At 47.9% G+C, this 117,634-nt stretch overlaps 6 protein-coding genes and 1 long non-coding RNA gene across 14 annotated transcripts in view; 2 read left to right on the forward strand and 5 right to left on the reverse strand.

Moving 5' to 3' along the window:
* Positions 1-29,177, reverse strand: part of LOC118254882 (uncharacterized) — a 35,839-nt gene extending 6,662 nt beyond the window's left edge. Inside the window, exons 1-8 of the mRNA XM_050713678.1 lie at positions 29,054-29,177; positions 22,663-22,702; positions 21,966-22,076; positions 19,916-20,112; positions 18,751-18,915; positions 13,809-13,942; positions 13,312-13,581; positions 11,469-11,568 (exon numbers count right to left, since the gene is read on the reverse strand). Coding sequence (XP_050569635.1) covers positions 11,469-11,568; positions 13,312-13,581; positions 13,809-13,942; positions 18,751-18,915; positions 19,916-20,112; positions 21,966-21,983 — 884 coding nt within the window. The 5' untranslated portion in view covers positions 21,984-22,076; positions 22,663-22,702; positions 29,054-29,177. The remainder of the gene's footprint in view (positions 1-11,468; positions 11,569-13,311; positions 13,582-13,808; positions 13,943-18,750; positions 18,916-19,915; positions 20,113-21,965; positions 22,077-22,662; positions 22,703-29,053) is intronic.
* A 79-nt stretch (positions 29,178-29,256) lies between these two features.
* On the forward strand, positions 29,257-43,598 carry SPRY4 (sprouty RTK signaling antagonist 4). Its single transcript, XM_035560633.2, has 2 exons — positions 29,257-29,412; positions 39,714-43,598. The coding sequence occupies exon 2, from the start codon at positions 39,760-39,762 to the stop codon at positions 40,657-40,659; it is 900 nt and encodes a 299-aa protein (XP_035416526.1). The 5' UTR covers positions 29,257-29,412; positions 39,714-39,759; the 3' UTR covers positions 40,660-43,598.
* An 18,804-nt stretch (positions 43,599-62,402) lies between these two features.
* On the reverse strand, positions 62,403-79,436 carry NDFIP1 (Nedd4 family interacting protein 1). Of its 6 annotated transcripts, none has more exons than XM_035560624.2 (8): positions 79,279-79,436; positions 71,066-71,153; positions 69,745-69,875; positions 68,691-68,778; positions 68,379-68,503; positions 66,423-66,489; positions 65,722-65,827; positions 62,403-63,376 (listed from the first exon to the last, which is right to left on the reverse strand). In XM_035560624.2, exons 1-7 carry the CDS (start codon positions 79,315-79,317, stop codon positions 65,724-65,726), a joined length of 642 nt encoding a protein of 213 aa, XP_035416517.1. In that variant the 5' UTR covers positions 79,318-79,436; the 3' UTR covers positions 62,403-63,376; positions 65,722-65,723. The 6 variants fall into 6 exon arrangements, with proteins under 6 accessions (XP_035416517.1, XP_035416518.1, XP_035416519.1 ...); XM_035560625.2 differs by having other exon boundaries at positions 62,403-63,869; positions 79,279-79,435; XM_035560626.2 differs by having other exon boundaries at positions 62,403-65,588; positions 79,279-79,435.
* LOC126913471 (uncharacterized) lies at positions 75,190-77,052 on the reverse strand. Its single transcript, XR_007708833.1, has 2 exons — positions 76,931-77,052; positions 75,190-75,491 (listed from the first exon to the last, which is right to left on the reverse strand). It is a non-coding gene; the product is annotated as an uncharacterized LOC126913471 (long non-coding RNA).
* Positions 79,437-86,130: 6,694 nt separating the features above from the next.
* Positions 86,131-97,730, forward strand: GNPDA1 (glucosamine-6-phosphate deaminase 1). Of its 2 annotated transcripts, none has more exons than XM_035560618.2 (6): positions 86,131-86,316; positions 86,400-86,501; positions 87,656-87,838; positions 88,455-88,639; positions 89,311-89,485; positions 89,764-97,730. In XM_035560618.2, exons 1-6 carry the CDS (start codon positions 86,193-86,195, stop codon positions 89,859-89,861), a joined length of 867 nt encoding a protein of 288 aa, XP_035416511.1. In that variant the 5' UTR covers positions 86,131-86,192; the 3' UTR covers positions 89,862-97,730. The 2 variants fall into 2 exon arrangements, with proteins under 2 accessions (XP_035416511.1, XP_035416510.1); XM_035560617.2 differs by having other exon boundaries at positions 88,455-88,678; positions 89,764-90,898.
* RNF14 (ring finger protein 14) lies at positions 93,030-99,765 on the reverse strand. 2 transcript variants are annotated; one of them, XM_035560604.2, is made up of 9 exons: positions 99,650-99,765; positions 98,908-99,105; positions 98,236-98,429; positions 97,579-97,730; positions 96,705-97,232; positions 96,046-96,274; positions 95,267-95,439; positions 94,552-94,682; positions 93,030-93,369 (listed from the first exon to the last, which is right to left on the reverse strand). In XM_035560604.2, exons 3-9 carry the CDS (start codon positions 98,387-98,389, stop codon positions 93,312-93,314), a joined length of 1,425 nt encoding a protein of 474 aa, XP_035416497.1. In that variant the 5' UTR covers positions 98,390-98,429; positions 98,908-99,105; positions 99,650-99,765; the 3' UTR covers positions 93,030-93,311. The 2 variants fall into 2 exon arrangements, with proteins under 2 accessions (XP_035416497.1, XP_035416499.1); XM_035560606.2 differs by having other exon boundaries at positions 98,236-98,398; positions 99,650-99,743.
* Positions 99,766-100,033: 268 nt separating this feature from the next.
* HSPA4 (heat shock protein family A (Hsp70) member 4) lies at positions 100,034-117,300 on the reverse strand. The gene is made up of 19 exons (XM_035560634.1): positions 117,005-117,300; positions 113,696-113,753; positions 111,958-112,098; positions 111,223-111,345; positions 110,664-110,763; positions 110,152-110,285; positions 108,175-108,419; positions 107,708-107,784; positions 107,260-107,411; positions 106,176-106,282; positions 105,718-105,851; positions 105,070-105,251; positions 104,670-104,759; positions 104,005-104,157; positions 103,380-103,505; positions 102,310-102,417; positions 102,090-102,209; positions 101,547-101,708; positions 100,034-101,301 (listed from the first exon to the last, which is right to left on the reverse strand). The coding sequence occupies exons 1-19, from the start codon at positions 117,109-117,111 to the stop codon at positions 101,095-101,097; spliced, it is 2,526 nt and encodes an 841-aa protein (XP_035416527.1). The 5' UTR covers positions 117,112-117,300; the 3' UTR covers positions 100,034-101,094.
* Positions 117,301-117,634: the final 334 nt, after the last annotated feature.

Genomic DNA, 117,634 nt, shown 5'->3' on the forward strand with positions numbered 1-117,634 from the left:
TCATTGAAAATTCATTACTGGAACCCTGTCCTCCAGCTCAGAGCTAGGCAGGCTCCAAGACACTTTTTTTCTGGTACATGTCACTGGTAAACTGACAACCAAAATGATGCTGATGCTTGTTTTACAAGAACTTATTCTGGCGTTTTGGCTCCTAGAATCCAGTGCTCATGTGAGGTTTGCTACATCTATTGAAAACATCTCTTGACTCTAGCCTCCGCGCCTGGTGGGGTGCCCAGCTCCCAGCGAGAGAGGTAATCACAACTGGATGTACATCGGTTTGACAGCATTTGTGCGATACCTGCTCCGACAGGCAGTGCTGACAAGTGCTGTGGCTGTTTCTCAGCCTGGCCGCCAGAAGCATCAGGCGGTGCTCGTGGGGCCACCTGGAGGGGCACCCTGCTTCAGCCCCACCGAGGGACCAGCGCTGCAAGGAAGAGCCATGGGGACAAAGCACACGGGGTGATGCGACCAAGTCCGAATGATGGCTGGGTTTTAGGTGTTCACAAAACTGCACGGCCCTGTTCTGAAGAGTTTTTCCTTATCGCACCCGTGTATGCGAACAGAACGTCTCCAGCACACACCACTCCTTACTGCTCAGAAGCATAGTGTTTGCTCTGGATGTTAAAAGGGGAGATAGTAACAAAAGGCAACCCTTTAGCAAATGCCTCTGAGCTGGGATTTTGAGATTTTCACATCCCTAACGTGGCAGAGCAGACTGGGGGCTGAGCAATGGTAACGCTCTGCCCAATTACAAAGTAATTAAAAGACCGGTGTGGGCTCCACAGAGAAAGCTTTGCATATGGACTTCAATTATTATACCACAGTCTTGCCAGAAAAACACAAAAGAGGATCTCAGGCAGCGCAGAGGATGCATATGGCTTGTGTAGGTGGAGAAAGCTAAGAGACTGTTACTTTGGGTAGGAAGTGGATTTTCTCTCTCCTATAATCTTGTTAAATTACCCTGTTTTTAAATCAATGATTTATATTGCTCTCTTCAAACCCAGAGGAAAAAAAAAAAAAAGCTTCTCTAAACAGCAAGTATGTGACAAGCACTACATTTTCACTTTCATTTATCCTCATATTGCGAAGTTCACTCAGCAAACCAGAAGTGTTACAGGAAAATGCTGGGAAGGACTGGTTAAAAAGAAAACCTTGGCTGAAATGAGATGGAAAACAGATTTCCCGGTTTAGGTAAGTATCAGAAAATAATACATAATGTTAGACATCTGAAAAAGGAAGTAGGAAAATATACAGGAATTTGCATAGCCATTTGCAGTCTGAGCAGAGCAGAGAAAAACAGCGTCAGGACAAGGAGCGCGTCGAGCAGGCGGCGGTGCCGGGAGGTGCAGCGAGCGTCGCCCCACATCTCCAGCCCCAACCCTCCCTCTGCCCCTGGCTCCAGCAGCCCATGAGCTTCACCAAGAAATTGCAAGAAACTGCGTTTCTGTTGCATGTGCCCATGTACAAGTGGAGGAGGAGGAGGACTCCCTCATTTTCCTTTGTGCTGCTGGTGGTCTGGCTTTCAGGGAGTCCCCCCTCCCTTTTACACCAGTTGTGCGTCTGGGTAGGGCTAGCGGCTTCCGTGGGGAACTTCCATGGAACTCCCAGCTTCCACCTCTTGGCAACACTCGCAAAAATAAAATTAAAATAAAAACACAAAGCTGCGGGATATGCAAGACAGCAGCCCACCTGCAGCAGGTGGAGGGCAGGACACTGAGACAAGCCAACAGCCACTGACTTTTAGACTGGAAGAAGAAAAAAATATCATCGAGATCCTCTTCTTTATGGAGTTGTTTGTACTGTACTCAAATAACCCTGAGAGGGTCTGACCCTCTGTCTGCAGGCTGCTGCTGACTCTCTGCCCCTCACTCTGGCAGGCACTGCAACTACTTTAAATCTATCCAACTAGCAGCCCATCCACCTTTTAATTTCCAGGAGTCCCACTGTGCTGTCATGGAGCACCAAGTCTTCATTCACTGCTGTCCTGAGGGTGAATGGTTTCGCCCTACGGCCCAAGTGCCCGGCACAAGGTTTCACCAGCTGCGATAACAGAGAGGAGCAGCGTCGGACAGTCAAAAGGGAAGCGCTGACATCAGTGACAGACGTCTTTAGCTCTGCTGACTCACTGCTTCTTCCCCCCGCAGGGAAAACAAGCCCGAGCACCAAGAACTTTCCCACAGCAGCCCACGTTGCTGCCGGGAGCCCCGCGACGGAGCAAGGCCTGGGGAAGCGCGGCTAAACCCCTTTCTATTTCCAGACCCTGGGTGAGGTGGATGGAAATCACGAGGCTCCCGGTTCACATGGGAAGCCATTAATAACCTCCTAAACACTGTCACATCCTCTAACGTGTGTGCTATGAAGGGCTGTCAGGAGAGGAGCCGCTGGGTGTGTAAGTCCTGCCCCGCGCTGCCCAGGCACAGCACCCAGGGCGCCGCCACGCAACTGCCTGCAGCGCTGAAGGTGTGTTGGAAGAGGAAATCCTGCCCCAGGGGCTCAGCAAGTGCTGGGGAGATAAAGCCAACAGGTCACTTAGACATGCCCTCTTCCTACCAATGAATATAAAGAGCTTGTATGAAAGGATCTTGCCTGGATGCAAATTCCTTCCTTCAAACAAACCTTACAGGTCTTAGCCCCAGTTTCTAAGGCAAAATCCAGTCTGATTATTTAATCAGTATGCCTTAAATTCCCCCCTGTAGTTACAAATGAATAAAACTTGCAACTCCTTTTTTTTTTTTTTTTGCTGAGATATATTAAAAACTTACTGAATTTTACCTTGTGGTGCCCTTCCCAGGGATATTTAGTGAATCTGGGACCTCTCTGGGTGAAAGACAAGCCATTCAATTTGTTCCTTGCACTAGCTGTTCTCCAGAACACCGCCCACGCACCGAGGTTCGAGACCTCCACAACAGCACAGCACACACTGAATTTTATCTCACAGACATGCATCGCTACCGACTATTTTTGGATGACTGCCTAAACCAGGGAGCATAGCAAGGTGCATAGTAAGTGTATGGAGAAAAGGTAGAATGAGAAGTGCTCAGCAGGGGGTTCTGACTTCCTCTGAGCAGCAGCCCTGGAAAGCATCTGTGTTAAAAGAGCTTCATGTGGTGAGTTTTCCTGGGTGGGATGAGGACTGACTATTGCTGCAGAAACAATGCACACATGATGACTCCATAAATCCTCCAGCAGCAGTCAAAGGAGGAAACGCCATTACCCCTAAGTGTGAAATGCATTTGTTGGCTGATGGTTTAGACGTGGTCAGCAAGAAAAACCACCCCAAGGGCTGCTCTGCTGCAGTGCACAGGAACACCGAGGCAGCGCCACGACTCCCTTGAGCATGAACCTCTCATCCCTGCACAGACACCTACTTTTTCTCGGATAATTAATTCTGCTTCTCAGGGTTTCCACTTCCATTTAAACACACAAGCCTGAAAACTCCCCAAACTGCAACACAAACTGGCAAAGCTGTTGCTCCGTGTCCCTTCCAGAGACCATCCCTGCCCCGGGCTGTCCCCTGCTCCCCCAGCAGTGAGGGGGTTCCAGTTCATCCCGTGGGCACGTGCCCGTCAGTAAAGGGGGGGTCTGATCCTGGGTCAGGAATAGCCTGACTCCTTTCCCTTGCTCAGTGCATTGCTTTTCTATACTGTTTAAGAACAGACTGAGAGAAGCAGGAAAATGATAAAACTAAGAGCCTACTGAATATTAAGTGTATAGCTCATTCATTGGGGTTTCTTCCATGTCTTCATAAGTACAGAGTCCCTAGATGGCACCTGGGGCATTCATACAGACAGCTGTGCTTTGCTTCTCTCTTCTAACTTAGAGACAGACCCCGCAGCCTTTTCTCAGGAGGAAAAGTCCCTTTCCCCTAACAGGGATGAAAATTTTCCAGACGTGGACTAAATAATTGGGCCCTGCAGTAGAAGACTGGAAGAGATGAGACCAAGATGTATTTCTGGAAAACAAAAAAAAAAAAAAAAAAGGAAAAAAAAAAAAGGAAGAGTTTTTCAATAACGATAAACCCCGTAGCCTAGGAGGCTTCCAAAGACGGCAAATAAAGTCCTTGTCCAGGAGCTGAGATCCGTCAGGGACAGGCACTGGGAGCTCAGGAGAAAAGAACATCTCAGACCTGCTGAGCTACCAGCAGATCACACACAGTGACCACCTCTCGTAGCTGTCCTTCCCTGGGAGTGGAGCAGTTATTTAAGCCCAACCCCAGATCTCCCGTCTGGTACAGAACCAGTATCTTCCTCTTGGCCTGGAGGCAACAGCACTGCGAATTTTGGTCTTAAATGAAATTAATGAAAGAAAGTACAATTGTGAGAGCCTCGTGCCTGTGAGCAGGACAGAAGCTGTTGGCGGCTGCCGAGCAGCGCTGACACCAGTGCCAGGGAAGAAGGAACCAGGGGAGCCAGTGCTTGGAACACGCCTGATTTTGGCATTGAAAGTGTTACAGAAAACATGCCATAAAGTTCCTCTGAGGCTTTAATTTCCCTCCCCCTGATCTTCCTTTGATTTTGATCCCCTCCTTTCCTTATGTCCTTTGAACTTTTAAAAAGGCACTTTGAAGACATGTCATAAAGCAGTTTTTTATTCATGATCCCCTCTTTGATGCTCTTGCTACTTTGTATGAACTGCAGCCTCGCAGGATGTGGCAGCCAGAGGAGCTGAAAGCTGACACTGGGAAGACAGCGCAGAAAAGTAAAAGCGTGGACACTGTTTGTCAATAACTCGCTCGAGCCGTGCACATGGACATAGCATCCCTTATTCTTCAGTGTGTTGACTTCTAAGAAATATAAACCTGGTCACAACTACAACAAATCTGCTCCTCCAAGGAGCCAGCGGGCTGCCAGGAAGGTGGCACCAAGGCAGAGGGCAGCTGGCTGGCAGGTCCTTCGTCCCAAAGGCTGCCCCCATCTGCCACATCCACCCGACCTCACGGCATCCCCTCCCAAGGGTGGCCTCACATCCCTCTGCAGCAACCTCCCCTGCCCACTCCTTTCCCTCCTTCCCCAGCAGAAACATGGGTGCACGCAGGGCTCGGAGGGCAGGGCTGCCTCAAGAGGTTGCAGCAGTGGAAAGACCACACCTAGGAAGAAAAGGCCAAAAGAGGCAGAAAAAAAGAGGCGCTCTGGGGGAGAGAAAGGGGCCAGCAGCTCACACCCAATTCCTGTCCCTGCCTCTCACCTGGGATCTTTAATTTGGCCTTTCCACATGCAGAAATACAACACAGCCCAATTTGTTCAGATTGGCCAAAGGCAGCTGTCCAGCCAAAATTAGTCACATCACAAGAACTGCTCTTTGGCAGATAATACAATGGTTCTCAACAGGACATGCAGATATTTTGAAGTAGCTGCTAGATGCAAGATTTACCATATTATTAAGTCTATTCTCTGGTTCTTCTATTTCAGTTCTATGTCACTTGCATTTAGACAAATCCTAGTGCCCTCTTTCATAATTTTATTTTGAATCTCAGGGTGCAGACATTCCCAGAAGTCCCTTAAAGTCCCAAAAGCTGGGATCCCATGATATGGATAAAATCGTAATCTAAATCTTAAAAATGTTTTTATCCATAAAGGTTAGGACAGAACAAATGAAATTAAACTGTCTGAAATCCAAAAACTAATTGAAAGAAAAAAGAATAAATAAAGATGAACCAACACAAGCAAATAGAAAGACATGGTAGGTTTAAATCTTCTGAACTCTAACCCTTGAATTCTAATCCACTCCTCAGACATTGAGATATGTCCCAGCCCACTGCATTTGATGTGGAAATGCCACCATAGGCAGTACTGGATATTTTTGCCCCCCAGCCAGACTTACAGACGTACAGTCCCTAGCCACTGACAGCCAGGCAGGATGGGAACGGGGCTGGGCAAACTCTTGTGAACCACCCTCTCCAAATGTGTCAGAAAGAGACCTTTTCTTCTGAAGATGGATGGTTCAAACATGACCTATTTTTCATGATAGGTATCAGCTGTGTTTTGGATTGCCCAGGATGTTATTGGGTCTGCCAGGCAGAGAAAGACCGAAGACAGGATTACATGTAATCCCATAATTCTGCATGTACAGCTCCTTAAATATTGAATTGCTGCTACAGGATTATATACATTTGATACTTCCTGAATCAAGCAGACTGTGTAATTCGTCTTGATCAAAGTTACAAGGAGCTTTTTTCCCTGCACACGTGCTGCACGTTCTCCACAAACAGGTCTTCGGCCTGGAATCCAACCGGCAGGCAGACGATGCAGCTGCCACAGCAGGAGAAAGGGAATACAGAGCATACCACCATCACCAACTCTTCACACCTGGGAGAACTACTTTCCTTGAATCATGCTTTCCATATTAAAGTATCTTCCTCTCATATCGAAAAGCTCGGAGATGAATCCCAGGTTAGGTGACATTTTTCCCCTCCTGAGTTTTTCTCTGAATTAGAGTTGGACACTTCCTCAGGGAAGCGTTTTTGCAAAGCTGGCCTCTGTGGCACGTAGCCACTGCTCAGAGCCTCTCAACTTTATTTAACCTTTGTGTAGGAAATTGCATTAGCTCAGCACAAGAGGACCTCTCAGCAATGGAGGAACAGATGTTCAGGCACTAGATAAGCCACAAGCAAGTCCGTGGTGTTTATCAGCAGGGGGGAGGTTTGGGCTTGTTATTTTTAGAGGCTGCCCGGTGGTAGGAGCTATTCTGAAATAAGTGAAAATTATCCTGAAAACTGCTTGATGGACTTTTGAAACATTATGTTCTGAATATTTTATTTTTTTCCTCAGTTGCTCCTTTTTACCTGCAACACTTATTTAGTGCCTTTTTTTTGGTGTGTTTTTCCTTATTTTATTACGGCCAAGTGTCTGTTCCTGGGACTGAATGCAGATGCAGCTGGAACAGGAAATTCTAACATGCTTCCAAACCTGGGAATTTTTCACTTTAAACTTGAGATAAAGAGAGAACTTGTTTTAAAGACAGATGTCCCATAACAAAGGACAAATATTTCCATAGGGGCCAAGCCACAGTGCTCTTGAGAAACCAGTACTGCAAAAAAATAGCAAAATGTAAAGACGTGTTATGATTCCAGTGTGCATTTATTAAATTATCCCTATTTAACACACTTCTTCCTGCTTGGTCTAAAAAACAAAACAAAAACAAAGTGAGAAAAAACACAAATACCCATGTGAGGGTTATTTCTTTTGATTTTGTTAACCTTAAGGCATCTCTTGGTTATGCTATGATCTCAAACTCCTTGCTCTGCAATTCAAGCCAAAGCAGGTCTCTGGAGGTAAAATCTGGCCATCCCATCTTCATGAGCTGTGTATGAGCATAATATACACACTCACGTGAAACCTTCCATTTGAGTTATTCAGAGCTCCATGTGTGGCAATTCATTTCACTAGAGGCCACCTTGCACTGCTTGAAGACGTGTTTTTAAGTCAACCCTGCAAAATTGCTGGTGTTTCTATCAGTAACTGTGCGACTTGACTTTCCATGTAGGTAAGTACTGAGGAGCTGCACTGTACTGACCCCAGCACTGGATGGGAAGTTCTGGTCAACACCCCTACGGCATTTTAGACATTATTGTCCCAACCACCATCAGTGGGACCAAAATTTCAGTCCACAGAGTGAAATAATTTGCCCAAAGCCACGCACTAGCACACAGACACGTCTGCAGATCTCACTCTTGCATAAAGGATTTTTAATTGTGACTCAGTGACGCAGCCAAGCTTCTATATAGGTGGATACACACAAAGTGGAAGGAGATCTGGGGGTGACAGTCACTCAGCGCTCAGGATGACAATTGAATGTCTATAGACATTCAATGCCCTTAGAGCATTCAAACGACAGGCCAAGCACTTTGAGGTGCCATGTACTATCAACACCCAAACAAAGCAGCAGTTTTATTGCCCAGAAGATGTCACAGAAGGTGAGCAAGCTGTCGCAGAGTGGCTGGGGCTCCCCGTGGTACCACCACGTTGCCGCAGCCGCTTGCTTCTTCCCGCCAGCAGGCTTTGGGAGAGCAAGCAGAGGAGAAGTTTAAGGTAGTAAACAAAAAGTGAATGCTTTGTGAAGGGTATTTTGTTTTACTAACCTACAGCAGGCTTTTTAAAAGGTGCTCAAACAACCAAAGCTGCAAGTGTGGAAGCTGGCACCATGAGAAGCCCGGTGTCCAGCCAGCCCGGGTCTGAACAGCCCCCAGCCCGAGGTTTTTGCAGGGTTCTCCTCCTCAAGTCCCGCTCCCCTGCTAGAGCAGGCATCTCCCCTGTTGAGAAGATGAGAAATTTTGGAGCTAGAAATAGAAGAAAACCAGGCTAAATAGAAGAGCATATGCACAAGTGTGCATCTAAAGCAGTGAACATACAGGGAGGAAAGAATAAAAAAACTCATTGAGCATTTCCCTCAGGGCAAGAGCACTGACCCTCACCTGCCCTGTTCCTGCTCAAGTGCTTCAGGGTGCTTCCCAAGAACGGCACAAAACCACAGCACTGATGGGTGGTAAAGGCCTCAGATAACATTTGTACAGCACTTTGACACAGAAAGCCCCAAATTCCCCTCTATTGAGGCGAAGTCTGACAAAGGCATAATGGAAATAGGCTTCCGGCTGACAAGAATGTCACTCTGGCACTTGTACAAGTCCACATAAACTTTCCGGCCTGCCCTCCAAGTGCGAGCACTGGCGTTTCCATTAAGTGCCTGAAGACGCAGAAGGCATCCGGAGCAAAAGTAAACTCCCGACCAGAGCAAGCACGATCCTGGGCTTGAAAATTTCCGCAGGACTACTGCAAGTAGTTTCCCACCAGGAGCAGGGGTCACCCTGGCAAACCGGGGAGTTTTGTGACTGCCACACGGAGAGGAGCCCACACTCGGCCATTTGAGAGGATCTGTTTGGAGCTATCGCTGGGAACACCTGTCAGAAGAGCCCTCGTCCAGAGGTGGGCTGGAAGCGCCTGCAGTGCTTGGAGCTGCACCGAAGGCTGCACAAGCCTGGCAGAAACCTGCACCAGGCACGCTGCTGGAGGCCAGGCAGGAACAGCAGGAGCCAGAACCACGCTACGTGCAGGGCCCTTGAGCAGGAGCTGCCAACACGGCTCAGTCCCGCACTGCTCACACAGCGGGGCCTTCCATCGGCACCTGAGCATCGGCTGTCCCAGCCTGGAGAACTGACACTGGCTGCTGCCTGCTTCCCCCCCTCTGCGTGCTGGGGTCCCCTGTGGGCAGCGGATCCCAGGGCAGCCCTGGGGCACGGCAGAGCACAACGGGGCTCGTGGGAGGAGGAGAGCGTCCCTCGCATGGTCTGTGCCCATGCCTCACAACGACCATCTCCCATCTCTGCTCCGAGCATGTGGATGTGAAAGCTGCACCGCTGCCTGCAGGGGAAAGTTATGTTAGAATAGCAATTAATGTATTTCTGGCTGCATTTTAATGAAACTGGGCAGCTGGAAACAGGCAAGCAGCCAGTGCCACGTGACCACGCCGTGCTCCCTTGGACGCCTGTCAGGAATCTCTCCTCTCAAGTATCCAGTTGTCCTGCGTGACATTTTTTCCCCCAAAAACTGAACTAATCAATGTCTGGCTACTAGTTATCATGGAGAAAGGGAGAAACACATACTGAGAAGCTGTTGTACATCAGCCGCTGTGTTATGAACACACTAGAGATACAGCTATGCACAGTACTTTATTGCACACTATTGTATTTATCTTCATGCAGGCAGAAAGGCTGCGAGCGATGAGTGTCTGCCACAGAGAGCACTTCTAAGTCAGGTTATTGCATTCTTGACTTAAGCCCATTTTTCTGGTTTCCCTGCAAACGTCAATGAATTTTAAAAGGAAGCATTCAGCCAGGAGCTTCCCATTCAGGCAAAATACAGCATCCTTCTAGGTGGGGATTGTACCCTTGCGTGGCACAGGGATGAGCCCAATGGACTTCTGCCTCTCACATGGGGGATCCCTGAGGGATCCCCAACTTGCTCGAAGCTCACGTCCCAGTCACTCACATCAGCTGCTACAGTTGCTCTCAGAAGTCTCTCAGAAGTGCTGGGCATTTTCTGAATGCACAGGGATAGATATGCCTGCACCTCGTGCGCTTACACACATACAGGTGTGTGCCCAAGACCAAAGACAACAGGAATGTAAATATGTTTTATGCCTAATTATGGAAAGTACTTTGGCAGGAGGCGACTGCGGACACAAAGAGCTACTATTTGGGTTCTCCAGGCTATGGCCTCCATTCAGTACACAATTGGCAATATTTGGACAGTACGGGCCAGTTCCTTCCTTTGCAAGGTAACTTCCTCTGCCTGGCAGCCCTCGAGCAGGCTATAAAATGACCTTATGTTTAAGGACAGTGTCAGATTAAACAAGCAAAGGAGAAGTGCGCTCGCTCGCTCTCCCTGCATCCCTGTGGTTGTTTTACAGCTCCCTTCTGCTTTGTCTTCAGGGCGCAGGCAGCTGCTCCCGGCAGCACTGCCCGCAGCACTCCTGCCCACGGCGATGCACACAAACCCCGACAAGCACACAGCGTGCCAGGGAGAAAATGAGGGAAACAGCAGCGTGCAAAATAAAACATAGATATTAATCTTACAAGACTCTCTGTTTGGGTTCTGCCTCTCCCTCCCCTCCCCCTTCAGCTTCCAGCCTTCCCCAGACAAATGCTCTCCTCCGACGTGCCCGAAAGCCTTCTGGCACCTGGCCTGCCAGTGGGCACAGCTTCGTGAGTGCTCCCTCACCACTCATTGCCCTGTCCCAACCTGCTACAACACACATCGCTTCTGAAATCCGGCTGTGAAACCAAACAGAAAGCTTTCCATTGACACTCCAATGCATGTGCAGCGATTCAAAAGCCTTATTTTAAGTTTTACAGTGCTCCCACCTGAATAAATTAATTTTAAGTGCCACTTTTCCATTTGTGGATTATGAAATGTTGGGAGGTCTGGATGCCATAGCCAGGTACCAAAAGGTACCACATTACACACTGCATGGCTCTGTTGGTGTTGCTCTAACTCACAGTTACCATTGCCGTGAAACCCCACAGAGCTCTCCCCCACACAGCCCCCCGAGCGTGACCAGTCTCGTTGCTCAGACCCACAGCCACAGATGGACAGACAGTGGTGGGGCTGCTGCTCCCAGGGGTGACCACGAGCCATGAAGCCATGGGGGGACTCGAGCACGACATGGCTCAGTGGAAAAAAAATTACTAATATTAAACTTTTCCTAATCCACCCACCTTCCTGCTCCCCTCCGGAGCAGAACAGCTGCATTGTACCATGGGGTTTGCTCAGGCCAGAACTGGAGCCCGTGCGGGAAAAGGAGGGCTCCTGCTGCCCATCAGCACAGCTCCCGCCGGGGCTGGCTTCCTGCAGCCACCCCGTTGGGATACAGACGTGACTGTGGCCATGCTCGGCCATAAAGCACAGCATCGCCCTGTAACGTGTATCTGTGTGGGTGTAAATGCCTGCGCGTGCAACAGATGTCGGCACACTCACCGTATTGACATCCACAAGAGAAATCTGGAGAAGTAAGATGCAGTTGGATCGTTGGCTCTGCTTTGTTTCATCTGAACCTCAGACTTCTTTTGGGAGGATCCTGAATACAGAGAGAGGAGAGGGGGGCAGGCAGAGGAAGGAGCAGAACAGAAACTGGTGTGTGCTGCAAAACCAGCTCCAGCCAGCATGGCTATTGCTTCAAAGTCACTACATTGCACATTAACTTTTTGACCACCACCTATATTCAATTTCCATATGTTTATAATCACATGGAATGATTGTTGAGGTGTATCAGAGCATCAAAGAGTACAGGTCCAGAGGACAAAGGTGTTCTCTGAGCACAGCTAAAAGATCTGAAGCTTTGTTCACAGAGGGAACATCTTACTTGTTTCACGGGGTGATACCTATCAGCAAGTTTAGCATCTTTTAGATAGGATTTGCCAGGTTTAAATCCTGGTCACAAAGAGCCCCAGATCCAAAGGTATTTATATAAGCTTGCTTCCTCCCATTCAGCATACAAAAGGTTTGTTACAGCCCTTGGCACCCCTCTAGCAAAACAGAGCAGGTCTAAGTTTACTCCACTCACGCAGGAAAACTCCTCTGACAAGTCAAACACACGCGTTTGGCTGGGAAGGCTGCAGCACAGGGCTCCTCACTCCCTGCACAAACCAACCTCCCACAGTAATGCAGGGACAGAAGCACTAGGTGGCAAAAAAAGCCAGCAGGTCCTCATTAGTTGCACTCAGAAAATGAGCATTAACGCACCTACAAAATTTCAGGTTGTTCAACAGCAGCTGTGATGGGTGTCAGCAGGGCCCGTATACCCACCGGTAGGTTTTATTGTTTCCAATGAAAGGACTGAACTGAGGGCTCACAAATATCCAAAGAAGAAGGGGAGAAACGGGTTAAACTCCCAAATTGTTACTGAATAAATGTTAAAGTACAAATAGCATCACACTTGGATTTCTGTGCACTGCTTCCTTCCTGGTAATTGCAGTATAATAAAGCATCAAAATAAACAGTAATCCAAAAAAAAAAAGGCTAAAATTGGTCTGTATTCCAGATGAGAAACATCTGCAGCAGTAGATCAGATCTTTTCTCTTTTTCCTGGGCAATTACTTAGACAATGTTACACTCTCATAGGTAAAATTATTCTCCCAGCCTCTTCTATCACTTCATAAATTAAATCAGTATTTTTGGAAGGGAAGTAAAAATCAATAAAGACCTCTAGATAAATAAGAGCAAAAGACTCCCTCAGATGTAGTTTAGATGCCTGCCTTTGTGAACACTTCCTGTGCAGCCGTTCTCATTCCTAGCTGCATTTTCTCAAACGGATGGGGAAAAAATCCCTCAAACACTTAAAATTTTTAAATAAGAGCATAATTTTTCCCGAACTAAAATGAATAATCGAAGGGTAGGATTAGACCAACGTATTAACTGTCTGACTTGTTACCAGACAATAAAGAAGGGCAGTTGCATTAGCTTTGGAACCACTACTGCCAATTATGAAAGCATTGTGTTTGCCATACACATTGATTAGAAAAGCTGTTTATTTGAACTAATAAGCAGTAAATGAGCCGAAATTGTCTTTTCTTTATTTTTAATATGATAAATGGAATAAACTGCGAGTACATCTGTTCTGAGCCTCTTTTCCACCATACGCTATGCCTGAAAAGCCTGAAAAATGTTCTTTGCTATTCCAACGTTTCAAATTAATGATTTCTCTCCAAAGCGTTACCTACAAAACATACATCAGTGCTTGCATGGTTCAGTCCTCATTCTGCATTTAGTTCATCCTCCAAGCTAAACCACAGGGCACGGAGGGGAGAAGAGAGGCACTCACCTCCCAGTAAACGATGGGCATCTTCGCACAGCCTTGCAAGCACCTCTGGGCCATCGGCACAGCTCAGACAGCTGGGTTCACACTCTCCCCGGGCGATGGCAGCCTCCTGGGCAGGTCCCAGGCTGGGCTGGCAGCAGCCCGCAGAGCCCCGTGGGCAGCCTGAAGGCCCCCACTGCCCCCGGGACCCCCAGGTGGGGTGTGCGTGGCTGCAGCACCTCGGCTCACAGCGCTCGGGTCGACCGGGTCCTGAGAGATTTGTATCAGGAAAGCCTGAGGAGCAATAATTGAAAAAAGTCAGAGGGCCGCACTTGGTTATTCTAACAACAAAAATTTATTTATTTATATCTTTAACTTCACCGCTAACTGGCTTTAGTTCCCTGAGCTTCCTCCCAGTACAAGCAGCCCCTGGTCATTCTGAATGGAGATACACACACAAACTGATTTTAAAAAAAAATTACAGAAGGCCACCAAAAAAGCCGAAGAGGCCATGCACTCACCTGTGCAACATGGCAGAGCCCCTCGGCTGGTGAACCCACTGCCGTACTTTCCAGGGGGCGAGCGCCGAGCTTGCGGACAAGCGCCTGCTGCGGCATCAGGCAGGTTCCCCGCTGAGTTCAGCTGAGCATAAAAGCTGCAAACAGAGGGCAAAAGAGTGTCAGCAGATAATGAACACCTTATTTTAGGCTGCGGTCAAGTAATTTGCTTTTCTGAGGAGGGATTTTTTTTTTTTTATTGTACTTGGTGGGATTTTTAGGGCAACCACGGTAAAGTTTCTCCATAAAGGAAAAGCAAACAGCTGAAGAATCTTCCCCGGGCTTTAAATCTCCCTGCAGAGAGTAAACCGTGAAGTGTTTGTTAAAATCCTAATCCGATTTAAGACTGCTTTTGACCATGTTAGGGAAGGAAGTGCTGGCTGTCGGTGCCCCATCCAGCCGGGGCTTTTAAAGCCACGCTGCTCTGCCTGGGAAAAACCCGCACCGTGCTCTCAGGATTGCTGAATTCAAGAACACCCATCCAGAAATAAAGCTCATTTAAAGTGAGCAGTGAATAGGTCTCTGTGGTTGGGTTCTCCCTGGAGAAGGGATCCCTTTCCCTGCAGAGGTGACCCCAGCCCAGGTGGGTGCAATGGCAGAGGACGGGTCCAGCCAGTCCCTGCCCGTGTCTCATGCTGCATTTCACATCTCCAAAGCAAGCAGGCCCCGGGCAAGGAAATCCTGCACATGTCCTTGGGGCAGGAGCGGGCTTTTCTCACAGGTCAGCCACCTCCGCTGTTGGCCTTTCTAACACTTAGATGGGGGAAGAAAGGGAAGTCAACACAGCCCACGCCTGGTGCTGATACACAGGCTGTAAGCACGCACAGATATTCCAGAAAATCTTGAATCCCTCAAAAGAGAACAAAGTACTCGCATTGGCAATGTCACAGGAATTCATTGATCACTAGTTCACGAAAATTCATGATTCTGTTGATCACAAATTCATGAAATTGTGCAGATCTGGGCAGCTCCCTGGTTCCTGAGCTCTCACCTGCAGGTTTAAGAGCCAGAAGGCTGCTCTGTGCCGACAGCTGCCGGCAGAGACGTGAAAATAACCCAGAGCCAGACAATTGTTCAGCAGGTGACACATCAGGAAGCCCGAGCACCGCGTGGATGACTGGTGCCTGAACATGCTCCTCAGGTCACGGAGGTAGGAATGCCACCAGGAGCGAGAGCCTGGCAGCCTGCTGGAGCAGACACCTACACAGCCACGCGGGCGCACGGCGCGGGCCAGGCACCGAGGCTGGCTGGCACACCCCTGGCCCCACTGCAGCGAGTCCTGCTGACATCCCAGCCCTGCGTGCAGCCATCCCGATGGCAACAAGCAGCTCCTGCATCACTGGACAGCATTTCTGTAATGCACATCTGGAGGAATGCATTTCTGGGTTTTCTTAACCTACGCTGAATTTAGCTCATAAAACTATTTCTACTTTCTTTTCAAAATACCATAACAAGGGAATCGGTATCAAGCAACCTGCACAGAACTGTTACAGCTATATATTAATATTCCAAGCAAATCACTGAGTATTTGGCCGCAACAAAACAGCTACCCCTCTGACAACAGTCCGTCATGTTCCTCCCTCGTGGAACAGCAGGAGGTGGCACTGATGCTACATTTTGGTTGCAGAGATGTTCTCAGCGCCCTGGCCAGCAGCACCCGCTGTTGGTGGAGAAGCGGCCACCAAGCCACACTGCTGCACCTTTCCCTTGGCGAGGAAGAGAGCAGACGTGCTCCTGGGGACAGGCAGCACCACAGCCTGCCAAGAAGGCCAAGAAGCTGCAGCACAGAGTCCCGCTCCCCTGGCCTCGCCACCGCAGTGGGGAGCACGCGAGGATCAGGGGGTCAGGGCCACTCGGTTCTCTGCAGCTCCGAGCATTGCAGCAGGGCTTTAACGTCAGGCAGTGCACAGCAAAGCCTAATGAGCGAAGTTGTTTTGAGAGCACAAAGTGTCCTTATTCTTCACAAAATGGAAATTTTGTGAGATGTCCGCAGGCAAGCCAAGGAAAACACAAACCGCATGCCTGCCGTGGCACAGGGGCACAAACGCTGTTATTGTTAATGTGACAAAGTCGCATGTCTAGTCACACAAATTACCAGAATGCAGAATTCCCAAGTTTAAAGAAAAACAAAAGGACTGTTAAAATGAGCCACGCTTAGGCCAGGGCACACTTGACTGCATTCCTTCAAACAGTTCCGAGCTTCCTTGCTTTTGGGAGAGGAGAGAGAGAAACTGGGATCTCACTTACTCTGTACCAAGCAGTATCAGTAATTTGAGTGTGCAACAACAAAAGAAGAGTCAAAGTAGGCTCTAACTGCCCCGGATAACCTGTTCCTGCTGCCATCCACTCAAGGTCCTAGCTGAAAGCCTTGGTGCGGGTCACCTGCAGGTCTCTCACAGGAAATCAGCAAACACATCTATACAAATATATTTATTTATACCACCCACTGTTTAATTTATTTCAATACCTTATTATTCTCTAGATCTGCCCATTTTGCTGTCAACAAAGAGCATCAGTCTCTGGGGTACCCAGAAGCACAGCTTGGCACAGGCCCGCTGCTGCCCCCCAGTCGCTCCCCTCCTGCAGAGCCACACGGCCGGAGCGACAGCCCTGGCTTCACAGCATTTACAGAGGGGAAAAACAGGAACTTTAAAGATTTAAGCTCTTGACATCTGGATTCTGTCATTGTAATAGGATAAAACAAAGCTGTGATCCAGCCTTCTTTGGTCAGGCACAGATCAGAAGATGAACTTCCACATCTCAGCTCAGCATGTCATTATTTTCTATACGCACAATCCCCCAAGAGATTCTCAGGAGCACAGACTGCAACACGAAAACCAAGGCCCCGGCACACCAGGATCAGAAACGTGCTGGTAACTGGAAAGATTTCTGAAGAGTTTCCTTGGCTAGAGCTGATAAGCAGAGGTTTTGCCTTGGAACTGTTTATAAATCCTGGCTCCAGAAAAGCTTAAGAGAATCAATGTGATCATTCACACAGAACTGGTATGCGTGCTTCAAGATGCAGGTGTCAGTTCTGGGGAGATCGAATAGCATGGTTCTTTGGGGAAAAAAAATGCTCTTCTATGTGCCAACACACATTTAGTCATGACTGCAGCTCTCATGTTACTGGGTCCCAGCTTGAACATGGCCTAAAGAGCTGTTTCAGCCCAACAATTACTTAATGTTTTTCAGAAAATTTCAGGAGGTAGGAACAGGGGAAAGACAACATGAGGAACCTTCCCTCTATTCCAAGAGCAACTTTTAAAGAGCAAGATGACCTTTAGTTCAGTAGAATGTGCTTATGTAGCAAGAAGGTTATATTTTTTTAAATGATCCCTTTTCAAACAATTAAAATACACACCCACACCATATGCAAGTAGGCAAGTCAAAAATCTCTGCTTTACATCATGCACAGCACTTTTAAATGACATCTCCTTTTTCCGGGGTGGAAAATCACAGTCAGCATTTGTATATAAATATTATTACACAGCTTGAACGTACAAGCCAGGAAACAGAGTGCTGCATGACAACGTGCTAAAAATTCCTTGCTGCATTTTTTTTACATTAAGAACCCAGCCCTGTCTGTACAGTAATTCCATTGTCACACACAGCTCACAGCGGCTTGCAGTTCTCACAGCTACAGCACCAACACTTCATCCGAAAAGTGAAGAGCAGCCACGCATAGGCAATCCTCTCCTCCTCTTATGGCTGCGATGCACTGCTCTCCTGAAACCTACAGATCAAAGCAGCACACACGTTAAATCCCTGGCTATTGTCACGCTCTGACTACACGTGTGACTATGAACGGGAACATTTTAATTAGGAGCGTCAGCATTTCTTCCAAAAAGACACAGACGAAGAGGTCATGTTGACATGCATTCTCTTTAAAGTAATCCAACCTAATAGTAAAAATATGCTTTACTAGATTGACTTCCAACCACCACAAACCTCTTTCCTAGCCTACAAGTGACTAACAGGGCCAAAGACCAGGACTCGACTTTGGTTTTGGCTAAGACAAAGCATAGGATCAGTTTACCTTGCAACAACTTCAGTCTGTCTACTGAGTGGCATCAGATCCCAGCTTCTCCTGGGAGATTTTATCTTGTTATTCAAGGGTTAGTGAGACAAAAGTTTATTAGTCTTGGGCCTTCCCATCTCCACACAACAAAGTACATAACCTGAAACTGAAATCTCCAACCTTCAGTTGACCAAGTTCTAACCCTCCCGTATCAAACGGTGAACTCTATTATATTGCTAAACATCCCATTACATTTGAAATTTGGCCTATTTCTGCCCACGTGCATCACTCAGTGCTTGTCCTCATCAGATTTTGTCTGCCCATGCAGTGCCTACCTTTCTCCCTTGCTCATTCCCTCCACCCCCGTGGGCACCCTGGCCCACCTGAGCTTCTCGCTGCAGAAGGAAGCTGTGTGCAAACCACCTGTGTGCCACCCAAAAAACAGAAGACTAACAAGGGACAGAAACAAGAGGGTGCTACCATCGCCTCCACTAGCCAGTGGGAGGTGAACAAGATGTAGCGGTGTTAAGCACAGCAAGGGACACAGATTGTAAGGCGTAGGGAAATCCTTACACCTGCTGAGAACGGTTTGACAGTGAGACCAGGGGGAGGGCAGGACAGCCCATCAGGGACACCCACAGCTGGCCTGGGAGCAGAGCTGCTGGTAACAGTGAGGAAACACCCGCAGCACGAGGGGAGGTGAGCAGGGAGGCTCCAAAGCTGAGCGAGCTGGGGGCTGCAGGCACCCCTGGCTGCTCGCCCCACTGCCCCTGCAGCCCCACGTCTCCTCCTTTCTGCACATCCTCCTCCGAACCTTAACGTCAATATTGCATTCAAATATTGAACAGTTTTCTCTGGCAAGGAGATACAAAGCTGACCACTTCCTACCTCCAAATGGTAGCAGCTTGCACCACGGCTCCACACCCAGCCCTTCGCTCGTATTCGGGTTTCTCTGAGCACAGAGGCGCTCCTGAGCGCCTTCCTTCCTGCCGTCCGCCCGCGGATCGATGCGGTGCTTCCCAGCCTCTCCGCCTCAAGGTCAGGAAAACAGGGCTTGCAAAAGCAAGCTAATATTAATTTCAAATGCTATCTGCTTTTGTTTGTCAGTAAGCAGGACTAATCACTGGGCAGAGGAAATACATTGCCTGAACTTTGTTGCCCAGACTGTTCGTCTTCGGGCAGCGAGTCTCTAACATCAATAAGATCACTGATTCGCAGGGAAAAAAGAAAAACTCTGAAGAAAACCAGGAACCGGGGAGAAAAAAGAACATGAAGGTGTCCAAAAAAGATCTCATAAGCAACAAAGCAAGACAGAAAAGCTTTTCAAGATCTGTTAAAGACAAATCATTAAACATTTACTTTTCTTCCTGTTCCTGTTTGAAGTTTCCACATTACCATGCCATTCACTATGCAAAATGACTGGAACTGATGGGCATTTTGACAGCATGGACCGCTGGCCGTGGTCCAGCAGAGCTGTTGTAACATTGTGATATACAGCATCAGAGATGTTCTTAAAAAAAAAAAAGTAAATTCTGTGAAAGGTAACAGGTTAAGGCCACAAAGAAAAGTGTTTAAGTGTTAAAAAAAATTCTTTTGAAATCGTATATTTTCCAGTCTATAACTTTTTAACGGACATAACCTGGGTATTTTCAAAGCAGGGATAGGAGGAAAGTAGACAGGAAAATATTTAAGTGTTAGAATATGGTAATTACGTGCAAGTATGCGACTTCGTAATGCCCAGCAATACTTCGAAGAGGGAAGGGCTGGCTTAGTTTTATTCCACCGCCGTACCCCAGGCAATGATGGGCAGCGAGGGGAGGGGAGCAGTGCTGCAGGGACAGGCTGGCCCTGGGCTGGGGCTCCCTGCACAGCACAGGGCAGAGCAAGCAGCAGCCCCGGGAGGACAGAACGCCTCGGTTGCTTCACTTTGAGGTCGTGTTTGTAAACGAGTTAAATCAGGGTCTGCAAGGGCTCGGCTCCCCCCCAGCAGCCCAGCTGGAAAAAAACTCCTAAAGACAGCGGGGTGCTGCTGGGCTTCCCGGCACGACATTACCTGTGCCAAAGCCGGGTGGTGCCACGGGCAGTACAGGTGGCCGGACCGACAGACACAGCTGGAAGGAGGCAGAGGCACTGCGCGTTGAGCAGCCGCCCGCTGCGGGAGCGGTTTGCTGCAGCCTGTAACAGGCTGCCCGTCTGCAACGGCGCTCCTCGGGCAGCCAAAGGACAGGAGCTGAACGCACACCGGTCAGCCTGCGAAACGGTAACGCGGAACAAACCCTCACCAGTTGCCTGAGCGAGGTTGTTTTCCTGGAGGAACTTTGACTTGGAGGAATATTTTAGCCTGAAATGTATTTCAGAAGTTATAAGTCATTAATGAAAGGTCACATTTTCATCCTTTTTCTACGATAATATGTATTATATGTGCACATCGAAATCAAAAAAAGTAAAAGATATTGCATGGAGATGGAAACAGAGGCCACACCAAATCACATTAGTGTTACAGGGCAGGAGCAGTGATGGTTGAGATATACAGTTAATCAGCAGCAGTCCTGTGGAAGCAGCAGAGAACTGCAATACAGAATGGTTTTACAGTACACAAAAATATCGTTTTACATCAGCCTGCCACCTAGTTAGCTGCAGAGCGCCGACATCCCCATCCAGTAAAGTTCTTGCCATCCCCAGTAAAGTTCTTGCATTTTAAACCTTAACCTCAGCAGCAACACAAACCAGTTAATGGAAATGCTGCTAACTACTGCAGCAGCTAAGTTGGAATTAAATACCTCCCTTTTTGCTACAACTTTCATAAAGTTAAGTTTCACAAACTTAAGTTTATGAAAATTACGAAAATTAAGTTTATTTTTCATAAACTTAAGTTTGTGAAAATTACAGCAATTCCAAATGGAGCCTTGCAGTGAAAATTTACGCAGCTTTTCAGGAAGGATTTATAGCTTTCTGTTCAGAACATAACTGAGTATTGACAAGAATTTCAGGGAAGGAGGCAGTATTTTATCAGGCCGTTTTCTATAATTTCTAGCTCTCTTTACAGGCCAGTGTTGAAGTGAGAACAATCCCAATACTTGAATTTTTCACAATCAAACTGGCCTGCTATAGCAAGATGAACACCAAAAGGCTTGTAAAGCACTGCCTTATGGTCACTACGACTTTTAACACCAGTAATTTTCCACTATGTTGCTTTGTTTGTCAGAGAACACAATTTCCTCCACATGAAAATTCATTTTCTTAGTCACGAGTAAATTGATAGGTTTTTGAGAAAGATGTGCTAGCAGGTAACCGGCTGATGGCTTCAATTCTTCCTTTGCATTTAAATATATATACACCAACTCTCACAACCTGGGTGGCCAATGTCCCCACGACTGCCCTGCACAGACCAGCCACGAGGTTGCGAGCTCCGTCTCGATGCGGGATGCTCTGCAGAAGGGACCTCATTGCTGCTGAGTTTCATAAGACCTGGGGTCGAGGCTCCCAGGCACACAGAGAGAATGGGAATAACAACACTTCCACTGCCCTGAAAATATGTTTGCATTTGTTCATTTTGTTGCTAAAAATGCTCAAGTCACATGGGAATGCCTGGGAATGCAGCCCAGGAATTTCGTTTGTAAGCAGAATTGTATTTCTGGAGATTATTGACCTGAACTGTAAATAAATATTCTGGGAAAAAAATAGAAAGATTCACAATTTATGGTCCTTGAGATGATCTACTCAACCCGAAACACTTGGACAGATTTCCCATGGGGCTCTCACCAATCCACTCTCAAGTGGCTGAGTCCTGCAGGTTGTTAAATAACCCCCAGTCCCTTCCGCCGGTCCTGAGTGGATCCAGTTTCAGGTCTGGAGCCTATGATGGGAAAATCCATATCTAAGATTTACAGAGTCTCTGTCTGATAACACGCTTTGTTATTCTGCCAGTTGGACAGCAGGAAAGATCACAGCAGCTTCAGCAGAGAATCCTGTTTATTCATTACAACCAGCTCGTATCTGCTCTCTACCCCAAGGACTTCTAGCTGTGCAAACTACAGTTACACATAGCCATGAATCTAAAACCTTTATTCTGGTGAGGTACCAACTTCAGAGTTTGCACTTACCTCAGTGGATTTTTTCATCTCAGTGAACTGCAAATTGCTGATATACTGAGGTCAGATTTTGATACTAGGAGACAGCCAGCACGCAGCAAACATTAACCAGCCTGGTATCCTCTGAAGAAAGGAAACGAATCAGCAAACATCTTCAAACTGGCAACATTTTGAAAAGCAAGTGCAAAAGACAGTGTGCTCAGCTGGAATTAAAGATGCCAGGCAAGTCAGATATAATTGCAAAAAAATAAAGAACTATACCACCTGATCCTGCAGAAAACTTGCATACCTCAGGCTTACAACCCAATAATCCCAGTGCTGCAACTGGGAATCTTATTGTACCAACGCCAGTTAACTGCATGGACCCAGAGACCTAGATGTGCCAACATGATTCTGTCACTTAAACACCGAGCAGCTAAATGGTCTTTGGCATTACAGGTAAAATAACAGTTCTGCTCAGGTCTATGGTGGGCCCCTTAGTGTTCATTTTACATTTTATGAACTTTTATCCTACTTCCCTGAGCTCATGGTTTAGTTAATGGCATGGGTTCAGTTACTACAATTGTTCATAAACACTAAATTATTCATGTAGAATCAGGTCAATAGGTATTAAAAGCTGAAGTGAATTACAAAACAAAAGTCAATGGTGAATTACTGCAGAAAGCAAAAGTGCTGGCGTAATGGTTCCCATCTCAAACACCGCACTTACGGGCTGCTGCTACGAGGCAGGTGTCAGTGCTGGAAGTCGCCTGAAAAAAACCAACAAGGACACGCTTTGGAAAAATCTTTCCTTTCCCACCGGTGTCATCCCAAAGCACCTCAGGAGCTCACTGACACCCTGGGGTGCACCCATCACGTTCCTGAGGCATCGTGTTCCCTCCGAGAGGGAAGGCACAGCTTCCCTACTGCGCCAGGTGTTCGCTGCACAGAACGTTGTTTAGGTTTGCTTCATTATTTTCTATTAAACCATTCTGAATGAACTGGTACAGAACTTCACACAGCAGATTGTTGCCACAACACCAGTTCAAGACTGAAGTGCATCCTTTAGACCAGACTGAGACGTCCTCATCTTTCATGGGCCCGTGCCCCAGAAGCCAAAGCTGCTTCCCATTCCTTGGGTTAGAAATAAAACTGAATGTTTCCATAGCCAGGTAAGGCCACAGAGCAAAACTGCACGGGAAGGAAGGAAATGAAGCACAGCCAGCGTTAATTATGCAAAACAAGATGTGACTTAAAGGATGTGAGTAATGTCTGGATGCGAGCAACAGGTGCCTGATAAGGCAGGAGGAAACCCAGACCTTTCATCTGCGCCGCAGAAGCGGACAACTGTGATAGCCCCATTTATAACTGAGATAATGATGCCTAGTCACTTCCAGGGTGGATTGCAATGTTTATGAAGTAATTTGAAGATGAGGGGATGCCGCTGCCCTCGTGCCAGGGAGCCGGGCTTCCGGACAGAGGCCCCCGCTGCACGCTGCGGCGCTTCAAGGCAGCGAGATAACAGCGAGATAAAGCTCGGGAACGCTCTCGTGATCACTGTGGGAAGGGGTCCGGTACTCCCCTTCGCCCACCAGAAATACATGGCCTGCTTCAACATCCACCCATCCCTCTTTGGGCTACACAAGGGGACTCATGAGAAGCAGTACCTTTTGGGCAAGCAACAGGCTCAATCACTTCCAATTCTCCCAGCTCTGCCAGGCAAAAAGGCTCACAAACAGCCTGCAAGAGCTGCACCCCATCCTCCTATGCCTGCATCTAAGCAGGCACCTTATTTTGTTTGGCATCTGTTTTGTGGCACTTGTTTTCAGTTTGGCATCTCCACACAGCCCTAGTGCAGGCTGTGGTAAGCGACAGCACGAGCTGTCAGTGTAGCAATCACCATTTTGCCAATGTTTTTGTCATTCCCCACCTACCCCCTCTTATTTACTTCTAGGTATCACAGACCAGGCCCCGTAACTGTTGTTAGCAATGCACCAGAGGAGTATTCTTACAGCAACATTCACACAAATTACCTGGCATATGTGACAATATTTGATACGATACATCAGTAGGCCTGACTTTTCCTACTCTGCTTATGGTTAAAATCATCACAGGCAAACGCATCAGAAACACGCGATGCTGCCCAGGATTGATTTGCAGCGGTGCGTTTCCATGCTTGGGAAATACCATCTCGGTGGATTAAAAGGCAAAGATCTGGCCATTCAGGTTTTATGAGCCATTTCTAAGAATTAGGTGATAAAGAAACTGCAATTCCCTTTTCTTATTTTAATAGGAAAATTTAATCTACAGCTTCCATTCTTATAATGTACGCAGAAATGGTTAAGTAAATAACGAGAAGCGAAAAGTTCTCCTTGTGTTACCAAACTACCCATAAGGGCATCCTCTGATTTTAAATCTGGCCTTGCCTTGTGAAAACCTCCTCTGTAACAGTTTAAAACCACTGCAATTCTGCAAGCAAATTAGGAAATTGCACATGCAGTGTCAGTTTAGATACAGAATTAGCTGCTGCTCCATGCAGGGGTGCTGCTTGTGTGCTGTCTTACCATAAGGCTGCAAACGTCAGCCAGAAGGGATTTGTAGGCACATGAAAACCTCAGCAGATAAAGCCTACGCATGTGCTCTTGATCCAGCTTAAAGATAGTAAAATGCCAAGTGACCAAAGATTTAACATGGCTAAACATTCACAACGTCTCAGGAGCTTAATTTATGCATTCCCTGGGGAATTGCACTTTCACTTTGCTAAATTGCCTGCATATTTGCTTTTTTCTGATGGCAGATTAGGAACCCTGCATTTCCTTAAACCACCAGCCTTTGGCCGGGACACCCACGCCCACCCTGGAGCCCTGCCAGCCCGCACTCTGCGCAGACAGGGCTGGAGCGCCGCGGTGCAGCGCGATCCTCCGCGAGCGAGCCCAGGCAGTGGCTGCGGGCAACGCTCGGCTGCTCCCCACCAGCCCAGCCCCAGGCCCGGGATAGCAGCAGAGCAGTGGGGAGGAAGAAACCTTCAGCAAGTGCCTGCCCCCTGAGCACAAGCGAGCCCCAAGACTTAGCTTATGTCACTTTGTTAAGTCTCCGTATGATAACTTTGTGAAAAGCACAAACCTGAAAGCCCAGAGGAAAATCGCTCTCCCCACAGCGAGCTGTGGCAGCATTTGCTTCCTCGGCACCAGAGAGGGTTCGAGGAGCTCTGCCTGCATGCAGGAGAAAACGACATCTGATCCACACACCAAAAAACCTGAAGTCACTCACTTAGAGTGCTCCATTTAACACGCCCAGCTGGAAGGGGAAATGTGGTTTTATTTATTTTTTTAAGGCCAGGAAAACAAATAAAGCCTGGGCAGCAAGGGACACTCCTCTAAGGCAGACCCAGCTCCTGAGCCCTGAAGCCCCACGTGCACTAGAAGCGGGCTGCGTGTGTGCACCACGCTGAGCCCCCAGGGAAGGCTCCTGTGCAGGGCTGGGTTACACGCGTGGCTCCTTCGTGCAGCGTAATCGCTGCTGCACACAGCTGGGGGGAAGATACGAGACACCAGCAACCCCAGAGCCCCAGTCAGCCCCATTCCCCTCTTTTGGGCACACGCAGACACCCCAGATGTCTGCCCTGTGACGTTCACAGGTCACTGGTAACATCTACTCTATGGAATCAACAGCGCGGGACACAAAACGTCCGATTCAGATGTCATTTTTCTGTAGCCTGTTGCTGAGTTAATCAGCACTAATCAGCACCAGCAACGGGTGAAACCTTACCACCTGGGGGGCGGCAGCAATAATCCAAAGAGAGCACTGAATAAGGTGGTGGCACATGAGGAGAGTTGTATTTCTGCTGCTCGTGATTTAAAAGAGGAAATCCTGAACACTTCTCAGTATTTGCTACTACCAAAGAGAGCTGAATGTCTCAGCACCTCTTCGAATTTGGCTTCCATCCAAATAACCAAATCCACATCCCTAATAACTAGCTCTGGGTTGCAATGTGCATGTCATCATAGATCTACTAATTGCAGGACAAAAAGACTGCAAAGCAAACAGCTAGATGATGAGTGTTTCTGTCTTCAATAGGAAGGAAAAAGATTTTGGAGGTTCCAGGAACAGGCAGCATAAACTGGACAAATATTTTGTTGCTACATGCAGTTTCAGTAAAACAAATAACATGGTCTGAACCTGACAGCCAAAGTAATGCAAAGCCCTAAAGAAAATAAGGATGTAGCTTCTATCACAAAACATAGGCAGCTTCTTGGCTTTTCTAAGGATAAGCAAGAAAAGAATCAAGGAATTTACTTTACAGGCAATGCAGTTGTGGCAGCACTATAATCATCCCAGCGAAGAAATCACGTTCAGAAATCTACATCAATTTCAGGGTTTAAATGGGCATGAAATGAATAAGCTATTAATTTCCTGCACAAAAAAAAAAAAAGGCATGCCAGCTCTGTATCACTGGCACTGCAAACACGTATAAACATATTACAAGTCTCAGGATAAGCGGTGTTTCTCCTAGAGCCTCAGCTTCCAGCATCACACCATGGTAACGTGAAGTCCCTTGCTGGTGCCCTTCGTCAACACCACAGAACCCTCTGTGAGGACAGCCTCATCCCTGCAGGCAGTAGCACAATGATTTTACAGAAGACAAGGAGATCGGAGGACCAGCGATGAGCACCAGGCCAGCAGTGGGGCTGAGGCCGGCCCCGCACACAGCCCAGCCCCACGTGCCCTCTCTGGGGCTCTGGGGACATGCACAGCGTGCGCCCGTGGTTCCTCCTGTCAGCAAAGGAAAGGTGGAAGCGCCAGGAGGCTCCGGTGCAGGAGCACACTGCCCTCTCCAAGGAGTTTTGCTTCAGAGACCCACAGTTCAGCTTGGGAACCTTGACCCAAACCAGGGCCAGCTGGTACGAACAGGGACAGCAGCTTGGAGGAATCCACGCTCAGTTCCAGCGCAAAGCAGCCTCACGTGCCTGAGCACAGCAAACATGATAAGCTCTAGCAATAAACCTCCCTGTCCATAGGGAAGAACTGGCCCAATAGGGGAAGTCAGAAATAGAGGGAGAAAGGAGACCCGGATTAACTCAGATTCACCGTTTCAGAATTCCATGCATACAGACTTTATGCAACATGTAGCAATACTCTGAGTTCTGCAGCTTCGACTTTCTCTCCCTAGAATCATGGCTAGACACCATTCCCTCCCCCTCCGCCCCCCCAGATGAATAATTCTTATTTCCTCTTTGCTGTTTTACAGCTAGTGCTTTGTTAAGAGCATACCATCTAGCTGGGCTTTGCCTGTAACTTCTGTGTAATTATAGCACCAGCCCACCAGCGCTCTTTGCTACTACGTAGTAGTTTGCAACTGCCATGCAGGCAGTTAGGGTCTCACGGGGAGATGATTACTGTGCTGCAACTGAGGTCTTCCCTCACGTTTATTGTACGTATCACCCTGAAGTAGAGAATTCAGTATTCAGATATAAAAGCCTTAGCTCTGAGATGCTTGACTCTCACGTTACTGCAATGTTACAGCACATTTGCAAAACTCAAATCAAGGCTTAAAATTTATGCAGATGCTGTTGCTGAAAAACACACTGAAAAAAATCAGAACAGATTTTTTGCTCAGACATTTGAGTCTTTCAGCTTTGAGCTGGTTCCCAGCACTAAATACAGTGAGATGTTATTTTTGTGGTTTTTCCCTTTATATAAGCTTCTTAAAATCACTTTTCCGTATATTCCCCATTTATTTGCTAATTTTCAAAATCAGACAGAATTCCTAGGCGTGTCCAACCTTCAAAAACTACATTGTGAAGAATACTACCAATAACAAAGCAACATTCTCAACAAACATTTTCTGTTTATTCTTAAAAGAAAGCATCAGTCTTGTATATTTGATGTCTAATATTTTGTGTACCACTCAGATAAGCTGTTCTTTAGAGACTGTCCTTCTTCTGTCCTTTCCTTGTTAAATTGCATTTGCCCATGACCCATGAACACTGCTCCCACTTGGAAAGGTCACTGCCCTCAGAGACAAACATATACACAACTAAACAGTCAGTCTCTGAGCACACACTCTTGAAGAGAAATCTTTTCTGTGAGGCAGAAACGTACAATGCTCATGTTAGCACTAAATAAATAACACGGACCCTTTTTTTCAGTGTTGTGCAAGCTTTTAAATATGTGCCATAAATATAACAGGAAATGGGGTTTGGTTTGTACTCGGAAGATTACTGTTCTCATGTATTAAAAATACATCATTATTCTTCATCCATTTTCACTGTAAAGCAACCTGCCTGCATGGATCCTGAAGGACCATGCACACAAAGCCCCAGCCTGTAGCCATTTCTGTACCAGCTGAGAATTAAGACAGAATCTCCATTTGCTGAACAGAAACCAAAGCATATGAGGACGTTGCAGAGCTCTCAGCACACAGTTAGGGCAAGGTTTTCAGGGAGCCCGATATCTAACAGCAGAATAGCAGTTGCTTACTAAAGATCATTTGAAAATCTGACCCTGAGGGCCTGCCTCACGTTGCCTGCAGCGCAGCCAGGATGGGATCCAATGGGGCTTACGAAACGCTAAACGAGGAATAAGCTGCAAAGCTGCGGACAGCAACATAAAACGCCTCACTTCCATTAAGCAGGACGTCTTGCTCCTGGTGGTTTTGTGGGAGCTGCGCAGCTCTACGCTACCTCCTTCATCTTCTCAAAAGAGCCACGAAATAAATCTACACGTTGCACATACCACACGGAAACACGGCTGCAGGTTTTACCGGCATTTTCACGTAGCTATCTATCGCCAGCAAAACACGCAGGCTGCCGCATAAGCGAGACGGCCGTGCCGGTACAGCGGCGAACGGAGCGAGGCAGGTCCGCGGGCAGGGCAGAGGCCGGCGGCACCGCAGGACGCGCGCTCGCCCCCGGGAGCTGCCGGCGCCGCTCGCCCCCTCCCCACCTCGCCGGGCCGCGGCGCGCCCACGTGGGGGGGGGGAGGACAGCGCCTACGGGGGGCAGCGCCCCCGGGGAGAGGCGGCGCCCACCCCCAGCCACCCCGCATCCCCCGCCGGGGGGTGCAGCCGCAGGGAGAGGGGGGCGGCAGGGAGGAGCCGGCGCCCCCCGCCCCGCCGTTACCTCCAGCCCCGGGCGGGGGGCGCGGTGCACGCGCAGCCGCTGCCCTCCATTCATAAAAGCAAACCGCAGCGGGCCACAGCCGTGCCCGGCCGCCGCGAGCCGCCGCGAGCGCCTCGCCGGCCCCATTCATAAAAGGGAGCCGAGCATGCGCCGTGGCGCCCCGGTGCCCACCCATTCATAGAGCCGCGAGGCCGCGCCTGCGCAGAGGGGCGCGCTGCCCTCCCATTCATAAAATAGCCATTTTCCCAGGCAGCGGCTGTTGCGGCGCGGCGGCGGAGCGGGGCAGCCGCTGACAGCGGCGCTCGCAGGTCCCTGCCGCGGGCCCCGGCCGGGCGATGGTGCTGGGCGCGCTGCTGCCGGTAGGTCCGCGCCCCGCGGGGGCTCGGCTGGGCTGGGCTGGGCTGGGCGAGGCGGGCAGCTCCCCGAGCAGCTCCCCGAGGGGGAGCCGTGCGCTCCGACTGCGTGCGTTCGTCTGTCCCCTTGCTGCAAGGCGCTCAGGAGCGCGTTTCGCGCGGTGACTTCTCCAGCAGCAGTTATCTGCGGTCGTGCGGAGTAGTAGATGGCTGCTGGTGCCTCGCAACCTAGAGGAGACTTGGCGTTCTGGGGAAATCTCCGGCTTCCTTCAGAATTCGCGTTTGTGTGCCTGTAATTCTTATTTATGCCTCTCTTCTACGTCCTTTCAACATCTGCATTTGATGTACGTATATGGCAGGCAGGTTTTGCCACACTTGCGTCGGGATTATTTGCAGGGCTTTTATAACAGAACGAGGCTCCTCTTTCTGCTGGAGGGATGTCTTCTTCTTTCTCCGCAAGGGATCAGAAACGTATGGTCACCTGGGCTGATAAAGAAGAACTGGGTATTTCTTACTTCGGAATAAGAGCGCTGATTTTACATATTTTCTCTCTTTTCCAAAGCCATACGTCTTGCTAGTGTCAAGTAGTTCTGAGCTGTCTCCATAATAGGACACTTCAGAGATCAGCCACTGGTGTGTCAGATCTTTCCTGCATGACCTTTGCTCTTTAGCATTTTATTTCATACATCTGTCTTTTTTATTATTTTTTTTGATGTTTTTGGCCTTACTGCTTTATTCCATCGCTGTTCTGTTCCCTGTCTTCCTGTACACTTGGCTGCTTCAGTTTTAAATCTGGATGGATTATATATTTTAAAGGCTAGTAGCAATAAAAATGTGTGTCTAGAATAATTTCATAAAGATATATGAAATGTATTATATATTGTGGGAAAAAACCTGTCTTGGTTGCTCTTCTCTCCCAACTGCGTAGCAAAGATAAGCCAGGATTTTATTTTCTGGTACCAGTCCTGGCGTCACAGGAGAAAGACAAGCCTAGAGACGACATGTTCTGAAAATTCATTATCAGAAGGGGAATGGAAAAAACAGACAGGGGCATATAAAAGGCACAAAGGTCTTAGAGGAAAGCAGGGCTGGAAATGCAGACCTTGGAAATGGCAGTGCAAATGAATATCAGCATTAATCAGCAGGAGGAAAAGGCTTCACGCTTTTTCCTGAAGTGACCAAGAGATGGGTTTGATTTCTTCATTTAAATCCCTTATAAATCCAACTTTTTCTTTAAAGGGTGTAGGAGATAAAAGCAGAAAAAAATGAAGAACGTCACTGATTAGTCCAGAGTAGAAAAGGCATGTTCTAGATTCTTTAAAACTTCTTTAGCTGCTCCCTTTCTTCCAAACCATGCAAAGGGTACAATATGTCAGAAAACCAGCTTAGGAATTGTTGTTTAATTAAGTGAAGAAAAACCCAGCTTTCCCAATATTAAGACTTCCTCCCTCTCTCTCTATTTTGGTTTGAAGAATAAAGCTACAATTTGTGCACTGAATCACAATGATCTTGATGACTAGCTTCCCCCTTCTCCATATAAAAATGAATGATAGCAGGAGGAGGGGTTGTTCTCAGTTATTGGAACCCCACTGGGGATGTCTCATTGATAAATGTGCCATTTTCCATGGGCTACTGTGTTTCTGTTGCTAGAAGGGACTCTATATTGGTATTATAAAATTAAAAGGACTATTTCTGAATACTGCAGTCCTTTTGAAATTCTCTGTGAGGTATGTGCAGGGGAGAAATTATTTGTTCTCCTCGTGAAACGGCAAAACAAAAGCTGTTTTCATGGAATCATGACTAATTCCCAGATCATACTGGGAAATGCTACATCTCAAAAAGCAATCTCCCCACCACCACCTCGCAAATAAAACTGTAATCGGACTTCAGTGAAATGAAATTTGCCACCCTTGCAATACTACAGCAATAATTAATTCACAGTTCTGATAGTTTTCCAAATACTAACTGTAAAAGCAAAAAGTTCATTAGTCATATTGCTGTACAGTTTTCCAAATTCAGCCCAGTACTTACAATTGCCTTTTTAGAAGCAAAGTCACACGATGTTGTTTGTTTATTCTTTTTAAATCCAATACAACATATTTCCGTCAGATAATGTAAAATCCTTCTAATATGGTCATCATTTAGTACCATTAGCTTAATAGATTATATCTGAGCTTAGTTTTCTGGCCTTAAAATAAGTGTTCTTATCCAGTAAAAGGCCTTGACTAAGAAATTTGAGTCCCTAGAGATCTGAATGTTCATGGGCCAAAATGTGCTTTATTCACTCACACCATAGGAACAGCCTTTAGCTGGACAGAGACAGCTTCTTGGAAGTCAACGGGTCTCATTTCCCAGCTTCTGAATTTCCAAGCTCTGGCAAGAATTTAGTGTCTCGTTTTAAAAATGGCAGGTTTCCCTAATAAGCTTTCTATTTTTTTTCCTTATTACTTGTAGAGAAAATTCTAGCCTTTCTTAGACAGATAAGGCTGATAAGGAGGGGAACAAAAAGAATCAACACAAATATTTTGTTAATATTAACGCACTTCACGGAAAGGAGCTTTTTCCTTTCTTTTTTTTTTTTTTTTTTAAAGAATTCACAGCTTAACTCAAAATTCAGACAGCCTAACTGAGTCTTAATGAACTCCAACATTATATATTATTCTTAATCACACATTTAAGATGTGCTTACGGAGGGGCCTCCTCCAACTCGGAAGTGTAGTCTTCCTTCATTAAACGCTTTTATTGAACCTTCTGACTTCAGGCGGCAGCAGCAGGTCCCTTGTCACTGCTGGTCTGGGCAAGAGGATGTCCTCAACGCCACACAAAGGCAGCGGCAGACTTTGTCCCCTCAGCAGCAGCCCCTCGGCCGGGACGAGGACCGTCCCTCTGCGTGTGGCCTCCCCGGGCACTCGCCCAGGACCAGGCTTGGCCGGACCCACCCGCACCGCTGGTCTGCCAGGCCCTGCAGATCCCCCGTTGCAAGTCCTCCTTGCTATCAAGGATAGCTCTGGGGCCAGATCTCCTGGCTCTGCTGCCAGCACATCCGAGGCGTTTCCCCCTTCCCCACCTAGCTTCGGCCAGGAGCTGGGGACTGGAGAGCCGATGGGGGCAGGAGGTGTCTGTGCTGCCCAAAAGCCCTGCATGCAGCCGGGATAAACTCTTTCAAGACAAGTTTTTCTAGACTGTATAACCAAACCATGACAGAAGAGAGAGAATACAGTCATGGTTGTTATAAAAGTAGTGATAAATTAGAGGAGCAACTGTTTTACAGGGCTTACCACCAATTCTGAGTGGTGCCGACTTGCACAGGCCTTGGAATATATGGCCTCCCTTGACACTACACTGCTTCAAGTGTATTGATTTCAATTCTGATAGCTTCTTTGTATTCTGATATATCTACAAAGACGTTGCTGCTTTTTTGATTTTTCTTCCTTTTGCCCCATTGCCTCAGAAATTCATGCATCCTGTGGAGCAAAGAAAATGAGCACATTTCTACAGTACATTTACCGCTAACATTACTACAAATATTTTAATCTTAATTAGGTGACTGCGACTTCTCCCTGAGAAGGGAATTCAGCTTTTGTGTGGATGATAGCAGGTCTAGGATCACAGTAGCCAAAAGGAGGTGCGATGCAGCTGCCAGGTGACAAGACTCCAAGAGCTCTGGTGTCTCCTCACCATCACCGAGCAAAGCAAAGCTGCAGGTGGGCAGCCCTGGCCTTACCACGGCCCCTGCAAGGCTCTCCCTGACGTTGCCAGGATTTGGCCTCATTTCTCTGGGGCAATTTCTCCATCCCTACCTCACAAAAGCTTGTGATGCTTCACTCTTTGGAAAAATCTTGGAAAATAGCGATACGAATTCTTATTGAAAAGTCAAGTTTGTTTTACTATGCTGAAAATGCTTCCCTAGTTATGGCAAGGAAGCAGAAAGCTCTCTGGGTGCCGTTACCTTCCCCCCCGATGTCGGCAGGGCAAGGTGTCCCTGGGGCTCTGGGCAGTGCCGTACGGACCCTGCGGGCTCAGCTGCTCCCAGCCACACGGGACACGGGGCCAGGCTCAGAAGAGGGGCAGGAGCTGTGGTACAAAGGTGCATGGGACAACCCAGTGCCAGCAATCCCAGCAGAAATCCTGGTTCGGTGAGGTGAGGAGCTCTGTGCTGCTGGTGCCAACCGGACACAACGGAAGGGAAAGGCTGCACGTGAGGGGTCGTTAAGGCTTAAATGCATCAGAAGGAAGCAAAGTGCCCCTGATTTGGTACTCGCAGCTTATAAAGTACAGAAGGAGTTTTCAGTTGCTGCACTACTTCCCTGATCATAACGGCGGTCTCCCTGTTAGCAAATAGACCCCAAGCAGCACGTTTGGCCTTTCTTTTCTCTGAGACTTAAGGCCGAGTTCAGGTGCAGGCACACGAGCATCTGCTTGGTGAGCATTTCTGCAGCTTTCAGAGGTGGCTGGGGCTGAACTGGGATGCTCTGCACGTGGTGCTGGCTGGGCAGGAGGTGGGGCATGGCAGCAGGCTGCCCCACTTTCCTGCTGACCCCAGTTGGCTGGGGGCACTGGGGATGTTTCAGGATCCCACGGGTGCCTTCCAGGGCCTGGTTTAGCGGGATTGCTTCCATGCAGGGCATGGGACACCAGAGTTCTTTATTCTCATTATTTGTTACCGCACACATCTAGAGAGCTGTTCAACGTATGAGAGAGAACATATTAAAACTAGTAACTAATAGGTAATAGAAACAGTTATGAATATTATGCACGTCTGCACTCATTAAATATTTAATCCAAGGTCCATTTTGTTTTTCAGTAGCTGGAAGACAAGTTATCCAACTCTACTTTGAGAATAAAAACACTAGAACCTTATTGCTTTCAACTGCAGAAATTGTTCTGAAGACATTAATGTGCATGAGCTTTCCTGTGGGTTTATATGGCTTTCTCAGTGAATTGCCCACAAGGATGTAGCTTTCTATAAAAATTATGCAGGCAAGTCCAAAATCCTATTAAAACATAAGATCGCTTCTGTTTTAACTTCATATGACTAAAGAATCTTACAAAACTTTTGAGTCTGAAAAAATACCCGAACACTTTAAAATAACAGTTGGTTTCCTACAACTTTAGGATTTGTAATTATCTTGTATAATAGTAATTTTAAATTGGCAATACCTTGATGAAGAGATGAAACAAACTACAGCACATTTATGGACTTGAGTCTTTGAATCCGACATGGTTCCCTTGGGAGGGAATATATTTTGACTTCAAAATTGCATGTGGTGAGCAGCCATACAGTCCCTGGATGGCATGGGGGAAGAGAAATTTTCTCTACATGGGATTTTGTTGACATTTCTGCTTTGAAAAGAGCTTCATTGTTTCACCTGCCTCTAAAGAATGAATAAATCCCAATGCAAGAACATACTCATGAGTTTTCCTTCCTATTGACTACTTTCAGAAAACTGCCTGTACAAATGCATCCAGTGAGTTTGTGCCCATGTTAATGCTATAATATTGTAATTACTGGTGATCAAAGATTAAGTGGTTTTGTTTACAAGTATTGTGTATGGCACTTTCTTCCTCAGAATTAAAATGCAATTTTCAGTTGGACTGAATTAGTACAGTGTGTTACAAAGGCGTTACAAAAAGTTTCATAGCTTTTGTGAAGGTACAGTGCTTGAGTATCTTAAATCTCCTATTCCACTTTATTTCTTCTCCTATTTTTCTTTTTGTTTTCCTGAATCTACAGTTGTAAATGGCACATCTCATTATATTAAATCTGTTCAATCTGAGCAATTAATTCAGTATCCACGAGCAGTGCCTAACTGACAGTGCCAGAAGGAGCAGATCTGTTCACGACACTGCCTTCACAAAATCCAGGCCTGCCTTATCCTGGCAGGTGAGCCGGAGCAGAACCCTTCATCCTTAAGGGCTCTGGCATTTGCAGCTCCTCTCTTGTACCCAGCCCCTTCCCAGTTAGCCTGAGGACTTCACCAGGCAACTTCAGGGCCTCGCCTAAGGGGGAGAGAACGGGGTAGGCAGGAGGGCACCCTCGTTCAAGGTCTGAAGTTGTGCCAGGTCACCCCGACCACCATTTGGACTGGAGATGTGGCTGCAACAGAGGCTGCAGACCAAGGCACCAATGTCACGGTGTACAGCAGTGTCATCCTGCCTGACGAGCGCCTGTGTGCTAGTGAGGGGGTGAGGGAGGGCACCATGTCCACCTCTGGAACAAGAATGAGTGCACATCATCCCTCCTGGCTCCACAGGAGGATCCTGTATCCTTCTGTCTCCCCCCGAGCTGATTGCCTTTCAAAGGATGGCTTGATATGTTCAGCCATCCTGGAACTGTTTCAGACCGGTTGCAGCTGTGTTTTTCCCCCTGGGGAGCACAATAACCAAAAAAGGCTAAGTTCTGATGTCTCTGGGGTCTTCCAGGGAAGTCATCAGGATGCGTGAACGCACCATGGCAGGCACACCTCAGCCTGCAAGAATTTATGGGAGCAGTCTGCTTCTTGACTTGCTCCTGCTCCAGCACAAGTCCTGAACCTGAGAGCTTCGTGGGATGGATCCTCGTGGGATGGATCCTTCTCTTCTGCCAGGAGAGAAGGACCCACTCCTGCCACACAAACACAGCACCCCCGCCCTTCGCTGTGGCACAGATTTCTCACAGGTCAGCCTGCTGAAGGCTCTCAGTAAGGTTGGCTGATGCCTGCCACCAAATCCAAAAGCTTTCTTTTCATGGGATGCAGACATCGAGTTTAAAGCAGAAACAGCTCAGGGAAAGACATGCTTAAGGCGTGTGCCAGGGGAAGCACACAGATGCAAAAACCCAAAGCAAATGCACCATAAATTATCGTCATTGTTCTCGTCAGGCAGATCCCAGCAGGGCAGAGCTGCCTAGTAGAACCAACAGCACCCGGCTCCCGCTTGAGTTCAGCACTGGAGATGTTTGTCCTGGATCTGTCACCAGCAATCTCACTGCGCCACTGAAACTTTCGGCGACAAAACCATCAGCAGCAATGTAGAAAATTGGAAAATTCCATAAGCAAGGCAAATTTCTGATATTTAAGCGTAGCTCACAAAGTGTGAGCAGTTAACTGGAAAGGCTCTGCTCAGGTGTGAGAAGGCAGGGCAGAAGCTAAGGGACCAAAACCTGGTGGGGTGTGAACCTGCGGTATTTTGAAGGTGATCTGCAGTAAGGGACATTGTCTGGAGCAGGGGTCTGGGAACTGGGACTGCTGGGTCTTATCTGGCTCCAGAGGTTTTACCTGAGGAGATCCTGCGCCCAAATATCTGCGGGGTCTGCCCCTGCTTTAACATCTTCCTTAACTGGTTGCAGCAGGAATTTGGGCTTTGGTTGCAGTGTCAGTGCTTCGTTCCCCATGCTCTGCAGCATGAGTTTGCCTGATAGAAGGACGATTCGAAGCAGTATTATAACGAAAAAAGATGATGAATAATTTTCAACCTTAACTAACCTAAAGCGTGGTTCTTAGTCCAGGGTTCATCTCTTTTCTGTGATAATTAAGTCTGAAATCCTGATTAGCATTATCTCAGTTAAGCCCTCTTTTAATGTATGCCTGCATATGGCCATGCCTGAGCACCGAGCACTGCCAGGTTTGGGGGCTTTAGGGGTCGCATGCTTGCTACCTGTGGCTATGATCTTCCTGCGGGTTAACCCAATGACCCACCTCCCGTGTGATGCCATCGCCAGCCGTGGGCCATTGCTGACCGTGCGGCCCCAGGGCTGATGGAAAGCCACCCTGAGCCACTGCTGCTGCTGTGCTCCCACCCCAGGCAGAGCCCCCGAGCACTGCGGGGCGCCTCTACTGCCCCGCCGAGGGCCAGAGCTGCTCTCTGGGGAAAATCAGCATCAGATCAGACCCTTTGCGTTGACAGAGGCAGTGGACACTGCCTTGGGGGTAAACAGCTCTGCTCAACGCTGGCATACGGTGCCTTAAAGTAAGTCATGATCTACAGATCCAGCCTGAACCTCCTGCAAAAGGACCGAACTCCAGAGACTTGATAGCAAGTGAGACTGAATTGGGACCAGAGCACGGAGCCACATGCCAGAGGTTATTTACAAATTACAGAGCAGTGAGGCAGCAGCACTGCCAGTGACAGAAAGGCCAGACAGACAGACGGGCATGTCACCCCGTTCAGCATGCCACCATTTCCTTCTGTTACCTCCCAGCTGACACCAGCTCTGCTGCACTGTCTCTCAGCAGCCAGAACAGCTGCCTCTCTTCTTGGGAGGAAAAAAAAAAAAAAAAAAAAAAAAAAAAAAAATCAGCTGTGAGATCGAAGTCTTCCTGCAAACATAACACCTAGCCAATACAGAATGAACTATTTTGCTGAGCTCTGACTTGCAGCAAGTTTTTTTTTTTTTTTTTATCATGACACTGGATTCTGATGTACAAAATAAATTCGCTTTTTTTTTTTTTCTCTGCATGCCCCACAGTTGTCAGGATCATTGCTTATTTTTACTTCTGAAATGCAGTAATTAGGAAATGGATGCTTTAAGAACTCTTGTTTCTAGAGCCAGGGTGTCAATGAGCTATGAATAATGAAATAAAAAAAATTTGGATGAATGACTAAGACCCAGCAGAGAATTTTAACTAGTGAAGAGTAACAGCATCAGGACTGCATGACAGTAATCGCCATTACTGATAGATAAAGCCCTTGTTTCTGCTCAGCTTGTGCAGCACGGTGGGCAGGATGCAATGCTGGTGTCCCAGAGGAGGCTTGCGCTGTGCTGACCGCGGCTCTGGCCCCCAGGTTCCCCGCCTGAGCTCCGTCTCCTATCGATCTCGGAGGAACTGGCAGATTTTCAGCCCCTCAAATGCCAAGCGATCTATCACAGCAACAATTAACAAATACAACGGTGGACTCTAGTAACATTTTTAAGTGGGCAAAAGCGTACTTCTCTTTCTCCTTCCAAAAATGCATAATTAGCTCATGCTCCAGTTTCTGTAGCTGTGCTAAAGTTGTGGGGATATGCTCATATAGGAGCAGCACATATGTTTACTCTCACACACACATTTCTCATGTGTGACTTTAATTGTTGTAATCAGATGCAGTTTTTTCCTGACTTTCAGTCTTTTCAGTCTGCTGTAATATTAAAATCTTTCATGCTGTTGGAAAAGGTTAATTTATTTGCCTGAACACAAAGAACTGGAAATGTCTTCAGCAGTTCCCTGTTTCCTTTTTCTTGATACCAGAAGCTTTTCCCCTCCTGCAACTTGCTCTAAAGCTGTACTCACCACTTCTTTATACTGATCTCCAACATTATATTATTTATGAATAAAGGTCACTCAGCAAGGAAATGGCACATCTACTAGAAAACAATGTGCACTTTCTAAATTTGAACCAAGTAGTTTCCGTTCTTTGATTTAAGTTTAGTTACTTCCTGTGGTTTCTTGTCCTACGCTGCTGTTGAATCTTTGGATCTACTCCAGTATAAATTGCACTCTTTCAATGAAACTAGAAGCTGCAGCAATAGATGGCTTAGCTAGCACAGCCAGTAAACAGCACTTAAACTAAATATTAGTCCACTTAGCGTGTTGAAGGAGGGAGCCTAATTACGTGCGTGAGGTGACATATCACCTCCCGAGAGCCAGTCTGACCTGTGCGCGTGCTCTCCCCGTAATCCATCCCCATCCGCTCTCACGCTGCTTTGCGAGCAGACAAGCTGCTAAGCGAGAACTTCCACCTCCCGCAGGAGGGATGAAAGCAGGCTTTTAAACCAACAGCTCCCAATGGAGACGGGACACTTCCTCGCCAAAGCCAAGCCGTCCTCCCGCAGGCAGATTCAGGCGCTGGGTTAGCAAGGACGAGTGCTTTGTCCCGCTCTCCAAAGCGTTTTTGTAGCCGGCCAACACTCCTACAAGTCACCCTTTTGCATCACGATGGAGACCAAGGTCAATCGGGGAAAATCCCCAGACCTCAGATAACTCATTTCGGGTAGCGTGCTGACAAACAGGCACATATTTATATACACTGGTAATCTTGAGGTGTGCTCTCCATCAGTAGAAGTGATAAACAAGCACTTTGAGAGCATGCAGTAACGGTACCCCTACCAGGGCTGGAGCAATGTATGGCCAAGGTTAGGGAGAGGAAAGCAGCAGCAACGAAAGCGATGCACTTTGTACCTGGGCAAGTGTTCTGACTCCCTTTGCCACAAGCTGTAGTCTTGGTAAGAGCTTCTGAATGACAACCAGTCACTGCAGCGAGCCCTGCTTGGACTGGGGTTGCAGACTATCTCAATAACGATGCGCTCTTTCTCTCCCCTGCCCCTATTCTGTCTCTTCTCCTCCCCCCAGGACACTTAAGAGCAGATTTTTCACCAGTAATCAGGCTGCTTCATCAATGGAGCCCCGGATTCCCCACAACATCACCGTTGTCCCCAATTCTGTGATGGTCCAGCCCTTGCTGGACAGTCGGATCCCCTATGGGAGGCTGCAGCACCCGCTCACCATCCTGCCCATTGACCAAATGAAGACGACCCACATAGAGAACGACTACACCGACAACCCCACCGCTTCCCAGCTGGCAGCCCAGAAGCGCCCCCGGGGCCCCCATGAACTGGTCTTGACCAACCCGCACCTGCAGCGGTGCGAGCAGGACGTCACCCACCCCTGGATCTCGTTCAGCGGGCGCCCCAGCTCCATCAGCAGCAGCAGCAGCACATCTTCAGACCAAAGGCTCTTGGACCACATGGCCCCGGTGCCCGTGGCGGAGCAGTCCTCACCCCGAGCGGTTCGCATTCAGCCCAAGGCGATTAACTGCAAACCCCTGGACCTGAAGGGGCCCGTGTCTCAGGAACTGGACAAGCACTTTCTCCTGTGCGAAGCCTGTGGGAAATGCAAGTGTAAGGAGTGCGCGCTGCCCCGGACTCTGCCGTCCTGCTGGGTGTGCAACCAAGAGTGCCTCTGCTCGGCACAGAACCTGGTCAACTACTCCACCTGCATGTGTCTCGTCAAGGGCGTCTTCTACCACTGCACCAACGAGGACGACGAGGGCACGTGCGCTGACCACCCCTGCTCCTGCTCCCACTCCAACTGCTGCGCCCGCTGGTCCTTCATGAGCGCCCTCTCCCTGGTGCTGCCCTGCTTGCTCTGCTACCTGCCCGCCACCGGCTGCGTCAAGCTGTCCCAGCGATGCTACGACCAAGTGAGCCGGCCCGGATGCAGATGCAAAAACACAAACAGTGTCATTTGCAAGGCGCTGCCGGAGAGCAAAGCCAACAGGCCAGAGAAGCCTTTTTGATAATTTGGGAAGACGGGAGGGGGGGGGACATGCCCCACGGGTGGAGCTCTGTCTTTTTCGTAACCTGTGTTCTGAGGATAACGTTAGCCTTTTGCCTTCGGAGAAAGCAGAAGCAACTATTTCCACAAACTGAAGCACTTTGGGTCGTTCAGGGTTTTGGAACTGGCCAGAATCTAACTAGATGGGGCCAAAGGAGGAATCTCAATCATTTGGAGTGAAGGCTGAAAACCCACATCCATCACAAAGTCCAGCTGCTTACCGACTCCCGGTTCGGCCGGCCGGCTGCCCCCCTGCCTGCGCACCACAGGAACCATGAACTGCTCACTGGGCAGGCGCCAGCACAAGCAATACCCTTCCCATTCGCAGAGAGCTGCACTGGGTTCACCTTCAGGGTGGGGCTCCTGTTTTCACTCCCCCTCAGACCTCCGATTTGCTACCAGCAGCCTGCTGAGGGTGGTGGCTTCGCTCCCGCCTCCCTTCTCCCCACCTGCTCGCCGTTAGGAGGGCCAGCTGCACACAATGAGTTTCCCTAAAGCTTTCCTTGTCCCTCAGAGGGTTGGAGCCAGAGGTCAACATGCAGTGCGTTTGTGCAAGGGTCTCGTAACGTTTCAGCACGTTGCTCCGGTTGGTGCCCACCCACCTGCCCATGTGCTGGGGGGCTGTACAAGCAGAAGGCCGGCGGGGCTCCGCGCGTTGTGCCGACGTCGTGCTGCTCTGCCCGTCAGTTAGCTGCAGCAGCAGGCTTCGGCCAGTGGAATATTGATTTTAATCAACAGTACAAACCTTCTGCAAAAGGTTTTTCTTCAGCTCCCATCCACCACGTGTGCTTGCTCCCCAGATGCTGGAGCGAGGGCCATTTCAGCATAATCCATGAAGTTGAGATGTTCAGTGTTGGTTTTGTTTCTCTGAGGCTCTCGAGCTACGTTGTCACATAAACCTAAGTGTAGGATACACGTAGATGTATTTTTATAAGGATATCAACCCAGTACCTCCTCTCCTGGAACAAGCTCTTCTTTGCTTATTAAATATTAAGATTATTTTTTTTTCATCCTGGGGAAGAATGGCATCTGCTTGAATTACATCCCGTTCCCCCATTTCTATTGCTGCTGTTCTACTTTTGCCTCCTCTGTACAAAAGTGTCTTTTTAAGTGTAGAGAATGCTTTTAATGTTTGTTTTAGTGTTAACAAATGCTAGGGAAAACCAGGGGAGGGAAGGGAGCGTATTTAAAGAATTTGCCCATGGTCTTCAATAAGTGAATATCATCGGCTCTGTGCACTCATCCTAGGGCCTGTTCTGCACTCCCCGAAGATGCAGTAACCCCTTGCTCTTGACAACTCCAAGGTGCTAAATACAAATATTTGTCCAAACATGCAACACTGTAATAAGTAGGTAGGTACTTGTTGCATGCTGAAAACTGATCTAATCTCTCTTTTCTCTTTTTTTTTTTTTTTTTTTTTTTAACTAGAGGAAATTTCCTCAGTAAATGCACAGCAGTGACAGTGAAATGTCATCTCTAATTAGAAAAGCAATAGGCAGAGCTCATGTAGCACTTCCAGGAATCCCATTTGCTTGGTTGCAATACAGTTGCTGCGTAGGGGTTGGCAGGAGCGTGCTGATGGGACTTCTGGTGTCTTTTGTTTTAAGAATTCATTTACCCTGAATGACTTGGGATTTAGTTAAGTTTAATTGTAGATATTTATTGAATGGGAAATTAAAAAAAAAAAAAAAGTTTTATATTTATAACGTGCTAGCTTGTATGTGATAAATCATAGGAAAAGGGATACGACGTCTGTTACCAGATACCAATTCCTATGGTTTATCCTTGTGTTGAACATATGGGGACACCAGAAAGAAGGAAGCAGGTGGGGATCAAGGGTTGTACATGTATGATCTTGCACAAATGAGAAGGGAAAAGAGAAAAGGAAAACCAGCCCCCAGACAGCTGAACTGTTGGTTGAATGTATAAGGTATACGTATTTAATAAGAGAAATCATTTTCCGAAGACACAATCAGGCCAGAAAACACAGCAGGAGAGGAAGCTGCCTGATGCCCTCCTCTACTGGCGGTGTACACAGTACCCAAACGGCCTCCACCTTCAGCTTCATGCCATTTCGACCCTCTGTCCTCGGCTATTCGTGGGGGATCCGTACCGAAAATCGGCAACAGCAAACCCCTTTGTGTAGACGCACGGTTCCTGCAAGCAAACGCAATGTTGGAGCGGTCGCCCCTGTGCCGGCCTGCAGGCATGTACGCGCGCACCGCCTCCCGCTGCTGTGCCCTTCCTTGTACATAGCTGTAAACTATTTCTCTGTTGGTTTCTTTTCCTGTATAAATCCTGCTATGATGTAAGCCGATCACTTGCTGGCGGACTGTAACGCGTTAGTGGATGTGTTAGAGCAGTGGTAAATGTAGCAGAGTGACTCCCCGACCCTCGGGCTCCCCACGCCACAGGGCAGCTCGGGGGTGGCAGGAGCTGGCTGGCGCTGCCCCCCCTGCCCTGGGGCCGTGGGGCTTTATATCACCTTTATTTCCCTCCCTGCGCCCATCCCAACACCCTCGAGCCCCCACTCCCCTTGAAGGTACTTGGGTCTCCTGCCACCCCGAGACATCCCGCGGGCGCAGCCACGGGGGCACTCGGAGCCACGCGAGCGGCTCCGCCAAGCTGACGAACAGCTTCTAATTAGCGCAGAACCCCTGCGCGAGGATCGCTGCCCGGCCTTGGCGTGGGGCGGCGTGGGGCCCCGCGGCTCGGTCCCTGAGGGCTGGGTGCAGCCTCGGTGAGCGCTGCCCGCGCACGCAAGCGAAGGCCCGGAGCACGAAGCGGGCGCTCCAGGGAGCCGGCGGCCAGCAGCGGGGCTTCGGGTGGCTCTTTGCAGCACCACGCGTACCAGGAGCAGCCCCCAAATCCCCTCCAAGCTCCCCGGGCACCGGCGTTCCCCCTCGGGGCAGCCCGCGCCCCGCCACAGCGCTGGGGGCTCCCTCTCCCCTCCCCACGCTGGTAAAGGCCCCCCCCTCCTGTTGCCACCCCCACCACACGTGCACCCTGAAAAGTTACCACAGAAGGTTTTCTTTGTATAGAATATTTATTTTGAAGCTCTATTTTAATAGTATTTATTTTAGAAAGTCTACTATTGTAAGAGTTCTTCTGTTTGTGAAGAAAAACAAGTACTGATGAATGTACTGATCTAGAAATTATATATATATATAAATATATATTGTTAAATATATAAATGGCTGTAGTGGTTTTCTATAAAAAAATATCCCAATGAATGTTTATAGCAATTCTTCTAAAAATACAAGCAGGGAGCACCCCCAAATCAGTCCTTTGATAGCACAGACAGCAGGGGCGATGGAGGGAGCAGCAAGCCCAGCGGGGGCCCAGTGCCCACACCCCATGGCCCCGGGGGTTGCTCAGCTCTACGGCCCCATCACTGGGGCACCCCAAGCACAGCCAGCCCCCGGGTAACCTGCCCTCTGCCCTCTGCCCTCCCTCCTTCCCTCTGCCCTGACAAACCATGGAGAAACTCGCAGTGGAGTCACGCTGCTTCTTCAGAGCTTGAAGCTCAACCCCCGGTTTGAAAACATGGCTGGAAATGAAAAATAAAGCCAGCAGTACCAATATGTGGAGGGATTTTGCTGACACGCGTCCTGCAAAGCCTCTCCCAGCCTTTCAGCCCCGTTCCCCACTGCTGTGCTCTCACTTCCAGGAGAAGTGCCCGTGCTTTTGAGTGCCAGTCAGTCAGCGGTGGGCTCCGCTCTGCCTCGGGGTCCAGCCAGCAGCAGACGGGGACAGGGTCAGAGGGAGAAGCCCGCGGGGCTCGGCCTCCCGCTGCCACCTCCGCAGCCTCCCCTTGCCTCCATCCTGGCATGAGCAGAACAGCATGTGGTGGCCTCGGGCAGGTGTCATCCTCCTCATTTATGAGTCTCCAAGACAGGCAGGGAGCTGCAGGCTCTATTGTATTTCCCAGGACTGACGGCGTCTCGCCCGTGCGTGGCGGCCCCCAGGTCTGCCGTGCCGTGAGGCTGGGTGCATCTGCATCAGGGGGTGCAGAGCTCTCCTCATCCCCCCAGGCATTAGAAAGTGCCTCCTGCACTGCCCATCTGCTGCAGAAACTCCTCCCGAGCCTCCTTTCTTCAGGCTTCCGCTTTTTCTGCCCCTTGGCACGGATTTTCCCCACTCTCGCCACGCTGCCTCCCGCCAGCTCCAGAGCTGCCTCCCATGTCACCAGCAGCAAGCCAGGCTGCTAAAAATAAAGGGCCTGCTTTATTTGTCACCGTTCCTGTTGTTCATTTGCATGAGCTGTGGAGCTCAGCCTGTGACTCACTGAAAGAAACGCCATGATTTGTGTCATCCACACAGGTAACCTGGGTGGTTTACCTGGCCTCAAAGAATATTATTGAAAAATAAGGTTGCATTAGTCACTGCATCAGATAGAGAGACAATAACTGCACTGTACGCATCGTGACGCCTGATGCCGAAAGGTTTGCAATGGGGGAAAGATGCTGAACTTGTTATATTTTGTGTTGTTTAGTTTTTGGTTTTGTTTTTTTTAAAAAAGACCTAGCCAGGGTGTGTAAATGTAAACTTGAGTTTGGCAGCACTGGTTGGGGTCTTGTACATCAAGCTTTAAAAACATCGACCCAGTGTCCGTGTCTCTGCTGGAAGCAGACCAGCACCATCTTGTTGATTTGACTGGTAGATGTAAAAGTAATACTTTTTCAGTCAAAATCATCACCTTTTTTTCAAATTAATTTTCAATAATTGACCACCAAAGGAAATCAATTCCAGCACCATAAGCACAGGTTATAAGATGGCAAAGTGAGACACAGAGCTGGGAATAACTGACTCCGTGGTTCACTGACAGGTCCAAAGAGGAACCACAGCTGTTGGAGTTCTGACCAAAAAGAGAATTTCTGGTGAATCAAAGCATGCAAAATACCTATTAAGCAATGCACTTATTCTGAGAAAATGGGCAGAAACTTCCAGAAATTAGATAGAAAGCTAATTTTGATATTTCATTTGAAAATATTTCACTTAGATATGCATTTAATAGATACGCTGAGATTTTCCCAAGGTTAAGAAGAAGCCCTGAGGACATGTGAGGTTTCTCGGTGTTGCGGGCAGTGGGAGGGTGGGATGGGGAGACGACCAAGCGACTTTGGGCCATCCATCCTCGAGTTACCCCCATCCTCCAGTCGCATCCATCCTTGCAGACAAACCCCGCGATAATGCGGCTCCTCGCAGCAGGCTAAATAAAGCGCCGACGATGGGGCTGTCGTTTACTGGCAGCCCCGAGCCTGTTTTTGTGCTGGGGAGCGTGACACATTTTTCCGTGGTGAGAAGCCTCTGCAAGAAGGAGAAGAACAATAGGAGCGGCGTGATCCAGGAAAAGCCAGCAGCTGCAGCAGGCATCGGCTGCCCGACGGGCAGGCTGGGGCTCGGGCTGGGGCCGCCCTGCACCCCTGAGCAGCGGGCAGGATCCGGCCCTCCCGTGCTGCCTGCTCCCAGCCTCCTGCCTGTGTCCCAGCGGTGGCCCTGGTGCTGAGCAGCCTTCTTCCAGTAAGGGATTTTGTTTTATTCCTTTGCAGTTACACAGACATCTTCTCGCCGTGCGTGCGCACACCAGCAGGTGCACAGGTGCACGCCCATGCGAAATGAGAGAGGGATTATTCAGAGCAGCTCCCCTAATGAGCATCTCTGCTGTGTTTACGTGGAAATGAGGTAGGAGATTCAAGGTCTGCTTGGCCTGTCTTTAAAAAAAAACAACAGCAATGACAAAAAAAAACAGTTGTTTTAGAGGCAGCAGCTCCACATGCCTGACTGCATGGCTGACACAGGAGCTCGCTTTCAGGCCTGGCTTCCCAGGCGCAGGGGCTGCGAGGGCAGCGCTCGGGGCACCCGCTCCCACGCACGCACACGCCGCTGGCCCCGGCTCACTTCCCAAGTCAGCATCTCCCAGTAACGAGCGATTTCTGGTGCACGAGGCAGCGCTCACGCAGCGAGAATCGGGGCCGGAGCGCTCGGCCAGCCGCCAGCCCCGTCCCCACCAGGAGCTGGCTCCCGCGGGCACGCAGGGGCCGGTGGGGGTCACACACCTGCGAGGGTCGGCAATTTGTGGGCGGCGGACAAATGGCCGCGATAAATTGCCTCTGCGTTTTGTTTTGCTCCCTGATGCCAACAGCCCCGGGTGTCGGGTGCTGAGGCCCCCACCGCCCCCTCCTGTGGCCACCCCCGCCCAGCCCCGGGCCGTATCCAGCCCCCGCCTGCAGGGAAGGATGGAGACGGTGCAGGTAGCGCCTCAGTGGGGAAACCTCAGCTGCAAAGTGGAGGACCCGGGGAGTCTGTGCTCAAGCTGGGTGCAAGCTGAAAAACAAACAGCAAACTGAGAAAGTCTTGGATGGAGGAGATAGTCTTGACAAAATTTAAAAAAAATAATAAAAAACAGCCTTTGGGTCTCCCTGGTGTGAAGATGCCCACAGCTGGTGGTCAGCCAGCAGCAGCCACGTGCTGCAACGTGGGGCTGAGGGACGCCAGGCTCCGAGCCCAGAGCCCAGCGCCCAGCTCACCCTCTGCGCCTTCAGCCTGGAAAACAGCAGCGGAGCTCGCCGAGGTTTCAGAGCAGCACAGCCAGGATCTCACCCCGCCAGCCGCACAGGGAGCGGGGCAGCGTAATTTACTTTCAAATACACCTAGATAGAGGGGAGATTGGAATGCGTTTTTACCAATCTTCATCTTCTGCAAGAGCTTAAGTGCTCTATCTGAAAGGCAAGATGCTGGAAGCAGCCAGCCCCAGCTGAGAAGCAGAGATCTGTCCCGTCAGAGACGCCCAAAACGGACAAAAGTGGCAGTTTCTGCATGCCCACCTGCCCAAGCCAGGAGAGAGGGCTTTGGCCACGTGGCTTCTGAGAGAGCAGGAGGTGGGGATGTGAAATAGGGACAGAGAGCACTCAGTGGGGTCCTGGAATAATAAAAAAATGGATTGGAGAGACCCCATGCTGCCGGGAAGTGATGGGCTTGTCTTTCAGTCCCAAAGAAGTAAGCGGAAAATGTGTATTAGGACTCCAGCTAAGCAGCAATATACCTTAACGGTCCTGTGGCCAGCTCCTTTCAGGGTTAGCCTGGCTGAATGTTGTAAACTGCAAAGGAAACCCAGAATGACAAACAATTGTAGGAACCTGGAAAACCAAGTTCCTCTGGATTTCATGGGAAGTGCGATTTTAAATACTCTGACCTGTCTGTCTGAGGGGAAGTGGGCAATAAATAGCAGCCTGGTTGTTATCAAGAGGATGTGAGCTATTTATAAAAAATTCTTGGGCTTTTTGAACTCTGTTTAAAGAGGCAATATCCTTCACTTGGGTAATTGGGGGACTAAAATGCTAAAGCAAACAAGATTACTCAGCCACCTTGGGAAAGTTTAGTGCTTGCCTGTGTGTTTCTGAAATTTCAGGCATATTTAAACAGCTGCTCCGTTATTGTCCCCAAGTCCAGAGAAGAGCACGAAAGGCTCTTTCAGACCACCTCTTGCACGGAGATGCACCCGCAGCCGACAGCCGCTCCCAGCACGCAGGCATTCGGCGGCTGCGGCTCGGCAGTCCAACAGCTGACAGCCAGGCTGCTTGGTGAAATAAAGCCTTACGTAGGTGAAACGCCTCGTCTGAAAAGGGGCTTCGCCTTGTAACGCGTTGGCTTCCCAGCAGGATGAAACCTTCTCCTCGGCTGCCTGGGCCCGGGGCTGCTCGGTTGAGGAGCTGGAGCCTGGGCGCTGCGGAGCGGTGCTGGGCAGCGTGACCCTGCCTGCAGGAGGGCCGCTCCTGTTGGCCAGGTCCTGACACAGGCCACAGAAATGTCCCCCTCGCTCCTTACCCCTGCCCCACGATCGGCGTGGGGTCAGGAGGTGGCACGGAGCAGAGCCCTGAAGGGCTCCCACTGGCGGCTCTTGGTGTTTGGCTGAGCAGCGCCGTAAGGCAGGCAGCGCCGCTCCCGTGTGGGAACCACACACGCAGTGTCCTGGCTGAACGATGGCATCGTCTAAAATACACAAACACGCTCAAAAGAAGGAAAACCATGAAATTAAGGATAACAAACAACAAAGAGAAACTCATACACAGAATCTGTTAGTGTTTATGAGTCACTAAGGCCTTCCTGTCTCCTCTTATAAATTGTGGGAATCCACCGTGGGCCATCCTCTCCTTGAAAACCACCGAGGTGCTATTTTCCTCACAGCCCCAGCGCCCGTGATGGGGGGGGCCCGCTGCACAAATGAAAGAATTTTTTTTTTCTTCAAAGTAGGAAACCAAATCTGAGGAGCAAATGCTGCGCGGCGCGTAAACAGAGGCGACTGCACGAGCCTTGGCGATGAGATCACCGAGCGCCTTGGCCTGGCGCTGCTTTCCGACAGCGGAGGGCTTAACAATGGAATGGATGGGAAATGCCAGGAAAAGTTAAAGAGCTTTGGACACGAGGTCTTTGTAGAAGCTCATTCTTTATTATTAACAAACAACTTCCCCCCCGCCTCCTTCCTTTCTCTCTTCAGCAAATGAGGATTTTCTTTCCTGCACGTATTTTTTTTAAGTCCCAGCCACTTTAACCTCTCAGTGCCGGGGCGTTGGGAAGCCAAGCGCCGCATTCCGCCTCTGCACACACCAGCACTGCCCACGCTGCCACGGGAGGGCCAGGATTTCCCCTCCAGGTTGCAGGTGGGACTTGCAGGACAGCAGCAGGGCACCTGCTTACTGCCCCGAGCAGAGACCATCCCCTTTGGTTCGGCAGAGCATGTGCAAAAGCTTCCTTCAGGCCAAGGGAAGGATGCTCAGCCCATGCTTCCTGGCTGAAACTCGCTCAGGGTTTACAGTTTCTGCCTGAAAAAAGCTGGAATCCACAAATGAGAACCAGGTTCCCACTGGCAGGAAGGGCAAGCTTCGCTGGTGTCCGTGTGAGCGCCTCGCCCAGCCCAGACGCTCAGACGGTTTCGGAGTTCAGCTGGTTTCAAGGGGAGCCACCCAGGCTCCCTCCAAGCAGGGCCAGCCTTGAGCATCTCATCCAGGCTGCACTTAAAGCAGTGATGAAGCACATCTGTGTATTTAGGGACTTTCAGTACCAGCATTGTGTGTAGAGACAAAAATAAGACTAAAAAGTGCAAGGTGCTCTAAAATGGGGTTTGATACTAGCACACAACACCCAGGCTTTGGGAGAGCGGTGTTCAAGCGCTCTGATGTGACAGCATCGAGCACTCCCGAAAGCTCAGGGGAGATTAGCTCCTGTGTGCTTACTCTCAAAAGTCCCTCGTTGACTTTTTCCTGGGGAAGCGCCGCTGGCCACTGGCCCGCTCCGCGGTTTCTGGAGGTGGCCAGGCACAGCAGAGCAGGCGGCGGCTGCTTTTTCAGCCTGGAGGAGTCACGGGAACTGGGAGCTCTCCGTGCTGGCTGCTCTCAACAGCTCACCTCTACTTAAATTCCTGCTCGATTCACATGATTCGTTCTGTCAGTTCAGAAAACGGTTTCCCTGCTCCCTCCGGATTTCTTGGTTTCCGTGCCACGAGCACTGGAAATAAAATTATTATAATAACGATTACGCTACAACAAAAAGGCTACCCCCAAAATTACATAGTCTGGAAGAAACAAGGGAGTTAAAAACCCTGGGATAACCATAAGTGTTATAATTCCATGCTCGCGCTAAGTGCAGAACAAGCCTCGGCAGCCCCCGCACCAGCAGCCCCCGGCCCCGCCGTGCCACGGAGCCCCGCAGGCGGCCAGCCCCGAGCGGGGAGCTGCTGGACGGTGTTTGCCCCACAGCTGACGGCACCGGCAAAAGGAGTCTGCAGGAATTTGTTGTCCCCTGCCTCCAACAAAGCCGAGTCCTCCGCGGGCAGCCGTGCGACCAGCGGGGCCGGTGCGGGACGCTGTGCGGCACGTGGGGAGTGAGCGGGGTGCGTCTGCAGTGCCCATGGCACTTCTGTATTTGATGATTTGGGGACAGGGAGATCAGACATTTGTGTCAAGTCTTCTAGTTAATCCCTGTTAACGGGCACAATACTCAGCAAAAGGGACTTTGGAGTTTAGCGAGAAAACATCAGACCCCAAACTGCAGTGGAGAAGTCAGATGCAGGGTAGATACAAAGGGGGACATCGCTTTAATACGATTCACTCTGTTTTTTATCTATTCCTCCTTCATTTCCACTTTTCAAGAACACAGAGGATGTTTTTCTTTAAGAACAGCACATATACTTACACTGTTTCCCCCCCATCCAGCTCAGCACGTGCTCCACAGGGCTGTGCTGCACTTCGCTGGCGCTGGCAGAGCTCCTCCAGCCCTGGGTCTCTGCAGCCTTTTGCTGCAGCTCTCGAGCCCCCACTGCGTGGTGCTTCCCTGCCCCGCACACGCACGTGCACCTGCTTCCTTGGCTCTCCAAATCCCTTTCCTTTCCCCTGAATTAAAACCACTAAATATTTAGCTTCTCAGTTCTTGCATAGCCTGTCAGGTAGCAGAATCATTCGCATTTTTCCTTTTCTCTTCCGGATGAAGTACAGCACCTGAACAAGAACCAACCAGCCAAGGATGCACCCGCCAGCCAGACATTCCCTGTAGCATTTCGGTTCACCTTGCATTCTCCACTCTTTGCCAGACAAAGATCGTTTCTGTAGGGAAAAAATGGAATGAAAGAAATGTGAGTTCCAGAGTACCCGGCGACAGAATTCCTGCCCGCTGGGGTGACAAGGGACTGGACCAAGTGTAAGAAAAAATCATTTGAAGGCTTGTTTTCCTGCAGCTAAACTGCCTAGACAATCCTTGTAAATCTGCATATTCTCAAAAGAGGATGATCTTCTTGTCGTCCTCAAGCTCCTCTCACACAGCACCCGACACAGCCCTGCTTCCGCACCTTAATGTCAGAGAGCCTGCGGTGGGCTCGGGGACACGAGGGTGACATCTCATCGGAGAGCACAAATAAAACAATCGGTACCACTCGCTGCCCCGAGGGCTTCCTCAGGCAGGACTTAATTTCCCTGAAACACAAAGAACAATTCCCTGCATCGTGTATTGATGGGGCTTGGGTTTGGTCGCCAGTACGAACACACACACACACATCATTTTTCCTTTTACATTTTTGCGTGATGACTTGCATGACAAGCCTAATAAAAGCTTAGACAAAAAACCCAAAACACACAAAAATGTAATACTGTTTTATATTAACTTCCAGAGCACTTCTGCGACTGCAGGAAGAAACTGAATTAAAACACTAGAACAAAAAGCAGTCAAGTACGGAAAAAATAAATGCCCACTTAAAAACCATGCACTGTTTCTGAGCTGACACGGAGGACCGCATCGCCGTGGGCGGCGCTTGGTGCTCTCACAGCACCTTTGTGCAGCGCTGGCTCTGTCCCTCCACAGCCCCATGCGGCTGCCCGCTGCCCCCCTACCGCAGAGCTGTAATTTCCCTGAAACACAAACAGAAAAATTGGAGTTTTAAGCGCAAGGTGCTCCCAGGGGCCCACCTGCAGCAACGGCCTGCTGCAGCAGGAGCCCACAGCAGGGCAGGGTCTGAGCTCCTGGGGCACGGTGCAGCTCAGCCGGCCTCCATGGAGCCACGAGGACTTTCTGGAGAAGGCTGGTTTTTGGCAGGAGCCAACAGGCTTCCTGCCTCCTGCCCAGCAGGGGTTCGCCCCCAGGGACACTGCGGCATGGCACGTGCATCCCAGTCCCAGTCCCAGTCCCAGTCCCAGTCCCAGTCCCAGTCCATTTCCTGCCTCCCAGCCCCGCTCGGCTCCAGCCCAGCTCCAGGCGGCGGGGAGCAGGGCTCGTCCTCCAGCCGCACTGACGTGCTTGCCAAAGGGAAAAAGAAACACAACAAAACCCCTATATTGCAACACGGAAAACAAACAGCGTGTGTGTGTTAAAGCAGGATCCCTCTCCTCTCCCCTCACGATGTATTTATAACCTACCTGGGGGGAATGGTAGGCGTTTTGTTACTAATGACCCTCTGGCATTTGAAAACCAGCAGTAACAATTTAAAAGCGTGATCTATGTCACAGGGCCACAGGAACAGCTCCGCATGGAAATGGGAACGGCTCTTTGAGAAGCTGATAGTGCACTGAAAACACCCCGCTCCAGCTCCAACTGTGCCAAGCAGCTGCAAGAAAGAAATACCAGCAGGAATGGAAAAATGTTTCCACTTATTTTCCTAGGCCTCGTGCCATCAAAAAAGCCCTGGAAGGGGGCGGGGGGGCCGGGGCTCCCCGCGACACCCGTGCGAGGTGTCGGCCCCGTGCGCTGGGTCAGCAGGGAAATGTCGGCGGCGTCGCGTCCAACACCAGGCGGCACCCGCACCAGCACGGCGAGGGGCACCCGGTGCGGGCAGCAGCAGCATCGGCTCCCCCGGTGGAAACCGACCCCGCTCCCAGCGCCGAAACCAGTAGCTGCACTCGAAACCACTTCCTCCACCTCGTAACAATGCACAGAGGAATTTCCACAAATCCCAAGGCTGCCCTGACTTCCATTTCTAAACTTGGAAAAAGAAATACCAGGACATTCCTTTGTTGTTCCAGCTCACTGGCTGTTTGATCTGGGTTTTTTTTTTCTCCAACTGAGCCAATTAAAGAATCCCAATTTCCCCTGGAAAAAGGATAAAGCGGTAACAAACAATGCGCTCGCTTCTTTGATTTCTAACTAATTGTTTCCAAGTTGGACCAAAACCTGTCACCTTGTACTGGTCAGCGAGGTTTAATGCTTAAGCTGCGTTTTGGCCCGGGAGAGGAAGCGATCGCTGCATTGGCGCTGCGTTCCTGCTGCTTCTGGAAGGAAACGGCGTAAGGCTGCCCGTGCTCAGCGGCTGTTCTGGCTCAGGTAAGCCGCTCGCAGGACGGCCCCGACCAGCCCCTGGTGCCCGGCAGCCCCGGGGCGATGCCCAGCACAGGCCGGTGCTCCTGCCCCATCGCTGGGACAGAAATCCTCAACGCTCGTGCACAGAAACAGCATGTGAAAAGCAAAGAGATCTGCGTCCCTCCTCTTCTCCTTCACACACAGCGCGACCAGAGGGCTGCGGGTTTCCCCCTCGCCCCCCCGGGCACGATGTCTGTCCGTCTGTCCCTCAGTAAATCCTCACCAGACAGCAGCCCAGTGAGCCAAGGGTCCCGGGCACCCCCGGGGACAGGGGGACCCTGCGTGATGCTCTTGTGTATGGGCAGCCCCGGCACAGCCCCAGTGCCCCTGCATCCGTCTGCCACTGCTCCCAGCCGTGTCTGGGTGGGAACACACCACGTCCTCCAACGAGTCTGTTGCTGTGAGGCTGAAAAAATGATATCCACGTGCACACGTGAAATGCTGGCCGTCAGTTTGCTCCAGGAGCTGTTAATGGTCATTGGGGAAACTCGGGGGAGTTTTAGGAGCACTTAGGATCAGCCCTGGGCAGCCGAGGCACGCGGGGATGGACGCCTTGCCACGTGGCTCAGACGGACACGCGGGGCGTGCGAGGTGCACGCTGCTCACCAGCAGCCCCACGCCAGAAGTAATGCAGGCAGCAGCCTCGCCGCAACCACGCAGCGAAGCTCGGAGGGTGGCTGCTCCCTCGAGTGTGAGGAAACATCCATTCTTCTGTCAGGAAGAAGGAGAGACAGGAACCTTGAACTTGAGGAGGAAGGACCGGGTTCCTGTTGTTCAGCTGGGGTAATTAATATCATGCACATCGAGAGGGGCCAAAGGGGAACACGTGCTGCCTACGGAGACCCAGCGCGGGGCCTGCGCCGCTGGCTGCTGCTGGTGGGACAGGCTTGGGGATGGTGCACTGCCCACAGCAGAGGGAGAAGTCCTGCTGGGTTTCAGTGTTAATCTATAAAACCCCGACAGCCTCCTGCCGGGACGTGCCTGCTGCAGCCCGCAGCTGCCTCCAACAGCAGCGCCGCCGGGGAGCTGGTCCTGAGCCCTGGCGAGGTGCTGGTGGTGCAGCCGTGGTCACAGAGGGGTGAGCACGGCCTAGCTATTTCAGCTCTCAAAGCACCTCAGGTTTTTGGATGAAAAAATACTGTAGATGAAGACTTCCAGCCTCTCTCGTGTGGAGATACAAAACTGCTTATTCATCTACTAATTCCAGTGGGAATTTAAAACTCAGTGTTGTTGGAGTTGGGATGCAGAGACCAGTAACACCTCTGTCTTCTCAGCTCCAGTTCTGCCGTGAGGACTGGGAGGCCCCGGTCCAGCAGACCCAGCAGCTGAAGGTCATTGCCACGGCCTGAGTCGAGGTGTGAGCCCTGCGAGGCTCTCATAAGCCACCAAGCACTGGTCCAGCGCAGACAACGACACTATCCTCATATCCTCCACTGCCTGGGGTCTGGGCACACCGTGAGATCGATGTGCTCCAGCACAGCCTCAGAGTGCCGGTGGGTGTTGGCGAGGTTCTCTTCTCATGATATGACAGGGATGAAGCTGAGACCTCTGCCTTTTTTTTTTTTGGTGGTATCTTATCATCCAAGAGCTCATTAACCAAGAATTCCTCATGCTGTTTATTTTCCATTTGTCCATATGCTCCCCACAAACCCAGCCTCATCTCTGTTTTAAGTTTATACTTAGAAGCAGTAATTGGAAGGGCTGAACAAAGGCACGAAGGAAGGCAACACAAGCACTAACAAACTTACCAGATGTTTTGGATTCCTGCATTTCCCCGAGAAGCAGGATCCTTAATGTTTTGATCATGTCATCACAGCACAAAACCATTGCAGCCTGGAATATGACTGGCTCCTCTTCCCCGACTATTGGCCACAGAGGCAGTAACTCATGTCACCGCGAGCCACCCAAATCCACGAGCGAAAGCAAAAACCTGGGACGTGCCTGTGCAGCACCGGTGCCTGCAGTGGGCCCTTCCCAAAGGGCCGAGCACCCCGGGCAGGTCCACACCAGGGATCAGCACCCGAGGGTGGCAACATAACCGTCAGCAGCACAGGGAGCCGGCTCTGCCGCACTGCTGGGCAGTCTGATGGGTATCCCTTCTTTTGGTTCAAGAGTGCTCGTTTCCTTTACGTTTTATGTCAATTCAAAATCGATTTAAACTTAACCAAAGTAAAACGCTATGAATCTGAAACACGGGGAGATGCCAGTTACATTAATATGGTGCATATTTGCTTGTAGATAAGGCCTTATTTTTCAACACAGCTCTTGAAAAACACTTGTGACAACACCACGGCACTCTACAGAATGGAAAGAAGGAAAAGAAGTGGGAATAGCAGCAATTGTGTGCGCTGCAAGCAGCTGTCGAGGCCGCTGGCATGGGGGAGATGGCACTCGCGTTACGGTCAGCAGCCCTCCCTCCCTTTGGTGTGTAACGGTGAGAACAGGCCATAAGATCACTGAGAGGAACAACTGCGACCACAGCAAACAGAAGTGACTCCTGCCTGCTCGCTGGTCTTAATTTCTAATCCGGTATAGCAATTTTCTGCTGGGCCAGGTTAGAAATGTCTTTCCCACTGCCGAGGCCGTGGCCTGCAGCCGCCCAGCAGCCCACCCTCAGGCAGCCGCGGTGCCTGGGACGCAGCGACGCCGGTCCCCAGGCGCCCCCAGCTCTACCCGGGTGATGCACCAGGCTGGGGGATGTGAAAAGAGAGACAGAGAAAGCCCTCCTGCCTCCGTCCTGTGGGGTGCTCCAAAGAGCACCAGAGCCCTGCAAACAACAGCCCTGCAGGCTCACAGAGATTGGCTGAGTACATGAAATTAATTAGGGGAAGAACACTAAAAGCAGACTAAATACTGGAAATCATGAACTAAAGTACAGCTCACATCATGATCGGAAGGGGAACTTCCCAATTTGATTGCAGAAAGCAATTTACTTCAATTAGCGGGGACATAAACAGAGTGCTTGCTTAATAGAAGCATTGCCTCTCCAAAAAGCAAGCTCCTAATTGCGTCTCTCCTCTCGGCATTTGCAGAATTTTCAGAGGCAAGTTTCGTGGTGGAAAGGCCCCGCTGGCCGTGCCCTCCACAGAGTGGCACCATTACTTTCACGTTGAGCTGCCTCAGCTGGTCCCCAAAATGCGGGGACGAGGAGGAGAGCGCCGGGGGGACGGGCAGAGCTGTCCCCTGCCCTCCTGCCTCCGCCACTGCTCCAAACATGTGCAGAGGCATCCGCAGCAGCTTCAGGACGTGTTTTGGGTTTGCTTTTCATTTGGGAGTTTTAAACCATCGTCTTGTCAAAGCCAAGCTCTGTGTTATCCCTTGCGTTACTGGCTGCACCTGCAGACTTGAACCAATCTTTAGGTTTTGGGGCAGTGGCGGTTCCCATCTCCTTTGCAACGCCAGGGTTACAAACAAAGCAGTAACACGAGCACATCCTTGCCCAAACGCGCAGCACACCCCATGGCACTGCCCCACCTGGGGGTCCCAGAGCAGGGCTTGGCGCAGGGGGTGGCTGGGGGGCTCTCCCAGCCTGGTGGCATGCATGAGACCCGCTCCACGCCGAGGCTGGGGCACAGCGCAGCACCTCACCACCAGACCTGCTCCATAGTGCAATGCGTGTGCGTGCAAGAGCTGACAGGGAGAGGAGTGGTGACAGAGAGCCCCAGAGGATTAAAACAACACAACCCATAGGCAAAAGTCACTTGAGGCACCCAGTGGGGCCAGGCAGAGCCACCAGCAGGGAGGGACAGCCCGGTCTGCACCCAGCCGCATCCCGGCCCCCCAGCGCACAGCCGAGCATCCCAGGGCAGGAGGATGCTGTGCTGGCCCCCGGCCGCCCCACACATCTGCAACCCCTTTCCTTTCTTCTGCTGTTCTTTTCCCCTTCCCAGAGCACTTTAAAGGTCCAGATGAGGCCATAATTAGGAGAGCAGTTAAAGTGGCGACCTGGCAGGGCAGTGACCTCCGGCCGTGGGTAGGAAGCAGCAGCCGTGGGTGGGCTGGGGCTCAGCCCCGTGCCGCGCACAGCGCCCCAAAACCAACGCCCGTGTGCAAGCACTCTTCCTCCAACCCCATCACAGCCCCAGCTGTTTTGTCCGTGCAAAGGAAACGTGAATTTAGGTGAAACGCCTGTGCTGCACAGCGCTGAGCGCCCGCCTGCCCCGTCCCCTGCGCTGCACCGACACCGCTTGCTGTGGCACAAGGTGCCCAGTCCTGGCTCCGTCCCCTGTGCCCCCAACACCACTCGTGGGCATCACACCGTCCTGCTGCCCACACGGGGCTGGGGCGCTGCGCTGCTCCTTGCTCCGCGCTCCGGCACGTCCCGGCATATGTTTTTAAGTAGTGCTGTTTGTGGTCGCTCCGCTCTCTTATCACCGCCGCGACCTTTGCTTGTTGCAGATTAGTGGCTGGAGCCAGTTGGATTTGTTTGATTTCTGTTGATGGTTATTAGGCAGAGGAAGTGCCAGAAGGGATTTTGACCTCGAGTTTAAACCTATTCCAATTAGAGCCACTGAGCCTTTAATTACTGCGCTCCAGCCACTTCGGTTAAAGAAACAACAAAAACAAACACAAAATCTGGTTAAAGATGGGCTTTCTTCTCATCGGCCCTCGGATCAGCCGCCTGCTCTGCCCATCAGCTGTGAGCGGCTGCCCATGGCCAGCACGGGGCTGGCAGCCCCCAGCCCCATTCCCGTTCCCATTCCCTTTCCCCCATGCTCCTGCCCACCCTGCGTGGCTGCAGCAGAGGAGGGGCACGTGCCCGGCATGCGAGGCTGGGGCATGGCGAGCGGCACACTGAGAGGCCAAGAATGCTTCGGAAATGCTGGTTTCTTACTCAGTATTGAGCAATTTGGTTAAAACCCCAAAAAATCAGTCCAGAGCTCGTTCCGCTTGGCTCTCGGACACGAGCAGCGTTTTGCTGGCCCCATGACCACAGCACCCTTTGGCTCCTGGCACAGCCCCTTCTGATGCTCTGCACAGAGGTTCCTGCCTTCTGCAGTCTTTGATTTCTTATATCCACTGCTATTAGTTTAGGTTAACATATTTTAAGCTCAGCAAGATGGGGGTCATGCCTGTGTAAGTAAGTCCTACCGTTTAAAAATAGTTTCTAGGCTACATCCCACAATCGATCTTTTTGTTAAACAATGACTAAGCCCTGAGCTCCAACACTTCCCCTCCCTGACCCACTTTTGTTTATTACCCAGAAATTTCAGAAAAGCAGCAAATCGGAAATTGTCCTCGTGAGTGTCCCTGCGGCCCAGGCACACACACGGGGCTGGCATGAAGCGAGAGCCCCGTGCCGGGGCAGTGCCACTGTCACCCGATGTCTCAGGAAACCTCTGGATGTGTTTCCTACGTCCCAGTGCTCCTGTACGTGCTGGGATGCCCTAAAGCTGCTTGACCCAACCACCTGCAGCCCAAGGCCAAGACCCAGCAGGTGCTGAAAGAAGAGAAAATTGTGAACTCACCTACTGATTTCTCTTGGGTTTCGATACACTTATCAGAGTTGTGAAGGGAAAGCGAGCCCAGGATGTTAATTAACGTTTCTTCGTCAGAGCACACAGACCAGAGGACACCCAACGCTTGTACAGGACCAGCGATCTCGGTCGCGGGAGCCAGAGCTGCTGCACTTCTCCTGCTCTGAGGAGCCCGTCGCTCTACAGCAAACCCACCTGCCTTGATGAACTGCAGATATAAACGTGCCCAGCACATACGCTGAGTATGACTTCTGTTGATTTGAATTTTAAAATATTTAAAAAAAAAAAAAAGCTCTTTGTTTACACACAAGAAATCATCCAAAAAATGACATTTATTATTTTACACAGAAACCAGCTAAGAACTACTTGCAGGAGAGAGAACCAGAGAAACTCCTCGTTGTTCCAGGCCACGGTAACTCTCAGCTTAGTGTTTTCGCAGCAATACACGTGAGGAGATTGATTCCTAGTACAGTTGTTTTGACAAAGGAGCTACCTCAAGGGAAAGTTGATATGCTATCACTAATCCACTGTTGAGAAACAAACGCTGAATTGATGTGGCCTTGCTGGCTGGGGCAGGGAGCGGGCCCGGTGGTAGCAGGAGCAGCCAGGTGGGCCGTGCCGGCAGCAGCCCTGCGAGAGGTGTGGGTGCGACGGGCAGTGAGCATCCCATAACAGCCCTGGGAATGTATGCATTCAGGGAGGTTTTCGAAATGCTCGTTAATCCAACTGCTACCAGTTTGGGTTCATTGTATGCGTTTTTTGCAAGACGCGTGTTTCTCTTTCCTCCCAGTTAAACCTATGCCATGTTTTAAATGTGACGCAATGAAAACAGCGGTGGGTATTGGGAAAACTTCCTTCGGCCTGTAAGAGAGGGAAGCAAGTCCCAGACGCCCCAGAAATGACCTGAAACCCCAGAGGGCAAGACAGCACCGTGCCTCGGGCCCTTCAGGGTGCTTCTGACCGCCCTCGGCTCCGGCCGATTCCCCCGGGCACCACAGGCATCTTCCAGGAGGAGCGTGCGCAGCCCCGGGCGCGGGCTGGGGCAGTGCAGCCCGTGACTCATTTCCACTGAAGAAGCCACGAAAAATTAGTCAGTCATGGGCTTTGTGTGGCCGCAACACAAAACAATAAATCCATTGCAGCCTTTTTCTTGTGAGAAAGGACTTCTGCAGTAAGGCCAGAAAAAAGCTTATAGAAACCATTACAAAACCCAGCGATATTTATCAACTTCTTGGAAACAAAAGTGTGTATCAGTCAGAGCAAGAGCGGAGGAAAAACAAGTCTCTAAGTAAGTGGGAGGTCTCCCCTGTAGAGGTTTTATTCCTCGGCCTAATCCCCTCTTTCCCATGGATGCCACGGACAATTAGCGCCCATCTTTTCACTGCAGGCCGGGCTCCCACCGGCGCGGCGGAAGAGGTGGACAATGGGCAGATTTCACACGTTTCCTCCGCGCGCTCCCGTGGCAGATTCGATTTCCTCCAGCACGCGGTGTTCCCCCTGCATCTGAACCTTCCCCCCTCGCCTCGCTTTTCCTTCTTGCATGGGAACTAGAAGTACGATCCCAAGACGTGCTTCCGAAAGTGCCTGGAAGAGCAATCTTAGAGCAACTTTCAAATGACCGGAAAAAAAATCAATTGCAGAAACGATTCCGGTATTTGGGCAAAAAGAGTGATCTGCCTGCAGCACAGCCGAGCTTTCCTGCCTCGCACCCACGGTGTAAAACCTCCAAGGCCCCGTGGAGGCCCGGTGCCGCAGGCAGGAGGCCCACGGCAGCTCCGCCGCCCCCAGGCTTCACCCATAGCACCGGGCCCTTCTGCAGGGAGGCTCTGCTCGTTTCTGCCTCCACAAACCCTTGGCAGCAGTTCCTTGTTAAAAACCGCCGCGGGATAACTCCTGAAGGATCCCACCTCCTGGGATCACACACTGGAAGGGCTCTGAGCAGGCGTCAGGTACCAGGGGCCCTGCATGCGGCACGCGGCTTCTGCAGGCTGCAGCGCTGATCCCAGCAGCAGCTGGAAGGGGCAGCTGCCATCAAAAGGGTGTAAAGAGCAGGACAAAAGTCACAAAATGCCCTAAAACACAAACCTCAGTTCCATTTCCTGCCCAAGCACCAAGGCCCCAGACATCGCTCTAAGGTGCCCTAACATCTGCTAACGAATCATTACTTATAAACCAAACTCTAACTAGCGATGTTAGAAAAGTTCCAGGAGTTTTCACCGATTAGTAAAATGAACCATACCTACACAAACAAGGGGGAAGTCGTGGTGCAAATGTAACCATTATAGGAATAGTACCGGCTCTTTGCTAGTGAAAGCTCAGCTGCAAGCATCCCCCATCCCGAGCACTGAGCCAGCCCTGCTGCCTCCCCTTCCCAGGGAGGAAAATATTTGCTGGTTTCACAGGGAAAAGGCAAAATCTGTTTCTGGGAGATGAAATGCGAATCCTGTCTGAACCTGCTCAGAGGTTTACGATGCTGGAAAGAGAAAACAACCTGGCTGACAGGAGGCAGGCAGGCAGGCCAAAGGTATTCGGTCACTAGAGATCACCATGGCCCCACCACTTCTGCGGTGTAAAGTGGCTGAGCTGTCAGAGACCCAAAGTAATTATTTGAGCTTGGAGCCTGTGTTAACCCGCGCTGAATACAAGCATGGGTTTCTTCAAACCCCGTCACCCACCCCCTTTCAGCAGGGCATCCCTCCCTGCCCGTGCTCCTTGAGAAGGATGGCCAGAGCCGCTGCCTGCAGACAACCAGCTGAGCCCTAGGTGTCTGCAGCTCCAGGCCACCAAACGGGGAGGAACAGGCATGCCAAATATTCTGGTTCTCTGAATATACAAGACCAAATAAGGCCCAAATGCCAAGAGAGTAAACACAAGGCCGATCTACCAAGTTTGGGCAAATATGATTCAGAGTTCCCTAATGCTCCAGATTTTGCCTTGCAGGATAAACTTAATAATTCTGTGTACGCTTATTCTTGTTTAAAAAGGAAGTCGCCGTGTAACCCCCATCTGTCTCTGTCCGCCCGACTGCTTGTTTATCGAGACTGTACATTTGTGAAGTTCTGCCGTGAATCAAAACTATGAATAAACCATTTCACGAAGCAGATAGCTTATGTATGCGAGACCGAGAAAAACCTAACACGCCCCCAAAAATTTATGGAATTGCTGTTTCCTCAACTGCCAGAGAAACAGGGTGAAATTGAAAACTGTCTCAGGATTTGAAGACCTGGCTACAAAAAGGAAGGAGGATACCTTGAAGTGGAGAAAGCAGTCCGATTGTGTCACACCTTCTGTGCAGAAGTGATGAAATTCCTGCAGAAAATCTGCATTTGTAATCATTAACCAGATGCAATAAAGCATAGAAACTAAATTAAACACTGATCTACAGCAAAAATTGCTACGTAAGTGACATTTATTAATGTTCTGCTATATTTACAGTTTTAACATAGTAAAACTCCAAAGTGAATTACCACTTGGCGGAAAGCACAAAAGTGGACATTAAATCTACATTTATAATGCATCGTAGTCTCTGCTAACACAAATTATAAAAGCAAGAATTACAGGTATGTTAGGAATTGTCTCAAAAGTCCCAAGCCAAAGAAAAAAAAGGCCCTTTGTTTTGCAAGATAACTTTTATACAAAGTTGCAATGTGACCTTTTATCTTTACACTACCAAGGTGTACTGTGAAAATCTCTATATAGTCCAAAAAGTAGGTAGTATGAAAGAAAAGTATACTACAACATTGAGAATATAGACTATTAAAAAATTAATACTTGTGCCACCTTCAAAATAATACTCTTTCCCAATTACACCTTGAGAATCTGTACTGTACAGACCAATTTTTCCTTTCAGACATAGCACAGGTGGTGGAGAACTAAGCAGCAGCAAGGTATGTAACCATAGCAATGCCTTCACTTACACTTTTGAGCTCATCCCTTCGGGGCAGTCAGCATTATGCACACCGTACGCTAACGACCAGAGTCCAAACCTGCTCCCAGGATGCAGAACGAAATAAAGCAAGCCTGTCCCCTGCTGGCTGCAGGGCATAGCTCATGCTACCCAAATTACTACAGAGACTACATCAGGCTTTATTAGCACGTCACAGACTTGATTGCAAGAGCTTTTGCAAACATTAGCCACTAATGATTTAATGATTACAGAATTCTGCATTAATTATTAAAATTTTACACCTAGAAACAAATAGAAAGAAATGCTTCTCCATTTTTCAACAGTACTTTTATTTATTTATTTTAAAGCAGGTGATTATTTTTTCTTCTGTTTCAGAGTCTTGATTCACTTCCTGCAGGTGTCCTATTACTTCTTGAGGGAGAATTCACTAACGCAGGACGACATTTGCCAGAAAACATCTGTTGGAGAAGGATATTGAATATTGAAACTATAGTTAGATTGCTATTTTGGATAACAGAAGGATGTAGTTCACAAAGAGTGCAGGATGTCTAAAGGCTTATGAAGTATCTCAGTACACAATGACATGACTCTAATGAAATGTGCAGTTTTTGTATATATGTTACACTTCTAAAGAGTTAAAATTCCTGAAGAGTTAAAAACAGACACTGAAACAGGCAATGCTCTTAGAAACTCCGGCATAAAAACACACCCGTTCATGAAGTTACACTGCATTTGCACTAGGACAAGAGAACAAAATTGTACTACGTCTTATTTGCTGCATCCACACACGATGATTATGACTTCTGTATCTTTATATCAACCGTTTCAGTATGAGAGGCACCAGCTCTCACAAATTGCCTGTTCCAGTCATGCTGGGTAGAACCATTCAGACCTGAGATCCAACGTAAAACACCTGCACTCGGCACACAGCTGGTGGTTTCTGCTGAGACACTGTCAAGAATGATGTCCGTTACTCGTACACACACACTGAACAGTAAACACCAGGCTTCCAATTAGATTCGTTTTCACCAGTTATTTTTTTATTTGCACAAATTATTCCTCTCCTCTTTCCCTTCTTATATTCTAAAAATTAGCCCCTCTAAAATGATAATGATCATTTAGAGCCCTCTTCATTATGTCCTGCAGCAGAAATCTAATCTTAAGAACAATAATATAGTGAAAATCCAAGTCTTCTGTGGTTTCCCTACTCAGAATTCAGGATTAAAGATTTGTTTCCAATGAAAATGTCAAAGTTGTAGATTTTAGAAGTGACTCTGGACATTTATCTCAAGGTATCTAAGAGAGTGCTTTTTGAAAGCTCCCAAGTGTCCAAAAATAAACAAATAAAAAAAGATTAAAAAAAATACTACACCTCCATCCTTACAAGCAAGGAGTTAAGCAAGGTCTCTAGAATTACAATTTCAAATTCCAAATACAGGAAAGGCCTGTGCAACAAGAAACCACACAGTTCCCATAATAAATGAAAAATTAAGTTTCAGTAAAGAAGCAAAATAGAAAAAAATTGTTCAGTGAGAACAAACTACAGACGACACAGCTGATGCTTGAATGCTCTCACTATGTGACTATACACCTGAGGGAAGTAATCCTTCTGGTGACTCAGCAGGAATTTCAGAGGATATTACAAATCCTGGAGGAGGTCAACAGAAAAGTCGACCATAAACCAGTAACGGTATTAAATGGAATAGAAACACTTAAATAAAGTGACCGAAGAACTAGTTTTACATGCTATCACCACTGGACGACCCGAGCTGGAAAACATTGCACAATTCTCATTTTGTGTAGCATGTTCCCATTGCAGAACAGAAATGAAGCAGAATCTTAAGCAACTCGCAGTTTCTAATAAAAGGAAAATGCACTTGGAAAATTAAGCTTTGGTTTTAAATTCTGAACAATTTAATGACCTCAATTTTAAGCCGGGGTTTGTTTGGTTTCTTTATACCACTGTCCCAGCTGCAACTGCTTGAACCCTGTCTTGGGGAAATCTAGTGTTATTATGAATTTTCTAAAGGGAGCATCATGTTGCACTCGCCATCTGGGAAGCAAACTATTACAGGATTTCCTTCCCCTCGGGGAGGGACAGTTAATGCAAGGCCATTATCTGCTGTAAGCAGGAAATTATGCTAGAAGGATTCAACTACTTAAATCTCCTCCCTTAAAGTCCCATTAGGAAGGTAGCAATGTTAAGGATCAGCCTTAAAGAAAAAGACTTCTAGGCATTAACGCTTTTGCAAAACGTTCAGGTAGAACAGTATGTTCAAGTATGCAGGAGAGGTTTGCAATGAGAAATGGCGTGCAAGAGTTGAGTTTCTTCAGGAACTTGGCAATAAATTCAAAGAGCACACTAAATTCAGACAAATTGTTCTTTCTGGGACATAAGCCAGACACACTGGCACAGTCTTCCAAATAGATTTTGTGACCTTTATTCATGTTTAGGACATACCACATGTTTCAGGCATATTATTTATTCTGAAAGACACACCTGTCAAATACAGTGCAACACCAAGGGGCAGAGCTTTTGTTTGTACAATTCAATTCATGGAATCTAACGAATTTAAAATTCTTCAAAGGGAAAACTCAGGAAGAAATGTCAAGCATTCCTCTACTCCCCACCAAGTCAGTCTGAACTTTGCCCATCTGTAGAAACAGGAGCTGTGTATGGGATACCAAGAAAGAATTGTTTTCTGCTGTCTTGTGTTCTAAAAATATTGACGCAAAGAAAAGTCTAGTCACAAAATAAAATTTAAAACAAATCAGAACAAATTCATGAAAGCAGAAAGCTTACCTCTAGTAAATAAAGAGAACTCTGGTTCTGGGGAGAGTGGAAAAAGTATCTGGCATCTTCCTAACCTTTGCATAATTAATAAATCCTCTGAGAAACAGCAGAAAACCTAGATGAGAGAAACACATTTGTCTGGTTAAGGCAGATTTTGCTTCTGCAATTAGAGAAGGAGCAGTTCAACTCACTGTTACTAGCACAGAGGGACCTAAGTTGCTGCAATGTGTAAATGCCGATTAAATACAAGAACTTTTCTTGTATCAATGACACCTGATCTTTCAATTTCATCCAATCTCAAAAACAAACTTTCCTTAGCCAATCACAAAACTTTCGACTCCAAATGAGACCTAGCTGCTTCCAAAGCAGGGGGAAAAAAAAGACAGTCCACAAGACTACAACTCACTCTTCCATTTAAAATACAAGAACAGACAACATCAGTAACTTTGAAGACAAGTATTATTCTCTTCTTTTTCCCTTCTGGATGATAAATGCGACACTGATACCAAGCATGATGACAGAAGGCCATTGCATATGTGTATCTTCAAAACACAGAATGTGCTCAAGAAGAGTTTGAGGGTTACACTTCAGTTTTATATCTACATGTACGTATTTTAGCTGCCAGTAAAGCTGTGCTTACAAAAGCCCTTACTGCACTTTACAGAGTTCTAAGCATACATTTCCTCTTTCTCCCAGAACAAAACACTTACCTAGTACAAGGAACACCCACCAAAGCCAATACTGACCATCAAAGTAACCGGGAAAATAGGTGGAGAACTGAAAAAAAAAAAAAAAAAAAAAGATACAAGTTAAAGCACAGACTGAACCCAAACCTATTCTCAAGCCCTCTGCACACAAGAGAGTTTATAGCACCCTGCATCTTATTAACTACACAGACCGGAGGGAATGAACTACCTCCATGAACTTTTTTCTACACCTCTGACCAACTGTAACCAAGGGGAATGGAACAGATCCAGTACTCAGCCATGAACTCTTCCAATCAGTGGAGCAGAAATACATGAGTGAATAAGTATTCCGATTCACCCCCACGTCTTTGATGCTGATAAACCATGTTCGTAGTTTCTGAACGGGGAGAGACCAGGTTTGCAGCAGTGCATCACGTAATTACACTGTTAGGTTGGACAGCATAGCTAAGAAAAGTACAGTCAAAAAGAAATCCCATACCTGTGGAACCCTTTGACAGTATTTTCTATTGGGAAAATTGCTGCCTGTTGAACGAAAGGCACCAACACTAGTAGAGCACTTACGTTCACTACGCCAATGGTAAATGCAATAATTTTGCTTTCTTTCTATTCTAACTTAAAAATCTAACAAATGGCAAGCTTGATACTAAAGTTTAAATCAAATCTGCAGTTAAAGTCACTGGTCTTTGTCATACCTCGTAATCCAGCAAACAGTTTTTAACACCACTGTTACAGGATGTCCCCCAAAATCTTAAGTTTCTACAGAAAAAATTAAGATATACTGTATTTACAAATCCAGTTCCTAGCCTAAAAATACTAGGCATGAAGTGACCATGCTAACACTAATGCTGTCTATTTCTACTTAGGCACAGCTGAGGTTTTTTTCCTTGAAATTAAAAATTTCAGCTGGGGACAGCCAGGGATATCTGCATGCCATTTTCACAGCCACCATCTTTCCATGGCTCTGAATAAATCTTTTCTTATAGAAATATTTTCTCACAACCCCTCCAAAAGAGTATTTTGACTATTTTTTCTCATTTCTTACAGCATCAGCACATGTATATCTTTTATCTTTATTTTTTCTCCCCAGAAAGGTTTCACTTTCTCCCCGCCTCCAAGTTTTAAAAATATTACACCAGCCTTTCTTGCTTCTGTAGGCAGAGGTCTATGCCCAGCAGGACCCCTTCTTTGGATCTGGACTCCTAAAATACAAACCAGTGCTGATCAGTCACATCCTGCCTTTCCCTGTGTGATCCGGTGGAGGGGAGCAGAGAGGATCTTTTAGCAACCTGGATATGCACCCTGCTACTATGGGAAATAAATTAAAATAGAAAAGCACACTTCTGATCACCTGCTGCTTGTCTCACACGCGCAACTCACCAGAGGGCACCAGCGAGCTTCTCTCATGCATGTGACTACGTGGTCACTGAGTCTTCCTCCAGCAAAAAAACAAAACAAACCTCCCGCTGCCTAATTTTCAAGTCCCTATTTCCCTCTTCTCACCGGTCATGCTCACACCAAACCCACATTTTTGAGAATATCGATTTTTCAAAGCAGCACCTAAAGATCATCATCCTGGAGAGGAACATCGCTATGCTGACTGCAGGGCCTACTTCATCTGGATAAATGTTTTATGAAGATCAGATCATTGTTACTGCTCAACACACAACCACATTTTGATCCAAACCGGTGGCTCTGCCAAAGAGAGACATCCTTGGGTGTGCAATCTTTATTCTCCTTTATTACAATAACAATCCCAGCATGTAACTGCATAAACAGGACAGAACGACAAAAAAGCTCTGTCCTCGTCAAGTGAGGGGCTCAAAATCCATTTCAGCATAAAAAGTTAAATTTACTACAAATAAATTCAGTGTAAGTGACAAAAATGAGTTGGGGGAAAAAAAGTGGAAAAAAAAAAAAAAAAAGGAGTACCAGTACATGTTGCTGCACTACACAACTTACCCTGACAATAAGGATCCACTTGATAAGAGACAGACCAAACCCAGAAATGGCCCCGTATCTTCCTGCAGCTGAAGTAGTCAGACAGAAAGACAGGAAAAATCCAATCCAGTTGAAGAGGAATGCCACTGAGAAAGCAAGAGAAAAGCAGATGATCAAGCCCTCTTTATATTCCAAGGGAAAAAAAAAAATCAAACCCTTAAAATTGGCACGCACAGGTTTTTCATAGTGCTACATAAACCTAAGTGTGAAAATAACTATTTTGGGTTCTGAAACAGTCTGGGAAAAAAAAATAAAGTTTCACCATGTACTTACTGAAGAAAGTTAGCATGAAAATGCCATCATTTCCTATCCTCAGCTGGTCAGTGTCGTCAAAGTCATCCCGTGTCACAAAGTCATCCTCCTGCAAATCAAAAGGAGAAAAGAATGGGTGGATTTAAGTCAGTTCAATCCACACAGCAACTCCTCATCTGCATCTGCTTCTTCAAGACAGCGAACTGCACAGCCCTCAAAAAGCAACGTACATCGGAGGGATACAAAATGCTTAGTTTACGTTTAAGGAAAGCCCCCTTGGGGGAATATATGACTAAATATCAAAAGCCTACAAAGGCATGCAGGAAAAAATCCCAAGGATAGGATGCAGGCACGATATATTAGGTCATTGGCATTATTTTCATTTATTTATTTATTTGAAGACAGTCAAGACTGTGAGTGTTGTTATTCTCACTATAAAGAATGCCCCTGCTCAAACAGAAAAATTAAACTTTTCATCTCAGCAAGGGATTTGGCTTCTATAAAGAAGGAGTTAAAGAAGGAGTTGTGGAAATTTAATGCTATCAGGGGTGGGGCAACAGACTGAACATGAGGCAGCGTTGAAAAAAAAAGATATTTAAAAACTAAAAAAAAATATTGCAATAGAGCGAATGTTTTTATCATCTTTGTATCAACTAGACTGACCCCTAGGAAAGTCACCTAAGTAAGCAGCAGGAGTATCAAGAGTAGTTACACTAAACAGCTGAAAAATTAATCCTAAATCTTAAAACAAAAGCAAAAAAACAAAGCAAAAAAAAACTTCACTGACACAGTGCACAGAGCTATAGTATACTGCCTCTGTCAGCCTGCCAAACTAATCTGGATAGCAAATAGTGGCATTACTGAGATGTCTGACATCATCATAGCTGCCTAGAGGAAAATTTAAAAAAAAGCACCACCAACAAAAAACACTCACACCTCAGAACTCTTGGGAGTGTATAATATCACTGCCCTTAAAAGCCAAATAAGAAAAGTCGGGACACTTGATAAGCAGGACTTGAAACAGAAATTCTACACAAGCAATGTGAAGGACATACAGCCAGCCAAGTGTACTCACTCTTCCAGGAACCAAGGGAATTGTGGCCTCAGCCTTGGTTCTCTCTGCCTCGTCATAACTAGGCAGTGTTGTGGCCACGTTGTAAGATGGAGGCTTAGGAAATCCTGACTCATCCTTGTAGTCAAAATAAGCTGCAATGAGAAAGTTATACAGAAGGTAACCTGTCTGTTCCTTAGTACCACCATGCCGGGAATGAGAAATATTTCAGAAGACTTCAAAAGACCCCAATACCCGACATTGTTAAGGCCTCCTCCTGTCTCCTACCCATCATTCTAGCCTCTTGTTATCCCAGAACAAGAAGCAAAAAACAAGAGAGCACTTTCTCTAATACAAAGTAATATGCAGAGCACTGTTTAGCATGGCTAAATGTTTAGCCTGGCTCTACTTATTTTTAAAACAGTAACACATGCTGTGCCTTTCCTTCAATAAAACAAAAGGAGTCACATTTTTGAATCCCAAATGGTTGGAGTTAGTCAAAGAAGAATCACTCCAAGCCTCAGGCCACTAGTGACCAGTTTTTCCAGAAAAGGATTCCAAATTGTTTTCTGATGGAGGGGGAAGGGATTGGAAAAAATCAAACAGCACTTCTGACCCACAGCCTCAGACACCCTAAGGAATGGGCACTAACGGGGACATCGTTACAGCTACGTGCCGAGGCAGGATGCTCAACAGCTCGCTCGAGAAGCACAATATTCCAACTTCTGTCCAAAGCCAGCTGGCTGTTTGAGAGACTGACAGCACGTTGCATTTGATTCACAAATCTTTAGAAGTTGACTGTGGAAGCTCTGGAGAAAAAATGGTAAGGTTTACCTACGCCAAAACACTCTGACACACAACCAGCACACAAAAAAGCTGTTTTGTTCAAAGCTAGTAGTGAGTTATATGACAGCACGGTGAATCAGAAGTGTAACCCTTATGACCAAGTCCTTAGTTATTGAAAACTCCAGAAATCATGAATTCTTTAATCCCTTTTAAGCAGCGAGTCATTTTTGGAAGGAGCACAGTATCATTCAAATGCCAAATGAGAGGAGAACCACAAATGCTCACAGCACTTTGATTTTTAACTGTCTTCAATCTACTAAGAACACTGGGAAATGTAACTTGAACTCCACTCGATGGAAGACTTCAGATGACCGCAGCCAAAATGCATCTCCCAAACCACAAGTAACAACAGCGTCTCTGGACCAATTCTGATCCCTCGCTGCCTCCTCAGTAAGGATGCTGCAATGCCGATTACAATTACAAGAACAACTACAAGAACAATTAAGGAGGTAAGGAAGAACTCCAGAGCAAACCTAGGTATTTCCTTTCGCACGTTTACCTGTGTTCTCCGCAGAAATGCTGCTGTAAGGCGGAGGGGCGTCATTTACCACCGGTGCAGTCTCGCCTGGCTCCTCTTCATTCTGCAGCTGAAGAGACCACACACAAGAGAAGTTAACTGCGTGTCCCCAGACGTGTGGAAGCATCCCTCTAGTTTTAATGGCACAAGCAGCCTCTTCTGGAACAAGCCTGTTCCATGGCACAGGGCATTTGAGCAGCTGCTGGCTTCACTCCAAAGCGCTCCCGCTTGAGATTATCAGCATGGCCTCTCAGCCTTAATGTGCTTTCAAGTCGTGTCCTCGCACACCTGGGCTATGCTGCTGGACAACACAGCACAGCACACACCTTCCTGGTATTTCTCCATCTCCCTGGCACTTCCCAAGATCCCTCGGCTCCCCCAGCTTAGGAGTTGCAATCGCATCTGTCCTGGTTGAGGACACAGCAGGAGATACCCAACGGAAGTCTCCACTGCTGCCCGGGGCTTTGCTAAGGAAGGTTTTTGTGTTTTTTTTAGCGGATATATAATGGTACATGGAAGTTTGATTCTTGCTGCCATTTCCCCTCACCCTTTCACACTGTATGAGTGAAGAGAAGACAGTTTATTTTGTGCACTGTGCTTCCCACAGGCTCTGTATAAATAGCCATGCAGCTTACCAACCGTACAGCGTCACTCGCATGAGGAAGGTATGCAAGCCCGGGCTTTGATCGCAGACGCTGACAACAGCAAACCAGATGGGTTCAAAGCAGAACGCACCAGAACAGAACTTACAAGTCAGCTGCCACCTAATTTTTTTTTTGTTCTTTCCATTTCTCATCATCTCATCGACAAAGAAATTACGCAGAAAGACAACTCATTTCAAACAAGCACGCTGGGACTGAACCGCCTGCCTGCACGGAGAGATGCTACCTCTTCTGCAGCCACCCTCAGCAACAGCGACCCTGCGACTTCTGTCTTAACATCTTCCTCCACTCCTCCTCCTGCATACTAATGCTAACGTACTTGCAGCCATCTGGGACATTTGCTTTCTTTTCTTTGGAGAGACGCTTTTGGCTTCTTCTTAAGTTGGCATTCGAGTCCTTCCCGAGCCTTTAGAGCTCAGGAGGGCTGGAGGTTCTTATTTTGCTTGCACGGCGTATCAGGGGAAAAAAATCAGCTCAGACTTGTAAATGAAGGTCTTGTTTTATACATCACTGTACAGTATCTTGTGTTTTTTTTTTCCTTTTGATACCTAAGATCAAAGGATTGCACTACATCCACATCCGCAGCGAAAGTCAAAGCCCAAACTTTTTCAGATGTGCAATTCGTGGGACTGCTGCACCCTAACAACTGCAGGCCCGAACTGGGAGGCACCCTCGCCTTACAAGCCGGCAGGGAGGAGCGAGCACTGCTTGGCTTTCCCTGCCACTAACAGGACAACTGCGCGCCTCCACGGGCTGCAGGGCCGCGTGCCCGCACGAACGAGTGGCTGCAAGGCAGAGGGAGGTTCACCGCCCCGCGGCCAGGCACCGCGGCCCCGCTCGCCCTTCGCCTCCTGCAGGGGAGGCTGCCACCCGCCCCACGTTACTGCTGTGTCACTGCTCCCTACGCCAAGGAAGTTGGGAAGGTTTCAAACACACCTGCTGCTGAAGGAGTTTAACCCGGTAATGTTTAAATGACTTGGGTTAGCAAGTGATGACACGGGCAGTTCTGCCCGCAGACCCAGGGACCAGCCCAGAAGGGAAAAGGGCAGGCTAAGGAACAACCCCGCCGAAGGCCGAGAGGTCCAAGCAGTTGATTCAGTCTCCCTCAGCTCTGCGGTCTAGGAATTTTCAGGAAATGCTCCACCATGCCCACTCTTAGTCTGCCCATGAAAATTCAACACTTCTGAGCACGTTTTCCTGCCGCCTACCCAAGGTTAACGAAGGAGGGAGGCTCTGGCGCGCTACGGACACTGCCCGCTGGACGCCCTGCGCTCCCTGCCCTCCTCACCGGGGTGGCAGAAATCACACCCTGAGGCTCACGAGCAGGAGAGGAAGAAAACACGTCCGACCTAAGGTACAACCCCAGGGAAGGGGAAAGGAAAGCGCTAGCTGTGAGAGCACTGCAGGAGAGGGAACAAAAGAGGACACACACACCTGGTACAGTATCCATTCTTACATTTAGGATCCTTACTATATTCTTCTTGCAATTGCATCATGTAGGAGAAAGCAAGACGAACCTCCTGCTAGCTCCAAACCACAACAATTCACGTACGGACGCAAAAAATGTAGTTACTTTTTAAAACTGAGCCGGAGGCTCCGTGAGGTACGCAGTTATGGAAAGCAGATTTTCCTTTTAATGGTCGAGGTACACGACTGCCTTCCAGCCCTTTTAATGATTCCAGGCATCTAAAATTCAGCTAAGTGCTTATTAGCAAAACAGCACGGGTTCATGTGACAGGAAGAATGAATCATCAGGTCTCACATGCCCAGCACTGCTACGGCAGCGCTAGCCTTCCATTTCGCATCCCAGCGGGGCAGGCACCTGGCGCACGCGCTTAGGAAGCTGCACGGCTGGGTGTGCAGGCCACGGCCCCTCCGGGCTGCTGCTGCAAGGCCTCAGAGCCCGGGGAATCTGATTACGGCAGGCTTCGACTGAGGCTGGCAGGCATTCTTTCTCTGATTCACCGACAGATCTTAGCTTTTAAAGCACGCCTCTTGTATTTGCTGCATCAAAAATGGGCAGGATTTACAGCATCGTGTACAGTTACCCAAACAAGACTCTGGCTGAGATTGTTTTTTCACCTGATTACTAAAACGACAGAAAGGTGCCTGACAGAACAGGGTAGCACCCAGGGACGTGCATTTTCCCGCAGACAGAAGCCATCAGGAAGCTGGCTGTGAGCAGACACTGCCTCTCTGCGTCACCTCCCCCAGCCGCGGCTCTATCACGTGTCAACGCACGCAGCATCCACGTCCAAAACTCATACGACCTTTTGAAATATTTCCACCCAAACTTTTAACAAACGTCTTTCCAATAAATACACTCGTTCCTTCTTGGAAATTTTCTGAACTTAGCCCACGGGCTGCTGGCACAGCTTTGCAGGGTTTTTTTAAGCTTCCCCTCGCCCCGAGTCCTCAGGCTACACGCAGGAGTTCTTCACAGTAACTCGGAATCATCGCAAGCCTTGTCCGAGCAGTGCCTCGTCAGTAAGGGACCTGCTCGGCAGCGCACCGTCAACGTTTTCTGCATTTCAGTTCCTGTTTCATGTGCTGGCACACGAGGCAGAGCTGCTCAGAAATCCCACTGAGGACTCCTCGACCGAAGACGGCCCCGACCAGATCTCATCCCGTTGTTACCATGGTTTCTGCGAGGCTTCAAAGGCAGCTACGTAGGTTAGTAACAGGGAAAGGATCGATAGTTTTTAAAACGGTGGCAGGATTGATTTTTTTCTCAGAACAACGGAACCATAACCTTTGCAAACCAATACACACAATGGTAATAAAAAAAAGATGTCATCACCAAATTAGCAAGTGAACAGCCTGCTCCCAGCAGGGCTCCTTTTCGCTCCCAACACCCCGCACTCTTCTCCTTTTGTATTTCTGGCCTTTTGGAGACAAAGGAAGTTTCTGCCCCGTCCAGAAGAGAGAACAGTTCTTCCCATTGCCTTACGCTTCACCTAAAGCTTGCACTGATTTGAAATCCCGGCGTTGCCCAGCGCCGTTTCAGGCTCCTCTAACTTACTAATCAGCAGGGATAACGATCAGTAGCAGACACGGCAGCCCACGTGCACCAACCCTCGGCAGCCTTCTCCTTGATGAGCAAATAACTGTTTTCTCCCCGAAGCTCTTTCAGTTCATTTAACTGCATCGCCGTGACAGCACCCAGCCGCCCGGCTGCTCCTCGCCAACCCCTGGGGAGCAGGCTGGAAGGAAGGCCCTTCCTCCTCCTCGGCCCTTCCTCCTCCTCGCTGTAATATTTAGGACCACGTGTACGTTTTTCAGGACGCTCATACAACACAGGACGAATGAATGCTGGATATTTCATGCGCTTCAAAATAGTTTTAAAAAATTATTATCATATGAAGAACGTTAAGCACCTTCAATTTAAAAAATCCTCTTGTTCCATCTATCAAATTTGGGTATTTCACAGGAAGAGGCAGAAACAAAACAAATGGACGTATTTTAATAATGTTTTTTTTCTTCTTACATCCAACGACAAACAATCTGAATTCACACACACAGGAGCACTTTAGGAACTTGCTTTCAGCACGGCCACTTTCAGAAGGCGCTGCCAACCCCCCAGAAGGAGGTGGCACGTCTCCTGTGAGTCCCTGGGCAACCTGAAGGCCCACGGGACTGCTGCCACATCTGCCTCCCCGATGGGGCTGCTGAGCCCCGTGGAATTTCAGCGACGAGGGAACAGTCACCAAAGCGGCCCGGCTGAGAGTCCAACACAATCCTGACACCTGAAATAACATTTAAAACTCAGAAGTTTGCCTGCAAGGCTACCTTCTGCTTTTAGATGAGCTACGTGGTGGTACTGGGCTACTAATGTCTCCCAAGCCCTTTGAGCTTTACAGAGCGAACGTATTTTAATTCTGCAATTACCTTTTTACACCGAGCCACTGAAACCTTCCAAGCGGACCCGGCAGGTCCCGCTGCGTGCAGACGCAGGCGTTCTAGGCCAAGCAGCGTGCACTTACCGAGACGTCAGCACCTGGGCCGAGCTCTGTGCCGCACAGAGCAGCGCAGCTCACGCAAGGCACTGGCACTCGCCGGCCGTGGCGGAGCAGGGGAGCGGCGGCGCGAGAGGCTCTGCCACCTTTTGGTAAGCCTCCGCTGCCTCTCTGTCAAGGGGCACCTCCAGCTCTGCCCATCTGCACGCACAGAAGAAAACAAAACAACCAACCCTTGAAATTTCCTTACCGTTCTTACCAGCTACTTGCGAGTGTCCTTGGGAAGCGCATCTTTGGCAAACGCCAAACGCCTCACCAAGGAAGTGACGGTCACTGATACACTAACGCTAACTGCTGGCATTAAGAGATAGGGCCCGCCCTCATCTCTTAGTGTTGATCTGCACGCCCTCCTCAACTGAACAATCAAATACAAGCTTGAGGTAAGCACAGGGTGGCAACTGCCATCTCCCTTCCTACTTCACGTCAGTCTCCCCAGGCAGCAAGCAAGCACCGCGGCCCTCCACGGATTTAGAACGTACGCACGTATCTTCAGCAATACCTTTCTTTTTACAGTTTCGCTGAAAGAAAACCAAACAAATGGAAAAATCTGTCTTCCTTACGTTTTCCATAGCCACCTCACATTACAAAATGATTCACAACCCGTTTTAGCCTTCAACAAGTGGAACCGGAAAAAAATACCGTGTAAAAAAGGAATGTGTCTTTATTATTTAACACACCCACCACATCCTAGGTGGGTTTGCATTACTCATATACATCACATACATTCCCAAACGCCTCAAGTAAAAAGCAGTTAACACAGAGTGTTCATAAACCTAATGAAAGCCTAAGTACTTCTTCCAGAACGGAGGCTCCTTTCGATCCTAAAACCAAAATACAGTTTTGCTGCTGAACTCACCGCCAAGGGGATAAGCTCAGGAGGCTTTAAGCCAGCTAATCCTGAACACACCTCTGAACAACCTTCCCCAAGGCGAGCCCAAACTACAACAGCCCCAGCCCTTCTGGGGACACAGCACTGCCCGGAGTGACCGCAGCACCGCCTGCCACCGCCTTCCTTCCTCCCGAGCACCTCCCGTCCCCAGCCCCGGGCAGCAGAGCCCTGCGCTGCCGGAGGAGCCGACACCCGCGGGCACCCTGCCCAGCCGCACGGCGCCAGCCCGCGCTGCCCGGCACAAGGGGGCCGAGGGCCCTTCTCCGGGGTTTTGTCTTACCTTTGTCCTGCGCTTCCTCAGCGCGTTACATCAGCGCCACACCGCTCAAAGGCGCAAACACAGGCTGTTTCTTATTAGGTTACCTAAGGCCTGAATAGAGCACGAGGGCTAGAGACTTTGGAAAAATGGCTTTGGAAAATAAACCACGTGCCGTAAGCACCCCCTTAACGCTGCACGTGGCAGTGGACAGCCACAGGTGACAAGTTCGCACCGCCGGAGGTGCTGGGGGACGCACAGCCCCCCCGCCTGCACGGGTCTGCAGGGCCGAGGAGCAGGGTAGAGGAAGAAACACGGGTTTGGAGCTCAATTACTCATTTCTATTGTCCTCAGATTATCCTATCGCTTTTATTTTATTTTTTTTTGAAAGCACACACAGGGAATTCTGAACATATTTAGTACGTTCGGTGCCCACGACTCCTCAGAGCTGCTCCCAGGCACACACGTCGATACACAACTAGCACCCACGGGGCAGATGTCAAACGGCTCTGCCACACGCCGACAGCGCATCACATTCAGCCGTGGAGGAATTGCCTAATTGTGTGCCAAACACCACTAGCGCACTACATCTCTCCCAAAAATAAAAGTTCTCCAGATTTCAAACATTCAGTCCTCCTCCACTGCCTCATAACCCAGTAACTTAAAGATTAAATGAGCTCGTTCTGAATTTCTACATACTACCTACATCTGCTGGATCCTGTATTTAGCCTCATGGCTATCAATTCGTTACAAGCCTTTCTTCACTGGCACAAATGACATTTATTAGCTGTACATCTGTACACACAATAAGCTTCAATGTATGAAAAAACTGACACATCCAGTGTTGGGAGAGATTCTTCCCCACTCTCATCTCCTCTTCACGTAAATACCAACTCTACACCCTTAGTTTCACAGCACACAGGGATTTCTGGAGCAACACACACACGAGGAGCCAGTAACACACTTTACAGCAACATGGATTCCCTGTTCTGGAACAGGGCAAGGGGAGAAAAGCAACTTCTAAATAGCTACACAGAAATAAATACATTTGTACGTCGGTTTCTCATTCCGCACTCAGTTACACCCGTCTTCTCCTAGGAGCTTGTCTTTAGCAGCACAAATCCTCAGGGGCACAGACTGCCTTTCTAATCTCTGCTGTACCACGCAGAGTTATGCTCTACAGCAATAACAGTGCCTGTTATGTGTCTGCCTGATGTGTGAGCAGGAGCTGGCGAAAGGACAGCTTTTCACATTTCTCTTTAAGGAAATCAGCAGTGTTCTTATCGGTCAGGTCCGGAGAGCCACTAAAGAAGAAGGCAACAGAGTCCTTCAAAATTTTTGTCACCTATCTCCACAGGCTCAGGATGACAGGACACGAAGCTAGATCCCTTTGTAAGAGACGTTTATGAAGAGGTTTGTCGGGGTCAGCACCAATTGCAGGACTCTGGGAGGTGATTTGTAAGACCTGGTTATTTGTACCTAACGTGGCTGAGAACAACAAGATTTGTCTTTGTAAGTAAAGACAGCCATGCTTTGGGGCGGGGGCACACAAGTCAACATATCTTTTACATATCTAACACGTAAAAGCAGTGACATCCAGTCACGGGGATGAGATTAATGCTCTGTCGCAAGGGGAAGTCGCACCGGGTGATCTCAGGAGCGAGCCCAGCAGCTATCACGACACCAACAGAAAGTCGCGATCCAGTGACATCTCCTAACAACACCCGTGGAACAGAGGGCAGCTGTTTACAGTTTGGAGGAGTTTCTCTCCCTTGCTTTAAGTAACGAGGCCTCTGCTTCTGCTACCGAGGCGCGGCACACGACGGGGCTCCCAGCCCGCTCCCCCCCTGCAGGCCGGTGCTCCTGACAGAGCGTTCCCCTCCCTCGGGAGCCGGGGCAAGGAAAAACAAACCCGAATCTACCTACCGGGGAGCTCTTTAAGCCCGGTTTCTGGCCTAGCGGGCTTTCAGCCCGAGCCAGGGAGCACCGCATGTAGAAGACGAAATAAAATCGACGCCGATTCCCAGGCGGTGCGGATCGAGCCGGCTCTGGGCAGGGACCGCGGGCAGCTGGCCGGCCTCAAACCGACACCCGGGGGCCGTCCTGCGGCACGGGGGGCGCACGAGGGGCCGGCACCCAAGGTCACCGCCGGGGGCTCCGCGCCGCTCCCCGGGGCCGGGCAGGGCCCGAGCCCGGCGCTGCCCGGGGCAGGCTCCGCCCGCACCCGCTGCCCGCGGCGCCGCCACCGGAGGCCGCAAGCCCGCCCCAGCCGGGCCCGGCGCTCCCCGGAGCGGCGCCGCCGAGGCCCCGAGCCCGCAGCCCGGCCCAGGCCGCCGCGGTGCCCCCGTTCCCCGCCGCCGCCGCCCCCTCACCTGCTGGTAGCGGCCGCTGCCGGGCTCGGCGGCCGCCATGGCGCTGGGCGGGCTCGGAGCGGGGGGAGCTCGGCGCGGCCCGGCCGCCTCCCGACGGGCGCTGCTGAGGCGGAGGCGGCGGCAGCCGGGGCGCTGCGGGCTGCGGCTCCGCTCCCGCCCCCCCGACACGCCCGGCCCGGCCCGGCCCTGCCCGCCCCGCGGCGCTCCGCCTGCGGCCGGCCGGGGGAGGCTGCTGCAAGGAGGCGAACGAGGCCTGGGCAAGAGGGAGAGAGGCCTGGGAAGGGCCTGGGGGAGACGGGTGCTGCCTCGGGACCCCGCCGGCAGCAGGGAGCTGCAGACCCGGTGCTGTCCCTGCTCACAGTCACCGAGCTGCTGAGGGGACCCACGCGGGTCACCGTGTCCGAGCCCTGGCTCCACGCAGAACCACCCCAAAATGAGCCCCGCTGGCTGAGGGCCTTGACCGAACGCTTCTGGAGCTCGGACAGGCTCGGTGCCCTGACAGCTGCCCTGGGGAGCCTGTCCCAGGCCCGACACCCTCCTGGTTAACCTGCCCTTAGTCGTGCCAGGTCCCAACGCGGCGCCTCCCGCGTGCCGTGGCTCCGAGCACGGTGCCCGCACGGGCAGCCAAGAGGCACGCGACGTGCTGCACTGCAGCCGAAGCAAACACGAAACGCCGGCCAACTCCTCAGGAGGTGCCGTGAGATCCTTAATATCCACATCAAGCAGATGGTGCCGCAGATTCAAAGTCTTCCAGAAGAAGCGCTCACAGGAAAACACACAAAGTTTGTTTATTCAGAAATTTTTGCATTGAATTTTACGTTGGCTGAGAGATTTTCCAGCCTGTATAACCCTTGTTCATTGTTTGTGCGGTTCATCTATAGGTGGATTTGTACAAAACTGCCCGCGTCAACCCCTAGGGCTGATAAGACTTACATATATCTGCTTTAGAATGAGGAGGGCTGAATCAGCCCTGCTGGGATTCCAAGCTGCCGATTCAGAGTTGAAAGAATTTAAATCTGAGGACATGCTCCTGAACTGCATGCTCAGTCATACATACACGCTTTACAGCTCAGTATTCGGTACCATGATCAGGCTGGATTTTTGTTCTGTATTGTGTCTTTGCAGGAGCAGGTAGTTCACCAAAATTTTCATGAGATGAATGAACATCACGCTTCTCGCACTAAGGGAGAGGCAGCTATCATAATGGATTTTAGCCAGGAATAACCTCCAAAAGTGGCTCCTGAGAAATGCTGGGGACACAAAGAGAACGCAGGTTTCTTGCAACACAAATACCTTTGAGGAAGTTGAGAGCTGAAGGCACTGTCATACTGTTGGCTTCACGCTTCCACAGGATTCACCATTTGCACTGAGTCTCTTTTGCAGTAAGCAGCTGTCCTGATGACATGCGCGGATTTACTTGCCGTCGAGGTGGGATTATATCCGTAAGTATAGCTACAGCCGCACTGGTAATTAGCTGTACACTGATTGACTTGGACATCTGGGAGACTAAAATCAGACACAACCTGTGCATATCCTCAGAAAAGATGCTGGACAGTATCCTGAAGAGATGGTGAAATAGTTGGTGCCACGGTCATTAGCTGGAGGCATATCACCACCTAATTAGGCCATCTAGACTGATCAGGACTAACGTAGGAGGGATAAGGGCAATTTCTTCCAGCTGCTTTCTGTGTTTTTATTCTACTTTCTTTGGTAGAGAAGCTGTGTAGAAAGATAATGCTGTGGTTACAGTGCATGACTGGTTCTGCTTTCATTTCCCACATGGTTTTAGGCAAATCACTTCAAGCCTCTGCGTTTTTTGAATCTTCCTCCGATGCAAAATGTCATTTCTCGCAAGAGACATTCTGAAGCTTGAAGTCTTTGCTTTTTAGTGACTTCTGTATGGGATATGCTGTGAAAGTATTTGAAAGCCATTGTTAGAAATGTTAGAGTCTTCTGAAATCCTAGTGCTGTACAAGTGTTCTTTAATCGTGGCGTATGACTGAACGACGAAGGGGGCATTTTTAATCTACACTTTGTAATACATACTGAGCTCTAAAAACTAAATAATAATGCTCAAAGGAAAGACTTTGAAAGCTCGACGTGTTTAAACAAGCAATAAGCAGGACATTTAAACTAGCTCTTTCTGCTGATCTTGTAGCGATAAATGACCCAATTAAGAAAAAAGCAACAACAAATGTTCGCATGAGCTAATGGGTCATGTCATACCTCTGAAGCTTTCCTCTGTAATAGCTTAACCATTTGCAAGCAGGCTGCAACCGGCAGGTTAAGAAAAAGTGACAGTGAAGTGTTGTTCACTTAAAGTCTGGATTATCCACCCATTCACAATGCTGGCCTCGAGGAAGATGGAAACTGCATTACAAGCCTCATCCAGAGACCGCAGGGATCAACAGAAACTTCACCGTGCTGCCCTCCGAATGGCGATGGAGCGCTGTGAGCCTGGCTGCCGTCTGGTTGTGTCCCTTCATTCCAGGAGCTGTTGGCGGTGTTCACTGGTTGTCTGTACTCTTACAATTTTCATGAAAAAAACTTTTATCATCGGCTATAAATAACGAATTGAGCTGTACCGCCCCAGAGGTATGCGTCTTCAAATGCAGAAAGGGAACGATGGAGTCTGAGCACCCATACGTGTTGTGTCTTGCTCACACTGCGGACTGAAACGCGCCACAGAATGTCCTGAGCTAGAGTTGTACAACTAGGCTGAGGAGGTCTGTGGAGGGTTAACAATTGCTGTCTAAGAGATGTTCCTCCCCAAAACAGCATGAAAGATTTCTTCAGCTGTGAAAATGTGACAGAAGGGCAAAAAGCAGGAGATGGGCCTCATACCTTGCTACCTTCGGTATAGCTGTCAACTACTTCTAGCAATCTATTGGTAGGAAATTCATCTTAAGGCACACTTTGAGACACTTCGAGATACCTCGATGCTCTTCAGTTTCTTCATATTTTTTACTCAGTACCGTTTTGTACTTGTATCTTCTCTTAGCTTTTTGCTAGTTCAAAGCTCTGTTGACACAGTACAGCACTAACTCTCACCTCGAGTTGCTTTAAAACCATGTTAATTGTTGTACCGACAGCAGGTCAGGGCTTCAGTGGGTATTTCTGGTTTTACTGCCTCTTCAGAGAGATAGAATCAGGGATGACCGCAGTGCAAGCAGGCACGAACCCCAGCTTTTTCACCCGAAACCTCAGTATGCATCCACCTTCGTGCCGTCCTGTCAAACAAGCTCAGTCAGGCTCTAGAAGCACATTTGGCCCTCAGCCTGAAGCCCCACGATGGGCCCTTGGAGATCCGGCTGCACGGCACCTCACCGAGCCCTGCAGGCATCAAGCTCCCCGGCACAGCACGTGCTGCCCTGGCTCTGCACGCGGCTGCAATCCTCAGAGCCTGCTTGTGGCAACAGCAGGAGCTGTTCGGGCACCCGTGGGACCCCCAGGCTGCTTTAAGGAGGAGCAGCCACACGGTGAGCACAACAGCACAAAGTGCCCCCGCAGCCCCGGCACAGAGCTATCTGTAAGCACTGCCCTGTTTGCCAGCGTGCAAAATCGTGCCTCAGTAAGCCCTGAGTGTTGTACGGAAGGGGAAGGAAGATGGCAGCAGCGTTAAGATGGACGACATGTCAAGTGGGACTTCCGATCTCCCGAAATTCAGCAACAACACAGATTCAGATTACTAAGGGAGGAAGCTGGGTTTATGCCAGCACGACGGACTGCGAACGGGACAAGGCGGGCGGCTGAGCTCCAGAACGCCTCCATGGAGCACAGCTAGCTCTGCCACAGCTCGTGTTCTGGAGCCTAACTCAGTGATTTCACCAGCGGTCTTTGTCGCTGTATTATTTTGTCAGCCTTCTGGAGAAAACACAAGTAACCAATGGCTTTCGTTATTCCCCTGCTACCCAGATTAAATCCCTTCCTGCACAGACTAACATTTCTTAACTTGGTGTGGGGTGAAGCCCTGCCAGCTTTCCCATGGGAGCCTCATCTGCAAAGACGGGAAATGACCGCTCCGTGCGCCCTCCTGCACAGCCTGCTCGCAGGCTGGCTCCACCCCAGGCTGACAAAATCCTTAAGAGGGATTCGGATGTGCTGGGAGAAGCCAGGCAGTGACTGAGTCTTGCGGAAAAGGGCAGCTCCCTCTGGGTCCATCCAGCGTGGAATCTTGTTTTCTCCTTCTCTTATAAACAGGGGTGAGGAGGTAGGTGGGATGTGCGGGAGCAGGAAGCGGTGACAGATGGTGGGTATTTAAAAGATGTTTTAATTATGGGACTTGGAGAGAGGCCCTTTATGCCGATAAATTTTTAATTGTTGCTTTTTTTTTTTAAGGAAAAAAAAATCCCAGTACTCAAAGGCAGTTCCTGGAAGCAAAACCTCTGGTCTGTGCGCGCTGTTGACTCTAATCACTCCAACACAGAGAAAAAGAAAATGCTGTGCTTGTTAGAACCTCCTGGTCAAACTTCAAGTTCTTCTGCAGAGGAGAAGTACTTGTTTCCTTCCATCTGCTGCTTTTGCTAGGAAGGAAAATCAGCTTGTTCAGACACCAGGAAGTTCTTCAACATTTGAACAGCTAGCTGTGAATGCAGAAACAGTAACATGCATAAATAATCATACCTAAAAATATCCTGCATGCCAGTCACACGTATAACCCAGCCCTGGAGCGATTCCTCAGTAACATAAGGCTGCCTGAAGTATGCAGATACACGGGATGTGGGCAGAACAAGGCAGCTGTGGCAGCAGATGCACGTGCCTGGCTCTCTCATACTGTTGTAGTTTTTTTCCTCTCATCAAAACATGTTTTGCTTTTACTGGGAGCTGCCAACTGCCTCTCATGTCTTTGTGCACTGCTCCTGTCAAAGCCGTTTGCAAAGGAGATCAAAATGAGAGCCAAGACCTTTTGCAATTCGCAGAGCCCCATCACACTTGAATTTAAACCAGACACCTTTGCAGAGTCCAGCGCTGACCCTGGGTCTGTGTTAGCAGCATGGTAGGGCAAGGCTGATCCTCAAACGCAGGAGCTCTCTGTAGCTGAGGGGTGCAAAGTGCAGTAAAAGAAGGCTATGCAGGTAGGTGGCAGGGGACCTGAGCTGTCCACGGCTGTTCTGATGGCAGCAAACCTGGCAGCCCACAAATCACCGCAGAGGGGCATGCGGTTGCTGCCCTGCAGCTTGTTGCTTTAGGAAGTCCACGGTCTTTCTTGCAGTCAATTCCTGTGCACTCTGTACCTCTGGTATTTGCCTTCCTTTTGTGGGGGTGATGCCCGGAGAATAGCAGACACAAGATGAGAAGCGTTCAGACATCAGCCAGGCCCCCGCTGTCCCTCAGCTCAACAGAGGCACAGCTCTGTCTGGCTCCAACCTGTGCTGGTGAAACCACAAGAGCTGTAACTGCTGCTGGTGTTCACGGGACCGACGGGTGTATCACACCGATATGATGCCAGAGGGAAAAGTGTGAAAGTCCTTTCACATGGAGCCACAGGGGGGGCAACAGCCTGTAAAAAAGCCCAGGGTGTTCTGCGTGGTGGGAGCACGGAGGAGCCTCTGCTGTCAGCTCTTTGCCCAGCACTGCAACCACAGAAATACCTCCCTGCCTGCCGGCTAACCACTGCTGATGGAAACACACAGCACTTTCCATTTATTTAGTCTCTGTGGCCTAAAGCTCTTCCCAAGTCCGACCACAGCCATCTGGCAATGGCCTGTCACACCCACCATTCCCCAGCCAAGCACAAACCAAGCCAGCAGTTCTCAGCACTCACGATGAGATAACATCAGGAGCACTCAGTCTTGCCAGGTCATTTACATTTTCAAAAAGGAAGGAACTGCGTGGACTGGGTCCCAGGAAAGCAATTTGTATATTATTCTTTTTTCCTAATGAAAGTGAAATGCTGCCTAACTTTGAAGAGCTTTGTGTTTCAGTAAGGAACCTCTTAATTCTCACCCAGGCTGCACGGTGAGGTCGGGCACATTTCCAGCACAGGTTGAAGGGAGCTGGAGCAGTGAAGAAAGGTCTTTTTGGGACACCACCACTGTCAGGAGCAGCACAAACATCCACAGGTCCCTGTCAGCACGGAGCGAGCAGTTAGGAACCAGCAGCCCCCAGGGAGGCAGGCCGGGCAGGGACAAGTTGCAGACACCGGGACTGGTGCCTGGGCAGCTCGGGGCCGCTCGGGGGGGACGTTGGCCTGCAGCCCAAGCCCCAGAACAGCACCGAGACGCCCTGAAGCGGGTCCCTGCAAAATGCTCCCAGAGCAGAGGTGTGAGAGGCGCTGCTCCCCCACACACAGCCCTGGCCCCGCGCCACAGGCCTCGGGCTGCTGAGGCCACCAGAGCGGGCGGCAGTGGGGTCGGGCAGGCCCCCACAGTGACCTGGGGCATCCCAGCAGAAGTGAGAAGGAACATGGACATTTTAAGGTCTGTCACCTTTCTAACGTACCTGGGGAAAAGGCTGGTTCCACAACGCCTTGTGCCGCCAACAAAGCGCCTTTCCAGCGCTCACAGTTTTGATTCATTTGAATAGAGCTTTGGCAGCCTGCGCACTTAATTACCGGGTGCAATTAACTGCTTCTTGACATGCTAATCCCACACAACGTCCGTGAGAGCGGGCACGAAAAGGAACCGAAGGCAGCAACGCCTGCGGGGCCGGGGTCTCACCACGGCTCTGCACCGACCGCCCCGGGGCCGAAGGGAGGACACAGACCCCAGCGGGGAGCGCTCGGCAGCGGAGGAGCCGCCTTGCTCCCCCTTCACGTGTGAGGTACCGAACGGGCTGCTACCGAAAGCGCCGCTACCGAAAGGGCCGAGCCCAGCCGGGCGGCAGAGCCCGGCCCCACCCCGGCCCCGGGCGCCCAGCGCCGCCCGTTGGGGCGGGGCGGGCCCTAAGATGGCGGCGCGGCGGCAGGGGCGGCCATGAAGCTGATCATCCAGGAGACGTACGCCCAGGCCAGCGAGTGGGCGGCCAAGTACATCCGCAACCGCATCGTCCACTTCGCGCCCGGCCCCGGCCGCTTCTTCACGCTGGGGCTGCCCACAGGTGGGGGGCGGCAGGGCTGGGGCGGGAGGGCTGACAGACTGACAGACTGACTGACTGATGTCCGTCCGTCCGTCCGTCCGCAGGCAGCACGCCGCTGGGATGCTACCAGAAGCTGGTGGAGTACCACAAGAACGGGGACCTGTCCTTCAAGTACGTGAAGACCTTCAACATGGACGAGTACGTGGGTGAGTGGCGCGGCGAGCAGCCGGGTGCCTCGCTTGGCCTGCAGAGCGTGGTCCTGCTGCTCAGTGCTGCGCTGTCCGCTGCCCGTGTCAAAAACTGCAGCCCTGCTGGGTGGCCGAACAGCGTGGTTTCGCTGTTTTGCTCTATATTACCCATCTATGTACGCTCTTTCAAAGCCTCATTAATTAGGCACTGCTGGTGCGCCCGCTGCTGCCTGCACTCGCAAAGCTCCCCTTAGTTACTGTGCATTCGGAGCATCCCAACTGCAAAACATTTAAGGTAGAAAGGATAAAACTTGTATTACCAGAGGGAGTTAGTGGGGACAATCTGAAAACCTGTATAAGAAACATTAGAGTATCAGGTGTTGCCTGATACTACACACATTAGAGCCTGTTTTACCTGAACTTAGGTATTGACCAAGTAAGGATCCATTTTATCACGGTAACCTGAGATAATGTGCATTATTAACTACCACCTTTGTACTTGGATTATAGGGGTCACTTTAGCTGCAAGTCCCTTAAAGGGCTGATGCGTTGCTACCCATCAGAGTGACCTTCAGTAACAGATACAGGTGCTTGTTGAGACTGCAGAAGACTGTTTAATTTTGAAGCTGTGATGAAATAGCCTCTTCAGAAGAAAGAGTGCAGAGAGATTAGTGGAGAAGGCCTAGAGATCCAAAGGTGACAAACATACAGCCTAATTATTTGCTAACTTCATACTGGTCAAGAAGTTTTCCTCTGAACAATCATTACCAAGCAGCATCAGGGAGTAGACAGTTCTGTGGGTTTATAACATTGAAGGGGAAAAATATATGCAATAAATTATTTCCCAAGCTTGTACACAGTTTTGAAATTGTTTTTGCTAATATGAACTGGGAGGAAGACTGAACAGGCAGCAACAGACTAGGCACAGTGCGTGCCTGCTTTTCTGGAACATCCATCACATGTTAATATGAGGACATGCCTTACAGGAGCTATTGTGACAGACTTCATTTTGTTATTTGGGGAAGTAAAACAACTTCTGAAAGTCGAGGAAGTCACATAGGACAGATGGAGAAAACAGTGCTGTATTACCAGAGCCACCAGAAGGGCAGGCAAGTGCATACAAGTGTTCTGTGTTACAGGTGACATTACTCCTGTGCGTGCTCTCTTACCAGGTCTCCCAAGGGATCATCCGGAAAGTTACCACTCCTTCATGTGGAATAACTTCTTTAAGCATATTGACATCTTGGCCGAAAACGTTCACATTTTGGATGGAAATGCGGCTGATCTACAGGCAGAGTGTGACGCATTTGAAGATAAAATCAAAGCAGCTGGAGGAATTGAACTCTTCGTTGGAGGTGAAAACCTGAAGGATTGGCAGGAAGCACTGCCTTTCCTCTACCAGCTGTCTCATGTATTACCTAGAGAGTTCATTTCTAAGGCAGTTCAGTGTATTTGCAGTGAAAGGCACCTCATACACTGTTTCACTGAGTGCGCATGTGTGCTGGTAGCCTTGTTTTTTGATGTCTCGCTCCCCCAGTTTAAATATTTGAATTCAGTAAATGAATTGTTCTGGAAATGGTTAACAGGAGAACCAGGCAGGGCTAGAATTTTACCGAATACAAAATGTATTACAATAACTGGTGTGAACAGCTAACTGCTAGGATTAACCAACAGAAGCTGAACACAAGTTTTTTTCCCATCCTTTTGCCTTTAGATTCTGCCATTTACTTTTGCTTATTGTTGTCCCAACACAATTAGGGAAGAATCTCTACTGACTTCAGAAGAGACTCTTGCTGTCATTCCTACCAGAAGCAAATTTGAGCTTGAGCAGAGAAATTGCAAGTGTGTTTCTCAGATCTGTGTCTATTCCTGGAAGTGTTGGATGTCCCTGTAATAAGAGGGATGTTGGTTGTGCTTCTTACAAAAACTGTTTCAGCCAGTGACCCACTTTTCAAACTGTCTCTGTCACAGGTATTGGCCCGGACGGTCACATCGCCTTCAATGAGCCCGGATCAAGTTTGGTGTCCAGGACACGAGTGAAGACGTTGGCTATGGACACTATATTGGCTAATGCCAGGTTTTTTGATGGTGACCTCTCTAAAGTCCCCACGATGGCGTTGACAGTCGGAGTAGGCACAGTCATGGACGCCAGAGAGGTTAGGAAAGAAGCAGTGACTTCAGACAACAGCTCGAGGGTAGGGCTTTGTGGAGTAGCTCGTCCGCATCCAGTCTTGGAGCAGTAGTGCACCCTGCTGGCGGAGGCCAGCCTTTGCTTTTCTTGCCACAGGCAGCTGCACACCCAATCCTGCTTTCTTGCATCCTGTACCACCACAGAAAGGCCCTTGATCTGTTTTCTGGTTTTGCCCTACTAACAATAACATTTGTGTAACCCTGCAGTACAGTTGGGATCCACAGGGAGCTAGAAAGGCTTTTGGAGAGTGTCTTTGATTAAAAAGTTCATCTGGCGAAATAACATGAAGTCAGCCAGTGATTCTCACAGTTATGCCACATCGTAAAAGCCATAGGGGATGGCTTTTAACTGAGTCTATACCTTGATTTATACTTGTTACGTCTCAATGTAGAAGTGCCTGACAGGGGAGCTCAGAGTGTCCAAATCACAAAAATGACCCACCAGTCTATGATTTAATTGACAAAATGTAGCCAGAGCAAAGAGGATTTGTGATTCAGTGAAATACACCTGGGGAGAACGATAGACCTTACCCCTGCTAAGGATTGGGGCAGCTCTCTTAGTTCAGCAGGGTGTGGGTTTGCTCTCTCAACAAGTCTTCTAGACCCTAACTGCCATACTCTGTGTCTTGGAGTCCAGGTGATGATTCTCATCACAGGAGCCCACAAAGCCTTTGCTTTGTACAAGGCCATCGAGGAAGGTGTCAACCACATGTGGACAGTATCTGCTTTCCAGCAGCACCCCAAAACCGTGTTTGTGTGCGATGAAGATGCCACACTGGAACTCAAAGTTAAGACGGTGAAATACTTCAAAGGTGAGTGTTTGACCAGGCTAAGCAGCAGCTGCAGTTAGTTTTTAAGTTGCACAAGCCATGCTTTGTGTTAAATGTTTGGTCAACTCCCCAAACAGTACATTCTTTAAATATGACAGCTGAAATGTACAGCAATAATAAAAGTGCAAAAGTCAGGCTTAGTTCTGTGGTCATGGGAGCAAAGGAGCACCGATTCTACCAATGTTTAATTTCATTAGCATCCAATGAATGAGGATTTTGCTTTATGTCTACTGAAGTCATCTTTTTACCCGCTACATTAGGTTTAATGCTGGTTCATAACAAGCTTGTGGAACCCTTATACAGCATGAAGGAGACAGAAGCAGAAAGAAGCCAGTCTAAGAAGCCTTACAGCGATTAATCTCTCACTGTTCAGAGTCATGCTGAGCCATCTTTTCTATTGAAAACCAGCTGCAAAGAAAGGGAATTGCTGCAGAACCTCATCTTGTATTTGTTCTTAAAATAGCAAAATGATGTACTTGCTTCTCTCCATTAAAAACATAGATGCCAAACACCTGCCTTAATTAACCAAATGAGGATGTGATCCTGTATACTGTGTTCCACAAACTTTCACCCCTAACATTCTCTGAAGGTAAAATCAAGGGAGAATGAGTTGTTTAATCAATGATGCAACTGTAAGCATGTGGACTGAAGGCCTCAAAACTCAAATGTGAAGATGTGAAAATACAGTGGGTAATCACTTTGGAGCGTATTCCTTGAAATTCTGATAAATACATTGCGTCATTCCCCCTCTACAAAATACTCCTAGACTATAATCATGTAAAATGGGAATGGTTCTTGTTCAGCCTGGAGAAGGTAAAGTATCAGCAGGACTTAACAGCAGCCTGCTTCATAGCTGTGAGGTCGTCAAGAAGTAGAAACCAGGCGCTCCTCTGCAGCGCGCTGGGGGAAGATGGGAAGAGACAACAGGGCGTGAGTTGAAACAAGATGTTCACGTTGGATATAAGGAAAAAATTTCCCTGTGAGGACACTCCAAGCAGCGGGGCAGGTTATGCAGAGAGGTGGTGCAGTCTCTGTCCTTAAGAGGTTTTCAAGACCGGACTGGATACAGCCCTGGCTGAACCCCGCTTTGAGCTGGATGTTGGACGTGAGACCATCTCAGCAAGAGGGATGCTTCCAACAGCATTCACCCGTGCGGTGCCATTAACGCAGGTAATGGTGAGCTCATGCATCTGTTTATTTGTTGCCACAACTCTAAAAGAAGCCTTACATGTTCGGTTTCAGGGCATAATTTTATATGCACTGGTGCTTTATGGTCTACAGCAGGGTAGATCTGTTCACATTAAGCGTAAATGACTTCAGTTTGTGCTGCTCAGCACTCCATCATTTGTCAGCGCAGAGCCTGAAGCAGTAAATTCTCTCTGTCCTCTTCCTGTACTTTACATTGCTACAAGGAAATGCCAAATGAGCCTCAAAGGAAACATTCTGTTCCCTCTGACCTCAGCCTGTGCTTAATTACAGAAGCCCCACAGAGAGGGGAAACAGCCTGTACTGGCAAGACCCCGCCGTTCTGAAACTTGATTCTCAGTTGTGATATGTTAAGTGCTCTCATGAAATGTAAGATAAACGGGGAAGGATTTGTTTTCTTTAGGCAAAAATTCTGTGACCTGTTAATCTATAGCCTTCTACAGTAAATACATTAATTTTTTCTAGTTGACTGGATGTGCTGCTCAGTTTTACTGCGCTAGCGAAAAATGGAACAACGTATGTGGCTGAATGGGATGTGTAATGCCATCTCTGAGCAACAGCAACAAAAGCTTCAAGGCCTAAGAAAGAGCTGTTACTTTGAACAAGATTTTCTGTTACGTAGAACCAAGGCTGTACTGAAAGCAGTTTGGGAGAAAGAGTTAGTGCTGCTCCATACCTTAAGGACTTCCCCTCCTGGGCCGGTGTTTACTGGCAGGCTTTCCATAAGGCTGGCCCACCAGGCAGCAGCCATCTCTTTTTTTTTTAAAGGGAATTTCTTTAGGTAACCAGAGGAGGTCCCAGGTATCCAAAGGTGTTTCCCTACAGGCTTTATGACAACCACCACGCATCACGTAAGGGCTTGTAGCTCGCACAAAAACAGATCCCCTCGCTCCGAGGGTACTTTGCGTACACAGACCTGCAAGCTTCTACCAGCAGGATGCTTCATGCCTCAGCCTCGCTTAGTTTTGCACAAGCCCAGGCCGGGTGCGTTGCTCTACAGAGACCACGTGAGAGCGACTCAGCACAAGCCCCAGAGCTGATCACCACCCAGAAGCACACCAGGGTGCCCCACACGGACCTCTGCTTAGATCTATGTGCCATAATGAAGACAAACAGGGAGACAACTCCGTTTACTGTCTTAAAGTGAATTTAGTGCATGTGAAAGGTGCAGGAAATACAAGTTAAACCATACACAATGTAAACTTTCCCTATGCACTGCCCTGACGCCTAAACCAAGATGAGATCCACTGTTCCTCTCTAACCCTTTTAATCACTGCCAAGTCTAGTAGACTTCCAGCCTCTGCAAAAGGAACTAAACCAACACTCATTTTGGCCAGATATCTAAGTAAAATTTATTTACTATCAAAATTGAGTGAGAGGTGTTCACTTTGAGTTTCTGAAAAATTTTCAAGCTCCTGAGCTATCCATCCAGACCCTGCTATTTGTTTTAAACACAGCACATGCAGTTTTAATTTCAAAATAAATTTTTAGACCATTCTGCAAGTGGAAAAAAACTCCTGAAAAATTAGTGGTTCCCTCCAATAATTACTTTCATGCTCCCAAAACTACTTACTGAGCTTTTTGGGGAAAAATGGGGTTTTGAAATATTTTGAAAGGCAAGAACAGTGGAAATAAGGGATCTAGTTCAGAGGAAAAAAACCTATCAACTAATCAAATTCCTTACATGAAGACTTTTTAAAAAATAAGTTACTTCATCTGGTGAGAGAAACAAGGTAATTTTCAGTATCTTGAAGAATTCAAATTAATCCTGCGTATCCATAAAAATGTGTTTCAGTATTTGACATACTTTCATCCTCTCACTGGCCAGACTCAGTTCCTTGCTTTAGCACTCACCACAGGCAACGTAAGTTAAGAGGACAGCAATGCAGAGCAGTCATCGGGTCGATACACATTTCAGGAAATGGTTGTTGGTCATTTTCTGCCAAAACATTCAGTAAAGGGCCCAGGCATTACAGCCAGTAAGAGGGGGTGTTATGGATAATCAGCTTTACCGCTGTTAGAACTCTCAGTGACAGAGCAATGAGCTGCTTTCAAAGAAACAGGTCAAGAAATGCTATGGAAGCAATGGGCTCAGTCACTGACTACAGGAAAAATTCCTGTGTTGTTTCAGAAAGCTTTCCCTCTCCAAGCGGCTTAACTAAATAGCTCCAGAAAGAGCACTGCAGCTAGAGCAAAACTGCCTTGAAAACCCAGGGGTACTAGCCAAGATCCTTGAAAGCTCAGTCTCCCTGAAGAAAACTCCAAAATATTTCTATGATTTGGGGGTTTGGTTTGGTTTTGAAAGAGTAGCATCTCTTGATACAGATTTTCCCATTTATTTTCAAACTTCTGTCTGGCTGCATCTGCTTTAGCACTGGATGTGATTACTAGGGACTTTCAGTGGTGACCCTGTCCACCAGATGGGTAAAACGGTCTCCTTTGGTTCTGACAACAGCCTCTGAAGAGTTGTACGAGATTCCTGTAGCGCAAGGTAGCATCATTCTTCTATCACACAATGGTACTGAAAAATCAAACAGACTGGACACAAGAACGGAAAGCATCTGTCTCTGGTTTCTTCCGCTTTTGCTGCTAGAGAAGGCTCCTAGTCTTCATCTTCACCTTCCCAGAACTCACCATCAATATGCATAGCTTGAAACAATCTGCAGCACAGTCAAGAATTTACATCAGGACGGAAAATGTAAAATTTGAAGAAAGAAAAAAAGTGTCAAAAATACAAAAACAGCTCACAATTTTTATACCATAAAACACTCATTTTAACCAACTTTGAGGACCGCAGCAGAAGCTACTTTGCGCTTCTACAGCACTTTATATCAGAAGGTCTTACAACACCTTACAAACCTGATGTTTCAGGAACTCCTTGAAAATACCAACAATCCAAGCTGTATTGAAAGTTATCTACTGCTCTGCAATTCCTACTTGGGTTAAGCAGTATGTAATTATCAGCCAAGCCTGCCTGCTCCAAACAGCTGACAATCCTACCGGATAATACAGAGCTGGACAAACAATTATGAATATAAGTGGGGGGAACAAAAGGGAAAAAAATGTTTTTTTGTAAAACCGATCATCTTTGTCAAGAGAGCTAGAAGTGACGCTAAACTGAAAGAAAAAAAGAGCAAGAGACACTGGGAGAAATATAAAATGAAAATGGGGTACGAAGGGAAAAAAATGCTGTTGGGAGAAAAAAAGCGCTGAAAAAGAGTCTTGTTCAAGAGCCAGAAAACAATCCTGTCAGCCACATTTATTTAAAAAAAAATAAAAAGCAGAGTAAGTGGTGGAGCATTGAGCAAAACGCTGGTATTTTGATGTCTGTATGCAGACCCCTGTATGTCGCGGTGATGGGCCCTAACACAGTGGAATACACACAAGCTTCCTACTGCCACCACACCTCTGTTCTGCCGGCCCTTTCGTTTGTCCAGACAGCAGCAACGCCCCCTGTCTCTTGATATATCCCTAACAGTGATGAAGTAAACCAAGTCTACAGCTTTTTAGAAGCAACTTTCTTGCCCAAATCCTTGTGTTGCACTATCACATGCTCAAGCATCTGCACGGAAACATTTCAGTACAAGCTGTCTCTCAGAGGCAGCAAGTACAGCATCAGGAGTAGGCCCAGAAGACTCCTCCAAAATATTAAAACGGAAACTCAAGAAAACCAAAATAGCTCCTGATTTTTTTTCTTCTTGTTGTCAGATCCTTTTAGGTGCAAATATAAGAAATCGTATCTTAAACCGTATAGCTACAAATTCCAAGATAAGAATAATTTAGGAGAGACAAAAAAATACTTGAGTGGTAGAGCACGAGAAGTAACACATGTCAATACGTACCGGTTAAAGCACGGGGAAGATGGATCATTGAAGTGCCTGTATGGGTTCACCCTTGACAGAGAACCCATACAAAGCCAGCAGAAGTACTGCATGCAGCCAGTACACGTCATTTTGTTACAACCATCTAGTTTCTGGCAGGGAAAAGAAACAAGAAATAGCAATAACAAAATCCTACCACATCAGTCTTCAGGCCTGGCAGTGGAGGACACCAGTCCTCCAACGGCATCAGCTTACAATTGCATTTCACCCTTACTCTGTAATAAGGCAGATATTTTTTCACTATTCAGGTGAACTAAGAGCTAGAATCAAGAACTGTAAATCAGTTCTGCTACTAACAATAGTGGAAATTACTATTTTTCTGAAGCTGTTTATTTACCAGTTGTAGTCTGAAACAGCAGTCTGAAACAAGTGGAAAACAAAGGAACGCATATGGATGTTGAGTCAACCTGGATCTTTTCAGTACTGGAGACCGAACACCGTCAACTGCTGCATTTACTCAAGTCTCCGAGCTCTAGAAACATGATCGCCTCTTCTGTGTATCGCAGACAGAAGTGGAAAATTCTTTTACCACTTGCTAGAAATTTACCTTCCCTGGTGAACTTGGACACTAGGAGTAAATCTCTGATCTCTTCTAAATATAGAACCTACTTAACAATTTATGCTGGTTGCCATTAGGAGTTACTCTGATTCTTCAGCCCTTCCCCGCCACGCTCACCTCTATAGGAGTACCACAGCAAGGACAAGACTTGGAGTTCTTCTCTAGCCATTCTTTACTCTCCATCTCCTCAAGGGCTTTCTGAATCACTCGCTTGCCGTAGCGCTGTTCCAAAAATCTTTTAGTTGCCTCATCCGCTTCTAAATATTCATTACGCAAATCCATCAATTTCTCTGAGGAGTAAAACAACAAAAAAGCTTTTGTACTACGTTATACAAAAAAGTCAAAGGAAACTTAACGTAATTAAAAAGCAAGTAAAACATTAGAATACATAAGAAAAATAGGAGAATATTAAAACCCCTCTGTCTTAGAATTCAACTGGTTTACAGTGTTTCATCACAAAAGAGAACAATTGATGAAATTAGAACAGGTCTACAATGTAAAATGAACGGAAAAACAGAAATATTTCTCCTGAACACACATTTAATGCAACTTTGTCACATTTTTAAGGCAGAACAGACAAGAAGCATTCACCTGATCCAACATCAACTCTGACAATAGAGAGAAGTGGATTCACAAGAAAGGATGAAAAAGGACACACAAAATTATTCTTCCCTTGCTATGGCCTCTCTGAATCTGGCAGTCAGCAGTTTAGGGACTTTGTGAGTCAGGGAGCATCATGAAAGCAACACTTTTTAATTGCCAGCAGCAGACCTATTCCAAATGAATCCATCTCAGCTGACACGGTGATGAGTTTCCTCGTTTAATTCCTGACTCTGAGCCTTTTCCACACAACACCTAACTGCTTCTCGATCCATTTCGGAAATGCGATGACTCACCTGCAGTTACTTTACACGGTGAGACCCCGTGGTAAGTCATTTTACAGAGAGTACAAAAAGCATAGTTGCAACGGGAACATATGCCCATGGTGCAACCTGGTTCTTGCATGACCGGTGTCTGACAGCCTGGGCGAGGGCAATACACTACATCTGCCATCAAGTCCAAGCTAGACTGCAGAAGCAGGCGGTCATAACGTGCAAACAATTGCTCTCCAACCAACTCTTTAACCTAAGCAAAGAGCAAAGAAAGATTATGTGCATTTGAAATTCTAAGTTTGCTAGCTTTGGCAGAAAAAGGTAATTTGATGAAAAAGTACCTACAGCTGGGATGAGTTCCCTTTATATTCTCCAATACAGGCCAAGAAATTACTCCTAGAAAGGCTATTTTAGGAACAGTTAAATAATCAAATGAAAAACATGCAGCATCAAGTGCAATGGGACATTAATTCAGGCCTCTGACCAACGCCAGTACTAACACAGTGGGCAAAATGTGCCGTGCTACCCAGCTTTAACAAGGGTGCCTCTGTGTGGCTCAGAAGGTGAAAACAAAATTCCCCAGGTGTATTCCCAGTGCTCACCATCCAAAGGCGCACCTTGTCGCCTGCAGTTACTGGTCAGTTAGCAGAACTCCACCAGCACTGCCTGCACACTTGCATTACCTGGCCAGGAGTAGCGACAGAAGAACACTTCGGCTCGGGGCAGTTGAGGCAGTGGACCTGACCATCCCTGATCTGTATTTCAAAGTAGTCCTTCAGGCAGGCTTTGCAGTAGACGTGGCTGCACTCGGTGAAGTACATACATTCACTGCCCAGCTTCTCACAGAAGCAGATATTGCACAAGTACATCTTACTGTTAAAGCACTTTCTTCTCTGAGCCTGATCAAAGTCCAAGATCTCCCTAATCAGGCTTGATAAAGATTCCACATCCTGCACAGCTCGTTCATCGATGATGTCTTCATCAGCTGCTGCAGAGCCTGCTGCACCACCACAATCCTTCTCAGCGTCTAGAGGGACCAAAGGTGTCCTACTCTGCGCACTCCCTTGATGGCACATTTTTAGCTCATATGGGGAGGAAATGTTCAGGTAACTCAGTGTTTCTTCCTTCAGAAACTGCATCCAGGCAAACAAAACCACACAGCCTCGATTCTCTTCCCATACGTTGTCTAAATGCTTGCAAAGAGCACTGAGCTAGAAAAGAAAACCACAATTTCAGATTTCAGTAGGTTCTGACAACTCATTACTGTTTTCCTCTCCCATGGTCTTCCTTTAACGCAAATTCACGATTTCAATTTCTGGATTTTTCACGTAGACACAGAAGACATAAAACTATGCTCAAAGGTGCAGGCTTGCAACTCTCAGAAGGGCGACCAAATAAAAACAGGTACCAAACAAAAGAGCCAACTGAAAGAGAGAGGTAACTGTGTATGTCTTAATTTTACTTTTATCTACTACATTAACATTCACCAGAGCGCTGTTAATTATGAACTTACTTACGACCACGAAATGGTCAAAATGTTAGAATTACTCTGCAAACCTGTGCTTGGGAGAGCCATTTGCCACTGAGAGTAAAGGCAGGCGGGGAGGTTGATGGGTAGTCTGGTGGGAGCTCAAAATTCAGCACGAGGGGAGGCAGAAAGCAAACGGTGTATTCAAACCCGTTCTTCTGGAGGCTGTCTGCGGAATTGCCTGAATCAAAGACAATCGAGACAATGCGAGAAATAACAAGAAAATGAAAACCAGCGAACCATAGCTATTTACAGCAGCACCCAAGATCTCTCTTTTCACTTGATAATTTCTAGATTTAAAATGACTTATTCGACCCTCAGTAACAAAATTTCCCAGTGCCATAAAACGTCATGGGGTTGTATGAGGTTAAATCAGCAAATACCAGTACTGTGAAATACCTGATCCTGCACAAACCAACAACCTGGGAAGACACGCCCTCAAGAAAAATAAACAAATAAACGAACTTGATTGTTCCCACAAAATACTATTATTCATCTCTACCTTTAAAGCTCACTGAAGAGGTGCCATGCACAAGGAAGAAACTGCCCACTCAGACCCAGAACCCAGCAATATCAAAAGCACAGGATAGGGTCAGCCACGGCTCAACATCCCTACATGTTACTAGCGCATCTGAGCGTGCGCCAGAAAAAGCTCATTTAGGGTGACAAAAATCATCTCAACTCACCACTCACAAAAATTTTGAAGTTCTGAGGCAATTCCAAACAAATTCTTGTTTCTCCTCCTTGTGCAGACTCGGCTCTCTTGAACTCATCTTCATCATAGATGCTAGCCAAGGCCAGCAGCTCATCCTCCTGAGCTTCTTTGTCTTCTGAAGACATTTAAATTTTCTGCGAAGACAGCACCACTCTACAGGATCACCTGAGTTAACACAGCCTATTCAATACTTAATTTAGAGTATCTGCTTTATTCTACTATAATAAGATTTAGAAACCAAAATACCTGATATAAAACAACAGAAGATATAATTCAGCTTTTTTACACGTTGAAAAAATACAGATAACTTTATAAAATGCAAAACATCAACAGAACATTGAAGAGTTCAAAAGCAAACTGTGTCAGTGGCTAAGGACAGCTGGAAGAACAAAAGTGAAATACGCCAAAGGCAAAAGTAACACAGGGACATTTCCTTAGCGCTTGAAAGGGAAAACAACCGAAAACAAGAAAAATGGCTTTGTAACAGTAATTCTCAGCCACCCTTCTAGAAGGTACGTTTATGATTACAAATGTTGAAGTTTTCAATAAGGAGCTTCAAATCCTCCACGGGCCCCTTGTAGACGTACCCCTCTAGCGCTTCACTTTTTGATTTGGCGCCGCAAAGCCGTGATTAAGGAGTTACCTTTTTATTTACAACTGCCAGTGACAAGCTGCAGGTGCGGGTTCTGCCCAGGGACAGCCACGTCGGTAGGGCCGGAGCAGAGGCGCTGGGCATCCCTCCGGGGCGGCGGCAGGTCAGGGGCTTCTCGGGTAAGGCGAGGAGAGCGTTGGCTTCGTCGTCGCCGTGCACAGGGCTGCGGCACTGCTATCTACGATCCGCCTGGAGCCACAGAAACGAAACAAAACACAAAAAAGCTCAGAGGGACCGAAGCCCGTTCGGTATTTCGTAATGACCCACGACACGCGTTTCACGCCGGCAAGCCCACTCGGCGCTTCAGAGCCGCTCCGCAGCTCCCAGGCAACAACCCACGGCCGGGCCCCGGGCGCTGCGACCCCCGCTGCTGCCGGGACCAAGCCGGGAGCCTGCCCCGGGCACCCCGAGGCCGAGGCGGCCCCGCGCTGCGCGTCCCGCACGCCCCCCGCTCGCAGGGACCGTTCGCTGCCGGCAGCAAGGCAGGGGCAGCCCTTCAAGCGGGCAGGGAAAAAAAAAAAAAAAGGGCAAAAAAAAAAAAAAAAAAGGCAGAAAAAGGTAAAAAGCACGACAAGGCCCGCCCCGCCCGGGCACACTCGCGCCGCACGCCCGGGCCGCGGGGCCGCATCGGGCCGCTCCGCTCCGCGCCCCCCGCCGGGGCTCCCCGGGCCGAGGCCGCGCCGGGCGCTCCGAGGCCGAGCCGGGCCCGCGGCACCCCCGCAGCCCCGGGTACCTCGGCGGCGGGGCAGCGCCTGGGCCCGCGGCCCCCCTCTCGGTGCCCGCCGTGCGCGGCCGCGGGCAGCGGCGGCCGGGCGGAGGCCGAGGGGGAGGCACCGGCCCCGCCCCGCCTCCCCGAGCGGCCCCAGCGCCCCCGGCGGCCGGAGGAACGCGGGGCCCGGCCCGGCCACGGCCGCGGGGCTCCGGAGGAACCAGGCCCGGCCCCGCCCGCCTTTACAGCTTCGGTCGGTGCTGCAGGCGGCCCAAGGAGGCACCCGAACACGAAGCAAAAAAAAAACCCGGTACCTCGGGCTGCTGCCTGCCCCTCAGCCGCCCCTCACACCACTGACACCCACCCCAACCCGCTTTTGGCACGATAAACGACAGGTTAAGGAAGTAATCCAGTAGAATCCAGTGCATTTATTTCTTCCGATATCTGAACGGGTGTTTCAACTTTTGATTTTAACACGTACAAACTAACGGTTGCGAGTTTAATGACAATCAGCACTAGAAGCAAATTACTGCGTAAAACTCATAGAAAAATGGTTTCTGTTCCTGAAAAAGAAAACAAGCATTCCAAACAAAGGCCTCATGAAGGAAGCAAGCATACCCCTTAAAAAAGTATTAGGAAGTAGTCAGTCAACTTTCAGCATAGGCAGCTGGACTACAAGTCCTCATTCTTTCTACAAGCACCTAATTTAGCTAGAGACACAGAATTCATGTAGTCTAACTAGCTGGGGAATATACACTTTCATATTTAAGAGCACATTCATAGTCCAATCTGTTAAGAGTACACAGTTGCTATTCTACAGACTAGGTAAATGAATCTGAGTTTGGGCTGACTGTCCATGAAGTGAGGACACCACCTAAGGACTAAAGGTACTGATACTAGACCACTGCTTTGCATACCTTGTGTAAGTAGTAATTGAGTGCAGATCAAAATAAAACTAGAGTTGTGTGTTAACACTTAACCAAGGGCTAGACTAAGATAAACAGATGAAAGACTATGTTGCAGGCTCCCAAGAGAGCAGCCTCCCTCCCCCATTATTTTCTCATAGTCCTAATATTAATGGGCATCTTCTTATAAAGATGTGCTATGATCCACAGGAGAAAGTGAACAGTGTAGCAAATTAGACTTGAGCTTCTGCAGCCTCACTTCTTTAAAAGAAGACTCAGCCTGAACATGCTTAAAGGAGACAGCTTAGGGCTGTTTCTGTAGGTCTGGTACGAATACCAGGAAGTTCTAGCTTCTAGCTACAATGACTATGGCAAGAAATACTGCTTATTTGATCAAGTAGTTGGCTACCTAAGTATTCTGACGTTAGGCACTGACCAAACCTCTCCAAAGATAGTACTAAGAGTGCTGTGGTATCCACTTCCTTCAATTTGTATTCAGAACATACACAGTCGACAACTTAAAGCTTTATTGTAGTTTGCAATAATATAAACAAGTACTGAAAGTTAGTCAATGTCCATTTCAGGAAGCTTCTTTTCCGTAGCTGCTTGGGCAGCTGCAGCACTCTGTTCATCAGCAGTCTGGGACGCGCTGTTGCCATCTCCCTGGCCTTCTACTGGTCCGTTCGGTTCAGGTGGTTTCTGTTCCTCCTTCGGGAGTTCAACTTTGGGTTTTGGCTTTGTGACTATAGGATTACAAATACTTGTCAACTCCTGGAAAGGAAATTAAATATTTTTAGAAGTTGAAGTACAACTGTTAATATACAAAACATGTTTGCCACATCTACTTTCGTCATCAGTTAGGTATCCAAAGTTGAAAGGTAATCTTCCCTTGTACATGTCCAACAGAAATACCTAATCACTGTCCTTCTATTATAGATTTCCCAGTCTTCCTCTTAGCACAGGACTAGATCAAGAAACAGATTTGTTAAACTAGGGAATGGTGTATAAAGACTTACTTTAGTTTTAGCTTGTATGTCTTTAGCTTTTATAACTGGGTCCAAAGTAAGACTTCTCTTGTTTTGAAGATTAAGTTTGTTATTCATCCACTCCATAGCTTCATTTGCACTCTTCTCCACTTTTGCTACATCTGCTTCATCTAGATGGTCATACTGCTCATCCTGAAACAGATTAGTAGTAGCCGTGCAAATAAGTACTTTAAATATGCAAACTGAAGCTAAAAGTTCAAAGAAATTAGCATGCAAAGTTCTACAAAGACTGAACTAGAAGGCAGTTCTGGTTAGCAGAGCAATTAACCTGGTCACCCACAGATCTAATCAGACAGAAAATTGAAGTTCTGCTGCTGGTATTTTCCCTTCCAAGAGGGATCAAGATCTGATTTAGACTGCCATTTTCAAGCCAACACCCACTTCTGAAAACATGGCAGACAGAACTCAGCAGCTAATCAGGAGGTTGCACCATCCTTTTGATTAGCCTTTGTAAAATTCAAAATAGGTTTGCATTATTTCCTTGTATTTGCCAGAAATAAAGCATGGAAATACCTTTGCTTTGAATGCATGAACAGTCTTCATGTACTGTTGAATCTGCTTCCCTAAGTCCTCAAATGCTTTTGGTCTTTCCTCTGATTCTTGAAATCTTGCTTGAATAGGCTGACCCAGAGTCTGAAACAAAGGAAACAGGTGTCAAGAAAGCATTAAGAATCACAACAATGCTACAAGATTGCAAGGACGCATCAACATTTCCAAACTCTTTACCACATACCTTCAACTCTGTTAATTTATCAATGTAAACTTGTTTGGGTTGGTCTTCACCATCTTCATAAAGCCAGTTTTCTGTATCTTCCAGCTTCAGCGTGAAACTATTTCGATCCTGAAGCAATCCATACAAAATAGTTAGGCAAGATAATTCTAGTAGAGTGCAGACTGTATTGAATGATGCCTGCAATCTTTCTGGAACTGCTACATTTTTTAGAAGAGGGAGAACTTGTAAAGAACTTTGAAACTGTTTATCTACTTCCACTGAAAAATAGAAATTCTTCAGTATAGCTTAGTGGTGGAAACCAGGCTTAAGGAAGAGTTTAGCTCAGTACCGTCACAAAAGCCTGTTTTTCTAATCTTCTGCATTTTTTTTTTTTTTTTTTATCATTACTATGTTCTCAGACTTGGTCATAGAGTGAAACCTATCTTTAGCGAAGGTGCCGTGAATCTCATTTGGTTTTGTCCCAGTTTTAGCCGATACACATTATCGAGCACCACAGACACCTTGCCAGCAAAGCTGCTATTATAATCAATGGAGATACAGTTGAGGTTGGAGTGATTCACCTGATTACATGTAATCATCTACCTTAGAATGATGATCACAACAAGCTCATTTGGCATGCCAGGGAAAGCTAATTAATACCACAGGATTTTCATGCAACCTGTTCAGGTAGCACATTTGGTCAGACAAATCCCACCTACTGTACTCCTAGATTGGGCTGTTCTTCAATTTTTAATCCATTCCTAAATACTGACGAGAGCTGAGGTAGAATAGGCTGCCACAGAGATCGTCCAAGTGTTCCTTGTTTGTTTCAGTCAAAACATACGCTCTGACAGCAGCCTCTTTTCCAAAAGAGATGCAGCAATTGAGCACTATATAACTGGGTACCACCCACTTGTCCACATTTAGGTTGTTTTCATAGCCAGAAAGGTTAAAGATTATTTCTTCAAATTTAGATTTTATATATTAAAGATGCAGTCTAAAGCGTACTATTTAATACAGTCAGAGGTTATTAAAATACAATTGGTCATTGCAGGAAAACATTAGAAGATGATCAAGCTAGTAATACTTACATCTTCAGTAACAAATTTCTCATAAATACCGCAGAGTTTGTCTCTCATATCATACACATATTCTTCCACTGCATTCTTGGCATCATTCCTCTCCTTCTCTAGCTTATCCTGCATTATCATTTTACCCTGCGAACAAGTTGTCAAATTAGTTGGCTAAGAAGCTAATTATCTCACAAGGTGTCTTCACAATACCTGTTAACAAAAGCTTAAGTATTTCAAAATCTTTAGTCAAACTGTGGATAACAGAACTTTTCTAGACAGTACGTGAAGAAAAACTAATTTCAGTTTAATGTTGGTGGGACATCCAACACAGCAGAGTCTACCCCAGATGAGGAACCAGCCACCCTCATGGTAGCAGCTGCCAAACAGCTTTTAACTGTAGCTGATTTTGGACACAATCACTGATCATCACCACCATCTTTCCTGCAGAACACATCTTCAGTAAGAGCTACAGCATTTAACAAGAATAATACATTTTTGGCTCTATGGGGCACTGTTGTTCACCCCAAAGGTACTGTATTCACCTTTCCTTGACCACTACTGACATTTAACCATGCTTAATGAACAGCAAAATTCCCCACAGATTTACTAGGGACATTTTTAGCTTGGGCAAGTACAAGTTTACCTCATTCTCAATGAATAAGTTCAGCATATCTTTCCCTATCTGCCACACCAGCTGATTCTCAATGGGAAGGTCCACTGTAGTAGTCTTCACTTTAGCCTTCTTGGCTTGAGGTGGTTGATCCACTTTCTTGTCTTTTGAGTCAGCTTGAGAAGTCTGCATTGAAGGAATACATTCAAAGTAAAAAAACAGTTAGCTCAAGTTGAGTATTCATGACTGGCAATAGAAGTATTAACGAGGTAGTACATGTCAGCATTAGAAGGGCACACCATCTATCAGTCTTACGTTCCAGCTGCCAAAGGAGTCAGAATTAATGCAACTGCTGACCTCTTCTGAGCACGTTAGCTACATTCATGGGGGTGATGCCCCAGCCCTGCTTCAAGAGGCTCCCTTTTAGTATTTCAGGTACTGAAAATTATGATTTCTTCCATGAGCAAGAGTTCACCCATTTTACCAGTATACCAGTACAAAGCCACCTGACAGGCCTGCAATAATCTATTTATGTATTTAAAACTCTATTCACAATAAAGACTACAAATATTTCAAATACAAGTTTAGCATCCAAAGCTATGACAAAGGTAGTGGATGATAGGTTCACACACTACACATTCTTCTGAATCTTACAGAAGAATCTTATAAGAAAGTAGTCTTCCAGATTTTTATTTTACCTCCATTTCTTCAGACTCTCCCTTATTTTCAGGTTGGGCCTGCTGTTGTTCTTCAGTCTTCTGTTGCTCCTCCTGGTCTACCTGCATCTTCTGAAATTCATAAGAAGATTCAGTTTAATCCAATGCATATGCAAATCACTGCTTCAGCTCTTAGGCTGATCACTTTACTTGCACATAAAGTTCTTTAGGTAAAATAGTATATTCATGTATACCTCAAAGTCATGGTTTCACAAGATCTGTCACAGGTGTGACAAATAAATTAGTACCTAATCACACCTGTATCTTCGCTGCTAGACACACCTACTAAATCCTTTTACACGTTCTAGAAACTTTCCAGAACCTGACCAATTGTGCTTCATCATATGTCCTCCAAATAGCCAACGGCAGCAAAGTCCATTACCTCTTCCTCTTTTGCATGCTGATCTGTTTCCATAGGCTCTTCATTCTCATCAGATTTATGGACTTCCACTAAAGATGCACTTGAAACACTGAAGATACCATGGATATTTACTCTAACTTTAACTTTCACTTTTGAACTGGATCCATCTGTTTGAGGAGTGACCTTCTGAACCAAGAAGTGAGCTAAACAACCCCAGAAAGAAAAAAACACTTGATTAACTTTGCATGAAGTGATTAAGTAAATTCTATTGCTGGCAACAGATTGCCAGCATGCACTCAAAAGATATCAAAGCCTACTCAAGCCAAGCAGTTTGACCTTTTCATCAGCAATACAGGATACTGTTATTAGAAACTGTCTATGGTATGCTGTAAAAGCTGGAGTTACTTGTGTCAGAGTAAGAGACCTCACAGTTCTGAGTATGCCCCTTTCAGGTTTGCTTCAGCATCAGTATTCTCTGCATTTAGAACACTTATCCATAAACTTCATGTTACTCCACAGATTTTATTGCGGATTCATGACTTCATAAACCTGTCCCTACAGCATTTGTAGTAGATCAGACTTTCCAGTCTAATTATGTAATTAAAAAGAAGTCTGGAAGATGTACAAGATTATTAATAAAGTTTAAAGCCACAGAATGGCCTTAACTACCTATAGCCGGATCTGGGTAAGGCAATTCCTTAGGAGAACTGTAGTATGCCTCAAGAGTGAAAGGTTCCTTCCTGTAGAATGTGAGTACTTTAGAAAATGGAGCAGGATGGTTCTTGGGAAAGACCTCACAGTCACTGTAAGAGAAAACAGTACTTGTTTAGCACATGAGGTGACTCTTCTGACAAAGTTAAACTGTTTCGGGATACTCTTTACACCTTAGGGAAAAGTTTAAAAAAGTAACAAAAGATCTAATATTTTATATGAAAGCAAGCACAACAGCAATGTAGGAAGTGCTAAACTTGGCCATCCTTTTCTCCCCTACTGTCACTAACTTCAGTGAAAGTATCAAAGTTTGAGTTGTTAAATGGACATTGTTCTAAGTACTACATCCTCTAATTGTTATCAGTTAGTTTTAAGCTGTATGCAATCATGCATGGAGACTGAACATTTATTTTTACCTTAACCCTTCTTCTGCTGGTGAATTCCATCGCAAAGAAATGGGATATGGTATCAAGTCTGTGATAGAAAATTCTCTCACTTTGAAAGCCGGGGATAAAATAGCACACTGAAAGAACAAAGGAGTTATATTACAGAAATTCAGGCTTCAGGTGAATAGTAATTTAATTCAGCAAGTAGCTATTTAAGCTGCTTAACATGTAGGATTACTCTAAGTTAAGGGAGACTAATGCTGATTGATGGACTCAGGAACTGCATAGTAAACACTAGAAGTGTTTATGTACCCTTCCCTTTCAGGAAGCTGTCATGATCTGCTCACTCTAAAAACAAATACATGTTTTAATTCAGAACAATCATGCCATTGAGTTTTTTTTTAGTGCCAGCGCAAGAAATCAGAAAATGTAAACCAAAGGATTTAGTGACAGTATCAGTTGTTGGATTGAATTTTTTTTTAAAAAAAACGTAACAAATCCCTTTTTAAACAGATCACATTCCAACAGCTGGTTTGTACCACTGATGGAACAGATAAGCACATATTAAGCATTTGAAGAGGAAAATAAGGTGATCAGAGCAAAATTAATGTGCATTCAGAAGATCATAGCGCTAGTAACTACAGAGTATTTACTACTGCTTAAGCCATTTGGTGATTCTGGTTTCAGCTCAGGACAGATTTCCATTAGCAAGAACCCAAGTTCTCATTTCCATCCATATCATTAAGCAGTTGCCATATGACAAGTTTATCAGTAGCCCTGTAAAGAAGCTTTGTTTAACTTAGGCTCCCAAAGGAGCCTGGAAAGGAAAAAAGTCCTCATATGACCATTACCACACTACCAGTTTCCAGCTACCGCTGGAGCAGAGTGCATGTTTCACTGCAAACTATACTGACCCACTGATTTTGCTTATACAAACAGCACAAAGGAGTCACTTAAAACTGCCACTCGTTTTTTCCAGCCACCTTGCTGGAGCTTATGTGAATCCATTCTATGATGCACATGAAGTAATCTTCATGTTACTTGTGGACTTCAGCTCAAGTATTTATGGATTTCAATAAAAATATTCACAGCTAAAGCACACAGCACTTTTTACCTGCAGCGCACAACCTCGTGCAACAGCCTCATCTGCATTCAAAGTTGTACTGACTTCTTTGCCAAAAAATTTACTGATCTTCTCTTTTACAGCGGGGATTCTTGTTGTACCACCAACTATTTCTACTGCATAAATATCCTCCTTCTTTAACTCTAGAAAGGAGTCAGACATTAGTTTATTGATTAAACTGTTCTGTTTTAAGTGAATACACTGACATTGTAAACTAAGTTATACTAGACCAACCGTTATTATAAGCTTGTTCTAAATTGCTAAGCAGTAAGAATTTCAGGTCTTAGATTCTATGAAAAGGTTCTAGAATGCTTAAAACTAAGCCAGAAAAGGTTAGCTGTGCTAATCAGTCTGCCCAAGTTCTGTCAGCAGCCAGAGGAAGCTTGTATTAAGGATGTCTCCTTTCTGCATGCAGAATACAGAACGCAGATACACTTACTGGCTTGCTCCAGCACACTGCGAAGGGGTGCTTCTACTCTTGCAAGGAGTCCGTCACACATCTCTAAAAATTTGCTCCTGACAGAAGACACCGAAAGTAAAACTATAGCATACCATAAGCAAGTTAAAGCTGCAAATACAACAGGATGCTAAAATTGAAAGAATACAACTTTAAGATGCTGCAGTGTGTACTTTCCTCAATCCTAGTTTTACGCTTAGTTATCTCAGATAAACTGCTCTAGTAATCTAGGCATACTTGTAACCTTTATAGCCCTTCCTCTGAATTCAAGGCCACTGAGCTGTCTTTAGAGATCATCATTTTGAGCAGAACCCCTGCACAAGCTCCTCTTACGTTGCCCTCCTCCCACCAATCCTAAACACCAGTACTTTACTAAGTTTCCTTCCTGAAGGAAGCAACTTGAATGAAGTACACTCTACAGCTTACCTTTGTAAGAGCATCTACATTACCTGTTCATTGTTCCAGACACGTCTATGTCATTCATGAAGCATTCAATGTTCATTGGGAGATCAGAGGCATTAGCGCTCATCAGTTTTTTCAGTTTTTCACATTCTTGGTATAGCCTCAATAGTGCACGGATCTTTGACTTGATGTCTAGTTTATATTTCTTTCCAAATTCTTCACAGAAGTATTCGACTAACATTTCATCGAATTTCCTGCCTCCGAGTGTTGTGTCAAATGCTGTAGCAAGAACCTTAAGAAAATCAAACTCTTCAGTAGTAGTACAATTAATCATTACTTCAGTGAAACTGATTAGCAGTTAACGTCAAAGCACTGTTTCTAACATAGCTTTGAATCAAAGCAAGCATATCACAGCATTACTACAGATGAAACATACTGGCACATGCACAACAAAAGGATCCATTACTGTTCATCTATACTCTGCCCTTGCCAGTAAGGAGTCTTTTGATGAGCCTTGTCTAGAAGGCTAACCCCTTTCCAAATAATATCGTGAAATGTAAGAGATGACTATGGGACACAGCTTAATTCTTGCTACCAGTAAAACTATTTTTATCTCAGGGCAACCTAAGTAGCAGGTGCCTCACTAACATCTGATGTCTAATATGAATTACAGCTGCAGTAGTAGTTGTACACATACTAAAAGAGGTTTTTAAAAAGCGTACTAAATCTAACCAGAGGTTTACCTATGACTTTTGTAGCTGGTACTAGATATGTTCAAAACGCTATCAGAGAAAACTGTCATTAACAGACAAGTGCTAGCAGCCAAGTATTCAACCTCTTTGTGAATGATAATTTTCTCAAATGACAGCAAACACACATGCTCCAAGAGAAAGATATCCGTTACCCCAAATGCCAAAAAACAGCCTTGGGCACACGATCTTTCTGCACTAAAGCAGCAACTTCTCAAAAGAAGTTTAAGAACATCTGGAAAGGTTTAGCAACACAATCTGTTGAGTAACTTGTACTGTGAACAGGCCACAGTTTCCAGGCTCTGCTTAGCTACTGTCAGTTTGAATCACACCCCAGTTTATTATTCGATGCCTCACAAGGGTGAAACATCCTTAAATCAAGCTAAAAAATAAAACAAGAAAATAAGTGATTAACTTATATACACGTGCTCATTTTTGATGAGGGAGTTACCTAGAGAACACCTGTAGTCCTCAGCTGATTCTACTCTAACATTGTGAGCTTGGTACTTCCCAGACTAGGTTCAGTTTCTACATTGTTTTTAACTGCTTTGCTATCCAGCACTGTTTATATTCAAAAGCATCTCTTCAGCACTTCTACAGCTTCAGAAAAGCAGAAACAAGTTTGAGAAATACAAACTAGGTTAACTTTCTCCGTGAGAGGAAACAACTACAAAGTGTATGTTTTTGTAACTTTTGCCTTCTCATTTCACTTCCTTGTACTTTCACTTTGGGTTTCTCTAGCGGAGGGAAAACTACTGGACCTGCAGAAATCTTGATTGTAAAAAAGCTAAGAAATGCTAGCATTTGTTGCAAAACAGTGTCTTGGCAACTTACACTGAAGTACACTAACTTGCTTAGCTTCCACTTTTTTCATCATCAAGAAAAAACACTCTTACATGAGCACCATAGTAAGTGTTCAAAACAAAGTTTGCACCTGCACCATTCTAAGAATTTGTTTTCACACTAGATCTTATGACTGGAGTTTTGTTTTTTTTTTGAAAGCGGCACCCAAACATCTGTAAAAATTGAATCCAAGCTGTTCATTCTTTGCTAAAGGTACACTGAATAATGTATGTTTGCTTCTTCTACGTGTCATTCAAAAAGCTCTCTCATTCCCTGCCCTACTTTCAACTCCAAAGTGCAATTTTAAGAATATAAATTGAGCTGCCTGGACATGCTTACGTAAAGACAGGCAAGCTTGCCTGTAACAGTTCATGCATGTACTGATGAATACTTCTATCGGTACTTAGAACAGATGCATAACAGATTGTTTACTTTCAGTTTTCCTTTGTTGAATGCGCAGACAGAAACTTGATATGCAGAATGCCCCATATCCACAAACACAACGTTCCGTGGCTTCTCTTCTAGGGCAGGCAGGTCTTGCTTATAGATTCCATATGCAAGGGCAACTATACAGAAACAAGAGTCGGTACAATTAGGGCATTCAGGTTTGTAATTCCTTTAAGTAGTAACTGGTACAGCAGTAAACAGCATTAACATTTCATTGTATTTTTCAAGCTACAGAATCTTCTTGTTAAACAGAATCCCAATGTAAAAACAACATGGAACAACACTAAGTAGCATTAGCCCCTCCTAGAAGAGATATTGCTCCATTAAACAGGTATTCCAGAAACATCTTTATGCCTCTGAAGTAATGAAAAATGGGCTTTGGAAACTTAATGATCAGCAGCTATTCCAGAGGACATGGATCAGTGACAAATCAGCAACCATTTTATCTAATAAAACTAGTGTTAAGTGATTGAAAGGGAGAGAAAGTAAGACATTACCTGCAGTTGTTTCATTGATTATTCTCAGACAGTTGAGACCAGCAATCTGTGTAGCATCCATCACAGACCTCCTTTCTGCATCTGTGTAGAAACATGGAACCTGCAAGAAGATCAGATATTCATTATTAACATTTAAAAGAGCCATCCACAGCAATTAGTCACACAAGTGTGTAGAGACAGCATAGAGCACAGCAGTTCTCCTTCACACCCCACCCCAAAGTTATCCTTCCAATTTGTTCCAATGTTCATTTCAGCTGCAATAGACAAAAAAGTGAGTAAAGACAAGAGTTGTGAACCTTCCTTCATTCCCTCTCACAAACCACTCATTTTAAGAGCACAGAACAAGAAACAAATATTTTGATAAACAGCAGAAATTGAAGGCACTTTGTCATTAGCAAAGTAAGTCCAGCTTTGAGGAAGACACCAATAAGACTCAGTCTGAAGTAGAAGAGAAAGACCTGAGTATTCAGGTTTAATTGGCAATGTAACACTATTACCAAAAACCTTTTCAGTTTATGACGCTAACAACGTACAAAAGCCTCAGTTATCACATACTTACAGAAACAACACAGTCAACTACAGGCTTCTTAAGCGCATTCTCAGCTGTCTCTTTTAATTTGGTAAGAAGCATTCCAGTCACCTGTTCAATAGTAAAGTTTCTTTCTTCTTCCATATACATGACCTTCAAATAGAAATTGTACATACATTACACAGTCTTTACTGAAAGCAAGCTTCAAAACTAGTGCAGGCCTATCTTATGTACAGCAAGTAAAAGAATACACAATACCGGAATATGAATTTCAGAATTCATATATACAATGCTACTTTGGACACAGTCTTGATTGCTCAGTGTCTAGGATCCCTCCCTCCCTGCTGCTCTGAAGTACGTTGACCAGCTATTGCTAAAATCCAAATCAGAAATTCAGGCACTGTTCAAAAGGAAATTTCTGCCACTTCACCTGACACGTACAGCTCACCTCTTACATCCTTCCGATATTTGAGCAGCAGCTAAATATGTTGGTCAAATAGCTGCCTTCCAAATCCACCACAGAAAGGAAAGCACTGCTCAGGTGGTTTGTGTTGAACTGGCTTTGCAAGGAAAAGCAATTGTCTAACTGTGCAAAATCAGTCTCACCTAACACTTGGGAAGACCACCTGCATTATTTGCCTTTTATTTAAGATTTGATTTTTATAGTCACAAAAGAACAGAAATCACAGCAGGTAGGTTCAAAACCAAGAGATAAATGGAAGCATCACCTTCCTCCCCTTGTTCTTTAAAATACTCCAGACTTACCTTGATGCCAGTTGAACCTGTTGGCAGCTGGACAAGTTCATAGGCAAGTCTCGTTTTTTCAGCTTGAACAAAGGGATCTGAGAATGCACGACCATGAAATCTTTTAAAACTTTGTACTGTATTCTTTGCATTTGAAATAACCTAGAGGAAAAGAAATCTTTAATACAACTTGTCAGGGGAACATCTGAATTTCAAACAGAAGACTACACAGCTACACAGAGTTTGGTTCTCAGGCTTCTCTTGCTGAAGATTTGTCATTTGTATCTGAATAGTATCAGGGCAGATGCTAGAAGGCAGCTTCCCTCTGATCTCTCAGGTAACCTACAAGAATCAAAGATTTAAAGTAAAACGTATGCCTGAAAACTGAGCCAAGAGTCTATCAAAACCACAAAGCCGTTAGCGTTCCATTCTCATAGTGTACACGTAGGATACAAGACAGTGGCTTGCCCCATTTACCTGTTTCCTACCACCCTACCTTTCTACTGTGTTGCAGCCAGTAAGTTATCAAGCGTAACAAGCATAGTGATGCAGATTCCACATCAGCATGTGACAGTCAACAGGTGGATATTCTTACAGAACAGCTCAAGGACCTTGTCATGAAGCTTTAAAAAGTCAGGAGGGCCCCAAGATGATACTGTCAACTTGATTTAACTGACAAAAGGTAAATTCTTTTAACAGCAGAGATCGGTACAAATGTAGAAACGAAAGAAATCATTGATGTTTCACACAGTACAAGTATCCTAGTTTAATTCTTTTTATATTACAACAAGATAGAGAAAAAAGTCACAATAACGTTCACGCAGACAAGCACTGCGCCATGTTTACCTGTGATTCAGTTCCAGTGAAATGGATTTCCTAAGTAGCCTGGGTTTGATCGGTTTGACTTCCTGTAAGTTTAGTTTCTGTACAACAAACCTCATTATCTACTGGATTCTCTGTATCAATGTATTTCCTTAAGCTAAGCAAACACTCGGTTCCACAAGAACATCTGCATTGAATTCTAGTGCAGTTCTTCTGCTCTTGAATGACATGATTGTGTCCTGTCATTTTTGTATTCTAGATACTGAATCTTCACACATCTCTAGGTATTTTAGGCTAAGAAAGAAATATCGAGCATTTGAATAGTCACTTCCTGTAGAGCACTTCAAAAAGTTTTACTGGTGTTCCACAGCAACACAAGATACGACACAGGACCCAAATGTCATGAGCAAGACAAGTCAGCTAAACTTCTTCTTGGTCCTTAAAGCATATTTACCTGCCTACACCAATAGAAACTTGTAAGTATGAATAAGAAAGTCTAAGAGACATTTAGGCTGTAACTCAGCCACGAAGAGTCAAGGAGCTATATATGATACTCAGGTTTGTCCCCTTTCTACTAAAGGTAGGAGTTGTACAGAATATAGCCACATAATTAAAAGCTATCCTAATGCAGAGAGACAAGCTAAAGTAGGATGAAACACTATTGCTTGGCTTCAGAACTTATATTTGTAACAAAGTGTTTCAGATCTGACGCAAAAAATGTTTTCCCCCCCCACATCATTACATACAGCCCTTATATTCCTATCCAAGATGACAGCGCAGCGTTACAAACTCAACAACTGAATTAAGTTCAGCTGTTTGTTACAGTCAGACACTAGGAAGCCAGTTCAGAGCCATTTTTAAGCTTCACATATGAAAAAACCTGTGATAGCCTGATTTTTGACTCCTGAAGTTGCTTCCACCCAAGCTGTACACTCACCTGGCTTTTAGCTGCAGCGCCAATCGAGCGATTCTTGGGTCCAAAGGCTATACATGATCTAGAACAAGAAGATTGGTAGTGATTGGTACCTCCGCACTGAGCATCAGCAGTCAACGCTTCTAGCTGGAAGTGTTGATAATTAACATTTGGTCCATTAAGAAAGCTGGTCACTTTGCATACAGAGAATCTATTTCTGTGACCTCTGGAAAGAAGCAGGCACTCAGTTTCCAGCTTAGAAACTGCGCTGCTCCTCACTGAAGAGCAGCACTAGAACTTGTTCGTGCTACTTCAAGTTTTATAGCTAAGTAATAAAGGGGTAGACACTGAACTTAGTAATTATCCTTGTACATAAGCCAGTCAAAGATAAATTGTTGGCTAATAATACAGGAAACATTCAGCTGATCAGAAGAAAGAGGCGGCAAGTCAAATATTAAGAAATTATTCCTACATATCTGTACAAAATGCTAATTAAGCTTTTCACATTTAAAGTATACCCTTCAACCACAGAAGAAAAAAATGCAGATAAAGACTGGTGCGCATGGCTTTCGTCTGCGCTCACTGAAATAAAAAGGCAGGTTACTAAGGAAAAACTATACTTTACCCCAAGCTCTGCTTAGCTCTTGCAGAGCTAAGAAAACAGAAGAAAACCTCCTTTTGGAGAAATTCCTAGTTCTACTAAGCTTCTTGACTTACATATGTAGCAAACTGTATACACCCTGAACTAAATCCAACCCTTTCTACCTTGACCTCTAATCCAAGTTCCTCATCCCACTGAAGCGAAGTTACAGAAAAGCTGCCATTAGGCAGATCGTTGCTATTAATGAAGCATTCACAGCCCACAGTGATCTCTGTGCAGCAAATCGAGACAGCTTTACAGCAGGATTATGCCATCGGGCTGCCCCAAGAAACAAATTTCAACTTCTCCCAAGGTTTAGAATTGGTCCTCTGAACGGAAACCGTCAGAAACAGAACGGAGGGACGGAGATAATTGCCTTGGTTTTTCATTTTGAAAATATATGCGCCCAATTTATTAATACCTTAATAGATGAAACAAGGCCCATCCCCTTAAGCAAATATTACAACCGAATTAATGTTCGGGGAATAAACCTTCTAAAGCAATTATTCACGGGATTAGTTAATGAAGAGCGAGGTTCACTGGCACTAGGCAAACCCCAAGGCCCACGCTGGAAGGAAGGGGAGCTGCAGTGCTACAGCTAGAAACCTGAGCAGGAAGCTAGTTATTAATTTACCTGGCTCTCCAAAAAGAAATTCAGACATGAACACGAATCTGTGCCTTTCTCCTGAAGAAAAAGGACACCCAGCTATTAAATGCAGAAGCCATCAGCAGCATTCGGCACGCCGCCGCTCCTTTTGGTAGGGCAGAGCTCTCCAGCCCCGTCAGACTGGTACCTCGAGGTGGAGGTTCGTCTCGAGAAAAGGGTTACGGCACCACGACCAAATAGGCAGGCTTCTGTATGACAGAGCTGGAATAACTTAAATTCATCCTTGTTATCCACGCTTGCACCTGCTCGGCACGGAGGCAGCCGTGCCCCTGGACAGCCCCACCGCACCGGGGCTGCACAGCAGAACCGTGACTGAAGGGGGGGGAGCAGCCCGCCAGCCTCATTCCCCAAATCGCTTCAGAGGAGCCAGGGTAACCCATTAAATACAAATTATGCTATTAATTACACAACTTACTGGAAGTTGAGTAACTCACCATAGCATTTTAAATAGAAACATAATCACAGTGAAGGTCAGCTGAGGTCTAATGCAGCAACTGAAGGAGGGCGTTGAACTCCCTAAGGCACCTAGCAGCTACCTGCAGGCACTGCCTTACGTTCACTCTTGCCTGCCCCCACCGCCGTCCCTTCTTGGCGGACTTCCACAGCCCCCAGCAGCACGTTGCCTCCGCACCGGAGCACGGCACTGGCTTCTTAAGGTCACTCACAGCTACTTGGTGTAACTCAAGCACCCTCTTCCTCGTGGGTAAGGAAACTGCCTTAATCCTCCTCCCGTCTCTAGCTTTATCTCCACCACTTCTCCATTTCAATAATACCACGTTCAAGGACACTTGTTCTGCACCACTTTTGGGCACGCAACTCCAAACCCCACAGGGTTCTGGGAGAAGCAAAGCAGAGCTGAGAGCAGGTTCAGTCAGAGCATCAGCTGGGCCACTGAGCTGCAAGGAGAGCGTTCAGCAGGATTCACTGTCGTACCGCGTGTGATCACAGCGCATCACACTCGCTGATCCCTTCCAAAACTTGGCTCCCACCGCAGGAATCACGAAGTAGCGCCTAACCCTCACCAGGAACCGGTGCTCAGGGAACACGTCCAGCACCTCACACGGCCCCTGCAGAGCTGACTCCGAAGGAACGCTCAGCACTGACTTTCTGAACCAGGCTCCCTGCTTCCAGGACGTTTTGGTCACTACGACCACCTCGCAGTACAGATGTGCACGCTCACAGCATCATTTTCTGCATGCCCTCAGTGTGGTGTACAAAGGATTTCAGAACAGCGCTTGAGAGCGAAGCGCCGCTGAGAACATTTTCAGTGTAACTTTTGGGTAGACCTGGGTGGTGCCAGGAGCTGGGCTCGACGATCCTCGTGGGCCCCTTCCAGCCCGGGATATTCCGTGGTTCTACGAACACGATAAAAAAGCTAGCGTGCGACAGGAAAAGCTAACTAAATTAGTTCCTGAAATGCGTGCTGTGTCGGGTGACTTTGTGTATCACCCCCCTCCTTCCATGGGCGATCTGTGCAGGTCTCTCAGGCACACCTCGGCAGCACCTCAGCCCCCCGAGGACCGGCCACCCGCAGCTATTGGGAACCGCTCCGAAACGCCTCGCATTGAACACCGCGCTGGTATTACCCACGTTTGTTGTTCGTGCTGCTGGGATACGTAAGAGACCAGCCCTTACCCCAGCACAGCCGACGGATTAAAGGGGTTTTGCTCCATTCGCTTATCTCTTGGGGGCGCTAAGGGCCGAGGGGGGAGGTCGCTGCCCGCTCCCGGCCCCCACAGCGCCACGAGGCCGGGGAAGCAGGGCAGCCCGGCGGCCCCCCGGCTGCTCCACGCCCGGAACAAAGCCGCTCCCGCAGCCCCGCACCCCGGCACCGACCGGCCCCCGCTCCCCTCCCGCGGGCAGGCCGGGCACGGCGGCCCCGAGCTCCGCCGCCCGCAGGCCCGGCCGCGGCCCCACGCAGGCCGCCCCCGGAGCCCCCCCGGCCCCCCCGCCGGGCCTCGCCTCACGGAGCTGCCCCCCCCGCCCCGCCGCGTCGGGCCCAGGCCAGGCCGCGCGGCCGACTCACGGCGTGCTGCGGTCGCTGTACTCGTTGGCCACGGTCTCGATGCCGCCGGCGCGCGCCACGGCCACGTAGCAGCTCTGGAAGCCCAGGTCGATGCCCACCACCGACATGGCGCCGCTCGGCCCGGCCCGGTCCGGCGGAGCGCAGCGCTGAGGCGAGGCGCGGTGCGGTGCGGCCCCTTTAAATGCGCGGCGGCGGCGCGGCCCGGAGGGGGCGGGGCTTGGGCGGGGGTGGGCGGGGCCGGCACTTCTGGAAGGATCCCGCCGGGCCGCGCCGCGCCGCGCGGGAGAGCAACGGAAGGGTGTGGGGTTGGGGGGGGGGGGGGGGGTGAGGGGGGCAGCTCTCGCGAGACGGCCGAGTCCAGCCAATCCCGGCCGCGGAAGCGCAGCGGGGCGGGGAGGGAGCGCGGCGGCTCCGCCCCTCGGCGGGACGCACGGGGGCTGCCCTCCCCTACGCGAGCGCGCCCGGCCCCGCCCACCCCGCGCCAGGCCCCGCCCGCTCCGCGCGTGGCCACGCCCACCTCCCGCCTGGCCACGCCCTCCCCCCCGCGCGCGTGAGGCGGCCGCGGGCGGCCCCGAGGGGCGGTGGCGCTGTGAGGGGCGCCCCGCGGCTCCCGTCAGGCCCGGCCGGTGC

This window comes from Cygnus atratus, chromosome 14 (assembly GCF_013377495.2).
Source record: "Cygnus atratus isolate AKBS03 ecotype Queensland, Australia chromosome 14, CAtr_DNAZoo_HiC_assembly, whole genome shotgun sequence".
NCBI classification, from domain to species: Eukaryota; Metazoa; Chordata; class Aves; order Anseriformes; family Anatidae; genus Cygnus; species Cygnus atratus.

Bases quoted from the DNA above. Each gene is read 5' to 3' on its own strand.
- SPRY4 (XM_035560633.2), top strand. From the start codon at position 39,760: ATGGAGCCCCGGATTCCCCACAACATCACCGTTGTCCCCAATTCTGTG.
- NDFIP1 (XM_035560621.1), bottom strand. From the start codon at position 78,898: ATGCGGTGCTCCCTGGCTCGGGCTGAAAGCCCGCTAGGCCAGAAACCG. The intron at 71,154-78,832 runs GTAGGTAGATTC...TGGTCTCTTCAG, and splicing joins CGGGCTTAAAGAGCTCCCCG to CTGCAGAATGAAGAGGAGCC. The intron at 66,490-68,378 runs GTAAGTTGTGTA...TTTTTTTTTCAG, and splicing joins AGTGGATCCTTATTGTCAGG to TTCTCCACCTATTTTCCCGG.
- GNPDA1 (XM_035560617.2), top strand. From the start codon at position 86,193: ATGAAGCTGATCATCCAGGAGACGTACGCCCAGGCCAGCGAGTGGGCG. The intron at 86,502-87,655 runs GTGAGTGGCGCG...CTCTCTTACCAG, and splicing joins CAACATGGACGAGTACGTGG to GTCTCCCAAGGGATCATCCG. The intron at 88,679-89,310 runs GTAGGGCTTTGT...CTTGGAGTCCAG, and splicing joins CTTCAGACAACAGCTCGAGG to GTGATGATTCTCATCACAGG.
- RNF14 (XM_035560604.2), bottom strand. From the start codon at position 98,389: ATGTCTTCAGAAGACAAAGAAGCTCAGGAGGATGAGCTGCTGGCCTTG. The intron at 96,275-96,704 runs GTAATGCAAGTG...CTCTTTGCTTAG, and splicing joins CTGTCGCTACTCCTGGCCAG to GTTAAAGAGTTGGTTGGAGA. The intron at 94,683-95,266 runs GTGAGCGTGGCG...TTTCCCTGCCAG, and splicing joins GCTGTGGTACTCCTATAGAG to AAACTAGATGGTTGTAACAA.
- HSPA4 (XM_035560634.1), bottom strand. From the start codon at position 117,111: ATGTCGGTGGTGGGCATCGACCTGGGCTTCCAGAGCTGCTACGTGGCC. The intron at 104,158-104,669 runs GTAAAATAAAAA...CCTTCAATGCAG, and splicing joins GAGAGTCTGAAGAAATGGAG to ACTTCTCAAGCTGACTCAAA. The intron at 101,709-102,089 runs GTATTTCCATGC...AATCTGTTTCAG, and splicing joins TTCATGCATTCAAAGCAAAG to GATGAGCAGTATGACCATCT.